Source organism: Sceloporus occidentalis, unplaced genomic scaffold, assembly GCF_023333645.1.
Source record: "Sceloporus occidentalis isolate IW3139 unplaced genomic scaffold, rSceOcc1.0.p SCAF_121, whole genome shotgun sequence".
Lineage (NCBI taxonomy): Eukaryota > Metazoa > Chordata > Lepidosauria > Squamata > Phrynosomatidae > Sceloporus > Sceloporus occidentalis.
In genome coordinates, this window is record NW_028317101.1 from 316,160 (window position 1) to 446,287 (window position 130,128).

General features: G+C 39.4%; 5 protein-coding genes across 5 annotated transcripts; 2 read left to right on the forward strand and 3 right to left on the reverse strand.

Moving 5' to 3' along the window:
* The first annotated feature begins 47,038 nt into the window (after positions 1 to 47,038).
* On the forward strand, positions 47,039 to 66,164 carry LOC149282180 (sentrin-specific protease 5-like). Its single transcript, XM_089498511.1, has 10 exons — positions 47,039 to 47,058; positions 56,095 to 57,569; positions 59,374 to 59,479; positions 61,649 to 61,796; positions 62,716 to 62,763; positions 63,641 to 63,718; positions 64,252 to 64,389; positions 64,702 to 64,785; positions 65,277 to 65,327; positions 66,054 to 66,164. The coding sequence occupies exons 1-10, from the start codon at positions 47,039 to 47,041 to the stop codon at positions 66,162 to 66,164; spliced, it is 2,259 nt and encodes a 752-aa protein (XP_089354637.1).
* A 3,055-nt stretch (positions 66,165 to 69,219) lies between these two features.
* On the reverse strand, positions 69,220 to 71,821 carry LOC149282181 (nuclear cap-binding protein subunit 2-like). Its single transcript, XM_089498512.1, has 4 exons — positions 71,636 to 71,821; positions 70,538 to 70,577; positions 69,571 to 69,692; positions 69,220 to 69,291 (listed from the first exon to the last, which is right to left on the reverse strand). The coding sequence occupies exons 1-4, from the start codon at positions 71,819 to 71,821 to the stop codon at positions 69,220 to 69,222; spliced, it is 420 nt and encodes a 139-aa protein (XP_089354638.1).
* Positions 71,822 to 78,506: 6,685 nt separating this feature from the next.
* On the reverse strand, positions 78,507 to 80,444 carry PIGZ (phosphatidylinositol glycan anchor biosynthesis class Z (Gwada blood group)). Its single transcript, XM_089498513.1, has 3 exons — positions 80,306 to 80,444; positions 79,428 to 80,062; positions 78,507 to 79,388 (listed from the first exon to the last, which is right to left on the reverse strand). Exons 1-3 carry the CDS (start codon positions 80,442 to 80,444, stop codon positions 78,507 to 78,509), a joined length of 1,656 nt encoding a protein of 551 aa, XP_089354639.1.
* A 3,467-nt stretch (positions 80,445 to 83,911) lies between these two features.
* On the forward strand, positions 83,912 to 88,948 carry LOC149282183 (speckle-type POZ protein-like). Its single transcript, XM_089498514.1, has 10 exons — positions 83,912 to 83,973; positions 85,259 to 85,368; positions 86,725 to 86,796; positions 86,919 to 86,990; positions 87,106 to 87,177; positions 87,275 to 87,649; positions 87,792 to 87,847; positions 87,971 to 88,093; positions 88,482 to 88,624; positions 88,804 to 88,948. The coding sequence occupies exons 1-10, from the start codon at positions 83,912 to 83,914 to the stop codon at positions 88,946 to 88,948; spliced, it is 1,230 nt and encodes a 409-aa protein (XP_089354640.1).
* A 2,578-nt stretch (positions 88,949 to 91,526) lies between these two features.
* On the reverse strand, positions 91,527 to 117,066 carry LOC149282184 (melanotransferrin-like). Its single transcript, XM_089498515.1, has 16 exons — positions 117,021 to 117,066; positions 115,343 to 115,497; positions 114,091 to 114,190; positions 110,940 to 111,122; positions 110,124 to 110,277; positions 108,757 to 108,824; positions 108,011 to 108,198; positions 106,699 to 106,879; positions 105,969 to 106,120; positions 105,597 to 105,693; positions 103,399 to 103,590; positions 102,629 to 102,785; positions 101,819 to 101,886; positions 101,093 to 101,280; positions 99,651 to 99,840; positions 91,527 to 92,023 (listed from the first exon to the last, which is right to left on the reverse strand). The coding sequence occupies exons 1-16, from the start codon at positions 117,064 to 117,066 to the stop codon at positions 91,527 to 91,529; spliced, it is 2,616 nt and encodes an 871-aa protein (XP_089354641.1).
* Positions 117,067 to 130,128: the final 13,062 nt, after the last annotated feature.

The following is a 130,128-nucleotide window of genomic DNA, read 5'->3' on the forward strand; positions in this document are numbered from 1 at the left end:
TTATATCAGGAAAAATGGGCAGACTATATTGGCCAAGCGGTTCTCATCTATCATTTATGTTTCTATTTACTATATTTAGAGAGGAGTTCGGTTTGGCTTGTGCATCACTCACCTTTCAAAAAAGCTTCTACCCCACAAAAAAACATAATTATACTTACTGCAGTTTCAGAGTCCAGGGGCTGGCAGGGTTCTTCTTCAATTGGTATAGATTTGTTACAGGAGGATTCATGGATTGTAAATTCTACTTTGAATAAACGTCCCGCAATCACCTTTTAACCATGAAATCCAACAAGAATAGTAAATGAATGAAGCTCTTCATTAAATGTAAACATGACGATGTTATTTATAGGACCTCTTTGTACAACAAATCATATCTACTGTAATTTTACCAAATTTAGAAATTCTCTGTACTGTGCTCTCATATGAAATTAGTGATCACTTGCTCTTTACTCAAACACTTAAAATAAATAAAAGTGGAAGTACGATTTGCATAATCATTTTAATTTATGAATCATATTAAAAATAATGTTTACCGGCTGTTTCAGTATATAAACACACGCACATTCTTACCTGTTCTGTGCCTTTTGTTATGTTTCCAAGTATGAACAGCTGTTCGTAGTTGCTGTCATTGTTAAATATAGCGAGGGCACGCTTAACTATATCCTGAAACCGAGTGTTGTTCAGTGGTCGTGACATATGACAGCCACGACAGCCTAAGGGTCGGCTAACTGTGAAATATAAATAAACAGGTTACTTGCATAAAGATTAATTTGATTTTCAATATTCAAATTATATAACCCCAAAGTCATTCGCGTGAGCCACATTTCCTGTGTAAAAATGCATGTTGCAGGGCTATGTTGACATTTGATGAATCTGTGAACAACGTGACAAAGCTGCTTGGCCCCATCATTAGTTTTGACGGCACTTTACCATGTCATTGGCATGACCAGAGCCTGGCAAACAGATCATTGTGGTGGCCAGCCAACACTGCTAATAAAGTGGTGTTCCTAAGTGAAACAATGATCATTATGCAGAAAGTTAAGAGTGAAATAAATTCTCCATTTTCACTGATGCCTGATGGGAAAAAAATGGGCATGACTGCATTTTTATGTTTAAGCACGTTTTATTTAAAAGGGGAGACAGTACCTTTATCATCACACACAGCCAAACTCCCAACATTTCAGGCATCCAAATTAGGATACCTGTGTTTACGGTGTGGCTAGAGGTGGGGTTAGAGGTGGATTTGTCCATGACCAGGTGGCCACGTAGGAGCAACAGCATAGACCTCTATTGATTTTACAGCTCATTGGGGCTTTCATCGGACATCAGAGGATCTCTAAAACTGGCCTATGAATCCCACCAGAAAAGTGGGGCATCCACACAGGACATGCACTTCATTTTGTTTGCTCTTACTGGCATTGAGCATTCCATCTCCTTAATATTCTGTATGAATGTAAACCTAATTTATATCAACATTAAATACTGGACAGGTCCCGAGCTGTTGAAGATGCAGGGTGAAGGTGAGTTCATTTTTACACCTAAGGTGGGTTTGTACCCTGATGCAGCCCAAGTGGAGGAGGGTCCGCGAGGACCTCTTTCTTTCCCCAGATGTGATACTACTACCCAATACTGAGAAAGCCCTTTCAACATATAAGTGTTCCCTAGGAAACCAGAAGCCCTTTCTTTTAATGACTGGGCTCAGAGAGTAGAAGAGTTAAGGGCTATTGCAGACACAGAAACTTGGTTTGTATGGCTGGAGGATACCTCCTTTAATGAGTTTAGAAAATTGTTGTCCTAGGTTTGTTCTCATGGGAGGGAACGAGGTTTGGGCTGGTTGGGCTAGTTGGCCTCTCTTTACCTTTTGCTGTCTGCCTACCACCCCTCCCCATTTTTTTCAGCCTGATGGAAAGTGATATGGAAGACTACAGATTCCTAAAAGGATGAATTCGATCATATTTTGGCCCATTATAAAAATGATGATTTATTGTAATTTTCTTTGTTATTATGTATATTTATTTTCTATATTCTGTATTTTGTTTGATTCCTAATAAAATTTAATTTAAAAAATAAATAAAAATAGATTGGCTGAAAACAATTGGAGAGTGTTCTGCACATGTGCATGGTGGGTCTTGTTAGACCCTCTAGACCCCTCACACAAGCTGCTACTGTAATAAGCTGGAGGTGAGTATACTGCATGTTTGCAGCCAAACACATCTTTTGCAAGTCATGGAGCTGGGAGAAACAAAAATTTGAAGAGGACACTCAGCTATCATGCATTATAATTCTATAATATATAGAAAGTGCTGCCAAAGCTCTATGCCAAGCCAGGGCATATACAGCAAGACATGGTGGAACATAGTTGCTACTCCATTTGGTCTATTGGATTATTTACCTGGTCTCAAAGTGCAGTCATAGCTGTATAGATGAGCGATTCTCTGTGGTTTGTTAATGTGAAATATTACTTTGCACTCTCCAAACACCTTTCAAAGGGCAAAGGAAAAAAATATTACATATTGTCTTGTGAAAGTCAAAGTTTACATTCATATGCCAGCATGTGGCATTTATCAGTTTAAAAGTATATTTGATTTGTAGAAATTCTTCTTTTACTGAAATAATTATTCCTCTGTAAGAAGCAAAGCTGCCAGTCTGCCACAGCTACAGTCGTCTGTAAAAAGTTGGGCATCGGTACCTACTTGCATGTTTTTCTTTCTTAATTTTTCCTTGATTTTGTTGTGTGCTTACATTTCCTTTATGTATTTCTCTTTATAAACATAAATTACTCCACTGCATCTGTTTCTTAAATGACTGTGTTTTCAGGAAATATGTGTACATTTCTTAAATCATCAAAATATGGTCATTATAAAAGGTCTCTCTGCTCTGCTGAAGCAAAAACGTCTTAAAGCAATAAGCAGAATATCTTTTAAGTTACTCTATAACACACAGGGGACATTATAGGATCAATCTTGGAGCATAGCTGACATGACTTACAGCTTCATGGAGTGGTTTGGGTTCGCAGTCTTTCCATTCCTGTCTGCTCAGGACATGGCATTCTGTTTCCAACACATCCAATGTCAGGTAATACACAAAGCCGCTCTCTTCCTGCAAGATATGTTACAATAACTTTATGATTTATATGCTATAATACAGTATATCTGCCAAGTGTCCCTGTTCAGGGCCCACATCCCTCTCCTGATGTCCCTCATCTCTAGATACTCAGAACGCATGCTTCACAGCTTTGCACTGGACAGTCTGAATTTTGCTACTCTATCCTACTGTTCTACTGAGACAAATTCGAGGCCACAATCCTGCTGTCCAAATTTCATTTGGCGGTGTCTGGGACACTGGAGAATGCATACTGCACATGGGCTGAATTGCGCACTGTAACGCTGCCGGTTTGAGTGACACTCTACCTCCCCAGCTCTGCCCCTGCCATCCTGATTCACTAAGGGTAAAAGTTGAGAGGTATGAGATTGTGTAAAGTGCAGCACAGTGTTCTACAGTCCTAAATGCAGCAAAATATTTGTTTCCCCATCAATCCTCTGTGGGGTCGGCTAGGCACAGTCTTCTGTAGTGTAAAAAGTCCATTGGGGAGATTAGAAATCTTTCTTGTAACCCGCCCATCGAGTCTTTATATTATTCTTGTAAGTCCTCTAAATATCTCACTTCCAAGCAAATAATAAGCAACAGGTCACATAGTTATATAACCACATCCGTAAACCAAAATGTCCTCTTCAGCCATTTAATATGTTGAGAGTTATGATACTAAAATACATCAAATATTTAACAAGTTCTCAGTTATATCCTTAAATGAACAGTAAGCAAGAACATGTTTTCCATTCTATTGAGTCTAAAGTTTATACACCATTATTGTCCCAGTGAATAAACCCACTTGGCCAGAAAGAGGAACTTGCGCATAGGACCAGTGTAGTATTTGCTACTAATCATGTTCCTTAGTATCTGTTATTCTGGGATGTGATGCATCCGTGTACTACAGAAATGTCTGTGAAAACATACTAGAGCGCCTACTTTGCAATAGAGAACACTAATATAGAAACTGAGCTTTGCAAATTGCTGATGATTGATTTCTATGCTATATAAATCAATCAGATTCAGTGAGATTAACTTCTCAAAAATGATTTAAAAAAGGCACTTTTGCCCCAAAATATTGTTTACCTCATATTGTTCCAGGGCGCTGGAAATGCGCTTCAGCCCAAACACGAAACCATTTCTGCGGTTTGCATTTAGCTGGCGCAAAGACAAATCGGCAGCAGCTTCTGCTCCAGGATCAGTGCAAGGAATGGAGGTCAGCGGAGGCTCCTGGGACTGAGGAGGCGCTGCTCTACAGCAGAACACCTGAATGCACACTAACAATAAGATAATACCTTTCATCCTTCTAAGTAGAAGGAAAACGGGATATCACTCAATCGGCGTACCTATGGTTGACAATTTGGTTTGACGCTGCAGAATAAAGCTATGTGACTCACTTTTATAGTTTAGTACTTTCTTAATCAGTGAATCACTTTTGTGTTTGCGAATTTCAGCAAACAAAAAGGTAAATGATTAGAACATTTCAATACCGGGATCAGGAGGTCATCTTAAAGCTGACCTGTTACCCAAAAGACATTTACATTAATCGATAGGGAATCCACGCTATGTTTTGTTAACATGTTTGTAACTGCTAAGCAAGATGCCTTTTATCTTTCCAACCACCAACGTGCACGTGGGGCTTCCTGGACTACATTTTGTTTAATGACACCACTACCTTCTGGGCACATGCCTGCCACAGTTGTGTAAAAAATTGATTTCTAAGTGTTATATATCTATATTGGGCTACTGCAGACACTAGAGCTGACCTGCTTAAAATGTTTCCTCTTCTAAGTTGTAAAGGAAGCGAAAATAATAAAACCAGTTAATTAACAACAACAAAAAAAGTTGTGGAAATGTCTAAACTAACTCATATAACTGATACAGTACAGTTGTGATTAAACCAAGTTTGTATGAATGCATGATATGAAGAAAAGAGTAAACTAGTGTTTGAATATCGAAGAAAGTATTTTACGCACTTTTATGTTTTATGTTTATTTGCTCATGTGTGAGCTTTACTGCTTAGATGAACATATTGTTCTGGAAACCCTTCTTTTCTTTTTTCTCATTACCTGCTTTCAGAACAACTTACATTTGTTTTTCACATATTTTGTGGTAATTGTGGTAAAGTTTTGAAATTATCTGCTTTTTTGCTATCTTTAGCACCCCAGATGTTTTTCAATCAGGTTTGTTTAAAAAAACAAATTTCAGTGTGAAATGATATTATAAATTGTGAATCACAAAGTCTTTGTGGAGCTATATTATGTTCAACTTCTAGATATAACTTGACCTAAACACTTTTATGTTTTAGCTGTTTATAAAAAAGGATTAAAAATGTCTGTACTCCTACACTTTTCAAACATCTTTTAGCGTTATCTAATCTGGTTAATATATAATATAATAGCCTAGAGGTTATACTGTGGTTAAGCAATGGTCCACATTTGCAGAGTGTTCAGTAAATATTGAATTACGTGCTACATACATCACTGTGATTTGTGACCTAGGAAAAAAAGACATGTAAACACTGAGTTCTGTTCTCTTTAGGTTTTTACTTATTTAGCTTTTTTTGTAGTAAAAGACAGATATTATTTTTTAGTTCATCAAAATACAAAAATAGGATTGAAAAATGACAATATATAACAGAAGTTTTTCAAATGTTCATTACTCTAGTATTAAGTATTGCTGATTTGTTGGTCTACACTGGTCTTCTTGATTTGCTTTTCTGTCTTAACATGTGACCCTTTTATTGCATTTGTTGTTTGTACGTGTTTGAGATATCTGTTCAGTTAATTGTGCCAAATGCATACTTTCCTGTATTTACTAGTGGTCAGGACTCTGCAAGAAACAATTTGGAAATCTTACCACTATTGAAATTGTAATGGACACTTGTATGTGGGATTATTCACTAAAGTTTGAATTGACATAGGAAAGAGTTAAGTCAACTGACACAAGTTGAGTTACAGAACAAACTAATAACTTTTGTTAAATTGGCCAATCTTGCCATTAACCCGTTATGCTATCATACTGCAACTCACCTAGGAAGGTTAGTTTTGAGGAATTTGGTGATATTGAGGGCTTATAGAAACTGGAAGCATAGACACAGATTCCTTAGTACCTCGGCACTCAGTCACTGAGGCATGTTGCAGAGTTCCGCAATTATCTGTATACCCATTTCCTGATGTCAGCCCCACCAGGTGAGCTCTCTAATGTTCTCACTGAAAACTCTTCACCCACACTCAACTATGGTTATAGGCCTGCATCCTCCCCCCGGTGCCTCCTGCCCAGTGCCTTCTACCCTTGCTCGATTACTTTTCCCTATATTAGATACTTTAGATGGCACTTGTGGCTTTGGGGGGGTCCTTAGCCAAAATCACTCATGGCACTATTCAGTTTAAAACTGTTGGCTGCTTTGACTGGGGTGGGGGTTGGTTTCCCCCTCTTAACTGCTACATGTCGGATCGTTACACCTACAGATTTCCGCTCCCTGCGATGCTGCGTAGATAACGGGAGCGGAAATCCGTAGGTTCGCCATCAGGAGTTAAAGACCTTTAACTCTCGTAGAGAGGCCAAGTTCCCCGTCAGGAGTTAGAGACGTGCAAGCAACTCTATTGGTCGCCTGCAGGGTCGCCTCAGTTGACTCACTTGGACGGCCCTTTAACTCCTGAAGGCACAACTTGGCCTGGAGGTCTCCCCGTTCCGAGAGTTCCGTACAAGCGACGCTATTGGAGCGGGGAGACCAGTGGCCAAGTTGCAGCACCAGGATTTTAAAAGTCTGTAAGAGCGACTCTATTGGTCACCAGCAGGGGGCTCGTCTACCATCAACCAATTAAGTTGGAGGCCCCTGCAGGCGACCGATAGAGTTGCTTGTATGGTGTCAGGAACCCAGGCAAGCAGGTCAGGTAGGAGCCCAATAGCAGGGGATATTTGGGGGTCTGTCTGTACCCCACGATGCCTCATAGCTGAGGGATGATACAGACAGGTGCAAAGGAAGACACCAGAAGCAGAATACTAGGAAATAGTCCATATTAAGGAAACTGGTAGGACAAGTAAATACAGGTAATAAGTCTCTTTGGCTGGAAGCCCACTGGCAGGGTGTGTGGCAGGAAGCCCACTGGCAGGGCGCACGGCAGGAACAGTACGGGGTCAGGTACAGGGCCATAGCAAAGCGGTCCTCAAACGTTAATGCCAAGGCTCTGACTGAAGGGCAGGGAAGGTTTATATAGGCAAGCTAATCCAGGAAACCAGGCACAGCTGCTAGCAATAATGAGGTCTGGGTGCTCCAGAGAGTGAAGGGCGGCCACTAGTGGTTGCTGATAATCCTTGAGGGTATAGAATCACAGCAATAGCCAGAGGATACACAGTAGCACAGTAGCTCAAACACATTTCAGATAAGTATGTTGTGTCATGATTGTTAATGTAATCTATTTTAAAAGGACATTTATCATATGCACGTTAATGCAAATGATAACACAGTGGTCATCTTTTAATTTTCATGGTGTTATTCTTTCAGTATTTCAGAGGGTAGGTGGTGCTGTTTCTCACAGCATTTCTGAACACTTCCTGTAAAAATTCCAGTAATAACCAGTCCTGAGATGAGATGGAGTTTTTTTTCCAATATTTACGTTTGGTAACTTGGGATTAAAACTCTAGTGTTTGTGTCTAATGATTCCTTGAATGTAAACCCACTCTTTACCCTAAGCAGAACCAGAATAACCAAGAGGCATATAGAGCAATTGCTCGTGGGGGGCACTGAGCCCCCCCCCATTATGTAGTAGACTTACTTTATATGTAGTAGCCTGAGCTACTCCACTGCTGTAATAAACTTTGCTGCCTGTTAATATAAGTTTAATGTGAGTGTCTGTGGTGTTTCATGTGTTGTTTATTTGATCTATACCTGAACTACAGGGAATAAGTAAAAGAGAGGTGTGGCTTAGTGAATGAGGGGACAAAGGGACTCTGGGCTGATTATGGGGGGAGAGGACCTCTCAATGTTACGGTAGGGTCAAAAGGAGGGAAGACTGCATGGACTTTCACAGTCTTCCCCTAATCTATGGTCAGTGTGGCAAATTTTTTTTTTGGTGTGGTAGCGGAAGGAGTGATTGCATGCTAGGGAGCATGGAGCGGGGCCCAAGGAAATGCTTGCCTAGGGTCCAATTTTTTCAATATTTCAAAAAATGTTTCGTTACAAAAATTTGCTGTTTTTTCCTCTATTTAATGTATTAAATGTACATTATTTTTACCAGTGTTTCAAGTTATATAATTTTGTATGTGTTTGCAAAACAAAAGATGGGGAGAAAGTAGGGTAGGGGATATTGGGGGAAAAAAATGGGTATCTGATGGGGGAAAATGCTATCCCCCAGATTTATAGGGGTTCCTATGCCCATGTTTACACCAGATATGTATATTACCTAATATACATACTTGGTAACCTTCTGGCCTTTGCTACCCGGGGCTCTCGCTCACAGGATGCAGGTAGGAGGTCTCACTGGCATGAATGAAGTAGCGTCCAGTTTCGGTACCTCTTTTACAAATAAAACGAGAGACACTTCTTTATTTCAAAAATTTTATTAAACGTCAGATATGGAATTATTTGTCCGCGATGCGGACTAAAATAATTTCAGCACCGCGACACTCAACCTTTATTAATGTTACAAAGTGTCAAATATTATAAACACAACAAATTTTGACACAATACATATATGAATAATTTATTGTCAAAATGAAAGCAAACATAACCAATTGTAACCATTTAATAACCACTTAATAACCAAATTAATAACCAAATAAGTAACCTGCTGGTATGGGCGTGACCACCTGTATCCCTGCTGGAACTGCCGGTGTCCCCTAGCGCGGCAGTCACATGACCATACGATTCACAGGGGCGCATGCCCCTGGAGTGTCCTGCACTTACACCTCAGTGCACCACAAGTAACCATACCTAGATGGTTAACTCCTGCACCGTACCAGCTTAAAAAACAGAGTACCCGGCAAATGCCAAAATTAGGGGAGGGATGGGTGAGAAAATTCTCTTTAAAATAATTGCCCCTATAGGACAAGACCCTTCCTTATATACCCCCCAGGGAGGGTAATTACCCCCTTCCCTCTGGTCCTGCACGTGCCACCAATACTTAATGCTTTCAGTGCCAAAATTTCTGCTTAGTCATGCCTTAACCCCTTAAACAGGCTTGACCATGGGTACCTCGTCCGCACTACATTCATGTGGCCCCTCTGTCCAATTCTTTCCCTCCGGGGCTGTTCTTTGGTGGTGCTCGCTATTGTTAATGGGGAAGGGGGCAGGGGTGACATGCACAGCAGCACCTGTTTGAATGGCACAGTCTTGGACAGGAGTTTTATGCCATTTGCCAACAGTCCTGTCCATTGGCTGCACATGTACAGTGTCTATTTAAAAGTAAAACATGATTAGAACATGTGCAGTGGCCATGCCATTTCCTGATATGAACATGGTGTGACATCATGAATGTAGAGGAATCGGCAATAGACAGTTTTTTTTTTGTTTTGTTTTATTTTACATTTATTACTATTATGGTTTTTTTGTGTTGTAGTGAAAAAAGAGTTGGGCAAAAGAAAAAAGGGGCCCAAACCTCCTTAATCTGGCCTTGTCCCTGAAAATACAGTGGGGCAAAAAAGTATTTAGTCAGCCACCGATTGTGCAAGTTCTCCCACTTACAAAGATGAGAGAGGCCTGTAATTTTCACCATAGGTACACTTCAACTATGAGAGACAGAATGGGGGGAAAGAATACAGGAAATCACATTGCAGGATTTCTAATGAATTCATTGGTAAATTCCTTGGTAAAATAAGTATTTGGTCACCTACAAACAAGCAAGATATCTGGCTCTCACAGACCTGTAACATCTTCTTTAGGCTAGGTTTCCACTTGGGTTTTTGTCCTGTGTTATTTTCTTGATGAAAAACGCCAGGAAAAACGCCAAGAAAACTGCCACTGCATTTTCCTGCGTTTTGGCGTTTTTTCTGGAGTTTTTTCTGGCGTTTTAGCCTTTCTGTGGAAATTGCTTTTTTGACCTTAGGCAGTTTTTCCAGCCTTTACACATTAGAATTGTCACCCAGCTAAAAGGGATTAGGATAAATGGCAAGTATCTGCCCCCTCCTGATGTCATTTCCTTGGTAGAGTTCTACTTAAACACGCCCCGGCGGACCCTTTTGCCTCTTTTCTGTGGTTTGTAAGGCATGCTTTATTCCGAATGTCTGCTCCTCTAGGAAGATTGGCCCTAAATGATGGTGCAAATTGTTTGCTGTTGCTTTTGGCATGCAGGATCCAGTTGGGTATGTTTGTTTGTAATGGCATGTTTGTTCCAAATGGTGTAAAATTCAATATGAACTTTGTTTTGTGGGAAACTGTTTGTTTCCAGCCTATTTCTTGTAGGACACACAGATACTGGGTCCATCCTCTGCATTGTAACTGTGGGAAAAATCGCCATAAAAAACGCCAAGGCAAAACCCGCATGGCTTTTTCATGGCGTTTTTCTCTCCCATAGACTTCTATTGGAGAAAAACGCCAAAATTTCCTTGCAAAAAACGCCAGAGTGTCAACATGCTGCGATTTTGAAAAACTGCCACAGAGCCCAAAAAAAGCAGAAAAACGCCAAAGAGGACTGAAAAAACGCCAAACAGAAAAACGCCAAGTGGATATGGCATTGTGCGATTTCCTATTGAAGAACAGCTAACATCTGGCCGCAACGTTTTTTTCACTAAAAAAACGCTGTGTGGCTGAATTGGCGTTATGGGCGTTTTTAGCAAAGAAAACCCAAGTGGAAACCTAGCCTTAAGAGTCTCCTCTGTCCTCCACTCGTTACCTGTATTAATGGCACCTGTTTAAACTTGTTATTAGTATAAAAGACACCTGTCCACAACCTCATACAGTCACACTCCAAACCCCACTATGGCCAAGACCAAAGAGCTGTCGAAGGACACCAGAAACAAAATTGTAGACCTGCACCAGGCTGGGAAGACTGAATCTGCAATAGGCAAGCAGCTTGGTGTGAAGAAATCAACTGTGGGAACAATTATTCGAAAATGGAAGACATACAGGACCACTGATAATCTCCCTCGATCTGGGGCTCCACGCAAGATCTCACCCCGTGGTGTCAAAATGATTACAAGAACGGTGAGCAAAAATCCCAGAACCATACGTGGGGACCTAGTGAATGACCTGCAGAGAGCTGGGACCAAAGTACCATCAGTAACACACTACACCGCCAGGGACTCAAATCATGCAGTGCCAGACGTGTCCCCCTGCTTAAGCCAATACATGTCCGGGCCCGTCTGAAGTTTGCTAGAGAGCATTTGGATGATCCAGAAGAGGATTGGGCGAATGTCATATGGTCAGATGAAACCAAGGTAGAATTTTTTGGTAGAAACTCAACTCGTCGTGTTTGGAGGAGAAAGAATGCTGAGTTGCATCCAAAGAACACCATACCTACGGTGAAGCATGGGGGTGGAAACATCATGCTTTGGGGCTGTTTTTCTGCAAAGGGACCAGGACGACTGATCCGTGTAAAGGAAAGAATGAATGGGGCCATGTATCGTGAGATTTTGAGTGAAAACCTCTTTCCATCAGCAAGGGCATTGAAGATGAAACGTGGCTGGGTCTTTCAGCATGACAATGATCCCAAACACACCGCCCGGGCAACGAAGGAGTGGCTTCGTAAGAAGAATTTCAAGGTCCTGGAGTGGCCTAGCCAGTCTCCAGATCTCAACCCCATAGAAAACCTTTGGAGGGAGTTGAAAGTCTGTGTTGCCCAGCGACAGCCCCAAAACATCACTGCTCTAGAGGAGATCTGCATGGAGGAATGGTCCAAAATACCAGCAACAGTGTGTGAAAACCTTGTGAAGACTTACAGAAAACGTTTGACCTCTGTCATTGCCAATAAAGGGTATATAACAAAGTATTGATATGAAATTTTGCACCATAATTTGCAAATAAATTCTTTAAAAATCATACAATGTGATTTATGGACTTTGTTGTCTCATTCTGTCTCTCATAGTTGAAATGTACCTATGGTGAAAATTACAGGCCTCTCTCATCTTTGTAAGTAGGAGAACTTGCACAATTGGTGGCTGACTAAATACTTTTTTGCCCCACTGTACTTTCCCTAGTTTAAGGGATGCTAGGTTCCGCAGAATCCCCATATGCATTGGTCCCTTTCCACATACCTTAGCTAAATGCTGTGCTCCACCGTTCTACCTGAACATAATATACGTTGCGTGCAGGGGTCTCTTCAGACCACCAGTGCATGTGTCGAAAATGCTGATTTCAGCTGGAACACTTTCCTGTTACTGATTGACTGCTCCAAACAGCCAGTCAGTGCCAGGAAATGTCGGACGACAGAGGAAGAGGGCAGCTGCTGCAGCAGGGCGGCAATGTCTAGGTCAGGTAAGCTGTGTATTTTCATTTCGTTTTCTTTGTCAAAAAAATGCTTAATAATGTACTCACAGAGCATTGCACCTTTTTTTTTTTTTTTTTTAAGAAATGTTACCCTAATTATTGAATTGCTGTGTATATTAATGAAATCAAGAAATTCTACAAATGTAAATATACTATTTTATTCATGAACATTTTAATGCTTGTTCCACCTGTTTATGACCCCCAACCATTGTGCCATGCCAAATATACCATAGTATCCTACAAATCATTGGCTGGTTAACACTAGGTAAACTACTAGGTAAAAGACTACTTTGATTTTTGTGGTCAAAGGCTAATGCATTGTACATTTTAATGCAAGCATGTGCAATCATGGTTTGCAAGAAACATATGTAAAGTAACAGGATTGTTATGAACGTAATTGAGTATTTACTTTGGAATTGCTGTGGGTTGTTCTGTGGCAACAGGTTGTGGACCAATGTTCTTGACAGGCCCTGGACACCGGTCTGATGTTGAGGCTTCTGCAGGGAATGGTCGTATATATGGTTTTGGTAATTTAAGTCCAGGTGGTGATTTTTCTCCTTTAGGGCCTTTTGGTTTCTCTTGTTTAGTTTTATCACCATCAGATTTTTTGGCTTTCTTCTCTCTATTTGCGGCTGTTGGTGTGGGCTCTTCTTCATTACCTAGATATACAATTTTGCCAACGGTCGCTGGAGATTCTGGTGCAGGGCTATTTCCCTGTTGGCCGTGATGATGTTCGTGGGGGTGCAGGTGATCATGGTTATGCTCATCTTCATGACTTTCGCCGTTGTCATGGTCATGCTTATGGTCCTTCTTGTTGTTTTGTTTGCGAGAAGAGCGTTCTGGTTTCTTCCCATGTTTTTCTCCACTTTTTCCAGGTTTTTCTTCATTATGACCTTTCTTATGGTTCTGCTCTTCAATAGCAGCGGCCTATAAATGCATATATATATATATGTTAATATACAATTTAAAGGGTTCAGTGAATAAGAAGAGGTTAGTTGGATTTTGCAGGCTTCCGTGATATTACCATAATAAAAACAATTACTAAACATACAGTAAGCTATGTTTCAAACTTTCAAAAAAGAATAACTGCCCTTTCATACTTAACCATTCAATTGCCTTCAGATGTCAGACTAAAATATTGTATAAAAAGGAAATCCAAAAGTTAGACCCTCAACTCCATTCAGATTAGAAGTGTCTCTCTTAAGCCTCATTCTCAGAACTTTTTGGAAACTAAATTTTTACCCACAAGCCACAGGATGGAGGGTTGCTTTTGCTATCATGTTAAGTTTAGTTTATGGTTAGAGGAGGGATAAATAAGTGATAAATAAGTAAACAAGGCTATTTCAATTTTTAAACAATAAAGTTCATTCAGTACCTCTGGTTCAAATATATCACAGGTGACTGTCACATATGGATCATCTGGTCGGCTCCAGTGTGCTAAGCCACGGCTCTTGCAATAGCCAGTGTGCTGAGAAAAGAAAATTTCAACAGAGACTGCTTGAATTTCTACTAGTAGTGCCTTAACTAAGGTCTAATATAAAATAACTAAAATATAGGCATCTATTAGTTTGCTTGTGGTTTACATGGAATATTGTACAAAGATTTTTTTATGGTCAGTCAATGAAAATGGTATTTGTTTGAGGTATGAGTCGGACCCTGGTTCCGCTTGTTGAGCCATGCAAGATCCGAGCCAGATTCACATGCTTTATAAGGAATTCCTTGTGTGTTGTAGTTGATGTGTTTATATGATTAATCAGCAAGTTCACTTTTTAATTTAGTTATTTAGTAAGTTAGTGGAAGCTGACCAAAGTGAGTTTATATAGGCATGGCACAGTGCAATGTCTCAATTAAGCACTTCATAAATCTGCCAAATATTTACCTTTGGCTCTGTCCTCCTTACTCCAACACATTGGCCCATTACAATTCTGGCATTTTTTTTTGTGCTAGCCGATTGTCTAATAAAATAAGTACTTACTGCAAATTCACAGTCCAGGGGCTTGCAAAGTGCCAGCTCTTCAGCTGACAAAGACTTGTTACAAGATGTTTCATGAATTGTAAATTCCACCTTGTAGGCAGTTCCAGCAATTACCTTTGATCACCACAGAAAACAACATGAGCTAATTGAATAATACTGTATGAATTGATAAATACAGTTTTAAAATTAAAACAACTACCCATGCCATTTCACCTACCACCACACTACTGTTTTTATTAATTATATTAATTATATTGTACAGCTTGTAGTCCAGTCGGAATCTCAAATAGGCCTGGAAATGTTTATTTTTCTTTTCAAATTTATTTTCACCATTGACAGACTAATTTCAGAAGCTAAAAACTCAGTACATGTTGGGCGTATCTCAAGTTTACTCAGATTTACTATTCTGTGAGCTGTTCATAGCATTGTTGAAATGTTCTCAATGTCTTAATGGTACACGGCTTAAGAACGTTCAAGCTGATTGTACTACATTAGATGTATTGTAAGGAAGTTTTAAATCCCTGGAATTCTAGTAGATTATCAGAAAAGCCTAGCAGCAGAGGTGGTAGATGGTTGAAACATGCATGGGATATGTATGGAAATATTGAATATAATACAAAGCAAAGGGCTGTCACGGTGGGTCGAATGGTTCATATGTGCCATCAGATTCTATGTTCCTATGCTGGGAAGGACATAAGTGCTTATTAATGAACGCCTGAAAAAAGAACTCTTCACCTGAAAGGGTTCATAACTTTTTGGTACAATTGCATCATTTGAAATGTGGTCCATGAGATATTTTTCATAGTGAAGGGAAGAAGTAGCAAAGATGGCAAGTTGGACAATTGGACCTCATTTGCTATGGTTTGCAGTATCTTTTCTGCAATTAATCTTTATTAATCCAAACAAAAGTTGAGATTAAAGACACAGAGCATGGTTGGGAAGGTGCTTTCTGTTACTATTAACATGAAGTTTGTCTGGCACCTACATAAATAAATGCTCATTCTCTACCATTTTGGGACTACAGAAGACAAAGATTTAAACAATTTATGTGTAATGCCATGTCATCCTTTTAGTTCAACACCTTACTTTTTCTTTAACTAACCGTATCCATCAACATTTTCTTTACTTTTCCTACATTTGGTTATTTATTTCCCTTATTTTATTTCCCTTATTTTCATTTCTGTGTATCATTTTCCTAATACATTTCAAGATGTTTTAATTTAGTAGAAACAGAAAACAGCAGATGACAACTTTCTTCAAGAAATGTAGCCATTCTTACCTGTGATGTGCTTTTTGTGATGTTTCCAACAGTAAAATACTTATCGTATGCACTTTTGTTGTTGTATTTTTCAATTGCTTTGCTGACAATATCCTGGACACTGCTATGATTCTTGGGTTGGGAAAAGACACAGCCAGGACACCCGCCAACACCTCGGGCAACTAGAGTTTGCAACAAACAGAATGACTGGAACTGACTCACCAATAAAACCAATATGTTTGGAAGGTTTTTTTAATATTATACATAAACCATGAAGAGTGTAACCCACAATAAATGGATGGAAAAAAATCTCTGTATGGTTCAAACCAGAGGAGTCAACTGAAAATGTACAGTTGGATAATTATTATAGAATGAAGAAGGAATAACCAAGGAGAATGTGGTGATCAGTTGTGTAAATCATGATGGTACCAAGTCACAGCAAAAATGAGTATTAGCAAGCAAATAAACAAAATACATTTCTACATTGTAAGCTCGTTTGAGCAGGGCCCTCCTCACCTGTTGTTCTATAAGTCATATTGTTATATTATATACTACTTATTACTGTATGTCCTGTCTACCCATATGAGAACGCTATATAAACCAGGGTTGCCTCATAAAATATTACCAGATAAGTGCTGTATCACGTATACAAGAAACAGAATAAAGCTATCTGCCATTTTATTTTGTCCTCAATGCAAACCTCAATGCTTTATTAAGATGCAAGAGTTGCTTAGAAACAGAGTCCTGTCGTTCTTCCAAAGCCCTCTTGAATAACTATGAATAACATCAAAGTAGTCTGACAGGCTAAAACCTCTCCCAGAGACCTTCAATCAATATAGAGAAACATTAAAATAGGAATACATTTATTGTACATGACCATGTATACAAGAGTAGTACGTTATAATTTTAGTACTTAGGAAAGAAAAAATGTCTAGGTGGAACAGCACCTTTAATGTTCTTCTGCGTCTCGCTTGAGGAACTTATTACAGTAACCCATTTCTATACTGCCCAGTGTATTGTCTGAGCATGATAAAGAACAAACAGAAATGTAGGATTGTTATTGTACTGTATATTACGCTTTCTACATACCTGGTCTCAAGGCACACTCATAGCTGTACAGGTGAGCTATCCTCATTGGTTTGTTAAGGTGAAATATCACTTTGCACTGTCCAAAAACCTAAAAAATACAAAATAAAAAGTAGTTACGTAGTTAATAAGCACATGTATTAATATATTATAGTTTTTTCTGCAGCCAAGGTTACAGTAGCTTTTTCAGGCTTCGTATTCATATGATGACATTTAGAATTACGGTATATTTATTTGTCTAAAAGATTATAAAATTGCAAGAGAGCCCTTGGCCTTCTTATCCTAGCCAGAAAGCCCACATGCAGTAAGCTATGAATAAGAGTCTGTGGACATGAAACATGTTGTTCTCTGAATTCCCACCTTTTGTAATGTATTGAGATTCAACAGTGCAAATTATTTAAGACTGCAGCACCTAGTTTTTACCGCCGGTGGCCTCTTTGGCTTGGGCGAGAAGGCTCAGCTCTGTGATCTGAATTTCTTTTTTCTGTGCGTATGCAAGCAAGAGCTGTTGGAGCCCCGCCATCTACCCCAGAGTCAGCTTTAAGTGTTCTGGCGCCCTGTGTGGACTACTCCTCTGGCGCCCCCCCATCCCCTTCTCAGTGCCCCCTCCTCTGACCCTTCTCACTGCCCCCCCACTCTGCCCCTTCTCACTGCCCCCCACTCTGCCACTTCTAACTGCCCCCTCCACTCTGGCCCTTCTCACTGCCTCCCCCCACTCTGCCCCTTCTCACTGCCTTCCCCCCTGCCCCTTCTCACTGCCCCCCCTGCCCCTTCTCACTGCCTCCCCCCTGCCCCTTCTCACTGCCTCCCCCCCTGCCCCTTCTCACTCCCCCCCCCTGCCCCTTCTCACTGCCTCCCCCTATTCTTACTTACCTTGCTTCCGGAGTCCTGCGGTGGGAGCGGGAGGCGTCTGTCTTCCCGCTATGCTGCGGTGCGAGCTTCTCAGCATGAAACACCGGCACCGCGAAGGAGTCACGGAGAGTGAGGGGCGTCGAACGGTCGCTGAAAACTTCACGAGCGACCGCTCGGCGCCCCTGCCCGGGACTTAAATTAAAAAAATCGGGGTTTTTTTGTTTGTTTTAACTTTATTTAACATCCTCCATGTTAAATAAAGTTAAATTTTTTTATTTAACATAGAGGATGTTAAATAAAGTTAAAAAAAACCCCCGATGTTTTAATTTAAGTCCCGGGCAGGCGCCCCTGTTGCCATGGCGCCCTGTGCAGCCGCACAGGTCGCACACCCCTAAGGCCTGCCCTGATCTACCCCAGTGGGAGTGGAATAGTGACTTTTCTTACAAAAGACGACTTCTTCTTCTGTAAATTTTATTGCTAATAATTTTCACTAGCACAAAAATTACGTAGGTTTATTTGCAGCGATAAAGTCATTAAGCGGTCCCTTGAAACAGTAAAGCTCACTTGTAATAATTTAATTTAAAGAGAAACTGTTGCATCTTATGAAAACCCATAATTAAAGCAAGTACAGACAACCATTTTTTGCTTCTGCTATTATTACGTAAATGTAATCTTCTGATATCCACCAGGATATTTTTTTTGTCCTTACCTTCATAGTAAAAATTTAGATGGGTCTGACTTATTTTTTAATGATATGGAGACAATGTAAAAATAGAAAAAAAACATGGCTCCTACTAGCTATATGAAACATTATATAATATTTAATTTTAAGCAATTCTTACTGCTTCATGGTTTGGTTTGGGTTCGCAGTCTTTCCATGCCCGTCTGCTCAGAACATGGCATTCTGTTTCCAAAACATCCAGTGTCAGGTAATACACAAAGCCGCTTCCCTCCTGCAATACAAATTATATTGGCATTAGAGTACAGTTTATTCCAACATTTCCTTGTAGTATGGCATAATTTTATATATTCCTCATAGTTACTTGAACTCTCTAAAAACATAATGTACATTAGTAAATATGTTCATGGGTCCTCTGTTGTCAGTTAAAAGATTGTGCCTTTTCACTAAAACTTTTCAACCATTTTTTGTCACCCTATTCATAGTTAGTTAATTACCGTATATATCCGTGTAATTTAACATTTTCAAGAATTAAATATTTTGTTTAGAATTCTGTTTGCAAATGTTTCCAATTAACAATAAGTAAGCTATTGTGTCAATAAAGTAGTCATCCATTAGTTGGCCATTAAAATACTCTATTGCATAAATATGCATAAAAAGAATTTATTTTAATAGTACACTTTTCAACCAGAACCAATGACCAAAGTAGATTGGTACGCCTGTTGATCTTGTTCTTTGTTGTTTTGCTGTTATAATTACCTCATATTGTTCCAGGGCGCTGGAAATGCGCTTCAGCCCAAACACGAAGCCCTCTCTGCGGTTTGCATTTAGCTGGCGCAAAGACAAATCGGCAGCAGCTTCTGCTCCAGGATCAGTGCAAGGAATGGAGGTCAGCGGAGGCTCCTGGGACTGAGGAGGCGCTGCTCTACAGCAGAACACCTGAATGCACACTAACAATAAGATAATACCTTTCATCCTTCTAAGTAGAAGGGTACAGGCAATATGGCCTCACAAGTCCAGTTATCCTAAGAAAATTTCCACAGAACACTGGAGAAGAAAGGCTTGGAGCTCAGTTATATACAATAGCACCCTCTCAAACTTGGTATCACCTTTAACCCTTTGTAAATGTAAGCAAACAAGAAAGAGTCAATGATTAGGAGAATGTCTAATATTGCAAACTCAGGAAGAATGCTTAGAAGTACGATCAATGTTTTTACCCAGCGTACCTTGAACCACAATCAAAACAGATTTGCTTTCCCAAAATCTGGAATATGTGCCCTACATTACAAATACTGTGCATTAAGTGTATTGACAAGTAGGGTAATGTAACATTACGCTACCATGGTTTCTCTGATTTGTAGCATTCGGGGCACTAACATTTTTTTTAGTTCTTATAACCACAGGTGGCTTGTAAAACACAACCTCATGTTTAGATAATTTCCACAAACCATGATCCTTTTTTGGTTCCACAATGAGAACTTTTGTACAGGATGTAGTGTACTGTTGTACAGTGAGTTAGAGTACACTGCGTTGAACTTGTTGACAAGGCCTATGTATGATAAACGTGATTATGGGTCCCTATGATATGGTCGTTAGTTACCAGTATGTCCACACACCCCATGTTGTCTGTATTTAGGTTGTCAAAGTGTAGATTGTTTAACACTTAATTTCTCATAGGGAATATATATTAACAATGAAACAATTCACTGGAACACATCAAATACAAGGTAAATGGAAATAATGACGGTGCTCTACTCCACTGGGTAAGCAACAAAAAAATTTAAGTGACATGCACATGAATTCAATTTGTAGGTAAAAACAATCTGACCTGGAGAACCTGAGGAGCAGCGCTCACTCGGCAATCTCCGGGAAAAACCCGGAGAGTTCCCAGGTATGATAATAATGTACGGCCATGGCATTTTGCTAATCCTTATCTGTGGCCAAAATGTTAAGAACATTTCAGATAGCAGACTTATGTTCTGCTAGCCTTTCTTTTAGAGGTTTCTGGGTACATCCCACATAAATCTTGGCGCACGGGCAAAAAAGCGTATATACAACAAAAACATTGGGTTTTGATAAATTGGTTTGTGTAAACTTGAATGCCCGTGTACGGATGATTTATATATTTAGAAGATAACATATTATTGCACTGTAAACAATTACCGTATTTATATTTGCCTGTCTGGGCTTAGGCAGCCAGGATTCTGGAACTGGAGGAGGCTGTAAATTACTGTGTACCAAATGGTTTCTTAAATTTATTTGTCTCTTAAATGCCAAACTAGGGTGATAAGAAATATGTTCATTTAACTTAGGTTCCTGTTTTAAGAAATGCCAATGGCAGGACAAAATATTTCTTAACTGACCCGACAATGGTGAATAGGCTGTAGTATATCTACACATCGTTTAGAGGCTTGAAAATCCATAACCCTGTAATTGTTTCAAGGCTTTCTCTAAAATATTAAATGGATAACCTCTTGGGCTCTGGACGAAACTGTGTGTCTCTCCCTCATCAATTAAAGGGTCGGTACATAAACTCTTTACTCTAAGGATCTGGCTCTTAGGAATGTTTTGTTTCATGATGGGAGGGAATGACTCATAGTGCAAAAGATAATTAACTGTCATTGGTTTACGAAACAATATGTGGGTAGACGTTCCTCTTTATCATAAACCACCATGTCTAGAAATTCCACGTAGATGGTAAGAGTGGATTTTAAACCATCAAAATTGTGTGGGACCACTCCAAAAGAATATAACACCCTGGTTTATCTACAAGTCCTGTGTTTATGACCATTCTTTGGAGAGCACTTTCCAGCGAATTGTTTATTCAGATGGGACCGACTCTTCAGTCAATAAATTGCATTCTATCCAGCAGACACTTGAAGCTCCTCTACACTTTGCTCCCATGTTGGTGGGGGCTGTTTTGTGAATATATATTTTTAAGCATTTGGATCGAATAATTAACTTTTGTCCAGGTGTGCTTGCTGATGGACAAGAAGTGTCAGACTCCATTTCCCTTAAAAAGGTTCTCTGCAAGAAAAGGTGCATATGATGAATTAATCTTCTTATTTATTGTTTCCCACTGCTTTATTCAGCTCTCCTCTGTTCATGAGATGTGTATTGCTGTGGTTCTTGGTAAAACAGCTGTTCATATCTTGTACACATTTTCCTGTTTTATTTTAGATTTGATTTTTAAACATTGTTCTTAGTATTGCTGATACGTTGACATGATTTGTTTGCTCTCCACATTAGTTTTGTGTCAAACAGGTAGAACAATGCAAGTTATCCATCCAGGCCAAGGCTGGCCATCAGACACACCAGGCATTCTTTGTGTCCCCTACTTATTACTCATACATCTGATCCAATGCATTAGCGTGCAGCTGTCTAGTGGGCACACATGGTCACACAGTATATTAGCTTATGAGTGTAGCGTGTGGCCCCATGCATTTAGTGCCAGGGCCGATTTTATCTCTAGTCCTTTCCTGCACTCACCTATTTATATGACTGTGATGGAGAATTTGGCAGAAGTTGTGCACATTAAATTAAATGAGATTAAAAAGACTACTATGATACATTGGTGTAGTTGAGCAATTGTGTTAAGTGATTTATTCAGTCGATTACAAACTTTAATCAATTTGGAATTATTGCGAGGCTGCTTAAGATAGCAAATTTTTAACATATTGATACCATTTTGGTTAAGCAATAGACAATAGTTGCAATGAGTTTAGTGATCCTTGTGTTGTGTCCACAATGCATTCATTGTTCAAAATGGGGTGAGCATCCTGGGAGAGTTCCATTCAATTCACTTGTGAAGTTGATTTTTTGGTTCACAGTTCTGCAATCAAGAAGTTTTGGTTTCCTTCATGTTTATGACAGAAGTGCTGCAGGGTGTTCCTTCCAAAGCTCACTCATTAACAACATCTTTTTATTGTTGGTGATTTTGCTTCCATTAGCTACATTCTTACTGTTTTTTGTGACAATTTTTTTTTTAGCTTGTGTAAAGTATATAGCGGAGCCAAATAAAGTGGGACCATTCCTATGTTCCATCGGTGCTTTATATTTGACAACTTTTTTCTTCTTGCATTGTATTGCTCGCTTTCTAAACTTTCCTTGCATTCTGATTTGATATTAAGGTTCTGCTAAAATGCTGGTACTAATATGAAAAAGTAGCCTTATGAATATAATGTAATTGTGCATTGGAATGAAAAAGTGATCAAAGGATGATGTTTTTGTATTCTTATATGTAATCATTTTAAAGAACAAGATAAACAGAGTGAGAACAAAAGTAACATAATTGATTTCAGAGTACTTTAGATAATGTAGGCATACTATGGGTGTGTGGAAATGTCTCAAATTGTTCTGATATATTATGGAAACATCTCATGTAATACAGAATAAACATTACAGTCGCGTGAAAAAGAAAGTATACCCTCTTTGAATTCTATGTTTTTACATATCAGGACAATAACAACCATCTGTTTCTTAGCAGGTCTAGCAATTAGGTTATGCAACCTCACATGAACAGCACTTTGCATATTACACCATCTCATGATCTGTTCAACAAAAATAAAGCCTAAATAGAGAAGCATTGTGTAAAAAACTGAGTACATCTTATGATTAATTAGCTTGTAGAACCATCTTTAGCAGCAATAACCTGAAGTAATTGTTTTCTGTATGACTTTATCAGGCTCTTACAGCGTTGTGGAAGAATTTAGCACACTCTTCTTTACAGCGTTAATTCAATTCATTGAGGTTTGCGGGCATTTGTTTTTACACAGCTGTCTTAAGGTCCTGTCACAGCATTACAGTTGGTTTGAAGTCTGGACTTTGACTGGGTCATTGATTCTTTTCTTTTTCAACCATTCTGTTGTAGATTTGCTGAGGTGCTTGAGATTATTGTCCTCTTGCATGACACAATTTTGGCCAAACTTTTGCTGTGAGACCGATGGCTTCACTCGAATGCTTAGGTATACAGAGGAGTTGGCGTTCATTGTTGACTCAATGACTGCAAGCTTCCTAGGTCATGGGGCTGAAAAACAAGCCCAAATCATCACCCCTCCACCACCTTGCTTGGTAGTTGGTATGAGGTGTTTGTGTTCATACACTGTATTTGGTTTTAACCAAACTGCGCCTTATGGACAAACATATCCACTTTGGTCTTGTCTGTCCAAAGGACATTGTTCAAAAGTCTTGTGGTTTGGGCAACCCTTCCAAACAAACCATACTTGTTCAGTCTTTTTGTAGTTGTACTATCATAAACCTTAACATTTAACATGCTAACTGAGGCCTGTAGAGTCTGAGGTGTAGGTATTGGGTTTTATTGAAATTTCTCTGAGTTTTGCGTGATTTGACCTTGAGGTCAATTTGCTGGTATTTCCACTATTGGGAAGATTGGCAACTGTTTTGAATGTTTTCTTTTGAATAATCTTTCTCACTGTAGAATGATGGATTTAAATTGTTTGGAAATGGCCTTATAACCCTTTCCAGATGGATCAACTTAAGATCATTGCTATTGTCTTTTCTCCTTGGCATTGTGTTAACACATACCTAAATGTTCCAGACCAGCAAACTGCTAAAACTTTGGCTTTTATAGAGGTGGTCACACTTGCTGATGATCAATAAATCAATGGCATTTGATTAGCAGCAGCTGTCTGCTACTTAGCATCTTAATTCCTATGGGTTTTGGTTTTTCACACATGGATTGTCCATTTTGGCTTTATTTTCATTGAATAAATCATGACATGGTGTTATATGGAATGTATTCTTGTTCTTCTGAGGTTGTATTTAACTATTTTTTGGACCTGCTAATGAACACATGATTGTTATTTCCTTATATGTAAAACCATAAAATTCAAAGAGGCTGTACTTTCCTTTTCACATGACTGTATCAATACATAACCATTTTACAGAAAGCATGTAATTACATAATCACAATTATGTAATGCCCATATTCATCATGGGATTGGTGCTGCCCCACATTCATTCAAGAAACCAGCTGGATTTCTGCTAATTACTTGAATTACATTTACCCAGAAATGTTCTATTTTTACTCGATAGACCAAATAGATTGGTTGTTATAGCATTACCGTGGCATTGTCAACACTACAGGGATTCTCTGTTAAGGTAGAGAGTCCATTGGTGGAACAGGGCTCATAGTGCCTTGTGTAATACACAGTACCAACGTGTGAGCCCATGAACATGATATAGTTGCTATAGGCATTATACAATGGGAAAGAATGTAACCAGTGATATGGGACTACAACTTACATCTGTATTTGATCCAATTGAGTTGGTATCAACCAAATAAACCCGATTACTAAGAAGACTAGGAACATCTAAAATCAGGTCCACCTGGTTGCCACATCGCACAAATGGATTCTATCAAGGTATCCACTGTTTCGCCTGTAAGCACTTGTAGCCAACAGAAATCTTTAAAAGTAATATCACTAATAAAGAATTCTAGATCCAAACTTGTATTAACTGCTCAACCTTGGGTATTGTGTATTTCATCTGAAAAATGAAAAACTAAAAACACCCAAAAAACACGTGTAAGGTGATGGTAAAAGAATAGGAACCAAAAATTACTTCTCTAATGTATCACTGCCGCAGCCTAACCAGAACGCTCCTCTCGGCGTTCAAACACGTAACCAGCAAAATTCGGGGCGCATGTGTACATAGAAAAAAGAAATAATCTTATAGTGTAATATTGTCAAGAACAAGAAGCTATGTAAAAGGTGTGAAATGCACTCACAAACAGTGCCAGCACAACAGGCTCGTCTGAGGTATGAAGACTGTTCTTTATTCTTTAAAATCTCTAAGAGCATAAAATAAAGAAAACAACCATATGGTGCAGTATCTTCCTTAATAGTATATGCGCAAGTTAAAAAAAGCACTTACAGGATGGTTGAATTCAAGTCGCTATTCAAACTAAATGTCCATTGTAGTGGATCAGGAACATGCAGATTAAAAAACTTCTCAACGCGTTTCGCCGCTCACTGGGCTTCCTCAGGAGAAATAAATATCAATTGATGTCATCCGCTATGATAATCCGCAAATTAATAAAAAAAAATTACATTTGTAAAAAAAAAAAAGCTGCATCCATCATATTTTTCACATGCTATTGATGATGTTTCTCTTCATTGTGGAATTTGAGGGTAGTATTTTAACTACTTTAAGGAAATATACCCTTCCCACTATCTCTGTTTAGTTTGTATACACATTTTTTTCATGGATTTTTGTAACCAAATTCAGCTTTGGGGTTACACTCATAAGTCTCACATATATGGATATTTTATGCCTATTTTATAGTTCCATTACATTTTCATTAATGTTTTTTAGAATTTTTAGTATATATAATAAACCTCAAAGAACATGCAGGGAAAGCACATACTACTCCTACAGCCTCTGTCCTCCATGCCTTTATTTTGCCCTGAATGCTGCAGGGTAGCCCCATAGTATTATTAAGACCTGCTTTATCTTGACCTTTTTCCTTTTGACTTTACATGTTTCTCTTCTGTTACAGAAATGTTTTCCATAAAAAATAGAGATGTGTCTGTTTTATGTGGCATTATGTTTCTATGTATGTGAAGAGTAAATACATCTTGCTTGAAACAAAGACAGCTGATTTGATGCTTCCAGATATTTTTTTGTAAATCAAAGTTTATTTATGTTTCTAGAAATAAAGAAAGGGAACAAAATAAAAAAGGAATACAAAGGTAACAGTTAAGAAGGGAATGCAAACAGCATACAGTGAACGTCAGCAGGTATATTATGCATACAATCAGAGGGCTGCACCCAGGAGCTATCCAGGGTGCTCCATCCAACTGCGAACAGGCCAATGTGACATACCAAAATGTAACAGAAAAAAAAAACCGCCAGTATCAATAATGCGTGTCCAGTCCTAAGATTTCAAACCTAAGGTTCCCAGGTACCACAGTGTACCTACCCAGAGCAGGTCTGTATGACATATATTTTCTCAAAACCTGGTGGTGATTTGGGCAATAAAAAAGGGGGTGGTTGAGAAAAGAGTAAAATAATAAAAGAGCAGAGAATGGACACTAATATCCCCACCTTAGGAAGGGCGCAACCCCAAGAGGGCCTCGAAATCTCAGAAAGAGACAAATTGAGTCCAGGCAAACCAGGTTGCTTCATAACTCTCATATTTTTCCACTGCTTGTTTTACTAGTTCCTCCTGCAATCTAATATCTAGCCCACTAGCTTTTCAGTGTATTGTAAAGAGGACCTGTAGGTCGATACAGCAGGAGGTGGAGGAGCATTTCACCCAGAGTCAAGGGAGCTGGATCATTGACCACCTGAGTAATCCCAGAATGGACACACAAATTTGCAATCCCACCACAGATGGAGGAAAGCGCCATCCGATTTTCAGCAGAGTCAGCATCATCTAGGCTTCAGGGAACATTTTGTGAACCTTGAGAGATGTGCTCCACCAGGCGGTTAATATTTTATAAGCATTCTCCTTGATCATGATCGCCAATGAGCAGGAATGCCCTGGTGTGCAAATTTTAGACCACGCCACCTGTGTGATAGATTCCTGTAAGATTTCTTCCCACTTTCCTATAAATCACAGAGGAGTAAGGGTTCCTTCTATAAAAAAGGACCTTGTCGAGAACAGAAATGCCACCCTGTGAACAAAGCCTCTAAAAGGGAGTCAGCTCCCTGGTTAGTCTGTGTCTATAGAGTATAGTCCTAATCTGGGGCACTTGAGTGAAGCAGAACCACTCTAAGCCTGTGGGGTGGATGCCAGGGACCAGCTTATGTAAAGGAAATACTCCATCTGGAAAGTGATTTGAGAGATCCTGACTGAGGAGGCACCTACAGGAAATCTAGGAAACCCCTCTCCATACTATGAGGATTGCAAGAGAGGGTAAGCATAAGTGAGGGATATGAGATCCCTCAACCTTCACTGCCAAACACAAAGTGTTGCTCGAAGTAATTGGTACAGTGGGACCACCCTCCTGACCATCTGAGGTCTAAGCCATAGACAGCTTCACAAGGAGATGGACACTAAATCCCAGTTTACCCAGCAGACTGACCAGAAATTTGTTGATATTCTAAAGATCCACTATGAGTTTCATGTTTTAAAATGTATGCTAGGGACTGACCAGGCTGTTGATCCAATATTACACCTATAATACTGTTGTTATTACACATTGTTACTCTTCTAATTAAAATACTTTTCTTCTCTTTCTTGACTAGCATATATTTGCTTGAATGTTGTTAAGAAACACATTAAACTCTGGATTTTGGAACAACATTCTTCTAGAAACATTCTGGAATTAAGGCTGAGTTTTGTAAAAAAAAAAAATATGTGTTTTTGGTTCAAATTTTGAAATGTAATTGAATGAAATGACCAATATTACAAATTGATCTGCATCAACAATTGTCCAAAAAGGCTTACAGATATACAAGCTGCACTCTTTCTACCTGTTGTTGCGTAAGAGTTACCCATTAACAAAAATCAGATAGAAAGATTTCATAATCTATAAATGGTTTACATCCTAAACTAGAAATGCAAATAGTTGTTAGTTAAGGCTTGAACTATTATTATACTTTGCACAAAATATGTGGGGATTGGTCAAAGTAAAATGGATTGAAACGAGAGGGTGACCTTTTCTTTGCTGTAGACCACACAATCTTGAGACATGAGGCTCTCGGTGCAGTGGTTTTAAGTGAAGAAAGAAATGTGGGAGACAAAGACATTAGATTTAAGGAAAACCAAGATTTTTGTGCATATACACAATATGTGGCTATACACATTATAGGGGGGCAGGCAGTTTCTGGAGGATGAATTACAGCCAACCAAGCCAAAAAGCATCCTGTGTAGTTTAAATAGCCAACAGCATGTAGCAATAACAGAGTTTATCACAGAGACATGAATAAACTACAGATAACCAACACTGTCTACCTTTTCTAACTGTAAGAGAATGGATTGCTTTTAACTGTGGAAATTATAAAACCAAACATGGCACTTAACTGTTAAACTTCATTATGAAAGAAGAAACACTACTTTGTTAAGTTTCTTTTGATTTTAATAACAGCATCACTTCCATGTCAGGAAGAGATATGTTAACACGAGTTCAATGGTTAGCACCATATGATGTATCCAATGTCTTCTAAAGTGTATCCTTAGTAATTATTATTTATTAAGGGAGACATTAATCATTGGTATAATATGGTGTGCTGTTGTGTGGTTAGGTCAGCAATTTCGCTCATCATTTTTCAGACTTTATAACTTTACAATATGCAAAGGCACATATTAAAATATCTTGTAACATGTGACCTGTAGGGATCTTTTTTGTTGTTAATGTTAGTTGTCTGCAGTGGCACACAAAATGTAGATAAAAAAATCATCATTTCTTAGGACATGCTTTTTATTTTTGTTATTAGACACAAGGCTATAGTCCGTTTCCTGTAAACTGACTAATGACTGACATGACCCCCCCCCCCCGGCGATTCTCCACTAAACTGCATGGCTGACATGAACCCCCTGAGGATGTTCTGCTGAGTTGGATTCAGATGAATAATGGCCCACGTTTGCATGGTGAAGGTTATGATGGAAATGTGGTTGCACCACTACAGGTTGCTGGGGTGCTGGAGGAACCTTTTGATCAACTGCTTCCTGAGGCTAAAAATACAATGTACATGTAAATGCATATTTATATACCAGTATCAGAAGTCAAACACAAAATGTGGGGCCCCTATTGCTCCTTTGACAATTATACCTGACCCAACAAGTCCAACCTACACTTTATGTCTTGTCTACAGCACTGACAGACATCCACTCACACCAGAACATAACTCATAAGGGCTAACAGACGTTTACAGTACTCATAAGAACAATAAAACACTCAGAGACAAGCCCCAACATAAGAACACAACTTACAGACACACATGAACACAACTTAAAGCGCTCACAGAGACACACAACTTAGAACACACTTGTTTTGCACTTGAGTATTAAAGTATTAAAGTGGATGAATACACATACACTCCAGCCTTAAAAAGGTTAGGCACAAACACATACATGGAAGTTCTGTAATGCAGCATAAGTGAAGGAGTTACACACACACAGATCTCACTGATGTCTGCCATTAAAGAAATTGTACCTGTGGATCATAGATCGTGCACTGCACCAAGTCCTCATTCTCTACCCCCTGGGTTTGGCTATATGAACCAACACAGGCACCATAATGCTGTAAAACAGAAGTCACATAAATATGAAATTTGGTTACATATACTTAACCTATTAAACTGAGGGGTAATAGGATATTTTGGTGTAGTTGTATGAAGATATATCTAGTACATAATAGAAAGAGAATCTAAAAATGTGATTATATGTGAATATGCAGTTCCATTTTGAGCACTAGCTCGTTATTCAATTTAGGGGAATTCAGAACTTTAGCTTTGGGAGACATTTAGGTAAATTTGTCTTATTTACTCTAGGGAAGAGGCCTCATCACAAAAAAACTTGAGGCCTTAGCAAGTTATTATTATTATTTATTGTTTTATCTAGTGCCATCAAATTTCGTAGCGCTGTACAATGGGTGGATAGGACAAGATCTCACATATAGAGCAGCTAAAGAGTCCTTGACCCCAGACAAATTATGCCGTAAGAGGACATGTCATAAAATGAGTAGCTTATATGAATTGGCAGTTGAATCTGAAGTCAAGCTGGTCATAAAGTATGTCAGCTCATTTGAATTGAGTCTTAGCCAAAGTGCTTCCTCTCAAAAAGCTAGACCCCTTTGACAGTTTCTCTGTTAACTTGATTGGACTTTTTCATGAAAACTTGCTGCGATTAAGGTTCAGCCAAATCAGTTTGGTTTCAAAATATATACTCATGCACCGATCAGCCATAACATTATGACCACCTGCCTGATATTGTGCTTGAACTTGTGTTTCTCAAACCATTCCTGAACCATTTTTTGCTTTGTGGAAGGGCACATTACCCTACTGAAATAGGCAAATACCATCAGGGAATACAGTGTCCGTGAAAGGGTGTCTATGATCTACAACAATGCTTAGGTAGGTGGTACTTGTTAATGTAGCATCCACGTGAATGGCAGGACACAAGGTTTCCCAGCAGAACATTGCCCAAAGCATCACACTGCCTCCGCCGGCTTGCCTTCTTCCCATAGGGGATCTTGGTGCCATGTGTTTTTCAGGCAAGTGACGCACACACACGTGATTTATTAGAAAACGTGATTTATTAGACCAGGCCACCTTGTTCCATTGCTCCGTGGTGCAGGTCTTATGCTTACGTGCCCATTCTAGGTCCTTTCGGCAGTGGACAGGAGTCAGCATGAGCATCCGACTAGTCTGTGACTACACAGCCCTATACGCAACAAACTGTCATGCACTGTGTGTTCTCGCACAGTTCTATCAGAATCAACTTTTTCAGCAATTTGAGCTACATTACATTTATTTATAAAGCGCTTGCTGATTCTGCAGCGCTGTTATTCATTAGAACAATTTATAAACACATACAATAACACATGCAATAACAAACTGGTGCAAAGGAGAAGAGGGCCCTGCTCTTGGGAGCTTACAATCTTACGAGCTACATCAGCTTTTGTTTTTGACCACACGGTAAGCCTTCGCTCCCCACCTACATCAATGAGCCTTGGCTGCCCATGACTCTGTCACTAGTTTTTACTTACTTGGACTGCTTTTGAAAGGTACTGACCATTGCAGACCGGGAACACCCCACAAGAGCTGCAGTTTTGGAGATGCTCTGACCCATCACAACGTCTAGCCATCACAATTTGGCCCTTGATTAAAAATGTATTAGATCCTTACGCTTGCCAATTCTTCCTGCTTCTAACATCTATCAACTTTGAGGATGAAATGCTCACTTGCTTCCTAATATATCCCACCCACTGATACCATTATTCACTTCGCATGTCAGTGGTCATAATGTTATGGCTGATCGGTGTATGTTATTTAGTGTGTGTATGTGTGGGCAATAGGATGCTATCCTCCAATGTATGTGGAATGAACCATTATGTACCAGTTTACTTACAGAACCAGCTCCAGTCAGGACCACACATACACTCTCACTAGAACTGGCATCTTCCTTGGAGCAGTTACTAACTGCAACAATAAATTCAACGCTGATCTTGTTGACTGGGGCAGCCTGCATTGAAAAAAAAGATTATCAGGATTTACAATGTTTTCAGATAATGGAGGTTGGACAGAAGAATAACACTGTGGAAGTATCGTCTTGTGAATGCAACATCTCGAATAGTTCTGGAGCAGGAGATGAAAGTGATTTACTTGCTTTTCTCTCATTCTTCTTTATTTATGTAACATAGATACAGACTAAAGTCATTTTAATTAATTTCCTTATTCCCAGAATTTTTGTGGAGGTCAGTGATAATTTACCTGAACCTGTGCGCGACCAATCTCATGAAGGTGATAGAATCCAGTGATATTCCCAGAATTGTATTTTCCTAGTAACACTTCTACAGCATGAATAACCTGTGTGTCATTCATGGGAGCCAGCAAAGAGCAGATGGGGCAGATTTCAAATATATTTTCAGCTGAATCTAAAATAATAAGAGAAAAAACTCAAGATGTCAGCAGAACAAACAACTCGAGGACCTTGTATAGAAAAATCTGCAGTAGTGGCTGCTGGTTGTGTAGCTTCGACTTGGCCCTAAATTACTAAACTCCCTGTTCTCTTTACTTCTACTTTTTCTTCATCTGCTCTAATCTGGAATGTAGAAGAAGCTTTGGAACTGCATTTAAAGCAATAACATACTGTATATTTTCATAAGGCTGGTATGTACCTACAGTGCCAGTTTGGGAAGAGGGGTCATAGGAGGAAAGTTGAGTGAATATGTTTATGATTTTAAACATATACCTTGCCTTTTGACAGCCTATAAACTGCCCCTCCCCTTGTCATCTGGACTAAACTTCCCTGACCTAAAAAACACTGGGAATTAGACAGAAGCTCAAGGCTACGATATATATATATTATATATATATATATATATATACACACACAAAGCTGTGAAGAGTATTACCAGATTTCTTTTTTTTGCTTATGTGTCACATTTTAATATAAGACAACATGAGTAAACAAAATGCAGCTTTTTAATGATCATGCCATGTATTAAAGGTAAAGAGTTAATCAAAACCTACACTACTCATGTGAAAAAGTAATTGCCCACCTAAAGCTAATAGCTGGTTGTGCCACCCTTGGCAGCAATGCAATCAAACGTTTTCGATAACTGGCAATAAGCCTTTTACATCTCACTGGAGGAACTTTGTCTAGCTCTTTTTGGTGGAATTGTTTTTAATGTTACCAAGCATGAACTACTTTTTTAAGGTAATTCCACAGAATATCGAATGGAGTCAAGTCAGGACTTTGACTAATTCTTTTTGGTCAGCAGTGGTTTTCACCTTGCAACTCTCCCTTTTTTTTATATTTAAGAGAAGGGGGAAGATAAAAGAAAGAAGATGAAAAAGACGACATAGAAGCGGAAGTGGTCGGCAGAAGCAGAAGTGGTTGGTTGGCAAAAAAGGTAGGGAAACATTTAGAGAGTGTGAGAGAGAAAGTGAATGAGAATGAGAGTCGGTGAGTGAATTTTGGTTACTCTGGTTATCTTTGTCTCATATCAAAATTAGGTTGATGATTTGAAACATTTAAGTGTGTCAAACATCCAAAAATAGAAGTAATACTTTTTCTCAGCACTGTGCATTGGATATTTATAGATATGTCTACTGTAGGGTAATTTTTGTCACCTCAAAAGTAAAAAAGGATCAGTTCTACCAGCTGTTTACATAGCATATACTAAATTAATTTTTTTTCACCAAAGAAACATATCATGCCAGAATACTCAACTTTCTATTTTTTAGTGTGATATTTCCATGAATATTGTATGTATGTATATATGTGAAACATACCTGGTTCAGATTTGCACCTTACTCCAATCACAGTAAAGTTGCCATTTTCCTTCTTTAGTTTAACATCACAATCACCTTTTACTCTCTGAAATGGCAAAGATTGGTCTTAATCATTTTATGATAAAATTTAACTATGCTGCAATATTAATTGTAAACTATGTTCTTTATTTCTTGGAAATGTATATGCTAGCAGTTCTAGGACTGAATAAAAGTGCCTTCATACACCATACTATACATTCCTAATGAAATCCCAAATTTCCAAACATGCATGGAGAAAATATCTGGGTCATACACTCTAAGAGTGAAGAATTCACTATGATATGAACACATGGCTGGTTCCGGCTAGCACATATTTTACTAGGTTATACTGGAGATCCCTTTTTGCTGAGAATAGCCCTTATATTCACAGACTTGCTCGAGATCATTATTTTAGAGAAAATCCCAACACACTGTGCACAATATCTTGTAGACATTGTAGACAATATCTTTGTTATGCTTTTCTTAGTCAGCAGTCTAAAGGTATGACCTTCTCGGTTATGTGTTTAGATTCAATGTTTCGTTTGTTTATTAGTAATTCGGTAGGCAGGGTTTAGTGTTAGGATCCACCGATATATTGGAGTACTTTGGCATAGTGGTGACTGAAGCATGCTATGGCCATAAGATGTGACGGAATCTCCAATATATCGGTGGGTCCTAACACTAAACCCTCCCTACCAAATTACTAATAAACAAACTAAACATTGAATCTAAACACATAACCAAGGACATACCTTTAGACTGCTGACTAAGAAAAACATAACAAAGGGGTGGGGCACAACTTATAAAGGATACAGAAGCTGAAGCAAAGAGCAGAACTGAAACAAAGTATCAGAAGGAAATGTCAGAGTTCAGGGAAATCCAGGACTGGATTACAGCAAGACAGGGGAAACCAGAGAGACGCAGCTCCGCAGCCTGGATGGGGCATGACAGAACCGAGCAGAATTTACTGCAAACATACATGATGTACAACTGGCCTCACAGCACAGCTCTCTGCAGGTGTAGGGCTAACAGAAGGGCATGTTGTTTCCAGCAGATCAATCTCTAAAAAGAAGATTTCTTGACCCGGGCCCTATAAAAGAAAAAAAAGAAAGAGAGACATTGAATAAGACATTATAGACTCATCACCCGCATCAGTACCCTCCCACACAGACATAAATACATTGTGTTTCTCTCACACACGCACACACACACATGTATATCATGGCAAAAAGTATAGCAATCCACTAGTAAAGTACCTAGAAAGCTTACAAGAAAAAATGGTGTTACTATTACAGGATGATGTTCACATTTTGTAAACAGGTGTGTTCTAATCTTGCAGTATATTCAGGATTTTATAATTTGATACGTGGCACCAAATGAATCCTACCTGGGGATACACGTTTATTTTTTCTATCCGGTCTAAAGCATACTTGTATCCATGGACATGATTCCGATTAATGTTTTCCAGAGCTACCGATGCCGCCTCATGAGCTTCTGGATCATCAAGGTTGACAATTCTACCAACAGGTTGCGGAGACACCACAAAGGCAGAGCAAATGAGTAACTGGGCCAAAAAAGAAGATACCCACAGAAGCATTGTGTGTGGCGTAGTTTGAGACTCCCTGATGAATGTCTAGGAATGGAGATTGTCACAGTATGGCACAGTCCTTATATATACACATTTATAAACTCCTAAAAATAAATTGTGAATCATGCCATGCAAAATATTTATTCTGGCTAATTCATTCTGTAAACAATGGGGAGATAAATAAACACTTAGGAAATCAGTCTGCCTAGTTAATATTTTGCTAATACATTGTATTTGTAACACTGAATTTCTCTAAGGATGGTACAGAAATCTAAAGACTCAAGATCTCATGCGAATTAGTAAATACTAATTCAATTTAACTTTGTATGAGTTATTCATTTTTGCAACATGCTTTGTAAAGAGGTTTGTAGGGAAATGACTGTTTGAAAAGTGGTAAAATAACATTTGGTGATGTAGCCTAGGTTGTCTGCTTCTTAGAAATATACATTTTCATGGGGTAGTTATGGACAGTGAGTGCGATAATAAGCATAAATTCCAATATAATGAATTTGAAAAAAATACTCTTTACATAACATGAAGCAGACCTTCTAATATTTGGCAGCAAAGGCTAGGATTGATAAAAAGAGGAGAAACTGACAAAAAGCCTCCTGGAACTTGGAACACTGCAGTAATGAGATTAGTGTACAACCTCATAGTAGATGTACAGAAAATAGCTTCAATATTTTAGGCAAAACTTTGTTTTAACCAAGGGCTGTATAGCGTCACTGGATTTGGTCCATTGTCCAGCCGGACAATATTTAATTGGACGGATCTTCTGGTGGCCTTCCATGATAAAAGATTAAACGATATGTCAATGACAGTCAAGTGTGTGTCCACAACAAGGTACCTCAGCAACAACCCTTAGGCTAGTTACACCCACTGCCTGTACCCAAGCGACCTTGGTCACAACTCGTTATGGACTTTATTGTTGACTTTACCAGAATATAATAAAAAGACAAGTAGTGCAAAACAAATATGAGAAGCTCGACCAAGAATGGACAGCTGCATCATAGCCTGTTGTATTGGGATCATCTCAGGTTTTAGTTCTTGTGCTATTGCAGAGGAAAAATATCCATCATCATATCATCATCCTGCCCAAAGAGCAGTCCAGAACCGAAATGTGAGGCAAATATTCCCTGCACAAGGAAACCAGATGTACATTTGTGGCAAGAATAGTGGGCTTATGAGGACTCCCAATTTATGAACAATATTAACAATATAAACATTGCCACCAATACATACCAACTGCCACCAATGTAACCAAATAGCCAATGTAAGGGTTTACCAAGACATCCCTACACCACCCAGGTTCTGAGCCACAGGCCAGCTTGAAATCTAACAGACTGACTTGAACCAAGTCAAATTAGTTATACCAAACCAAAACCCACTGTACCAACGGACTTTTACCAAACTATCCCTGCCGCTGTGACAAAACGGGGAAAAACACCACCGAAAAAACTACCAAAAATAAAGGGAGGGTGGGACAACCCAGGTCTGGAAAAACACCTTCCACAAAATTTAGGAGTGACAATGTAGGTGTTTTAAAATCTGAAGATGGTAAGTGTGAGACTGTGAACCCCAGGGAGATGATTAGCATGGCATCTAAGTACAGCTGCTATGCAGATTATACATATGGGTCCCTAGGGTGGAGAAATTGGATAGCAGGGTGGGCCAGTGCTCCATTTCCCCATTTTGTGGAAATTCCATGCCGGGTTTTCCAGGAGGCAAGAAGTCTGCAGGATCCGGTCCGGGATTCCTATGGGGCCGGCAACAGGCACAGGTGCTGGGCATTAAAAATCCCTGGAGCCTGATAATCTGAGAGACTGTTGGGGGAAGAGGAAGTTCCCTGTGCTCCCAGGGCAAGGAGAGGCCCTGAAGGAGACAATCCCTGAGCCAAGTGAGGCAATACCTGCCTGGACATTTTGTGTGCTGTCTGGGGGAGGTTTTCCAGAGCCTGGCGTAGCTGGGTCTGGCTGGGAGGTTGAGGTAGTGGGTGATTAGGCTGGTCAGTCTGGACCAGCATAGTTTAGTTAGAGAGGGCTCCAATTGGGAGCTAGGTTTTGTTTTTATGATTTGGTTTTGGGGTTTGAGCGATTAAAAATAAAGCACTGTTTTGCTACAAACTGGTAGTCCCGACTCTGATTGCCCTAGAGGACTGTGCTTAAGACCCCTAACTGTGATGTTTATGGCCCTCGTGCTATAGGGTTTGTCACATAAGTTAATTAGTGACGATCAGGAAAAGGCCTTTTTTTCATCTGTATATAACAAAGAAGAGCTACTACCTGTTCATTGGCAATTCAACACTACAAAAACCTTAAATCAGTTGTGGGAATGGCTGACTCAAGATAAAGTTTTTAACCCGTTCAATCCCAGGGGTTTTTGGTACCTCAAGTCCCGCAGCAATTTTGCCATATTTGCGCTATGTCGGTTCAGCAATTATTCTCCTTTCCTGTGAATAGTGTACCCATGTAAACTATATATTGTATTTTCAAGGAGAGATAGAGCTTTCGTTTGATACCATAGTTGGATGATTAGCTGAAAATTTAGAATGGGAAATTTAGTAAAAACTAGCGAAAATTTGAAAAAAAACCCTAATTTTTTTTTTTAATTTTCCCTCTGAATCCTCACAAAATTAGGTAAAGTGATGGAAAATCCCCTCCAAGTTTATCAATTCAGGTGTCCTGATTTCAGAAATACATAATTTATATTGATTTTCCATACGTTCCCAGCACCAGGGAGCATACTATAAGGTGTACATTTTTTGTAGAATTTTTATGCTTATGGCTTAACGGGTTTGGGGTTGTGAACGGGGCAGGAGGGTTATACTGGGTAGATGTTATGCTAGGGCAATGGAATGTAATGTTTTTAAATTTTTTTATTATCTGTTTTATAGACTTGTGCATTCGTCTTCGGGCGAACATGAAAACGAACACAAAGAGTGCGTTTTCGTGTTCGTTCCGAAGACACGCCGAAGAGAAGACGGCGGCGGTAAAACGTAGGCGAAGACGAAGACACATACCACGAAGATCTTCGTGATCGTCTTCGTCTACCATTCTCCACCCCCCTTCTAACTTACCTTGTCTTCGCGGCATCGTGGCAGTTCCCGGAAGTGGAAATCCGCAGGTTCGCCGTCACGGGTTACAGGGCAGTGCGAATGAGCCTATTGGTCGCCTACAGGGACCTCCTCTGGCATCAACCAATTGGTTGATGCCAGAGGAAGACCCTGCAGGTGACCAATAGGCTCACTCGCACGGTCTTTGTAAGTTAACCCCTGACAGCGAACCTATGGATTTCCAGTGGCATCTGCAGGGTAAGTTGCAACATTGGGGTTTTAAAACCCCAATGCTGCAACTTACCCGGCACATCCCACTGGTCTCCCTCCCTGTTCAATTAGTTAAATGTCCATACGAGCGACTTTATTGGTCGCTCGTACGGACATTTAACCCGGCTCAGACTAGTATTGCGTAGATGTCCCCCGCCGGCCCCGCAAGACACCCGGGAGTCTGCTCTGGTAAGTCTTGGGGGCAGAGGTAAAACGCATCGTGCGGACAGTCTCCGCAGCCGGTGACCGTCCGCACGATGCGCTTAGACAACCTCCCGTGCCGGCACCCCCCCCGTGGAAAGTGCTGGCAGGGGAGGCTGTCTTAACGTATCGGAGAGTAGGATGCAGGTCCCCTGCACCGCTGCGGGGGATCTGTATCCTAAACCCGCTGCCAGTCCCTGGCGTCGGGCGCTAGACCCCGAATATAGGGAAAAAGTGCGGCCTATATTCGAGCCAATACGGTATATATTTAAAAAAATAATAATTATTTTTTTGGGGGGGGATTTTTATATATTTTTTAAAAAAATGGTTAGAGGTCCTCTTAGGGACATCTTGAACATGTTACTAATACCAGTGATGTCACAATGACATCACTTAGCTCACTTTATTATTTTTTTATTATTATTTTAATGATTTTTTTATTATTATTTTTTAAATGAATAACCATTTTTTTTTCTTCTCTTTTTCGTTTTGCAGCATGGGAGGAGGGTGAGAGACATGGTTCTCACTCTCATCCCCGCGATCCCCATGCACCGATCACACTGTGAGGACCTGCATAGAGATCGCAACGTCTGTGCCTAATCGGAGGACAGGATATCCCCTGCGCGATCGGGGGGTTTGAAATGTAACAGCTTTCCGGCTTACATGCCTAAACCAATCAATTCAAACTACTCCTTTAAGCCCACCCACTAGCTCTGTCAAGGCCCACTCCACTAAGCTGCGCTGCACCATGGGCTTCAGGAAAGCTACAAGAGGGAAAAGAGAAAGTTGAATAATAAAAAAATTAAAAAGGGGGAGGCCAGGGGGGGGTGATCAGAGGGGAAGGAATGTAGATTTAAAAAAGTAAAAATCAACATTTGGCCAAAAAGAAACAATGTCCACAAAATACATGGTTGGTGCATATACAGAAAAAAATGCATAACAAAACTTTACTTCATCAATGAGCAAAAAGGCCAAAGTAGCTTGTAATGGCTCCAAAGTGGCTTGTATCGGCAGAGGCTACATGTGGTAACACATGGGCGAATCCTAATGAAATTTCAGCACTTTTGCAATTCGTTTGACAGTTTCGTCAGGGATCACCCTCAATATTGGAGATTCGTATGAACGCACAAAACAGGCAATTTTTGTTAACAAAAAAAAAACAGTTTTCTTGCAATATCAAGACAAGTACCATGTCCCTATATATGTGTTGAGTGGATTTTCAATTGTTTTATCCATTGTGATAAATTGCTACATCACAGGCAGTGGCGGAACTACCGGGGTCGCAAATGCGACCGGGCACTGGAGTTTTGCCAGTCAGGGGGCCCAAGGGGTGCCGTGCGGTCGTTTTCAGCAACCGCTCGGCGCCCTTCTGTCTCCTCTGCCGCCTGCCTCAGTGCTGCCCCGACTGCAGTGGTGGGAGCGTGAGGCATCTGTCTCGGGTGCGGCGCACCGCGGCAGAGCAGCGAGACAGAGGCCTCGCACCCCCACCACAGGACTGCTTGGTAAGTGACCTACAAAGGGGGGTAGGGAGAGGGTAGATAGTGAGAGGGGAGGAGAGCGTAGATAGTGCGAAGGGGGGGTAGGAAGAGGATAGATAGTGAGAATGGGGGGTAGGGAGAGGGTAGATAGTGAGAATGGGGGGTAGGGAGAGGGTAGATAGTGAGAAAGGAGGGAGAGGGGGTAGATAGTGTGAGAAGGGGGTAGATGATGTGAGAAGGGGGTAGATTGGGTTGGGCTGGGGGGGTAGATTGGGTTGGGCTGGGGGGGCCTTAACAGATTCTCGCACCAGGGCCCTGAGGCTTCTACTTACACCCCTGATCACTGGTTTTGATCTCCTGTTTTTCCACCATGGTGAAAGAGTTTATAACTTATGTTAAAAATAATAATGTATTGCACGAGACCTTTAATACAACCAATAAAACTGTTAGTTGCAACTTGTAATTGCAAACATTACAATGAAACATATGACCTTCAACAAAAAGGCATTGCCACTGCAATAACTGGTACATTCTGAGAATTTTATAAATTATTAAACACATTTCTGCTCAGCCCATCATCAGGGTTATCTCAGTGTATGTAAACTGTTGGATATTTTGATGTATATATTGAATGTTACCATTAAATGTGGGATATTATATAATTTTGGCAAATATTTTAATACAAAACAAAATATGAAACAATTGTATAATTGACTACCCAAAGAGTATCAAAGCACACTGTAATTCTTCATAAGGTGAGTTAATAAAGAAGGAAAGAAGGGACACTACAGCCATCATATTTACGCGATGCATACAAGTGGTGTGTGTTCACTTTAATTTTTTTGCACATGGATGGGGGGATTCTGCAGATTCTCAGACTCCTTCCTTACTCTGGGGAATTGATTCTTCTTTTTTCTGATATTGGGAGGTTCAGTCATGTAGCTGGATGTGTCTGTCTGCCAGTGCCTGCTCTGCATCTCATTGTTCTTCCTTACTCTGGGATTCTCTTGTTTTTTTTTTCTCTAATATGGGGATAGGAATTCTGATATTGGGGGGGATTTTGTCCTGTGCAACCTGAATGGCAGTGCCTGCCCTGTGCCCTGCCTCTGCGGCTCTATGTCCTTCCTTACTCTTTTTTCTAATATTGAAGGGGTTCAGTCTTTCCTTACTCTGGGGGAACAATTATTTAAATAGTTTTCTCATTTTCGTGGAAAAATTCAGTGGCCTGTACCCTCGAGCTGGATGTGTCTTCCCAGTGCCCTGGAAGCTGGAAAGTAGTAGTATCTTCCAAGTGGCCTACTACTACCGCTGTTGCTTCTTTATCACCTTTCTTACACTGAGGAATAAATTCATCAAAATGGTCTACCTTTCGGGGGAATTATGTCCCATAGCATGTGCTTGATATGTCTATCTATTGGTGCATTGCTACTGTTGCTGGTTGTGGTTGTCCTGCAATGCAATATCGAGTCTGGATCTCTTCCTAAACCTTGAGATGCTGCTGTAAATCCAGAAGGTGCCAATGACCCCCTTTTTGAAATGCACTCCCGGATTTTAATTCCAAATTATAAAAGGCCTACCAAATGTTTCCGTACTGAATGGTCAGAAACACAAACTTATTTGTCCGAAAATGAACAGGACAGAAACGAAATGAAAATTTCTTCCTAATCAATTTTGCTTGCCATCTATAAGTCTAGCATGCAGAAGTAATTGGTGATATAGAAGCTGGTTTGAATAGGTAAATTCTAGACCAACATCACATAGCAGGTACATTTAATCTGGGGTGGTGGGATAAATAAGACTGAAATATTGCTTGTATCACCCACACTGATTCTACTTCCAAAACGCTACCTGTCTAAAAGAGATTAAAATGGCTAAACTAGAAAATGAGAAAATGTTGGTACGTTATTATCTGAAACTGGAAATTTGGTTAGTGAGGACAGAGAGAAAGCCGACATCTTAAATGCTTTTTTTTTCCTTCTGTTTATACCAAGGAAGAGCCAATGACGGAGCCCCTGATGGCTAATTTTAAGGAACCGTTGCAGCAAACATGGGATTGGCTGACACAAGAAAAAGTGCTCAAGCAATTAAATACTGTCTATTCAACAACTCAACAATGATCTTTACACTTAAAAATTAATGATACGTAACTGAAAATGTCTTTGATTTCAATTGGAGATTCTGGGGTTTGCATTGGACTAATTACATAGGTCTTTTTTCCACCTTATGGACTATGTAACTAAGTCCATCAAGTTCAACCCTTCTACCTAACCTTCCTATTCTTGATCCAAAAGAAGGCAAAAAACCCATAATTAAGCTACTTCGAATTCTGCCATCAGGGGAAAGAAAATCCTTCTTGACTCCAAGAGGCAATCAGATTTCTCCTTGGATCAAGAAGCTCTAAAATATTAATATTATTCTATTTATATCCCTGTTTGTCATGCCTTTCTTATCCCCCTGTCCTTGCAAATGCCTGGAAAGATTCGGCATTGTCCTTCTTATGTATTTGTCTCATATCCTGCTCCCAGCTCTTAGGCTTGCAGGAGCATGCATATGCATATTCACTGCCAGCAAGCTTCAGCTCATACAAGCTCATTCCAGGGGGTCAAACGGGTACCGGCGCATGCACAGAAAGCTCTCCCAGTGATTTTAGAGGGAGTCCTTTTATAGTTACATGCATTGCTTTATTGCATTATAGAGTTTATCTTAGGACACAGCTTCTCTGAATAATATGTGCAGACAGTGGTGTTACAAAATCCTAAAGGAGATTTAAGGGCTAATCACTTGATAAGGGCCGACTGTCTATTCACGTATGGCCTTGTTCAAAATTCCCTTACACTCAATGTAAATAGATAGGAAAGTATGTTATCACTAAATGAACCCGAGCCAACTGTAACAGCAACAAAGGAAACATAGGTTAGCACGGTCAGTGCCAGGAGTAGGTAAAACGTTACAATCCCAAATGCATGAAGTAGTTTAAAAGGATTAATGATTTAACTATACATTATAGAGAGCCAGACAAAATCTTCTTGCAGCAGATGATCACCGGGTGGGACATTCAAAATGTATAGTTACCATCTCTGGTTTTAGTCTCCTTTCAATTCCCATTTTAGTGAACCTCATTAGTTGACCTTGAGTGAATTAAGGCAAATTAGGCATATTCTGCCAAATGTGGTTCTGCCCATTGACTGGACTTGCTCTTGAGCTAAATGTTGCCAACCATCCTTTGCCAATGGCTGTGCATGGATGTACGGTATTGCACGTTCGTTATAATAGCGGCCTGCTTGTAGAGAGAATGAGTGGTATTTCTGAGGGACATGTCCCTTTACTTGCATACTGATGGCATTTCTGCATCATTACGTGATAACACTTTCAGTTTAGCTATTGGTGCATTGACAGTCTTACGTTTAACATCAGCTTTATGGTATTATTGACTGTCAGGGGCCGCAACTCCGGGTCCGCCGAAGCGACTCACCTGAGTACCCGATGCCCGCGGGTACTGCATCCCGCGGCGCGTCTCCAGCTTCTTCCTCCTCTGCTGCCAACATGTCCGCCGCTAGGCGCGCGCGCGCGCACCCTCAACAAGCTTTATGCGTCCCGGAATGGAGACGCCGGGGTACGTGCTCCAATGACGTCACGGCTGGGGGCGAGGCGTTCCCCAGGCGGCAAGTTTAAAAACTGAGCACTGAGACTAGTTCAGTGCTCAGTGATTGTTCCTTCCAGTTTGAGCTCTGTGCGTTTATGCTTCCTGCTGATTTATTGTGTACCGAACCTGGCTTACCCTCGACTCTGCTGCCCTCTATATTCCGACCCTTGGCTACTAAACGGCGTTCCTGATATTTCGGTTTCCTGACTCTGGCTTTGGATTTTGACATTGCGGCTTGCTATTTCCCTGACCATGGCTTCGTACTTGACTTCGGCTTATCCTCACCTACCCTACTGCGTATTCCTGGTGCTACGTATCTGCATACCGGACTCCACCATTATACCAGCCTTTCAGCCTGATATTGACATAGCCAAGGTTGGTCCTTCATATGCCAGACAAATTTTTACTCTATCTAGATATTAAACTTCAAGGGAAGGCTGAGAACATGCAGCAGGCCTACAGTTCTCCCAGCCAATACTAGAATTTTCACAGGGGGCTAGTTTTAATTGTATTCAAACAATAGTAGCAAGTCATATGGATCTATAACTCCAAGCATGTTTGGATTTTTTTTTTTGTGGATTTAAAATTCTATTTTAACCCATTCAACACCAAGACAACTATGGACCCCAAAGACTAATCCTACTGTACCAGTGTTTCTGGCTGCATCAAAAGCAAAATCCATGCGATGCCTGATATAAAAACATCAATGTTGAGATATATTGAGACAGGTGTTATAACGCCACCTTAATAGCCATTGCCTTCTGGGTATGGTGCCTCAAGGCGTCATAGAGATAAATTGAAAATAAACAAGCAAAATCCCAAACAGGCATATGGGTGTATTACCTGTAATCAATATAAAGCAGTGAGAGGGACCAGCTGTGCTAGTAAAACTTCACTTTTATTACTGAATTTAAAATTAAAAACTGAAAGTAGATTCCTCCACGACACAGGACTGGTAACTATTAATGTCCAACAATATGGATGAAACGCAGCAGTGCGGATTTTGTTTTTTTGTTTTGTCCTGTGTAGTGGTAACAGGTAATACACATATATGCCTATTTGGGATAAGTATGTAGCAGTGTTTTTTCTTTGTTATTTGTTATTGATTGATATGGAAGCTGAAATTAATAATAATAATAATAATAATAATAGAACACTCCGCTGCATACCGATTAATTTGTAGCTGTAGTAAGAGAAGATGGAATATATTATGTATACCAGGGTGAACAATACTTATTATATTAACATAGAACTGGTCTGGTTCACAAATATTTTCTATAATATAAGATTCTGTTTTATAAGGGTTCCTGTGGGTTCTGCATTGAGGTTGTATAGCCATCTGAAACATGAAAGTTAGGTTTGGTCATTGCAGTAAGATGTATATCACAGAATGTTAGCTGCCAGCTGTCCAACATTGTATGTCGGTGTAATATCACAGGTAATTACACATCCAATCAGGAAGTCGTTATACAAAATAAAAAACAGGAAGTGGGATGTAAGTAGATTTAAGTGCAAATATCAGGTTGACCTGAAATTCTTTACCGGACTGCTGTTTACATGTAAGTACAAGGTAGCTTTGCTGTCCTTCAACCTTTATGACCAGGAGTCACTTTTGTAAAAACACTCAATTGCAACAGTTGAATGTACAATGTTACATTTTATTAATGGGACTGTGCCTCCCATAAACGTTAAGGTGACTGTGTGTGTTTAAGTATTTTAATAATGCTATATATTTAAAAAATATATATATTCAAATGATGTTGTCTAAAAAGCCCAAACTCATACCATTCGCCATATGACACTTGCTGTAGGCTGGAGAAACAAAATTAACACAAGCCTAATGTCTCGTTTGTAAGCAAAACAAATATATAATATATAGCTGTAGTGTTTTTGAACCAGAGTAGTTTAAATATCAGAAACCATTGTTTTTTTTGTCTCTGCCCTGTCTATGTGCCTCTGCATAGTACTTTCTATAGTTCCTTCTTATACTTTCTCTGATGCAAGCTCATCCAATCTATATTACTGGCCCTTAAGCAGGTTGGTTCAGCACGGAACACGAAAAAGTCATAATTACTCAACACGGGCTCAAATACACCTGCACTCATACAATGTATATTATGCCCATCCGTAGTACCATTAATAAAGATTTTCCCTCCCTGCGTGCACTGAAATGTCATTTTTTTCTTAAAGTTAACGGGTATTGGGTATAAGTGACTAGTGTCAAAATTAGTTTTCAAATGGTTTCTCACATGTGATACTGATAAACAATGAGACATGTATGGTTTTGTATGACTAGGGTGCCCTCAGCTGTCCAAAAAAAAGAACTCAAATTCAAGAACATGAAGTACCGTGTTTTAAATAGTAAATTGAATAATTGTTTATAGATCTATATAATGCTTACATATTTCACAGTGGTGAACAGTGGGTTAAATGACATCACAAATAATACATCACATAACTACGGTGACTTTTATTGGCAACTTCTGCAGAGAGAATTATAACAATTATGCCAAGAAGGGTGAGCCAATATTCATCCACAGCGATGTAAAAGACTCACTGCCAGATATCGCAAACATTGGATTACCAAGGGTGACTAGTTTTTAGCTTAAGGGGGCAATTACTTTTTTACATGAGTGATATACTCTTTACCTTCAATAAATTAAATGATCATTTAAAAGCTGCATTTTGTAGTTACCCACTTTGGCTTTGTTTTATATTAAAACTAGCTGGATGATCTGAGACAATTAAATGTGACAAATAAGCAAAAATAGAACAAAATGGGAAGAGTCCAAAATACTTTTTCACATCAGTGTATATAATAATCTCATATACAAATAACCTTAATAAAGCTCTATAATATGTATTTTTGCATAGATACATGCAAGCAGATACAGTAAATAGCCTAGCACAGGGCAAAAGTCCCAACCCCATTTACATATGCAATGAAAGGAAGTCGTCACAAACTAATGACATGATCATGCATGTGGTGTCCATCAGCCTTTCTAACACAATACTGGCTCGGTATGATGCATCCTGTAAACACATTAATCCTTTCATGGGGTTGATATGCACATAACTGTCTCATACTGGACATTGACCTCCTATTAGAACCACAACCAACGCATACCGGATGGCCAAAGAATAGCTAATTTTAGGACATATACTAGGTAAAAGAGCTCTTACACAATGGAAGTCTTCTCACATTCAGAGGCCAGGGCAGGAGGAGGTTTGTAACATGGAGGTCACTGTCTGACATTACAAGACCAGGGCTGACAAAATACCAGTAGGCATGTAAAAGAGCCCACAATTAGCCATGCTGAATAGGTTGGTACACGCTGTTCCACTATTTTCCTTTTAGGTTATTGGATGCATTATATGCAAGTACCACTAGAGGGCAGCAAACATGAGTGAGCAGCACATAGGATTTGTTAACATGGTTGTCTGTACAGGCAAAAGCACAACACTGACCTCACCTTCCTACTGTAGACAAACATGGGTTATGACGCCCCCTCCTGTGAGGTAAGCACTTTGTCAGTGTGCAAGAGTGCAAGATGTGCTTAACAATATACCCAAAGGACAACTGATGAGAGTGAAGCGTAATTGTTCAAAACAGGAAGATTTCAACCTTAAAGCTGAAGAGATAACACAGAAGTTTCTGGAAAAAAATTATCCCTCCAAGAGGTTACACAGCAGCCTTCGGCAGGTGCAACAGAGACAGAAACCACTTATTAGAGGGAAGGAAACGAGATAAAAATGAAAAGGATAAGAAAGATTTCAGTTTCTCTTTTTTCACCAAATATAATTCACAAGCGTACAGAATAAAAAGAATAATAGGAATACCATTAGCACATACTGAAGCATGGCTGTGTCCTAGGGAAGATACTTCCAGTTAAACCCCAGATAATTTACAAAAGAGCGGACACTCTAAAAACCATTTTGGCCCCGAGTGTACTACCAAAGAGTATCAAACCACAAAGTACTGGCAATTTTTTAGGTACAAAACCCAAAGGCTTTTTTATACGCGGACATTGTAAAATGTGCACACATTTACCCCAAAAAAACAACAGCTTTATAGGGAACAATATGGGTATAACGTATAATATCAAACATTTCATTAATTGTAATTCGAAAAATGTCGTATACCTCTTAGAATGCCCTTGTGGTTTACAATATGTTGGAAGGACTATTCGACCTCTAAAAGAACGCATCCTGGAACATCTAGGTAATATCAGAAACAACAACACCAAACATAGTCTACCTAAACACTGCAACTCTTGTCCACTTTTCTCTCCAGAAACATTAAAAATCATTGGTATAGACTGGGTATCTCCCAATTGGAGAGGGGGCAACAACGTAGAACATCTCTCCAAGAGAGAAACCGAATGGATTTTTAAATTAAAAACTTTTAAAAAAGGTGGCCTAAACCTGGAAATAGACATATTGTCTTTTCTATAGTGGCCTCTGTTCCTTTTCTTGTATTCAACCATAGGTCCTTTCTTCCCTTTTTAACTTAATATGGGCGCTTTGCTCTTCTAAGATTAACCATATACAATCATATCCAACATTAATAATGAATATTGACATGATATATGACAAAAATAGATCTCAATTACCTCCTCCATGGTGTGGGCACTTCTGATTTACTAAATATACACTCACCTTTACCTTCTAGCATATTCTTCCTTATTTGATTTATTCTTCTCCGCTCTATATTAGTTGTCCTTTCATACACATATAGATGCTCCTTGTTTATCTATATATCCATAACTGCATAGATCACCCCTATATCTTTTTCCCCTTCCAAAAAAGTACTTATTCCTTGAGTCAACTCTTAATAATATGTTCCACACATTATGATTTCATCATATACTGTCCCCATATGTCCCCACAAGAGACCGAAGAGGATCGACAAACAGGCCACATCACACGCACGCGGCAGTTAGAAATACGCGATGACGTGACGGGAACAGATGCACGAAACGAAAGAGACGCGGACGACACGTCCGGGGGAACATAAAAGGATGAGCACCACTGGGTCGAAATTATACCTCCTGAGGAAGCCTTTGACCGGAGAAACGCGTAGAGGACTATTTACCTTGGACTTTACTCGATTTTTATCATTTCTTATCTCCATATTCGGACATTTTTTTAATTGCTTTTAAACTTTTATCGGACAACTTTGTAAAACACTTATATAGTGTAGTTTCCGATAAGTGTACTGTAAGTGCTGAGTCCCGGATGAAATTATTTATTTATCTATTGATCTTTTATATTGGATTATGGCACATACAACCAGCTCATGAACTGTTGAACATACACCATCGATGAAATTTTTTAACAATACACTATAATTGAAATTTGATTCACACAAACATTTGCACTTTATAAGTACCAACATTTGAACATTGAAGAAACATCCCTTTGGAACCCAGAGGAATCTTGGGGTCCAGAAAAGCCATACCAGGAACTTCATCTAAAGACCATCACCACTCCAGGACAACAAACCAGATGTGCTTGATATTTTCCATCTAAATGTGAGTGCATTACTTCACTGCATACATATTGGTTTTAAAGATATTACCCTATTGGATATTTCTTGTCTCCCATGCACATGAGGTTAAGGAACCAACACACACACCTAAGAGTGGCTTGATATATGCGCTAAAGATTTATACATATTGTAAGTGCAACCATTGAAGTCTTGTCCTAAAGTTCCAGAGCTTTTTACTGTATCACACTATTTTCCTTTTTATCCGAGTGATTTGCGATCGTGTGTTTTCAAGCACCCCTAGACAGAAGTGATTTGTTGTATCGCTTTTCAACATTCCGTGGAGAGTGTTTATTGGGTTGCGGCTATAAACCCGATCAAAAGAAAGGAAAGTATTCTTTTCATTACATTTGATTCTTACTTTTTGACACTTGGTTTCACTCCTTTCACGTTCTAACATATGTGCCTACAGATTATAAATAGATGGTAAAGGACTATTTATCTGACTGGTTTTCATGATTTGCCTTCTACTGCTGGGGACCACCTGCCCCACAACTTAACTCCCATTGTGTTTCCATCTATGCAGGGCCGGACTGGGACTGAAAAGCAGCCCTGGAAACATTTGGAGAGCAGCCCCATATAGTTTATCTCGCGGTCGAGCTCTTATACCCACAAGCACCCCTAATACATACCCGAGTCACACTATTTGCCATACAAATAACTATAAAACATCCTTTTTAGCACATTATTTGTATTAAAATGCCAGAAAGCAAAAGTGTTAAAAGGCCCTAATAAATGAAATACATTGGACAGAATAGAATCAAAACATTTGCTACTGCAAACATTTTTAGATGAAAAAGTTCAATTTTATTTAGTGGAACTTCACGATATTCTTGCAAGAAACTTTTATTTATTTATTAATTCATGTAAACTATTTTTTCATATTTAATAAAAGCTATGATTGAGACATTTTTGTTTTTTGTTTTTATTTCCTTTTATTTGCCAACCTGCCCCCCCCCCCAGTTATGCACCTCTGCCCCCAGGCTTGCCACTCTGCCCCCAGAAATGCCTTATACCCCCCTATATGCCACTCTGCCTCCCTGATATGCCTTTTAACCCCCTATATGCCACTCTGCCTGTCAGTTAATAGGTGCCTCTAACTAATAAAAACTTAACGAATAATCAGGACAAGGAATTGGTGAGAGGTTCACCATGTAATTGAGCGCGGACCCTCTGTAATAAAAGCAACATGATACAGATATATCACATAGCTAATATACGACCGCCGTTACATTTCAGCACTACAAGTGCCACTTGTGCTGGAAATATATATATATATTTATATTGCCATGGGAAAGTATTTCATTGATAAAAATCAGGCGAACATCAGCAGGCAATTTTCTAAAGTCTACGTCTAAAGAATACGTTAATGTCTGATATTTATTTAAATAGTTAACCGTTACCACATTTCATGTTTAATATGCATGCCTCTTCTAATACTCATTCTGCACGATCAATGTATCTTGGAACCATATCATGAATGGCTAGAGATCTCGGGAGAAATAGTGGATACGGCATATTCTGTAGAATTAATACAGTGAGAGGAGAATATAAATTCAACAATAAAATTAATTGAACGAAACAATATATTAACTCTCTTCTCACATCTCCTAATCGCTACTGCAATAGGACTGTGTTTATGTCCCTAGAGCAGGCCTCTCCTTACCTTCTGTCCGTTTTTTGTTTTTTTCCGTCCAAATAAATGAAGCAATTCTGTTTATACACGCCATGCGCTTAACACACTACAGGAGAGAAGTTTATAATAAAGGATGGGGAATGTTACAACAAGAGGTCATAATCTAACACAAGAGGGTCAGAGGTTTAGATGTAATGTAAGAAAGCTTTACTTATACTGAGAGGGTGGTAGATAAATGGAACAGCCTCCCATCAGACATGAATTTAAACCACAACAAATTATATTAGAAACTACCTTCAACTGGCAGCCCTCAGTATAAAATAAAATAAAAATCACTCTTGCTTTCATGCTGCTGCACATTATTGCATTTAATATTGTACTTAAAAAAAATCATGGCACTTGCCCTTTCATTTTAATTGTAAATATGTTGTATCCCTGGTTGCCATAGTTTCGATTTACTTGTGTTCTAGGTTTGTTGAAGATCACATAAGATCAGTTTTAATAAATATTGATTTTAGGCAGAGTGTGACTGGGGATAATAAGGGGGCCAATCTGACATTAGGTGGCCCCTGGAGCATTTGACCGGGCTGCAAATGGCCAGTCTGGGCCTGATATTAGGGTTTATGATCATACGTGAGAACTTCATGAGCAGACTCTGGGAGTCTCTGCATATTAACTGCAAGTCCATCAGGTCAGAGATTGTATTTATCTGCTAATGGTGGTGACCACAGTGGTTTCAGTAATGGTTCCCATGAAAGCCATTATTGGTCTAGATTACAAAAAATATTCTGAATGAAGTCATCTGTATTCAAGCAGGGGTCTGAACTCTGGTACACCAAGTGTGAAAAATGATTAGCAGTGACAGATGTTTAACTATGCATTATAAAGGGCCGACCTCTGGGAACTTCCTCTGTGTTGGGAGCTTGGCTAGACCTTTGTAAAGTGTGGCCCCAGTGCCCAACGGAGCTGCCACCGCAAAGGAGATTTGTGATCTCCTTTCACTGCGCGTCTGCCAGTCAGTGCTGCGCTGGATAAGATGTCATATAAAGTGCGGCGCTAACCGGCAGGTGTTCAGCGCAAGACCGCAGACTGCCAGACTCACAGGCCGAGGACAGGGAGGGGAGAAATATGTTTGTATGATTATGAAGAGGGGTGTGCTAAGGGAAGGGTATGAAGATGATGGGGAAATAATGCTGGGTGGGTATGGAGATGATGATAAGTTCTGTTAGGGGCATGAAGATGGAGGGGGGTGATTGTAGGGAATTGAAATTGTGGTGGTTGGGGATAATGATTGCAGTAAGGGCGTGAATGAATTATGATGTGGGGGGGTATGATGATGGTCATTTACACATACATACACACCCACTCTAACGCCAAACACTTACCCACACACACACACACACACTTACATGTATATACACACACTCTACCACCATACATTAACATTCATATACATACACCACTCTAATGCCCTACACATAAGTACATATGTTGATGGACATCGGGGGGACCTTCCTTGATATTTTATTTAATGGATCAACAAACTGAACCAAGAAGTTCAAACCTAGAATAGAATAAAATAGCAAGATAAAAATCACATAGCACATATACAATAAGACAAGATAACTAGACATACAGATAAAAAAAAAACACTTCCAGCCAGCACCATAATTAATAGCGTAAGTCATTAATCGCCTCTAATTTACCTATCCTCTTTTCCCATATTTTAGCGCTAGAAGGATCTATAGAGTTATGTTTGGCATTACCACATTCCATTTTTTTAATAGAATAAAACTTCGTAGATTGCAATTACATTTGTATTATATTTTGTATTATAATTTGTATATTTGTATTATATGTAGCCTGACAATATCAGGTTTGGGTTTGCACAAGCGGTCAGTGCGCACAAACATTTGTAGCAGGAAAAAAAGTTAGAAACATTGTGCAGAGCGTTCCCCCCAACATTTCAAATGGCCAAAGAGGACACAGTTGTTTTAGGAGGTGCGTTAGAGTTGTGGCTTTGAAAGACTGTGACTTTCTAACCATTAGAAACTGAAGAAACCGAGTAAAGTGTTTAGAGGAATACATTTAATTTACATACCGGCGAAATCCTCTAATCCATGTTTTATATGAACAAATGGAGTGGGATATTTTAAGAAAGCGATCTAAACATAATGCAGGAAGGCAGGGGTTATACGGAATTATAAAGTACGGGTCACGTTAGAATCTCTAACCTCATCTCTTCATTCGGGGCGCACATCATTCTCGCACAGTGGTTAAAATGGTAATACCATGTGCAGAGCAGACTCCGCCTTCTGTCATTTCAGCCAATCGGGTGTCCTAAACCGTAAAGATCACGTGGTGCATTCCGGCTGGGCATTTGCACGGTGTTGCTCGTTTGTCCCTTGTGGCGTCCCGTACTGTGGGTGTCGGACTATTTTCTTAGTGAGGAAGACAGCGGAATTGGGGCGATGTGCTGTTATGTGCACCGGGTCAGCCTCCCAGGTAATGCCACAATCAGCATATAGCGTATCCGGGGTTTGTAGAGCATACGCAGCGATATGTGCTGCGCGGAAGCTTGACCTGTAATGGAGAATACCCTGCTGTGCTTCGGCCTCCTGGTAGCTGTTGCTTTTGGCATTACAGCTGAGGACGGTGCTATGCTGTAGGCCTGATAAATGTTCCTATCGTCGCAGTATCCTTCAGTGTCTGCGTTAATCCTCGCATCGCACCCAGAACGTTCCTGCAAACGGTACTTTCTCTTTTAACCATCGTCTGCAAACACTGGCTGTAACCACAGGCTGCTGCCCAGACTCTCAACAGCCAGCTGTGCTATTTAACTGAGCAGCCTAGTGGGAAATGTTCTTTTTCAGGGCTGTGTCACGGTGTACTGTGTATTTAATCCCCAAATCGATGTCTCATTGACTTCTATGTGCAGAAACATAAGTAATCCAGAAGCATAAACCCAACTTTACCGTCCGGTGTCATCACTGCCCAGCATATTGTTCTCTGTTTAAGGCTTCTAATGGCAAAGGGTCTTTGCAAAGCCTTCTGCTTCATTGGTCTCTGCTATCTCCGATACAGTTTCTAATTTAACCCCTACACTTCAATATTCACTGACCCATTGATATCAATATATACCGGTGTATATAGATGTATGTATATATAGTGTGGTTTTTTTTTTGTTTTTTTTTTTTATCGAACCAATGCATGTAAAAGATGCCATGTTCTGTAGTATAAGGTAGCACAATATAAGTTAAACCCCATGATATCATACAGCAGTGTTACAATAGTCATACTTCTATTTAGTGAAGTAATACGCCTTCCACGATTATACATCCAGCATTCCGTCTAACTATTAGCACTGTGTATGTTACAACTGCCGTCTCCTATTGTTGCTGGTATTGTGCTTCCAGCTCTATACACTGTGACAAACCCTGCAGCATCAGGGCCATAAATGTCACAGTAAGGGATCCTCTTGGGCGCTAAGACTCAGGAACACCGACTTGCAGCAAGCAGGGATTTATTTTCAACTGCTCAAATGAAACACCCCAAAACAAGATGAAAAAAAGAAACCAACCTAGCTCCCAGTTAGAGCCTCTCTAGCTATACTATGCTGGCCCAGACTGACCAGCCTGAGCACCCACTAACTACACCTCTCAGCCAGACCCTGCTAAGCCAGGCTCTGGAAACCGTCCCCCAGACAGCACACGCAGTTCCAGGCAGGTATTGCCTCACTTGGCTCAGGAATGGTCTTCTTCAGGGCCTCTGCTTGCCCTGGGTGCCCCAGGGAACTTCTTCCCACAACAGTCTCCCTGGTGGTCTGGCTCCTCGGGTTTTAATGTCCAGTGCCTGATGCAGGCCCCATGAGAATCCCAGACTGGATCATGCAGACCTCTTGGAAAAGCCAGCATGGATTTTCCACTAGAATGGGGCATTGGCTCACCCTGCTCTTTGATTGCTCCACCCCAGGGCCCCATAAGCAGGACTTGTATAGCACCTGCGCCCAAATGCCAAACAAATCATCTCCCTGGGGATTACAGCATCTCAACGCATTCCAGTTTTAAATAGCGTGTGTTGTAATTTTTTTTTTAATATGGAGACCAGCAGCGCATCAAGGAATCTTAAAGATATTGTGATGTCCAGCATGTGGAATACCACTTGGCCAAAAGTGAGGTAGATGTGAAAGAAGTGGTATGTAGTTATTTATATCGTTAATACAAACAATTACGTATTAAAAGTAAGAGATGAAATGAAAACTTACTATACAGCGCTTGCTTTGTGCAATGTGTCTTTTGTCTGACACTGCCGAAAATGCTTTCTTTGATCTTTACTCTTTCACTTTTTCACTCTTTTCCAAGTGCAGTTCTTATTTTTGTGTCATTTATTCTATTTGAACCAAATTTCTATTCATGGCTGAGGAAGAATATGCTGGGTGTTCTCCAGCGGTATTGTTCCGCCGCACTAGATGGGCCGAATGGTCCTTAATCTGCCATCAAATTCTGTTTTTCTACATAGTTTCAGAGCTAATAACTTACTTTTTTTCCACCTTAAACATCCAGGAAGCCATTCACATAAAATAGGGAATGTATGTGTATTGAAAAACACCTTATGTCTATCATATCCTTTCCTCTGGATCTCCATGGTTATTCCTCTTCGTTATGCCATCCTGCATGGTTAATTGGTGATTGATTGGAAGCCTAAGGGTGAGAAGAAAGGAAATAACCTCTGGACAGGAAAGTAATCATATAATGCTTGTTCTCTTACAAGTGCCAGCTAGCTCCTCCTCAACAATGTTAAGTCCCCATATAGACTGTAAGCTTGCAAATCGGGGCCCTCTTACCGTTGTGTACCAGTTTGACTTAACGTGCGTTGATCTTACTATTAGATTGTATATTGTTGATTTTAGAGACCCCGCAGTCCCAGGCAGCTCACAGAACAAAGAATTCATATTAAAATACTTTGTAACTACAAATATTCAATCCTTTAAATAATAACTAAAAAGACTTTAGGTGAAGCTGCAGCAGAACATCTCCATGGTCTGATATTTAGCACCACTGTGGCTAGAAAGCAATTTTCTTCATTTTAGTATAATTTTTTTTATTGATGTTTCAATATATTTTACCTACTCTTGCCTCAGCGTAGCTGAAATATGACAGGTGAATTTTGTGAAGCCCTCAATGTTTTTTGTCTGATTACCCTCACTTGGAAAACTAATAGACTTGATACTATGTATATTTCTTTTACCTAATAGATGTGTGCTGATATTATTGTCGCGTTTAATGATTGTTAATGTCTAACAATGTAACAATACAGAATCCCTTGGCGCACGCTAAATAAAATGTAATGTATTTTTGCCTCTGTCTTGCAGGGTCAGCCCAAGTTCAGAATGTGGCGAAAAAATGAAAGAACGGAGAAAAGCATCCCGTCGTAACCGAGGTCAGTTGCTGTTGTTGAAAAAGCTATGGACAACGCGATTTGGATCGTTTAGAAATTTTTGGCAAAAGGGAATTGTGTCGTCGTCCGAGAGAAGGGCTGCTGACGACAGGAGAAAATCGGTCCTTTCTAAAGGGCTACAGTTGAGGAACAGCGTGCATAACCTGCTAAGAGAAGAGGGGGTTGCTCCAGAAAGCAAGAAAAACTTTTTACAGGCGTTTTACAAGAGGCATCCGAGACAGAGCGCACTTCGTTACTCTTTATATAGAAGTGTGCTATGCAGGAGAAAGATTAACCGCCAGTTCTGCTCCTTAGCACAGGTCAGCAATGAAGCAAAGTATCTGGTGACCTTAGAAGGAGCGTTAAGCAATCGTGCTAGCAATACGAAAGATTTTCTGCTGACTACGAAGCATGATGATGACGACGATGAAAACACCAATATATTTGTCACCTTTAATAGTCATGCAAAACTTCCTTCCTATGTATTAAAACCTCGATGCTTTGATGGTCTATGGCTGTCAAGAAACTGCAGTTTGTTTTCTGAAGGAAAGGTACCTTTATTTATGATGTATAAGAAACTTTCTGTGTTTACAACTCGTGGTAGAATACAGACCCAGAAATTTAGCGCAAGAAACTGCAGCTTCAAATTAGTAGGCATCGGTCGACCGTGGATCCAGAAAGTTTTCTGGAAAAGCTGCAGGAAATCTTTGAGAAGAAAGTTTCTCAAAGCCATTTCCTATTTGAAGTCTCAGATTCAGAGACCTGTTCAGTTTATAAGCAGGGCATTCGATATGAACAATAACACATCCGGAATTTTATGTGAAAACAAACAGCGTACAATCAACACCTGCCTGAAAGAGGAGACTGTTAAACTGGATAGCACTGAGGATCAGCTTGCAAGTGTTGCACCGGGCAAACATATATTGAAAACCAGTCAGCGTCTACATTGCACAGCTAGTCAGTGGGAAGGTGGGGAATCCATACCTAGAAAAGTGGGTGAGCTGCCTACAGCAAACAGTTTTTCTGATGATTCGTATGTTTTTGTAATGGGAAAGGAAGTGTCCATATCATGTCAGGAGGATGCAGAATCCCAGATGGAGGAGGATGATGAGCGGATGTTGCTGGCACCTGACAAATTAAAGTTATGTTCAAATGAAAATGCTGAATACCAGGACAACATTCCCATGGACGTGGTGGAAAATGGTGCAGATCCCTGCCACATGGATGTTGAAGGATCCAGAAACTTGGGTTTCTGTAACACAAAGCTATTAGACCATCCTTACTGTAAAAGTCCATCACAAGGATCCACTTCTGATGAGGCATTAGATGCCGTGGGGAACACAGAGGTGAAGAATGGCAAGAAAATTGATAGCTGTGTCCCTGATGAGCAGCTGTCATCCTGTCTCTTTGGTATATACAACATTTACATGGCATTTATTAGGACATGTTAAAAAGGCATATATTTATGTGTGGGTCATCTGTAAGCTAGGCTTTGTCCTATTTAACTAACTTTGGTGACAACCTTTCTGTCGTGATATACTGTTATTCTACAGAATATTTTTCTTCATATTAGAGCTCTTAGTTGGCTATACAGTGCATTGTTATCTTGGCAAGAAGATGAAGGATGTATATAAAACTTAGTTGCCTTGTAGACATTTGTAGGGTTCTACCCGAGTGTCTTAAGATTCACAGAATAAATGGGCATCACCAGTAATATTTTTAGGAAACATGGCTTCATTGCATACATTTATATAATCATAGTGTATATCAGCTTGGTTCGCTGTAAGTCCTTGCAGGCAATGGCTATGCGTGTGTAGAGCTGTGCTGTGGATATGCGTGGACAGCCTGGTACCTTACACTGCTTACAAAGTATTTGGTATGCTCTGTGTTGTAGTTATGTATTTGAACATTGCCACTGAAGTGTTGGCCATAATTTGGGGAGAACTGATTTTCAGGGAAAAGCAGATGTTTCGCTTACCAATGATTCTTTCTGTCTCTCGCATGTGCTAACTGGGGGGAAAAAGAACATAGCCGTAAGGTTTATGTTTGTTTAAAGTGTTTGTAGAGTTATAACTATTTTCAGTTATAGGGTCCTGCCTGCTTCCATCAAAAAATGGAAGATATAGAAGATCGTTATAGTTTTTTTTTTAACCTTTTTCCAAAATTTTGCAGTTACACAGTTGTGCTAAAAGTGTCTGAAGCCACCTTCATGGGCTAAAGGATAAATAATCATACACGTCCCGTAGTTATTTTGAACATTCTGTCCTTGGGGTTGCTGTATTTTGCAGCAGGATGCACCTGTGCCAGGCATGTAGCTGAGGGTACTGAGTTATGGTACTTTGTGATGAATTGAAGGGACAGTAAGTGTCCTTGGCAGCCTCACCAAAAAAAGAATGCATTTTAAAGTACCCTTTTGAGCACTTTAATATGCAATCTTTAAAAAATAAAAATGATTTATGTACTCCTAAAGGAGAAGCTGCAGCTCCCTGCTTACTCCATGGTCTGACAATTCTCACCAATGCTACTGCAGCTTGAAGTAGACCACCAGTGACAAGAAAGCCCTCCCATTAAGATCTGTGGGATTGCTTTCTGATCTGGGGTGGTATCTCATTAGACCGCCTCACCGGTGTAAGTATGTAACATGCGAGGAAATGTGTTTGGCCGAACATATCACCTGCTTGGAGAATAGCCGGTGCTGGCAGTGCAGCAAATGTGAGGTTCTGCAGAATTTCCCCATGTCTTTTCAGGGGAGTGGGCAGCACCACATAAGTATAAATGGATCTCTCAGCTAGGGTATGCAGTAAAGTGAGTATGGTAGCTGGCGTGTCCCTTTAAGCCAGTTTTGTTAGCACACTACAGTCTATGCCCTTTGCACCCCCTGCTCTCTTCCATAAGAGCGAAGTAGATGATGCCCAACAGACCCTACCGCCCGACCCTCGGACTGGCCAGTCAGTCACGTGATAAGATCTTTTGGATCTCTGTTCTCTTATTTGCTGTGGTGTAAGTGAATGGATTCCGGGGTCTTACATTTTTCTAGTTTGGCACGCTAACATGCCGGATAGGGTACAGCGCCAGATCCTGGAAGCGGAAGGTTTGTAGACGGCATGTCAAAGAAAAAAATTCTTCTAAGTTGTGTTTTGTCTGTGCTGTATTTCTCTTATTCTATGTCATCTTATGTCTGTTTCTCATTTTCTCGTTGTGCGCAAATTCCAAGGCCTTCTAAATGAAATTATTAAGAAATATGGAAGCCTGATTCCGCTGTCTGAAAAAGATGTGCTGACTCGATTAAAGGAGTTGTTTAATGAGGACTTTTCCAACAGGTATGTACTGGTGTCCTTGTCTAGCTGTATGTAATGTCCCATAGATCCTATTTCATTGCCTGTGTTTAAAGGTAGGGTCCCACATTATAGATAATATATTAAGCTGGCCAGCGTATTGCGCAACATCCTGTTATTGTCTGTTTTTTAAGTAGGGAACTTTTACAGAATGAAAGCAGCACTAGGAATAATGTTTCTAATGCTGTCAAATTGAGCCGAGTTGGTGGAGGAGTATTAAAGCTAAACTATTGTCGCTTAAAAATAAATAAACTGCTTACCATACTGCCTTGTGGTGAACACATCAATTTTTTTTTTTTTTTTTTTTAAGTCAGTATACTGGTTTGTAACTCTAATCACGAGCCAAAACAACAATAGCTCACAAAGTATATATTTCTAGACTGCAAATCCTACCACCCTCAGCCAGGCTGAATATGAAAGTGATGGGAGTTGTAGTCCACAAAAGCTTGTGCACTAGAAAAGTAAATGGCAGGCATACTTGTGGATTTAAAAAAACAAAAAGCAACTTGTATTATTGGGTGCAGTTTGCCAGGTGGTGACAGGGGTGGCATGGCAGCAAGATTTATGGTCCTTTTTTAAAAGTACATATGGCTACAGTGTCCCTTCAGGAAACCCTGACTAGGGTGACCACATTCGACATATTTTCCAGGACCTGTATATTTTTCCCCATGTTGCTCAACAGCCCGTGTGAACGGCTGCCCTGCAGTGTGTACCCCTCCATCTTTTCTATTCTTGTTTAAGATTTCTATAGATGTTCCGATCTACACTGTATTATTCTGGCATGCACAATATCTTCCTTTCTCTTTCATCTTCATCTTGTCTACATATTGGTGAAATACAGAGCTGTAAATGCTGTTCTGTTAAATAGTGTAAAATGTTCGATTTCATTCCCTTATGGCCTTCTTGTCCTCAGTATGAAGACTCCTGTCTGCTTTGTTTTCTTTTACCATTGCTCTTACTCTCTTCTATACCGAACGTTCATCCAGGCCCTTCCCTCTCTATGTCCTGTGTACTCAATCCTTCTAATCTCTTAACAAAAACTATTGTGGAACTACTTTCTGTTGAATAGGATGTCAGTCAGCATAATGCAGATAATAGAGACTGAGTCAGGAACCTGCGTATCTAATATTGGGAAAGTAAGCCCAGTGAATTATATATTTCACATACATTCTATGTTCTCGCGTGTAAATTCTGCTGATGTGTACATGCATACACTGTCCAGTAACTAATGGGAAATGACAGCGAGCGCCCTTCCTACCTGTCTAAGCTCCTGTAAAACAGCTTCACCTTCCATTGTCTGTGCTTTCTTCATTGCGTTCTCTCAATGAGTTAACTGATCCACTCGATTGTCTTCCCTGTGTGTATCCCGAATTGTCATAGTTAAGCAAAATATCTTATGTTGCCCATCTTTGGTTGCAACTGTGCAGACATGGTTGTGTAGTTCATACTAATCTACTTTTACCAATTCTGCCATATCCACAAGCATTTCTCTACTACTTAATGTGTGTTGCTCTGTTAAATGGGTGCCTACTTCTTTGTTATACAAGGCAGTATAGTTGTGCACCAGCATGTCTGTCTAGTGTATGTCCCCCAAGAAATGACACAGAACGAGGACAAGTGTACTTTTTTGCTGACCAAACTCCTGTAGCGTCAGCGTTAAAATGTCTTATCCTCCAATAGTACAGTGCCATGTGCAATAATGTAGTTTAGCATTGAAGGAAAGTTGGTTTTATTTCATTTTCTTCCAATAAACTTATTTGTATTTGTAGACCAGGAGGCTGCCATTAGTGTCAGTCATGATATTTTGGCTGGCTTTACCTGCAAAAACCATCTGGGTGATTTAACCCAATGATACCGCCGTCGATAGGACAAAGATAAGAGTTAATCACAGACGTGTGACAAACGTGTAGCTGTCTGAAAGCTAGCGTTGTTTTAAAACAAGCGATTTTTTTTTAATTTTATATGAGCATTAAAAATATATATATTGATGGGAGATCTCCTTTAAGTTTGAAAAGGTAGACTTACCCATCTGTGTTTGGAATTTTTATGTGCAATAAAGTATTTCGGAAGGGAGTTAAAGTTCTGTGTCAGCCACTATGTTGTCTTCTGACAATAAGACTTTATCTACTTTTTTGTATTGTGTTATTGTTGCAGGATATCCTTCATTAGCAGGGAGATTATGAAATATCGGGCAAAGCATTCCAAAGCTGCTGTGTGCAATTTCCGTATCTTGTACAACAGGCACGTGCTTGATATGGATGATCTTGCTACTTTAGATGGGCAGAATTGGCTCAATGATCAGGTAAATTTGAATATTTCTGATGAATGAATGAATACCTTTCTGTGCTCAAGTGGCAATATACTATATTAACCGTAATAAAAACAGTGTTATATATATTATAAAGATCAACAATCCATTTTCACCACTTAGGGTCAAATACCATCTTGCGCATTTGCCACACATACAATAAGTTGTACCGGAAATGTATTGAGATTGACACTAAAGGTTTCAAAACGTCACTCCCAATACCGTTAATACAATGTAAGGGAAGCATTGCAGATATAAAATTAACTTGTTACGTAAAAATTTTTCTAGTCGGTATTGGAGAACAAAAAGTGCAAATCCAAAAAATGGGTCTCAATCCATACTGCACTATAAACTGTACAAGAAAAAAAGTTCCCTTACCTTAGAACCTACCACTACAAGTAAAAAAAAAATTTCTATTGCAATCGGGGTTAAGTCAACATATGGCAAAAGTCCTGAAAGGGTTCAATGTTTTTCACATGATAGATTGGGTTGCTGAAAAGATGGATGTCTCTTGACAGATATGTTGCCAAGTGCATTGAGTATGCTGTTGTGATGCAGCAAAACATTTGAAAGTGCTTGCGCACGCTCCCAATGCTCTTTTCCTATTGTGCTTGGTGTTACAGAAGCTCATGGGTCATCAAATTAAGTCGTGTGACTTGGTTTGTATATGAATAACTTTGTTCCTTTTAGACTCTGAAGTGGTATAATAAATAATCTTGGTTTCATTACATAGGTATTTTGAATATCTTTACATAATGAATTTGTTTTAGTTTGTCAATTGTAGATTTGTCATACCCTTTAATGCATGTCTTGTAAGCTCTTTCTAACATGTATGTAAGTATGTGTATGTATATATATAGTACTTATATGAGTGATATGTTAAGTATGCAGACTAATTCATTGTCTTTTCCAGGTTATTAACATGTATGGTGAGCTAATAATGGATGCGGTACCTGACAAGGTAGGTAGTTTAAGTTACTATTGGACTTGTGTTTGTGTTACCCTTCAATGTTACCGAATGTATGCTGTAGTTACTTTTTTTTTTTTAAGTATTATATTACTGTAGCATTAGAGTAGCATACAAACCTTGGCTTGCCATGTAACATCAGGGCTCTTGTTAATTGCACTTACCCCCACCTCCTCAATGTTATCCCAAAAACATTTACTATTGTACTTCCATCATAATGCCTATATGACTGCCAAACTACTTTAAAACTTTGTACCTTCTCCTTATTCATATGTAATGTAATACACGTACGGTCTGGGCTCTGTGCGGGTCACTCGAGTTCCTCAACACCAAGTTTGTCATACCATGTCTTTATGCCCCAGTGCACAAAGCAAGGTCATTAGCCATTATGAAATAGAAAAAGGCCTTCCCCAGACTGTTCTCGCAAAGTTGAAAGCATATGATTGTGTAAAATGTCTGTTTGCTGTAGCATTAACGTTACCCTTCATTGGAACTAAGGGGCTTAGGCAGACCATTATCCCTCCTCCACCACACTTTACAGAAGACACTATTGCATTCTGGTATGTAACGCTCTCCTGGCATCCACCAAACCCAGATTCATCCATCAGACTTCCGGATTCAAGTGAAGTGTGATTGATCACTCCAGAGAACTCGTTCCCACTGCTCCAGGGTCCAGTGGCCTTGTGCTTTACACCATTCCAGCCTACACTTGGCATTGAGCACAGTGATCTTTGGCTTGTGTGCAGCTGCTCATCGAATTATGAAATAGTGTAGAAATATTTGATAAAGATATTTATAAAATATATACACACCTACATACATTTATGCTTGGGTAATTCCTGTTTTTTGTTTTTTTTTTTTCTTTCTGCAGGTCCATTTCCTAAACAGTTTTTTTCATAGACAACTCGTGACCAAAGGTTATAATGGAGTAAAAAGATGGACTAAAAAGGTATGCATATTTATTAGTAACTTGGAAAACCCAAAGCTTAAATGACAACTTACTTTAGTGGGGTTCGGCTTTAGTCCTCAAGGACTGACTTGACTGTGTATAATGTAACCTTAATGCAGGGAAGTCATTGAATGAGGAGGGATAAATCTAGACCGTCAGACTGCAAGGGTCAGTAAAATGTCATATATAAAAAGGGGTATTGGCTTGTGGGAGGAAACTATAGTGTTGCCTCTGTATAAGTCAATGGTAAGAGCTTGAATATGCAAGCTCTTACCTGAGCTGGGTGCCTGTTCTTAAAAAAGGGCAATGGGGGAGAGGTGGCATACAAACTAAAAAAAATTCCCTTATTAAATATATTGCACTGTATAATATGGTTAAGGACATTTTATTTATATATATATATATATATATATATATATATATATATATATATATATAAGGACAAATACCCATTGTGTATTTTCCTGTTTCTAATAGTAGTGTTACATTCTGTTTTGTGTTACATTACCAATTTAATATCTTGTGTTCAATAGGTGGATGTTTTCAAAAAGACCCTGCTATTAATTCCGATACACCTAGAAGTCCACTGGTCGCTTATTACTGTGAACATCCCCAATAAATTAATTTCCTTTTATGACTCCCAAGGCATACACTTTAAATTTTGTGTGGAGGTAAGTAAATATATCTAAGGTGTGCTAGAGTTGCATTGTGTTGCTCCTTCTCCGGGCTCTGGCAAGTTCCTATTGCTACCTTTTGTAATCCACAGTAGTTCTCATAATTCACAATTTAAAGAAGCGATGACTGAGATTTGCAGAATTGTGAGAGATTGCCTGGGACAGGAATTGTATTTATACTACAGCAATTTTAGTTTGTAGTTATGCTGCTAAATTAATTGCATTTTATTTGGTTGCCTATAGTTATTTTAGACTAACCCTGATTTCCGTTTGTAAGCTTAAAGAGTAACACAATGTGTTTCACTTTAGAATATACGAAAGTATCTCCTTACAGAAGCAAAAGAGAAAAATCACCCAGAGTTCCTCAGTGGGTGGCAGACTGCTGTTACAAAGGTATATTGATTTAAAAATAAATTAATTTTAAAGACCTGATTCTCCTACTCCTTTTGCACACAACGAATGTAGAAATACGGTGCCCATAACACCTGCCCATGCAGCACTGCAACTGCGTTTGGATGTGGAACTATTCAGCCAAATGCACAGCGCAGCGGGAGCTAGATCTTCCCAACACATTATCCACCGAAGCAGAATCTTCCAGGGAGCTAAAACTTTGCAGTAGAAAAGATTAACCAATGTTTATCCCTGGTCACTACTTACACGCACCTTTTTAACCATTTCAAGAAGTACTGTAGTACTGTATTGTAGTAGGTTGGCGTTTCTGATGTGCATTCTTTCCATATTAAATCCATATTTTTCCATATTTAACAGCAAGTATGTGTTGCCACTATGTATGCTTTTGTTAATGATGGAGCTGATATAGTGTAGATTCTTTTTCTGTGAACAATTATATATACTAAATTATGGAAGTATTGTTTTATTCATAGTGCATTCCACAACAGAAGAATGACAGTGACTGTGGCGTGTTTGTGCTTCAGGTGAGTGCATGCAAGTGGCTAAGCAATAATATGTAAGCTTAAGGCAAACCTCCTGCCTTTAGTATTTGCGTCTCTACCTATGATGCGACTGGATATTTTTGCACTCTAGTAAATCTTGAAATCTATAAGCCAGCATTGATCCCAGCTTGTATAAATAATTTCAGTATTGATTACTGGGAGTATTCATTATGCTTGTAGCTATTCTAAAGTTTTTTTTTTTTGTTTTTTTTATGGTTTGCTAATGAGCAATATTTCAGAGAGATTATGGGTCAATAAATCCAATGTCTGTCTCCATACAAATCCTATATAGCAATACATCTTATCTTGAAAGGTACACACTACTTATTATAATGACATCTATCCCACTTTGTTCCCTAGTGCATGCTTTTTTTGATTTTCATATACTTTGTGTATATTAAATGTTCCAAATTTGCAATATATATCAGGCTTTTAAACAAACACGTAAACAGCAGTGTATGGCTCATACTACCCGCATTTGTTGTGGCAAATCATGGCAATCTGGTCTGCCAAATTGTTGCGAATGTAAATATTAATGTAGTAAGACACCACAGGTAAATCATTTATCTGAACCTGCGCACTTTATTTTCTCGTCAAGTTCATAGTTATAGGATACGACACTAAAAAGTGTAATATGCTTATTTCTTAACCAACAGCAGGTGTATTTGAAGTCTTATATATGTATACATACACTTTGTCATTTTGTAGTACTGCAAGTGCCTCGCTTTAGAACAGCCTTTCCAGTTTTCCCAAGAAGACATGCCTCGCGTGCGGAAAAGGATTTATAAAGAACTGTGTGAATGCCGACTCATGGATTAACCATCGTTGCTGTACTTGAATCCCTGAATACTTCCACAACTTTTCAAACATAAGTTTAGAAGGGTGTCTCGCCCTACATTGTTACCTCAGATGTTTCTTTTTTTCTTATTCTTTTGAGACATGAAGTTGATCAGCTGTGGGACATTAAAGAAGCCTCCATGAGCATTCACAATTTTGATCTTTGTATTTAATATTTATTATGTAAGCATGCAAATTCTCAAAAAGCATGCAGCAGTAAGAACTGTAGATTTGATGCACCTTTTGACTTGTATATAAAAATTACAAAAAAACCCTTTACATTTTGTTTATATAAATATAGCAGGTACATTTTTGTTTTGTCCAATCAAATTGTACTTCCATTTAAAAAAAAAAAAAAATCCTGTGGAAGATCAGATTAACTAAACTCTCTGTCTCGACTGTATTTTTAATTTGACACTTTTATCAAGTGTTTTCTCAATTTATGTATTTTTCTAAAAAAAATATTGACAAATAAAACGTATTAGGGAAGAGGCAAATACAAGAAAAAAAAAAAGTAAACCTCAAAAAAGGTGGTGTTTTCATTCCAGATTTCTGGATGACCGAACACTACTTTTTATTTACTGAGTTTCGGGCAGAGAGCATAAGAGTCTGCCTAAAATTTAGCATTGGGCTATGTAAATAATACATTATCTTTGTGTTCTTTAAAATTTTTTAGTAGTGTGGTAGTAGGATAAAAATGCTTCAACTTTTGCCTCGTCTCTTTAATGTTTTGTTCACAATCGGAGAGTGCTATGCTCCTTTGTTTGCTCTTGAGAACACATTGGAAAAGAGTGTCTGATCGGTACAGGAACGTGTTGTTACCTTAGCCATATTGCAACCAGTGCTGTGTATTAGAACATGACACAATTTATCAAATTTAGATTTATTTATTTTTTTTAACAGCTGTCGGCTAAGTTGTTTTCAGAAGCTCATATTTGGGCAGTCCTTTTCTTTTAGTCATTAAAAATTAGAACGACTTTCAGTTCTATAAAGTGTTTTGTCACTTCACTTAGTACTTCAAACCATGCATGTAATATACATGTACCTTCATAGTAGGGAGGTGGGTATAGTTATGCCACCTTTCACGCACCGCTACTAGCCGAGCAGAAAAAAGGAGACCGGGTCATTTGACAAAATGAATGCCTATTTAACATATTTTGAGATTGGCCAAGTAATGGACAGAGATTCAGGAACTTGGAAGTGCTGATTCCATTTAGGCACACACAAATATATATATATACAGCTGTGCAGATGTTTTAGGCAGGTGTAAAAAATGCTGTAGAGTAAGAATGGTTTCAAAAGAAATCAATATTTACCGTGACCACCATTTACCTTCTAAAAAGCATCAATTCACGTAGTTAGTTAAACTCAGCAGGTAGGTTGTTTTAAACATCAAGTGAAAAATGCGCATTAGTATTCATGGTTGCACGCCCAAGGCCAGCCGTGGCACCCAGATTGCACTCGTATAACTTGCCCCAGCGCCCAAGTTACATCTGAACTTGGTTAGCGCCCAGATTCCACACATGGGAACTACCACCTTTCTTCCCCCTCATTATCTCTCCCCTGTATGTTTCTCTTAATTTACTTTAATATTCTTACTAACCCCCCCCCCTTTTCGCTATCCTCCCCCTTCTCAGAAGATCATTATTTCTGACCAAATCCCCAACATTATTTGTGCAGCTCTTAACAATGCAAACTTTTAGTACAGCCAAGTATTTCAAATTTTGTCCAGGGCACCTGTCATTCATCTGCACCCCAGATCCTGTATTTTTGTGAATAGTGGAGTCGCTTGGCCATCAAAGGTATAGCTTCCCTCAAGCCTGCTTGTGACCAGACGTCTGATGGTAGATGGGTGTACCACGGCCCGATGCTGAGCTGATGCCAGGGAAGGGCAGTAAGCATGTATCTTGCATCTGCTACATTGTTTCCTGGGCCGACCGCTGCATCTACGGCCCTTAACATTGCTGGTTTTTTTGTGCTTCTCCAAAGGAGCAAAAAATTCTGCCTGGGGAGTAAAGCCAAGTCTAATTAGTCAAGTTAACCCTTAACTCAGCTGACCACACAACATCTTAGTGAATAGACCCAATAGTATCTTGAATTTTGTTAATTCCTTTTATTCTCATTCGAATTGAAAATATAACATGGGTCTAGTCTCCAATCAACTATATAAAATATGATCAAACTGTGCTTTGTTAGCAAATAAATATTACTTATCTCATTCTGCATGTGAGAGATACAATCACCATATGTGTTTCAAAAATAGATATATATATATAATCTATCTTTGTTAGAAGGTTCTGAAGCCACATGCAAAATCAGAGTTCTTCAGTCACCCCCCCCAAATTATACCTTGTTGCTTGCTGGAAAAACTTGCCCGTGTTATCCCCTCGTAATGAATAGGAACACAAGGGAACGGAAATTAAAACCCTCCTGGTAAATGTCACTTTAGCGAATAAACACTTAAGTATGTAATTTTGATTGTGTGGCCACGTCAGGGATATAAGAAGAAAAAACAAAAAACCCAATCAGAGTAGGAATTACAAAACATCAGATTACTAAACAAAATCAGATTTTAACATGCAGTGTTCGACCTGGTGAAGCTTCTTCTTATAGGAACATGCTTTTTAAAAAGAAACTCACAGAACACATGAGATTTGGTTTTATTCGAAAAAGGTGGGTCCCATAACATCTAAGTGACAATTCCATACACATCAGAAAATTGATCGCTTTTAATTAAAAACATGTTTTCTATCACAAAACACAATGGCCCCCATAATCCTTCCATAAAAAGTCTATGTCCCACCTGAGAGTCCCTCCTACTTTACAACTGCCATCAGTTGGGCTTTATCAAACGCAATTAAATTAAAACAAAGTACAATGGCTTCACCACACACTTTTGCTTGAATGAGATATTTAACGAATCATTTAAAGTCCATATTTATGCAACAATGTCAAGGATAAGAACGTATGTTTTCCCTCAAACAGGGCCGTTTCCATGGCTTTGATTCTTCATATTACTTGCAAACATCTGAATTTGTTATATAGCTGTTACAGTTTTGCCATAACCCCCTCTTCCTGCATCGTAATCCCGACGATACTCATCCCTAACCTAGAAAAGAAAAATAAAAAAAAATTACACATAGTATACAATTATACAGATAATTGTCAGGTGTAGCATGGTTTACAAAAATCTCCTCTCTGATCCACAGGATCTGATAACACCAGGCAACAACCACAGTCAATTATCCTACTGATTTTAACCATGCGAGTACAAGCTAGCAAATGCCTTCTTTCCTCACAGACTCATGAGGCATTGGCATAAAACAGCTTTTCATGGGTACAGCTATATTCAGCAAGATGCATAATACAAATATTTGAGGCAACTTACTTGACCGCCCGATTTTCCTCTTCCATACTGTCTGCCTTCCTTAAATCCCGCGTCCCAGTCAGTCCTAACCACTCTGTCATCCAGTCGTGTGCCACTAATAAATCTCATTGCCTGCTCTGTGTCTGCCCTTGTGTAGAATCTAACAGCTAGTTAAAGAACAATTGCTCCATAGTAACAAGATAATACATTAATTTAACACAAGATTTATGTGGCCAGTTTTCGGTTTATCCTTTTAGGTACGTTATGCAACTTTTATTTATTATTTTTTTTTAACACATACCAAAAAAAATGTATCAGTTTTTGCAAAACATTTTACAAAAAGGCTGAATTCACATCATATAATCAAACACTGCCCAAGACTACTAAATGTGGCATTTTGGGATAAACACTGCTGACGTGAGCCACTTATCAAAATTAAAGGGATGGTTAAAACACTTTTTCCAGCCCATCTCTCTCCCCTCAATTCTGCAAGCTAGTGCATGACTAAAGCCAATGTTGATATTACATCCAGGGTAGCCTTCCCGATCTGCATAATGCAATATTAACATTCATACAGCACATGCAGCCTTTTTGTAGTTGGAAAACCTAGTTGACATTTATACAACCTTAATTTTACATGTTGCGCTTGTAAAGGTAAGAAAATAACTTGTTGACTGATAAGTTGGGCCAACTAAATAACTATAGGATCTCTGCTTTGTTAGTACTTCCCATCTAATGAAAGTGATCTGTTTATTGGCTCTTCAGTTTCTCCAAATCAAGTTAATGATTAATAAAAAGGCTACACATAATCTAAAATCTCTAGTCGGGATTCAGCAAAAAAGATACTCCACAAAACAGAATCCGCAAGCCGTCTTCTTAACTTTATCAATCCCCATGATGATTTTCTTCACATCACCGCATTTACCGAACAGTTCATGGATTTGTTCTTCTGTTGTGTAAAACGACAGGTTCCCCACGTATAAGGTACAACTTTCTTTAAGAAGCTTCTCTTGGTCCTTTTTATTTCCCTGTTGAACAAAATGCAAGTTAATATGTAAAGAAAAGGAAAAAAAGAAAAACCAGCAGAGTGGGTGGCACTACAGCTTTAATTAATTTTGTCGTTAGACACGCCTTGAGAACCCTGTTCCTAGTGCTTCAGAATGCCTAAACCCACCCGAGAAGTAGAACATCTCTAAAGCAGTTTGTCTGGTTTCTTTGAGGTACATATTGAATTAAAAAGATACTCTTGCCATTACATGCATTTAAATGCGTACGAAAGCCAATGCATACGAAAGCAAACGCCCCTGCGGAACCCCCACATGCATTTGCCTCTTTCACAGGGAGCTAAGGGGGTCTTCTAGGCTTGCAGGAGATGTAAACAGCTGCACTCACCCCCTGCATGCCACAGCGCATGCACTGCAGTCACAGCCATCAAGATATCCCCTCCACACTTACAGGTTTTAAGCATGCACAATACCGCATTATAACATGCAGGATCCATTAGCAGGGCTGTAGGGGACACAACCGGCTGTCTCACAGAACTAAGTCATTTATACCATCCCTAGTATCTACACAGGAGCCGCCACTTCCACTGCATATGCCAAAAAAGGCTTTATGGACCCTGTTGCGCTCTAGGGTACAGTCATGCAGGAATAGAGAAGGTTCGTCCCAAAAGACGCGCTTCTATTCCAGCATGACTGTGCCCAAGATGCCATCAAAATCCCTAAAGGTGTAACAGTCAGGCGTCTCAATACTTTTGCCCATGTAGCGTGTGATGTATTATATTTATTTACACACACACACGTATATATACACAGTAAGCTAAGCACTTATACGTGTACGTAAACAGTTAAAGCTATAAAAAGTCTCCCGCCAGAAGATTAAATGGATGGTGGGTATCTGCACGCGTTGTTATGAGCGCACACATGCCATTAATAACAAAACCCAGTAGCAGAAGAGGTCACCGGTGACCCACTTTGCGGGTGTCGCCATGGCCAAACAAACGCCTCTATAGCCAGCCAACAATGTAACAGCACAGCATAGAAATGAGCATTTTGACCAGAAGGACCGGCCTTAGCGCTGTTACCCTGAAGTGCTGGTCTCGGTATCCTCCCAGCTCCACGTAAGAATCGCTTAACAGGTCGCTCAGCGACATAGCGCTCTTGTGCCGGTTATACGCTCCCAACAACCGTGAGGAAGTTTCTCGACTGCCGTAAGACGAATCCTCTTGACGAAAAACTAAGCCAATCGCAAAGAACGAAAATAAACACATCCGGGTCACAGCGGAAAGCACCGACGGCCATCTTTGACCAGGGCAACCTATTTATCCTCTTAGGGGAGTCTTATCTGAAAACTCTTGAAAGAACTGACTGCTGGGACAGGCTCATGCGTACATAGGTAGGTGAATAATTTAATATTTATATCGGTTATCGTTAATAATAGTATATTTTAACATGTATTATTCTCCATCTCTATAGAATGCGGTTCAGTGACCGGACCTAGTCATATGAAGACGTTGTGGAAATAAGTCCTTTGCTAAGTTGCGTCCCGCTCGGTGACCCGTCATAATGGTGCTCAGGCGTCTCCTCTTTAACTTGTTGAACAACCCGCAGGTCATCGAAAAGTTGTCCGAGTCTCGGCCTATCCGTCGGGCCGCGCAACTTACTGCCTACGCGGTCATGAAGGCCCAGCTTTCCGGTAAGGACGTGACCCAGCGGCTGCTGCGTTCAGATACCGTGCGGCAGATCCAGCAGGAAGTGGTTACGGGACCCGGGGACCTGCGGGAGGTGGGCCGCAGAGTGCAGCGAGTTAAGGACTCTTTGCTCAAAGAAGTGAGGAGCGGCATGCAAAATGCCAAGCGCCAGATCAAGAGAGGGGGCAGCCGGTAAGCCAGCGGGAGGCGCCGGGCATGTCCCCGCTCACAGCATGAAGACTGAGATGACCAGAAAAACCGATCCGCCGGTAAATGTAATAATTATATTTAATAAACAACAAAGCTGCTAAAATCCCTTTGCAAAGCGCCTGCTATCACATGACTATATATATATATATATAATTATATCATTCGTGGGAAAAAGATCTTTGGTTGAATGAACGTATCTGCCTGTCCTCCTAAGGTATTTTTGTGTTCTCTTTCTTTCTGGTTTTCGATCTCTAATCTCTCATTCAACTCATCAAGGGTTATTCACAAAAAAATAGGCAGTTTCCAGGAGAGTTGCGCAAATCACGCTGATTTCGGGCTGCCTTACCAAGCGCAAACACCAGCCAGCTTCTGCTATAGGGAGATCTGGGCTGGCCCTACACAATGCATAGCTAAATCGGTCAAGTCCAATGTTACCCATGCATAATGCAGGACAAACGCAGACCTTGAATGAGAGGTTTGGTCCTGCTAATGCATAGTGATACCAAGGAAATATACGACTTCTGCAAGAAGTGGCGACTCTAGAAACAATATATGGGGGGGGCACAAAAGATACCACAGTCAAAACTGGGGGGGCATTAATTCCACCATTAAATCATACCACTGAAAAAATCATATATATATATATATATATATATATATATATATATATATATATATATATATATATATATATATATATATATATATATATATATATATATATATAATATTCCCAAAAGTAATGATACTTTTGTTATTGGACTAATACTTCAACATGGAAAGCCTGAAGCCACAAATAAATAACACAATACCTTAACTTTTCCACTAAATGATTTCTGGGCCTTGAAAGTTTTGTCCCCTGAAGTCACTACAAATTCAGGAGGGCGTTTTATCTCTGGATATAGCTCTGCCATACCGCCACCTAGACGAACACACCAGGACAGTCTCTGCCACACCAACATCCAGACACACACAGCAGGACAGGTTCTGTCACACCGACACCCAAACCAGGACAGGCTCTGCCACACCGACACCCAAACACACACCCCAGGACAGGCTCTGCCACACCGACACCCAAACACACACACACCAGGACAATCTCTGCCACAATGACACCCAAACACACACACACCAGGACAATCTCTGCCACAATGACACCCAAACATACACTAGGACAGACTCTGACACCCAAACACACACACCAGGACAGGCTCTGCCACAATGACACCCAAACACACACCAGGACAGGCTCTACCACACCAACACCCAGACACACACACCAGGACAGGCTCTGCCACACTGACACCCAGACACACCAGGACAGGCTCTGACACCCAGACATACACCAGGACAGGCTCTGCCACACCAACACCCATACACACACACCAGGACAGGCTCTGCTACACTGATAACCAAAATACACAAACAGCAGGACACAATCTATGACACAGACATCTACACCAGGATGGAAATTCCACACTGCAATGTTGTTGATACCCCTCTTAGTGTTTTTGCCCCTTGTGTATTGATGCCTCAGCCAGAACCCTTTTTAGTATAGATTAATGTGGTGCCCCCACACCCTTGTATGATCTCCTCCAGCCAGCACTATTTGTATTAATGCCCCCAGCGAGCCCCTCCCTTTATTATTGATTTATGTGATGGCCCCATCACATATATGCGTTAGACATGCGTTTTTAACTATCATAATAAGTACTTATCACTTGAAATTGAAATATGATTTCAAAATAACAGCTGAACTGGCAGTTTCTTTAATATATTATTTATTATATATATTAATATTAGGCCCTGCCGCCGATATATATATATAGATAGATATAGATATAGATAGATATATATATTAGACCCTGCTGCCTATAGCAGGTATAGATCCACACATTAACATACAAGCCCAGCTTTGCATGTATAGCTCAATTGAAATTCACTTGTGAACTCAGCATTGAGGTTATAGATCAAATAAACAGAATCAGACATACAAATCCTGCAGGTATACAATAAGAATGTATGGAAACATAGCATTGCAGGTATAGATCAACTGCAAATCACATGTAAACTCAGCACTGAGGGTATAGATCAAATAAATACATGGAAACAGCACTGCAGGTAATGATCAACTAAATATGACATACAAACCCTGTATTTGCAGGTATACATAAATAATGTATAGAAACATAACATAGCAGATATGGATCTATAGAATAACACAAAAGCACAGCTTTTGGATTCAACATGGTTTTGTGTAAATAGCTTAATTCTACAATATCATATTATTCACAATGGTTGCATAATTGAGTTATTGCATTTTTCCAGCATACCTGGAATGCATAAGGGTAACTGGGGGCAAAGGCAAACTCTGTCCCCAGTTTCCCATAGGCATCTTTGTCACTAAACATGGGATCAAAGATGCCTATGGGAAACTGGGGACAGTGTTTTCCTTTGCCCCCAGTTTCCCATAGGCATCTTTGTCACTAAACATGGGACCATGGGGAGCTATTTAGTGACAACGATGCCTATGGGAAACTGGGGACAGAGTTTGCCTTTGCCCCCAGTTTCCCATAGGCATCTTTGTCACTAAACATGGGACCATGGTAAGCTATTTACTGACAAAGATGCCTATGGGAAACTGGGGACAGAGTTTGCCTTTGCCCCAGTTTCCCATAGGCATCTCTGTCACTAAACATGGGACCATGGGGAGCTATTTACTGACAAAGATGCCTATGGGAAACTGGGGGCAAAGGCAAACTCTGTCCCCAGTTTCCCATAGGCATCTTTGTCACTGAACATGGGACCATGGGGAGCTATTTAGTGACAAAGATGCCTATGGGAAACCGGGGACAAAGTTTCTCACCAGTTTCCCATAGCCATCTTTGTCCCAGCCTCCCACTTCCAACCATGCCCCCAGTTTGTCAACTTACCTGACTGAAGACACGCGGCCTGACAGTGGACTCTGCTGAATTCCCGCTGCCAACTTTCTCCACCCACTTCACTGAACGGGGCTGGCACCGCCCCACAAAGGTAATTGAGCCGTGCTGACGCCGCCCACGAATGTTATGGAGCGGCGCCGGCTGACTCAATTCAATTTCAAATCGACAGGGGCGGCATTTTAAGAATACACCCCAGTCGATCCGAAATAGATTTGAGTCAGCTGGCCAGTGCGGCTCAATAACCTTTGTGGGTGATGACAGCCCCGTTCAGTGAGGTGCACTGTCCCGGATTGAATCCTGGTCATCTGGATCCAAATTACTCGGGGGGGCAACAGGGGGGGCAAGGAATAACCTAGGGGGGACAATTGCCCCCCTGTAGCGGCGCCACTGCCTGCAAGCCTCACCATTACACCAATAAGGACTGTGATGACATTGCGTTCTAAATCCATAGGCGTAATATGTAGTTGGTTTGCCCTTTCCAGCTGTGACAGCTTCTTAAGGCTTTGGAACAGATGATTGTTATGTCCTGATATGTAAAGCCATAACATTCAAAAAGGCTGTACTTTCTTTTTTACGCAACTGTATACATTTGTATATATGATCTTCATTTAAGTTACAATAATGAACACAATCTGGTTACATTAATAACCCACAAATTATTCTATTCTTGTCCATATTAACCCCTTCAGGACCGTTTTTTTTTTGCTGGGGGGGGTTTACCATGCTTGTGCTAAAAGACCGGAGCCGTTTTTGTGTTTTTGCCATGTCTTTCTTCAACTGTAAATTCTCTCTTCTCATTTAGTGCACCCACACAAATCATATATTGGGTTTTTCTATATAGGGCTATATAGGGCTTTCTTTTGAAATAATAATTATATAGTATGAAAAATATCTAAAAACATGGTGGGGGAGGAAATGTTTCGCCTATAAAGACTCTATATAACCAGTGCAAATGGGGGGGGGGGACTCCAAAAGTGTATTTAGGTATTTGTCCTGTTTTTGGAAACATCTCATATGCCTGGTATTTTCATTTATTTTTGCACTTACGGGGTTAAATATGAATGACGCGCATTGCTGTTTCTAAACAAGATTTTTTTTTAAATGTGCTATCCTGGGAGTGGTGCCCCAATAGCGACAGAACAAGAAAAACTGCTAAACAAAAATATTTTTTGAAAGATGATATCCCAATGTATTTAACTAGGGCCATTTTAACACTTTTTGATTTAACCATTTTAGTGCCAGTCTGTCTTTTAACAAACCCATTCTATCCGAACACAGTATTTCAGTATTTATTTTCCTGGGTACATAAAATGACTGAAACAACTTGTGATTTGTATTTAGAAACCCCCCCTGAGTACAGAAATACCCCATATACAACATGCGCATTTCAGTTTTCAAACATGGAATTTTGATGGATCAGTTTGCTGGGTCCAGGTCTCATCTGAGACACGGTAGATGTCCCATATTTCATTTTAACCCCCTAAAGCTATATATTTCCCAAAACTAGACAGCTCAGGCAATCTAGTTAGGGGCATATTGGTCTGTCCCATGCAACTGATCACCATATTATTTTTTTTTTGAGTAGATATGTGAAAGAAAATAGGTCTTGATTTCTGTTCAGTAACCCCCCCCCCCCCCCCGAGTACAGCGATACCCCCCATGCATAGATAAGTCATGTTTATCCGACATTCTCAGATTACTTGTAAGTGACAAGTTTAGGCTGCTGACATTGATCAGGGAGACCTATCAATTATTCTTTTTTTGGGATGACGTACCTGGTACGTCCCGGTCCGCAGGTACCATGGCGTACCAGGTACGCCCCGGTCACGAAGGGGTTAAATATATAATTCAAAAATTTACAGTGTGGGTTGGAAAAAGTATGTAAACCTAGGCTAATGTCCAGTCAATGAAACCAGATTGGAGGTGTGTTTTTTAGAGCAAATGTGACATAAAAACACTCAAACACTTGTTATTCCCAAGAAACATCTGCTGATTTGAACAATGCCTCACAAAAAAAAAAAGAAATCTCGTAATCTCAAAGTTCACATATTCATCAGTCCACGGTTAGACAATAGTTTATAATGGAAAATGTTTAGTATTGCCGCTACTCTCCCTAAAAATAGGATCCAAGCCAAGATGACCCCAAGGGCACAATGCAGAATGCTCAATGAGGTAACATTGGAGTAACCCTGGAGTAACAGCTAAAATAAGGAACTATTGGAACTGGTTAGCCTCTCTGTCAAGTCTACCTTGACACTCCTTGTTTTGTGGACTGATGAAACTAAGCTTGAATTGTTCTGGAAGAACAGGCAGCACTACGCATGGCATAAAAAGGGCACCACATACCAACATGAAAACATCCCAATGCATGAAGTATGGTGAAGGGAGCGTCACGATTTGGGGCTGCTTTGCTCCCTCTGGGCCTGGGCAGCATGCCATCATCGAGGGGACAATAAATTCCCAAGTCTATCAAGCTATCATACATGATAATGTATTAATTATAAGAATGGTACACCAAAAAGTATACAAGGTGTATATTTTTAGAAGCAATTATAGTCTAAATGGTGCAACACTTCAACCTGTGCCCATGCAGAAAGAGAAGAATATTTCCCAAAACAATAAATTTATTTAGCACAATAATGCTTTCCTAAACATACAATAAACTTAAGCATGAATTCTGAAGGGGTCATTTACTTTTTTTCTTGTCACTGTAGAATAATGATTTATCTGCACAGTACAGCCAGAGAAAATATTAAATCCAGAAAATATTACATTTTGAAAACAAGCCATTTTTTTTATATAAGGACATATGTGAAAAATGCATTATAAAATACCATGCACCTTTAGTTTGACAGCAAACCTGCAGAAAAATTGATCAACAAACCAAATGGAGAGACTACTATAACAAAGAAAAGGTCAATATAAACTTTTATGTTTATAATAAAAGAATTTAAGTATTAAAAATAGTTTACTGGATGTGTAAAATCAGGTGATGCCACCTTCAATGTGATACCAATTTTCTACAGTTTAAGTCCTCACTTATACTTTATATTTAACGGTTGTTTTAGTTGGTTTCCTTTTAGAAAATAGGAACTCTTTCTTCCGGATAATTATTAATCAGGTGTGTATACATCTATCTCTGCAACGTGTAACCGTAACAGACTCATTATGTTACATGAGAAAATGTGTGATATCTCAGGTGGATCTTCCATGGATAAATGTGGAGCAAATGCAATGTTATCTTTGAAAAAGAAACCACAGTTTTCCACAACTCCATGTATTGTCCCAGGAAACACAATTATAAAATGACTCCGTAGTTTCGGATTTTTGGCTGACAGGTCTCTTCTAATCTCTCCAATTTTTTGGCACAGGTGATCTTCAGGAAATCCAGCCAGATCAATAATGTTCACATATTTTTGTTCCTTTTTTAAGCACAAAATATATTTAGGAGGCATATATGTGTGTGTGAAGAGAACAGTGTAGTGGGTCAGGGATTCGCTAGTGTTGGGTGTCGAGTGCACCATTTGCTGTATATGAAGTAGACTAGGAATAAGTCCAGCTTGGTGTACACACCCAAAGAAAAGAGCTCCAATTATGTTAAATATTACAATTATGCGTTTTCTGTTTACTGTTTTATTCAATCTGGGGACCAACAAGACCAATGGTAACAGCAATGGGATCAGGAATCTGGGTTCTTGATGTCTGAATAATGAAAGAAGAGCAAGTGGGACAAAATATAAAAGTAACAGTAAACCAGTTTGCTGTGAAATATACTGTTTGTTTTGGTTTTTATCTTCTTGGTTCTTATGGAATGATTTGAGGATACGCTCTTTTAACATCTTTATGCCAGAAAACAAAACTGACACATGAAGAATGCCAAAAAGGATTATGCCATTAACAGCCAAGTGAGTAACCAGAGGATGAGATCCATGTTGAGCAAGATTTTGAGGATTAAGGTTATAACGCAGAAAGTTAAGGGGAGTTAAAACAATGTTCTGGGTTATTTGGTCAAGTAGAGTTTCCGTACTTTGTACGGTAAATAGAAAATGTCCTTTATAATACAATGTGTCAGCTGTAATAAAAATGATTGATGTGAAAATTGAACTGGAAAACAGCTTTACTACATTGGTTACACAGACTCTACAGGAGAACTGGGATGTATTACTCTTCCCCGCCCAGTAAAGTATTGGTATAAAAGCAAAGCCAACAAAAGTGGGTCTGTTGAAAAATCCAGCCATCAAGATGCTGCCAATATAATGATGAGATCCTGCTTTTTTAGACCCAGTATTGGACTGTTTAGGTGAGGTCAGTAGTAATAATACAGCAAACAAAATACCCTCTATAGCATTGCTGATTGTCCTTGTGTAAAAAATCAAAGTGACATAAGACTCAGCTAGTATAATCATTGACATCCATCGGTTTGATCCCCAAATAGGTGCTATACGATACACAGTATAGTCCAATATGAAGGAAAGAAGTGTCATGAACAGTCTGGGAGCAACTAAGAGAATATAGCCAGATTTCAAAGTTGTTTGAAAGACCATCTGATGTAGCAGTCCTACAATCCCAAAGGCAGTACCAGAAGTTAATAGAGGGAAAACTACTGTCCTGCAGGGGTTGCTTGGAAGGAATTCCCATGGGCGATCAATATCCAGATCTAAAATGTCACCTTTTAACAAGAAATAATAAGTAAATTGAAATAATACAGTTTTATTTATAAAGCCATAAGAATATTTTCAGTTGATCATTTCAAAACATTCTATGAACCAAATTACATTCTATGGAAACAAATTGTTGTAATTGGGGCTATACTTGTTTAAACAGAGGAATCAATCACAATTCCAGAGTATAGGAATAAGTAACTACCATGCTGAGGGTTTAATTAACAAAGCTAATAGATGGTACTTCATACCTGCCATGACTTCTGGTGACTGGAAGAATTCATCTGGGTGCAGGTACCCTGACTGTGGAACAAGGCACCAAACGATCCTTAGAATACTCAGTGCTGCCCACAATTTCTTCGCGCCCATGCTGGAATCAAGTACCGTCATGTCTCATCTGTATCTTAAAGTCATCCTTTTAAAGTCTGCAAAACAAATATATGAGTAAGAAACAAAAAGTCATACCATCGATTTGATGATAAAATCACTTTACTCTTAAATTGCTCTCTTTTTGATAAGTATGGCTTTTCTTGGCCTACCATGTTAAGTATCAAGATACCACGAAAGTAAAAATGCCAGCCCCTGCCACCGAGCAACACAGTGCATGCAGGAGCTGTATGTCTGAATACATTAGATTATATTAGAAGATGCATTTGATAATTTATAGAAATAACTGTGCTGTTTGGTGCAGCATCCCCTTAATGCAATAATTTGTGATTAATTTCTGAATGTCTGTCTGCCAGGTTAATATTACCAGCTATGCTCCTTGATGCCAGGCTGAACCTATTATCCATAATCCAATTTTTAAATCTAAGCAAAGATTTGTACCGTATCCCTTTAATAACCAAGCCCAGTTGCAGTTTGTTTATTAAGTTCCACGCTCCTTCCCTGTTGTGCTGGGTGTTGTGTGGAGTGTGTTTTTTTGTCATGGTCTTGGGGGAAGCTTCCCAGGTTTCTAGGGGGTTGTTGCTGTGGGGAGGGCATTTGGTGGTATTCGTGTTGGGAGGTTCCTGGCAGGTGGAGTTGGGGAAGCTCAGGTCTGAGTTAGGGCATCTGGGTATGTCATTCCCTGATATCTTAGTAAGCTCTGGAGGGTTTTTGTTATTATTTACATTAATGTTATTTATTGGTTTTTGGTTTAGGTTTGTGTGGCCTTGTCAAACCCAACTCTGGTTGTTGTGTCTTTATTGAGTTATGTGCGTTCTTGGGAGGCTTAGAATGGGAATCGAGGCTACATCAGTCATACTCCACCATTTCCGGCTCCTCTTAAAACTTGTACATCTAGCATGGATAACAAATTAATGTAGACAATCCCATCCACACTAGGCATATAGCCACGGTCCCTTAAAGAAACAGTGGTATAAACCAAACCTCAAATAATCCTGACACATATGTCATTTAACTTAAATACTCAATCTACCATTTTTTTTAAATCTATTCGATTTGTTTTCATCTAAATAGCCACGTGAAATGTTGCTTTCTATGAAATTATAAATTCTGTTAAACTACAGTGAAATATTAGAATAGTTTGCAATGCTGGTACCTGCCTCAGACCAGCGCTCTTAGGGGGCACTTCATAGTAAAATGTGGTACAAACACAATAGGAAAGGGCCCAAGGTGGTGGGGCAGGTCACCTCTTGGCCTGGGAGGGTTCAAGTATTGCTGGGAACCTAGAGCCCGCATTACACCAGAATACAGTTAGATTTGTAAAGGTTGTAGTTGAATGAGTTGTTCAGCATTAGCCAGGTCCACAGTAACATGTATTGATTGCAAGTTGTCCTCAAGTTGTTACTTCATGTTACTTGGCATTAACACAAGACCATTCTTGATGAGTGAGCTGTCTAGAAGGTGTCAGCACTGCATACTCCCAAAAAACGCCAAGGAGGGGCACTTTTGTTTTACTGTGGACAGGGACAGCGAAAGAAAGAGGTAGGGATGTATACAGTAATAACGATGCAATGGGACTGTCACAGAGAGATAGGGAATGTTTGGAAATCAGCATGGGTTGACAGAATCTTGTCATGAATATGGGAATGGGAAGCAGAGGAAGCTGTTAATGGACTGCTATATATTACATGGGAAAAAAAAAACATTTTAAAATGCTCTAACATCCCTGCATCAATGAAACTAGTAGAAAATAGTAGACATTCTATTGACACGATTAACAAATTCAACATGCAAGCAGGGGAGGGCTTGTTAAGGGGGTAATTGCCCCTTGGGGTACTCTCGTTTAAGGATGTTGGGCCACTACCAGAAGACTTTTTTGTTTGTTTTTAAATTTGACAAAATATATTTTTGATAAATATTAACTATGAAATCTTGTGTAGAAATTTACCCATTTTCAAGAGTCCTAAAACAAAGGGTGCGTATTATACCTCGATACAAATTTGTTTACGCTGCATAATCACTACATGAATCTTGTGTCTTCAGTCCCCGCAGGCTTTTTGGAACCTATGGAACACCAGCATTAATAGAGTGAAAGAAATTACATCAAAAATAATAATAAAAAAATCTTCAGCAACCCTGACGTTGGAGGATAAAAACACACACAGTACTGACAAAACATAATTCTTTCCTTTCAATTATTATTATATTCTCAACAGGGCAAGAATTTCTGTTTATTTTAATTGTTTCTATAACTTTCGGTAACTTGTGGCTTCATTTTAAATATATTTGTTGTGGAGCACTGCTCTGAAAAGTTGTGATGCATAAACATTCCTAAAGGATTTCTACAAAGCGGATGTCTACACAGCAAAGATAGCACTAAAGAGCAAATGATTTGTCCCAGAAGCTCACACTTTAATGCATAATGCTGTAGGGTTCTAGGGTTGATTATGTTATTGATATGTATCTTACTTACCCTCAAGGTAGTTTGTAATGTTATTAAGGAATGGGGGGGGGTGCAAATGTAAAGAAAGAAAAAAAAATAAGAATGAAAAATGTCTAAAGGGAATTAACTCTTTCAAGCCCCACTGAGTAGCATCTAATGGAAATACGCTGCAGTGCATTTATTTGTTGGTTTGAATGCATATTAATCAGTGGGGCTTTATGAGACATTACACTGTCCCTTTAATTCTTCAACCACCCTCCTGCCTCACAATGCTCCCACTAGTGAGGGTCACCTAACGCCCCCCCCCCCCCCAACTCCCCCATACAAATCTCTGCAGCTTCCATTCATCCATTTCACCACCATCCCCCAATGTCTTCAGACACTGGTGCCCACTGTCGTGTGGATGCAATGTAAAGCTTATATAGAATTAGTGTTCACCCAAGGATTATAAAACATATAAACCGTTTTTATATTCACCTGCCAGCTGAATGTAGGCGATGTCCCCATTCTGCTCCCTGCATGAAGAATGTCCTCTTATGCAGCTGAACACGAATCTTGCTCATTGACACACATTGATTCCATTCTACATGAGCTCAAAGCTGCAGTGCACAGCGTGCTGGGTGGTATATATCTGTACGATCGATATACGTGCCATAGCGAGAAATCTCTTCCAGCACCCGGCACTTAAGACCCTACTTACTGCAGATCCCCATAGCTCCCCATAGGCTCGAATAGTCTTAGCATCAGTCCTGACAGCATGAGCAGCAGGCAAATCCTAAAAGCTCAGCCCACAAGCATGTCCTTAACCCTTTCTATTCCTTAGCCCAGAAGGACGCTCAGTCGTATAGTTATTCACTTAATACTGTAATACATGTAATCCTGCTTGGATATAAGTGCCAATTAAATGTGCAGTTAAACTTGTAATTGAGTTTTAAATACTGCGGTGTTTGCATAACTGGAATTTAAATATGCTTTCCAGTGGCCAATCGGGGCCTGCAAGAAACCCTGCATTAAAATGCATGGAACAATGTTCATCGATAGAAGCAGTAACAATGACAGGAGTCGGGGTCCCCATAACATAAACACAGGGTACCCATACTTATAGCTCAGGTGGGATTCTTTTTCAATAGCATTTTATTATTGCATTTTCTGTTAAGTGTCACAATCATAATATCATATATGGCACCAGAAATACCCCAAGCATAGGTGAGATACTTTTAAGCAAAAGTCAGATGCCTATTGTTCTTCCCACAAACACAAAGGCTTCTCTTATTTAATTATTTAAGCCATTATTACAAAGGTGTTTGTTTTTCCCCCCATATGTTTTATTAGGCAATATTTATGGTATGAGTGGGTCCTCCAAACTGTTGCACCTATTTCTAAAATAAATCTCCTTTGGACAGTATACAGGGAAGGGCTATCAGGCAAACAGATCAGTAAGACATAAACATGTTTGCCAGCCAGCACGATCAATTCACTATATCCATAAATATATATCCAAAATCTTTAAAGCTTAAATCTGAGTCTTGTTAAGGCATGGAAACGTGGAGCATGTATGTGTAGGGTAAGTGCATGCAGGGGTGTTGTGTGTGGTACAATATGGAGTTAGTGAAGTGTGTATCAGCATATGGTGTTAATGTGTCTGTGAGCCAATGTTAATAGCCCATGTGGGTCTGTTACTGTATGGTGTTGGAGTGTGTGTGTGTCAGAATTTGGTGTTTGTATGCAGAGCCGGCCTTAGGTGTTCTGGCGCCCTGTGCGAACTACTCCTCTGGCGCCCCCCCCTCACTACCCCCCCTCTGCCCCTTCAAACTACCCCCCCTCTGTCCCTTCAAACTACTCCCCCCTCTGCCCCTTCAAACTACTCCCCCCTCTATTTAACATGGAGGATGTTAAATAAAGTTAAAAAAACAACAAAAAAACAATGTTTTAATTTAGGTGCAGAGGGGGCGGCGGCGGACCCGGCGGCGGCGGACCCGGCGGCGGCGGACGACCCCGCGGCGCCCCCTGGAGTGTGGCGCCCTGTGCGGTCGCACAGGTCACACACCCCAAAGGCCGGCCCTGATAGTTACCCAAACCCTACAGGATCATTGTGCATAGTATCCATCCCTTGAGACTCGTTTTAGACCAACTTTGAGTAGGCTACAATCAGAGAGCGTTGACCATAGTCAACAACAAATGTCAATTAAAAACCCAGCCCTTGGGCTTAATATTCAATTTTGTCCATTGTTAGTATTGTCATTTTAAAATGTTGTATTATTGTTAATATCAAGGTTATTAATGCATCTCAAACATATATTATGGTACTCAAGGGTGTTTGTGTTTCTTAGAAACAGTTTTCTGTCCGGTTTATTAACGTGTGTTTCCCTCTTAGCCCACGACCTCCTCCATCGGCTGAATACCATCATGGCCAGAATGCCGAGCCCTCCTCCCCCTGCGGAGATGACCACCGGCCCCGTTGCAGAGACGTGGTGCTACACCCAGGTGGGACACAATAATGATTCATCTTAATACAATTTAGTATTAGTAAAGAAATGACTATAAACATGGTGAGATACCATAATGAATCATTTTTTAATAGGAAACGGGGAATGGCTGCAGGGTACAACTCAACTATTCAACTAGCATGCACCGTTTACCTAAATAATTACAATAACAGTTATTTCTCTTTTCCATGTAGCTTCCCCTTTAAGGGATGAACCCCTACATCAGCATGAGGCTAGCATGAGGCTAGCATGAGGCTCCCCGTTATGACATAATGGCATCGGCTTTGTGAGTCCTGCATTCTAAATGCTCTCAGTGTGGTACAGAAAGACGCAGGTAAAGGCTGGTTTCTTATTAGCTCCTAAGATATATTAATAAAAAAAAATCCAAATATGATATAAAAAAACTGCAACCTGTATGATAACATGTCACCTAACTATGTACGAGTTCCCACCCAAACAATTCTTGATGTATATTATATTATATTGGCATTAGGTAAACTGCTAAATGTTAAAACATATTTTTTTCTCTCTCTCTATTCCAGTTCTGAGTACCACACAATTTAAGAAAAAATGGGTAAGTTCAAATATTTTGCTCCTTGTTCATATAGCATTTATCAGATCGGTCCAAAGTATCTTTAAAGAACTTCTCACCTAGCCATGGAGGTTGTCATCATTTATCCTGGACGGTTTCACCGGCAGGTATCGTATCCCACTAACCGATTGTCTCAACCGGCCACCGTTTTTGTCAACAAGAAATGTCAATTAAAAACCGAGCCCTTTTTAGGGTTAATAGTCAATTTTGTCCGTTGTTGGTATTGTCATTTTGAAAATGTTGCATTATTGTTAATATCCAGGCTATTTTCAAATTGCAGAAATTGCTAGGGTTAATATTCAGTTTTGTATATCGCTAGTATTGTTATTTTTAAATGTTGTATATTGTTAATATTAAGGTTATTAATTAAATTGTATAACTTGTTAGTCAATTTAAAATTTTGTATAATGCTAATAGTATTTCTTTTTCATTTTGTATATTGTTAATCTTGTTTTTAAATTGTATACATTGCTAATATTAGGGTTCAAATGTTGTACATTACTATTGCTAAACGTTGCACATTGTTAATACGAAGTATTTTTGTGTGTTTATGTGTATAGAGCGTGTCATAACCTAACTTCTTAAGCTGTTCCTTCCTGTTATCTTCATTCATAAACCCATCAGACCTAAGCCAGCATGTTGCCTCTGATTTAAATGTACACGTGCAGATACATAGGCAGCGGCTGGCTTGTGCATGCGTTGTGTTGGACATGTTTACATGTATTTACCAATGTATAATAACCATTCATCTGTCTGTAACAGCTCGCAGACACCGACGTGGCCGCCGCCGCCGCCATCAACATCAGGGCGTGCTGGCCATCGGCATTCAAGAAGGTGAGATGCATCTAAAGGCTATATTATGATATGTCAGCAGCGGTATACTTCTGTATGCTGTGCGTTGTACATGTTTACACGTATGTACCCGCGTATAATAATCATTTCTCTGTCTGTAACAGGAAACAGCCTCCAGGAGGTGATTGACCGCCTCCTAACTGGAGAAGGGGCGGTCCTTCTAGAGGCAGAGGAAGGTAAGATGCTTCTAAAAGATATTTTATGATACATCTGCAGCTTTATACTTTTGTATGTTGAACATGTCTACACGTATGTACGTGTTTTTAATAATCATTTATCTGTCTTTAACAGAGCAAAGCCTGCGACATCTGCAACAGGGCCTCCGCAGGGATGTAGGAGGGTGGATTATTGGAGTAGAGGAAGGTGAGATGCATCTAAGATATATTATGGTACTCAAGGGTGTTTGTATTTCTTGGAAACAGTTTTCTGTCCGGTTTATTAACGTGTGTTTCCCTCTTAGCCCACCACCTCCTCCAGCGGCTGAATGCCATCATGGCCAGAATGCCGAGCCCTCCTCCCCCTGCGGAGATGACCACCGGCCCCGTTGCAGAGTCCTGGGGTTATACACAGGTGAGATACCATAATGAATCATTTTTTAATAGGAAATGGGGAAGGGCTGCAGAGTACCAGTCTTACAATATGGCTATCCTGGGACATTTGTTTGAAGTCATAACTTTTGTTATCATCTCTGGCCAGAACACCATGAATATGATCAAAGTTCCTGAATGCCGCCTGGTCGATGAACTCGGAGGATTATGGGAAAACTCGCGTTTCACCGACTGCTGCCTCTGCGTGGCTGGTCAGGAGTTTAAAGCGCACAAAGCTATTCTGGCAGGTTGGTGGCGATTAAAAAAAAAAAAAAAATATACAATTATTTCTAGCGTTTCCACTGCTTTGCAGGTTGTTGAATCAATGCCTAAAGTTTGCTGTTAGGTACTTCAATGTGAAGTTAACTAAATGTATTGTGTCCCACTCAGCCCGATCACCTGTGTTTGGCGCTATGTTTGAACATGAGATGCAAGAAAGGATAAAAGTAAGTTTCACATTTTCGGGGCTGATAAGTTACCGGGCTATTACTGAAATTTAAGTTCTGTTCCTTTGCTGTCAAAACTAAGCAAACCTGCTTTTTTTTTTTTTTTTTTTTTTTGATTTGTAGAACCGCGTCGAGATAAAAGACATGGAGCCTAATGTGTTCAAAGAAATGATGTGCTTCATCTACACCGGCAAAGCACCTAATCTGGACAAGATGGCGGATGACTTATTGGCGGCTGCCGATAAGGTGAGTGCGGGAGGAAAGCCAGTGTTTGGTTCCCAACAACTTTTTTCTTTCGGGTAACAGCCAGGCAAGCCGGTCCGTGTGGGGTTTGCTTCACCGACGGAATCTTGTAGAAAGCAGACCGTTTTTAGATGGTATGCAGTTCAGGATCTTTTTATTGAAGGTGAGAGGGGGTTATGTGTAGGGGGAGGTATTTAAAAAGTTTCCTTTTATTCTGGTTAAAGCTGCTCTCTGGTTCACTATAATAACTCTGTTATCGGTGTTTTTAATGTTTGTTTTTTTGTTAGTCCAAAAGGCACCTTTTACTTGGATAACACTATTCCTCTTGTATTTTATCATGGTGGTTTTAGTATAGATCTCTGTACTCGCTAACATTCCTGTCTACCCGCAGTATGCCCTGGAACGCCTGAAAGTGATGTGTGAGGAAGCTCTCTGCAGCTACCTATCTGTGGAGAATGCAGCACAGATCCTGTTCCTGGCTGATTTACACAGCGCTGACCAGCTGAAGACCCAAGCTGTGGACTTTATCAACTAGTGAGTGTGTTGGGATTGAGTGTATATTCTCATTGTCTGCATGTATGCTATATACTACTCCTTTCACCTTGTGAAGAATGTTCCCTTTTTATAGCTGACCAAGTCGGTCCTTCCCCATATTTTTTACTTGTTTGTTTGACTTATTTATAGTGGTAACCTTTTTGTTTTGCTCCTTTCAGCCATGCATCTGACGTTATGGAGACAGCTGGGTGGAAGTCTATGGTTGTTTCCCATCCACATCTGGTAGCAGAAGCATACCGCTCCCTGGCTTCAGCCCAGTGTCCTTTTCTGGGCCCTCCATGCAAACGTCTGAAGCAATCCTAAGAAGTTCCTGCAGGACCTTCCATCTTTCTCCTGAAGTCGATCATTATTCTTCATCCCACCATAAGAGACATCTGGTGGTCATTGTAGAAGGAATCGGAGAGTAAACGTACAGTTGGCGCTACCACTACATCGTGTGCTGCCACCTATATTTCACCTTTTGTACGGATGGACTTCTTCCTTCTATACCGGAGAAAAGTTGGAATACAAGACCTCCTGCAGAACTATGAATTTTATGGACATATTTCCTGACTTAGACATACCTAATCACAACTGGTAGCAGAAGGTTACCAGTTCCTGTTCTCGGCCTTTAACGTTTTCTGGGTCCTCCATGCAAACGTCTGAACCAATCCTAAGTAGATGCTGCAGCACTTCCATCTTTCTCCTGGAGTCACTCATGATTCTTCATCCCATCATAAGAGACATCTAGTGGTCATTGTAGAAGGAATCGGAGAGTAAACGTACAGTTGGCGCTACCATTACATCGTGTGCTGCCACCTATATTTCACCTTTCGTACGGATGGACGTCTTCCTTCTATACCGGAGAAAAGTTGGAATACAAGACCTGCTGCAGAACTATGAATTTTATGGACATATTTCCTGACTTAGACATACCTAATCACAACTGGTAGCAGAAGCCTATCAGTTCCAGTTTTCAGTTTATTATACTTTTCTGGGTCCTCCACGCAAGCATCTGAACCAATCCTAAGTAGATCCTGCAGGACCTTCCACCTTTATCCTGAAGTCACTCATGATTCTTCATCCCATCATAAGAGACATCTGGTGGTCATTGTAGAAGAAGGAATTGAAGAGTAAACGTACAGTTGGCGCTACCACTACATCGTGTGCTGCCATCTATATTTCACCTATCGTACGGATGGACTTCTTCCTTCTATCCCAGAGAAAAGTTGGAATACAAGACCTCCTGCAGAACTATGGATTTTATGGACATGTTTCCTGGCTCAGATGTTCCCATCCACGGCTGGTAGCAGAAGCTTACCGCTCCCAGGCTTCAGCCCGTTGTCTTTTTCTGGCTCCTTCAAACAACTCTATGTAGATCCTGCAGCACTTCCAACTCATTATTCATCATCCCATCATAAGAGACATCTGGTGGTCACTGTAGAAGGAATTGGAGAGTACACGTACAGTTGGCGCTACCATTACATCGTGTGCTGCCACCTATATTTCACCTTTCGTACGGATGGACTCCACTTCTTCCTTCTCTACCGGTGAAAAGTTGGAATATTACATCTCCTGCAGGATTACAGAATTCAAGGACGTATTTGCTGGCTCAGACGTTCCTCATTAATTTATAGGACCAGAGAGACGTTTACATATGGAAGACCCTCCTTGTTCATATTTAGATATTAAATAGTTGAGCTTATTGTAACCATCTTTTGTATTTTGTGCTACAAAAAAAGGACATTGTGATGAATGTGTGTGTGTGTGTGTGTGTACGGGAGGTGTCAGCCTGGCCTAATCTACTCTGGGATCCATTTTTATTTTCTGCTTTTTTGTCTGATTTTTATGCACTTCTGAAATTGTTTTAAATGTGTTTTATTCTAACTACCTGCTTCCCTTTTTTTTCCTCCCATCATCATGTACCCGCTTTGTTATGGATCCTCACCGCCATGACATTTCTTTTTATTTATTACATTTTTGGTTTTTTTAACTCTCCCCTATTTTGAGGGGCTGCCACTCATATTTCAGAGGTTGTAGACTAATTTAGAATTTTTGGAAATATAAAAAAATATATATATATATTTTGTACTCTGCACCACTATGTTTTTACCCATTTCGTTTAACTCTTTCACTGCTATGGAGAAGCAGCGGTCTGATATGTAATCTCCGTTACATGACTGTTACATAGAGACTTTCCGCTCTTGTGGCTAGCAAAATATGAAGGAAATCGCGTTAATATATTAATAGTTTTTAATATATTAATATGTATTAATTTTGAGTGTGTATAACTTCCACAGGGTTTCTGTCCTAAGAAATGGGTGAAAATACATTATTTTCACCCATTTCATATTGTTAACAATTAACTTTTATTTTATTTTAGCTCTCTTACAAATAGCAAAGCGATGGAGGAGGCTTCTGTTTCACGACAGCAAAGGTGCTTGCTTGTTGACTTCTAAAAGCTCATGTAATAAAAACGTGTGTCTTGAAAGATATGACATATATTTTATTTACATACATATAAATAAAAACACAAATGTATACATTAAAAAAATACTATTTACATATATAAAAAAAGCACACTATATATATATATATATATATATATATAAAGTGTTTTTTTTATTTTATATAAGTGTTTGTTTTTATTTATATACAATCCTAAAAAACACATATATCTTAAACGCACTTTATATAATCATACTTACATGCTTCTGAAAGGATAAACAGGTTTGTATCATGGATCAAAGCCACCGCTTTGTTTCCTCAAAGTGTTAACAGTATCTTTAGAACGTGGCCTTGATCTGCACGCTGTAAAGCGAGTTTGCTCCATCCTGGATTATCCGCTGCGGCTGGGTCACATTGCCTTTACATTACATATAACCATTTCATTCCGCTGTATTCATGTTTGCGAGACGGTGGGAGCGATCTGTGGCCGGGGATAATCCTTAGCCGCTCTCTCATCTATTATTGTTACGTTACAAACCTTGGCCTGTGGACCCTCGCCAGGGATGTCGTGTTTCCCATTCAGGCAGCACAGAGCAGCGCCCAACAAGAAGCCTTCAGGACTACTCGTCGCACGCGGCGCCGTTACCGTATGCGCCGGTGACATCAGTCTCAAACCCTTCCTTCTGCCAGCACCCGTGCCGGGGATGTCACAGCGCTGTATTAATGATTTCATCTCAATCCGAACAACTATGTTGCATTTTTTGAGAATGTTACTGACGGCTGAGACTAAATATCTTCCCTCGTTCTGCTCGAACTCCAGAGCCCCGGACGGCACTGGCGGTACTGGTATGTATTGGGGTGCTTTGCTACACGGTTCTGGGGTCCGTGTGGAGTAACAGTAACTCTCTGTGTCGATTGTGTGGGATGAGACAATAGAACTCACAAAGGTGTCTTGATCAAAAACACAACAATGTATCAACTGACATCAGAACTTTCCATAGTGTCCACGTTGAAGCACGCATTCATATTTACTGGGTGTTGGTATCAACGCTGATGCCACATCCTAGGTCAGGGGTGTCCAGCCTGCGGCCCTCCCGCTTCTGCAGGACTACATCTCCCATAATGCTCTTTCAACCAAGGACCTAGCAAAGGAGTATGGGAGATGTAGTCCGGCAGCAGCTGGAGGGCTGCAGGTTGGACACCCCTGTCCTAGGTGATGGGATTCCATGTCCAACAGAAGCTCCTATGAAGACTGGTAACTCCATCTCTACATGTGCCATGTTCAGGCGGCACGTATCATATACCTTATCGTGCGTTTGGGTAGCGGTGGGTCAAATTTGGGAAAGGTCTCTTAACGGGAACGTTATTTTGCTTTCCATCCTGATTGCTCCATACGTAGATCTCCCCCTTTAAAAAGCTGGGTGAGGATCATCTCCAATGCGTTGAGTTATCCGTAAAGGAAAGTAATGTTTTGGGTTTTTTTGTTCTATAAATCAAGAAATTCCATAATTTAGATTACCGGAGCTACTCATCTCTTGAGCAGTCTGAATCCTCCGTGGCTGCCATAGGCCAGGAAGGATAGGACAGGCATTGACACTTATCAATGGAAGGCTGCAAGAATAACTTAACCTTCATCAGCACGTCAGTATTGCCTACACCACACCAGACTGATATTCCTCGATATATATATATATATATATATACTGTATATATATATTAAATGTATCCTAACAATCCAGCCGTGCAATAAATGTATCCTTGGGTCCATGGTTTACCTACAGACCCCCTTTGTATGATTATTGGGAAAATCTGGATATTATACTGTATTTGCCTGAATATAGGCCGTACCCCCCCTTAAGGCTTTAAAGTGGGGGTGCAGCCTATAATCTGGGGTTTAGCGCAGGGAAGCACAATTTGTATGGACAACGATGGAGGCGCGCAATCTGCCGGGATCTCCCATGCACTGGAGAAATGGTATGGAGTCCATAAATACAAATATATTTGGTGAATAAATAAAGAGAATGAACAGTTTGAGCCAGGAATGAGGATGGGATCCCCACGGGAGGTATGTGTAAATTCCATTATTTTATTAACCTCTGCCACTTCTGCTGGGCGGCTGTTCCACTTGTCTACACACCCTCTCAGTAAAGTAAAGCGTCATCAGTAACTTACTGAGTAACTGAACTGAAACAAAGTATTACATATATATCGAAACCAGTTGGCTGAACGTACTGTCCTATACGGTAAGATATTCCAGTCTTGTCTCCACATATATAAAAGGCTAAGGGGTTGCTGTGTAGATGCAGTTTCACACTTCAGCCACTAGATGTAGCTACAAGAGACAGCGCAATAGCATCACAGCCGTCGTAGCATCCTAGAGGAGCAGCTGTAGCGGGAGAGGACGCCTGCTAGAACTTCGCCTATAGCCAAATATAGGTCCGAGAAACCAGCCAATCAACAGCTTCTATTTCGTTATACAACGCTACAAAATCTGCTGGCGCTATTGTATGTGTCTAAGGGTGGGTGTCAAACTACAGTGTTAGCATGAGTGTGTGTGTATGTGTGAGTTTATGGGTCTAGAATAATAATGTGACACAGATAAAACATACCAGTACAGAAGGGAGCAAAAGGGGCCCACTCTTGCAAAATGAAAACGTATTAGGAGGTTGGGGGGGATTGTGACAGAAAATTAAAGTCACATGGACATGTTAGGGGCATAAGGGCAGTTGCAACTTCTGATTTAAACATTTAGGACCACTACCTGAAAGTGTTTCGTTCTATAATTCCGCATGCATTCAAGGGCCTAGACTAATACTAACTCAAGGAATCATTTACATTTTTACTGGATCCTTTCTGCAGTTTCTCTGTGTGTGTGTATATATATATATATATATATATATATAGATACACAGGAATGAATAGTAAACTCTGATACATTTCTTATCACATGGGCTACTTTATTACCAGACTGAATGTTGCCAGCCCTCCCCTGTAGTATGCAAGGGTTTGGAAACAGATGTTGGGGGCATTAGTAGGACAGATCATATGCTTCTGAACAGGTACCTTCTTAGTAAGAATTAGAGTAAGTAGGAAAGAGTCTGGCGGAACAAGCTAGTGTCTCCAACGGAATAGATACAGTCTGGGTGAAGTCATGGAGATGCAACTGGTAAGGTGGGATTCATTGCTTTTACATCTCAAAACCTCTGATTTCATTTACTAAGTAACATAAACTTTATTTATTTATGCAAGCAATGTATTGAAGACTATTACACTCACTACCAGCAGAGGGCGCAATTCGTTTTCAAATGCTCTCAGATGCTTTTTATTAGAGAGCAAAGTTTTTGCATTTCTAACAGGAAGTCTATCAGAAATACATTTGTTAGATTCACGCCTCACAGCATCATTACGGATAGTTTATGTTAATAGTCACACATTACAGATATTGTTTTGCTGCAGATAGACACAGTGGTTTTGTGGTATGAAATACCGGGAAATGGTTGGCATTTTATCCCTTAGCATTCCTGCATTATTATTTTAGAGTTTTGCTTTTTGTAACATTTCTTTATCTTGTATCCCCGCAGTTTCTGCTATTGATCCGTTCATTAAATATTTTCACAATATTCTCCAGGGAAGTCCATCATTGGATTAAGGTATCACTAGGCCTCAGGCTAGGACAACGTCAGTGTTTACAATTGTTTACAATTATTTTTCTGTCAATGACTGACGAAGTAAGATACAATATAATATAAGAAAATACAATATAATATGAACAGAATGTGTTGTGAAGAATATGGCTAAAATCAGCTTTCTGTTTCACTGTTAATGTTAATTTAGACATTAGCCAATTGGACATAAGGAATTTAATTGGTTAAATCATTGACATCATTGTGTATGTATGTAGTGATGTCAGAGACATGTGTTTTCCAGTGCAGTAAAGTATTTCACCCCTAAAATCATTACTAATTTTAATTAGATCACTTTATCTTTTTCGATAACTTCCTTTTTGTTTCTCTCCCACATTTACTTTTCGTGCGGCTTTCACCAGCGGACTAAAGACTGTCTCTTGTTTCCTCCTTTAGTCTCACAATCATGCCATCTTATTTTAAAATGTTCTGTCATCTTCTCCTCTGTTCTTTTTACCAATTCTGACATCTGTCATACAATGCCGCAGCTGACCTAAGGCACAATCCTGTAAAGCCCATCATATTAAAAAAAAAAAACATTAACAGGAGATTATTTTTCAACCATTTTTATTAATGTTTTAACATAAATACTAGCACAACAGAAAAACAAACATGCATACGCACTGAATGATAAGGTCTGAGCAAAGTGCAAACAGTCAACAGGAATTGTGAAAGGGAAAGAAAAGTAAAATGTATAGTGCATTAAAAATGAAGAATTTATGACACTTTCAGACATTTTAAAAAGTAATTGAGCTTCCCTTTCACAATTTCATATTCCTCTATAGGAATATATTGAAGTGTTGTGCACGGCTTAATGTAAATCTTTCCCATTTTTAAGGGAATTGCGTGTCTCACTTTAACCATAAAAAAAACAAAGAAAATCCCATGTATAAAAATATCTATTCTGTAGCTTTGATAGAAACTAAATCTCTTCATCAATTATATTAGATTTGTTATATGTATATCTATGTGTGTATGCATTGTGAAAAACACATTTTGAAACACATGGTAATTTAAGTGTCATTAAGAAGAAACCTTTGATCTGAAACATATTCACTTATCAGAAAAAAGTAATTACATCCCAAAATAAAAATGCCATTCCTTTGCACAACTAGGTCAGGCTTGTTCCTTCACCCTCCTGGAAGAAATGTGCCAGTGAGCAGAATTAAACAATGATTAGCCAGGGATGTGTCAATGATGTATGGTGGAGCTGTGAGCCTGCATAAGCATGCAGGCAGAGCTATGCGCTGCTGATATGTTTTAAATAGAGTCTGCTTAAACGGAAAACAGCCTCGTAACAGTTTTTAACATAATTTACGTACCTTAATTACATTTTTTACTTACTTTGAATATTGTTTTGTAGTATTGTTTTACCTTGTGGAGCCCTTTCCAGAACCATTAATCAACAACTTAATAATGGGCATAACTTAATGGGAAGCAATAATTCTACAGATTTTTATGAACACCAATCACGCCACTAAAAGGTTTGATTTAGGAAAAAAGACAGACCTACTTTAAAACAAGTGTGATGCTAAATATTCTAAGAACGATTGCACATTTTGTCCTTTTTTGAGATCCAGCATGTCATGATGAAGCATCTGACACATTTAGGGCCTAACTGAAAAAACTCAATGGTGGCACAATGGATGGATGGAGGTGGTAGATACATAGCTCAACACAAGCCAAATCCATCAAGGAGCACGTTTTTGTTGATCTTCCAGGAGTCGCCGCTACAAAATCTCATTTGCAGTCTTGGCATGACTTCATATAACAAAGCAGCTGGATATGAGGTCACATCTAGACCCTACACTATGAAGTCAAGGGAGCACTCAAAGAGAGACAATGTCAGTAACTAGAACACAGGTAAACATTCACTTTAAACTCACTTTTACATGGAACTTTAGGCCTAAATGTTTTAGAAAGTCCACATCTATGTTTACTTTAACATTGCTCCCATTCTGCCACCCATGTAGGGTTTCAGAAGAAATTATAACCGAAGGCCAGTTTTTCATAGCAGTGACTAATTTGTCCTCAAATGTCAGCCTGTCAATGACAAAAAAAAATCCTTCTGTTCTGATTAGATCCTGAATATATATATATATATATATATATATATATATATACACACACACACTGTACTGCATGTTCGCAATGGATTTAACAGACATTGAAGAAAAAATGGTGTATGTAATGGCTTTTATTTGACATCATACTTTTTACACAGAGCTTTGCATGAAGGCTAAATGAAATACTGGAAAGAAGTCATTGTTGTAAATAGCTCACATGGGTAACTTTATTGGATTCAAACTGTAATACCACTCAAGTTCTTGCACTGGAGAAGATAAACCCTAAGAGGCATTAAATGTTCTATAATCCCGAGACTCAATTTCACGATAACCACCTGCTGATTGAAATAATTCCACTTAAAAAAAAAAAATCCTTAAAAGGCTAATGGCATCTACCCAGCATCACTAAAAATAGGCAAATATTGACTTTAACCTACAGTCGTAGAATCTACATGACTAAATATGTAACTCTACGTCAGTAAAATGGATGGGAAGTTTGAGGAAGTGAAACTTTGCTGGTTTATGGCGGTCTTCCATAAGAGCAGTGTTAATTGTTCTTTGATACATATCGCAATAATTTATGATCATGTTGGAATTATATTACTTGTTTGATGGTCTCAGAAATGTTAATGATTAAAAGAGCAATCTAATAGTTGTGTTCTAGTCATAACCACCAATCCTAATCCCAAATACTTTGCATATCTGGTTGTCAGTTTTGGACTTGCTTGTAGTGAATGCCCTGCAATGATCATACCTGGGAACTTCCCAGGTTAGGCAATCTGGAACTCTCCCTCTTGAGGGGGCCAAGATAGCCATTCATGGAGGTAGGGCTAGCCATGCAAGTAGTGGTACTAGCCTCAGTTAGTGCCCAGGGAGTAGGTGGAGATTAGGTGTAGTCAAATACTGCTCCCTGTCAGGAGAAAGTGGAAAGTGACTCAGAGACCCAGGAAGGAGAGCATCTCTGAGATACTCTGGAAAAAACCCAGATAGTTCTCTGGTAAACCCATGGCGTTGTGGTTAGCAGGGTCCAACATATGAGGAGAGATTTGGTAATTGTTTTTTTGTTTAAAAACACACTTTATTTGTTCTTTACACATCCGACACATGCTAACGTAGTAAAACACAATATTTACAATACTATTAAACAGAGATGTGAAATAGTGATGTAGCTCATACTTTGTGTAATATGGGTAACGCATTAGTGATTGAGCTGAGTTTTTTTGCTCCTCAGACAAACTTAAACCAAAACCTACAATTTGCAAAAATTATTCTATATGTCAGTGATCAGAGAATGGCTGCACTGTATGGTCTATTTGAATGTCATTAATGTGAAATTATTAATATATTAAAGTAAACTATGTAAGCCTGATAAGTTGAACTCCAGTTTACTAATGCATTATGTATTCTAAAGCCTATACATACAAATATGTAAAAATATTATGTTTTAATTTCTATATTTAAATATTTTTTTGAAACATATGTGGGTACATTCACCAGTCTGGGCTTCTGCAGCATTTTTAAGTAGAATTTCATTATGCATTGCAAAGGGGCAACCCCACTGATTTTTTTTTCCTCTTTGGAAACTGAGCTGGCCCAGCAAAATGTATTTTTAAGTCAGTGAGTTATGCATTGCGGATGCCCAGCTCAGCCATTTGTGTAGGTAAAATGAATGAAGTTACTACTTTGGGATGCATAGTGAAGTCAGTAAATTGAAATGTTCACCTCTACTGCCAACTTACTGAATTATTTCTTTACACCACTATTAGATCAGTCTAATGCAAAACTAGAAATATGGAGAAAAGGTTATCCCTGGCATCTGAAACATGGAAAACATGTGTAAATTATGTTGTTGTCTAAACTAAAATATTCATTGATGACTTGGACTTTATGCGTTACTTGGATAGAGGACAAAGTTGAAGACAGTAAGACAGGTATAGACTAAGAGTACATTCATCCTTCAGCTATTAAAGTGTCATTCATAGCAATTCCGTTTGCAGCCACATCCCATTGCCTCCGCAGTTTATACAGACAACTTAATGAGTAAGAGATTGGTAATCACTGTTAAAATGGCACTCCATGGAGTAAGCACTGTGGGAAAAAAAGAGAAAGGAAAATGACTGCTTATAATTGTACAGAGATAGGACAAAAGTGTATGTCATGGAGCGAATTGTAGATAATCCAAGTGAAAAGTAATTTTTTATAGATTTAAAATGCAGAATGGAATTGGAAACTACAGTTCGATACGTTTTCTCATAAATATTGAATAACTGGCCATATAAACTAATATTGATTTACATCCCGATAAACCAGTTGCAGTCCAGTGGCTAATTATATTGGCAATATCATACAGATTTAGAGCGAGAGCAAGAATATGATGTCATAACATAGCTTCCTTCATTGGTGGGTGCAGAAAACAAAAAAATGATTTATTTTGCTATACTTATATAAACATTATTTACATATAATGATTCTGATACAATAATATACTAATAAAAGACTATCATTTCCATTTAAATAATTCAACAGTGTATTATAGTTTAATGTAATACCCCTCCATTGCCCACTGCCATCACATCGTGCATCAACCAAAAGTCAGGTATATGTTGATAAAATGTCTCAGTAATAATAAGGGCTGATATTGGGTTCTATAATGTAATCTTTCATTTCATCTATAAGGGGCAAACTGATCAGCATTTAAATAAAAAAACAAACAGTGGGGTAATTTTTAGTCGATTATTTGCATTCTGTGACCTTTTAAGGTGCAAAGGAAAGCTTTTATGTGGTGGAACGCAAACTCAACAGACCTGCAACAAGACAGACAGTTCTTACCTGTGCTGGAAGAACACTGTGCACCTTCTAGCGATTCAATATAATTCTTTCCTAGCCACTTTTCATATGTGGTCTTTTCCTGTACAGGAACAATTTTGTTGGTGGAGTCCTTGAAAATCAGGTCATTTGCATAGTAAAAAGAGGAGTTGAACATTTTAAAATCAGGATTAGTGTCGCTCCCATAATATATCTGTAGAGATGGGGGAAAAAAGGCAATTAACAAAGCTTCCAGTTTAGGACTGAGTAAAACAATAGACCAGGGAGGAGCAGTAGATATCGCCTATCTAGATTTCAGGTGTTTGACACTGTGACTTAAAGAAGATTTTTAAATGATTACAGTGTTGGAGTTTGGATGTAAAAATAGTTGAATGGATAAGGCACTGGTAGAGTGACAGGAGGCGGAAGGTTAATGGCGTATATTTAGAGGTAGGACTTGTTACTAGTTGGGTACATCTGGGATCAGTATTGGGACTCGTACTTTTAATGGTGATATTACAGAAGATCATAATGGTAAAGTATGTCTTCATTGCAGAGGATAGAAAGGTCTGCAAAAGTGGAGGCCTTTCTGGTGGAACAAGTCAAATGATTTAAGTAAATTAGAGAATGGTCTGGCAGCTGCAGTTAAATGTTGATAAATGTAAAATAATGCACTTGGAATGTAAAAATTCCAAGGCACAATATAGCATTGGAGACACTGTTCTGTCAGTGACAATAGAAGAGAGGGATTTAGGAGTAATTATTGTATTTCTGAGGATTTAAAGGTAAGCAGGCAAAGCTATACAGTAGAGTAGAAGTGATAGAAACATTAAAAACCTAAATAGATTTAATAAAGTACAGGAGAGAAGTTTATTTCAAAGGAGGACAAATGTCGGAACAAGAGATAATAATCTAAAATCTAGAAAGGGTCAGTAAGTAATGTTAGGAAGTTTTACTTTACTAAGAGGGTGATAGATATATGGAACAGATGGTAGAGGCTAATCCGCTAAGGGAATATAAACATGTATGAGATAGGCAAAAGACAAGTCAAGGACTAATTAAGGTCTTTACATGAGTAAAATTGGGCAGACAAGATGGGCCGAATGGTTCTTATCTGCCATCAGATTCTATGTTTCTTTGTTTCTGTATTGCTTACCAATTTGTGTTATTTTTCTTAACATCATTTTTATATTGCTCAACCATCAAGTACTTTTAACACCTTCATGACAAAGCCTGTATATGTATGGGCTCAAAATGCCTTGTCATAAATGGGTTTAAGGACAACCCATTGGTAAAATGAGAATGAGCGATGCTGAATATTCTAGTCTGTGGAATTAGCATTTCTGTATTGTAACTTTTTTCTTTAATTGTATCAAATTGAAAGGTTTTACAGTTACAATTATAGATACCATAGCTAGAAAACTTTTCTGCAGTACTTCTAAACTCTTTGAGTGATGATTTTTTACCTGAGCATTATCTAGGAGGCCGAACACTGCATGTACGTTGGTATCTGGATGAACCATTACTGCATGCGGTGGCACTTGTGCCCAGTTACAGTCTGCAAACTGAGTTACTTCTGCTCGGGCTCCATTGGGACATAGTAACTGGAATTCACTAGATTTTAAATCCTTTGCCCAATCCTGTGTGTTTTTTCCTTGGGAAGAATAATAAAAAAATGTTATTTTGGTCTACCACTGCTCCTCAGAAATTTGTGATGTAAAGATCTGTACTGTAGATAGACGAAGACAAATGATAGCAATTTTTTTTCTATTTTGGTCAAATAAACTAATGTAACTTCATTGGGAATAAGAATTGTATTTTTTTACAAACATCATTAGCACGGATCTTGTCACTATGCTTAATAAATGTATGGATTATGAGTGCCTGACACCAATGACGTATTGTGTACAATCAACGGTTTACAAAATTGTGGTGAGAACCACATTACTTACTCTATACCAAAATATATACATTAACCTTTGGCTGTAATTAAGCAAGACACATGTTTTACTTTTATGCTTTAATATTAGGAAAAACAGTGTATATAGCATTCTGTATACCTTTTACTGCGATGCTAAAAGAGTCATAGCTAGAAACTCTATCCTGAAAATGTATCCAAAGAAAAATCCTTCGTAACTGAGCAAAGCAAAGTTAGCACGACAAAGGAATATATGACAAAAAAGATCAAATACCATTTGTGTTTTCAAAAACAGTCGAGTGTTTAACAAAGGCCACATCTCCAGTCTTTTCTGCCAGGCACCTGCGATAATTCACACAGAAACATGATATTGGGCATTGCAATATTAGGTAAAATACAGAATCACATATTAGGTATGCCCTATTTTCTTTGATAAAAACCTAAAGATTTTACCAACACAAGACACCAGAACTGTTTGCTACCAAAGGCCACATCGCTCCTTGATGCATGTATAGAGAATTCTATACTTAACATAAAAAATGGTTAGGTAAATCAGTGAGGTGCATGTCTTACTAAACATAATTCAAATAAAAACTTTGCAAATCAATTAAGAATTTTGGAATGGAAAGCAAATACAGAATGGTGAAACAATATATATAAAATATTCAGGGATTTTCTTTTGTTAATGTTTAAGGTTTAGCGGGCCACCTTATGATTGGGTTCACCTTCTACATCTGCAAATACAGCATTTGATATGTCTGTCACATAAAGATAATTTTAAATATGAAGATTACACATATTTCTGGAAAGCTGCTCAACTCTTCCTTATGTTCTTTTTCACTTTTTGGACTATTTTGGACACATTGCCTCCTTTTAGTGAAATCAAAATTTTTGGTGACTGATGTACATGGAGTGTCCTCTTTTCTTGTAGTTTCTGTTACTCACCATAAATTCAGTTAAGTTGTCTAGAAAGGCCAAACCTAACCAGTAAACCAACAGAATCTATTTTTGTTCATTAACTATGTGTATTATTACCAACATTACTATTCTTTAGAAAATGCTTATTTAATTCTCCAATATTTACCTAAATGCCCCAGAATATCCAAAGTATTGTTCTTGGTTATTCTTCTCACACTTAGATCTTCCAGTTCCATCGCCCTTGCAGAGCTCACACAGTTGTGATGGAAAGTTTTTCTGGTTGGCGCCAGGCACACAGCTTGCGGAGAAAAAACTGCTAACAGCTATAGAGTTAAAGGAAAGCCAAAATCACGATATGGTACATTCAAATCTAGAAATAACTATGCAACTTAGCCATTTATTTCTTACTAATGCACTAGGTGAAATATTCACTACCCTTCAGTTGGCATTGAACCTAGACCCAAGAGTAGCTATAGTTGGTCAAGTCATTGTTGGCTTGGGCCGAATGCTTGGCTGAGCCTAGCTCATGGGCGAGTGAAAGATGGAGCCCAGCTGGATCATACTTCCCTCATTTGGGATTTTCTTTCTTGCTGATTATTGATGGAATACACAATTTTTCTTTTAGATAAGCAATCGTGAAACTTGTGATTTAAATTTTCATGGGATCCAGTCTTTAGTACTTACTGTTCCAATTTGTCTTGCTCTGGGAACAAACTCTGTAACTCAAGAACATTTGGTGTGTGCACACGCATGTGTACTCTGGGTTTAGCAATAGATTCCTACATGCCAAATTCAGCAACCTGTTCGTACCATTATAGAAACTTGTGGGATAGGCCATTATCAAGCAAAGAGGGGCTTAGCACCTATACACAGTACTTCCACCTTCTAATAACAATTCCTTTAATAATAAAACTATAAGTGAATACACATACTAACCTTTAGCAGTGTTGCATCCTTCGGGTCTAATAAAACCTTTTTTAATTAGAGTTCCTACAGGTATGTTCCACCCAGCAGTCCGTTCATATCCTGTGTGGCATGATTTCTTGCCCTTCAATTCGTTGATGGTAAAGGCATCATATAGGTTTTTTCGGACCACAGCTACTGCATAGTAACTGTCAGACACACTCTCTAGTAAAATAAAAAAATAAGCTTGTTTTGTTTTATTATTGAAATAGTATTTGTGTCCCCATCACAATGAGCTGATTAATCATGTGTGTATAGTGGGGTGTATTCAGTAAACCAGAAGTTGAACAAACCCCCCTGTAATCATTACGCATTATGAAGGGCCCACTCAGGGGAGGGCTGGCAGCCTAAGGCCTGGGGGGCAAGTCTAGTCAACTGGCCCGTTGCGCCATCAAAGCGGCTGCGAGCGACATTGAAAGCGGCCGTCGTGCGGCAGTCACTCCACTGGCGCCTAATGAAATTAAAGTGGCCGGCGCGCACGCACCGCATGCCTCAGCTCTTCATCCCACCACTTTTAAGACGTGGGAAGAAGAGATGAGGCATGGCCGTTGGGTCTGACTGCCGCATGATGCAGGGGCGTACCTAGAGTATTTGGCACCTGTGGCAGATCCTGTATGTGGCACCCCCCCCACACACACTTTAAAACTGCATAGTTTCAATGGTTAGGCAAACATTGACGGTGGACAGCATAATTGATATCATTATATACTTAGGGATTATGCGGTACCACCGTCAATGTGTGCCTATACTTTGAGCCAGACACTGACAATACTGCAGTACAACCCCTATCACTATATACTAAGCCAAACTTGAATGTGGTGTAGGCTTACCACTTTAGTGACTGGCATAGTATATAGTAGGGATGCACCGAAATGAAAATTCTGGACTGAAACTGAAAATTCAGAATTCACTTGGCCAAAACCAAAAAAAAAGTAACACACAAATTGGACCAAAAAATCAATAACAATATTAACATATATATATATATATATATATATATATATATATATATAACAACAATCACAATCCTATCATGCCCAGGTTCTAGCATGTGCTGGCTGACTTAGCATGATAGGAGTGTGATTGCTGTTTGCAATTATAAATATATTAATACTGTTATAGAATTATTCTGTCCAATAAAAGTGTTAACGCACCAAAGTTGGACCAAAAAAAATAATTGATAACAGCAATCACACTCCTATCATGCTTAGGCAGCCACTACATGCTGGAATCTGGGCATGAAAGGAATGTGATTACAGCCTCCCTATGCCAAGCTATCCCCCAACACTTACACATCCATGCTATCACACACACACTCATTCACAAACATTCAGCATAACACCCATCACTCTCACACACTTACATTCAGCATAACACCCATCACTCTCACACACTCACTAATCCACTCTCCCTGAATCTTGTCCTACCTGTCTTCTGTCACTGTCACTTTTCCTCCTCCTCCTCCTCTTCTTCTTCTTCTTCTTCTTCTTCTTCTTCTTCTTCTTCTTCTGTGTCCTGTCCTTCCGGTGTACTGAGCGCGGAAGACGGTGGGCGTGGCTTCAGTGTTGTGCGCCGGGATTTGACATCAAGTCCCGACACACAGCCACAGTTGCCGCGCGCATCGTTTCTGGAGGCGTGCCGGTGTGGTGGCACCCCTCAGATGAGCGGCAGCTGCCCTCATTTCGGTGCATCCCTACTATATACTATGCCAGTCACTAAAGTGGGGACCACCCCCCCCCCGCCAGGTACGCTACTGGCATGACGGCCGCATTCAATCCTGCTCACAGCCGTTTAGTTTTTAACTTTGCGGCTGCGTTGAATGCTTGTCTGCCGGCCGTCCGTCTGGCCCACCGGCCCAGATTTAGGGCGGCCTGGGGGGCAATTGCCCCCCTGCCCAGCCCGCCCCTGGGCCTACTCCAGTGAGGTTTGCCTGCTAGAGGTGGGTGAGCTGACCCTACATAATGCATAGTATCTTTTTTTAATATATATATATATAGTGTTGCTTAGATATCACCCAGACTGATTCAGAATACCAGATCACATTGAAAAAGCAAACATGGTTTGTGTATAGCCTTTGATGAGTAAATATATTGTTACAATCATCAGCCAGTCTTCAAGTTATGAAGAATAGAGTATCTTTTTTTAAATAAAAAGCTTATCTGAGAGCTTACCCAAATAATTCTCTCCAGCAGCAGGCACCAGTCCATAATTCTTTCCAGCTTTGTAAATATCCCCTCCATCCAATGTTACTGCATCAGCTTCTTTTTGCTATAATAACAATAACAATAATAATGATAATAATATACATTTACTTTACTGAGATGGTGGTAAATAAGTGGAAAAGCCTCTCAGAAGAAGTGGTAGAGGTTTACACAGTAAGGAAATTTAAACATTTATCTAAGGACTGATTATGATTTGAATCTTTAAAGCAGACTAGATGGACTGAAGCGTTCTTATTTCCTATGTTTCTATGTAAATTATAGCTAATTGAAACCCAGTGAACTATTAAGGGGATCATGGTTGTTAGCACATAGGACTCTGACCTGTATCATTTTCATGCAGGCTTCAGGGCTGTCAGCAGAAACACACTGGATTGACGGGTACAAAGTCTTGTTCATAAAAGCGCTGGCCATATCTGCGCACTTCCAGATCTCCATGGTAGATAAGGTGCACCAACGCAACATTTTGGGCAACTCTAAATTATGTTATTTATTAAAAGAGAGATAAAACATTGTAATATTTGAATATAGAACTGCACAATATCTGATTTAAACGCCAAAACCTCTTGAGACAAGAACATACAGGACAAAATTATGTTTGCAGTTTCTAAGGTACTTTCTGTATGACATATTGGGCTTATGGGCTACTTATTTCCAGGATATGTAGGGCTCAGGATATTTTATATAGTGAAGAACAAGAAATAGATTTCTGGAATACGTGGAAGAAATAATTTAAAGGAAGAGAAGAAAGATTGCTTTAGTGAATTCAAAATTATAATAGTGAAAAATATATCATTGTATTTATATTCTGTGATATGACAATTAGGCAGACCAATGTACAAAAGAAAAAACATATCACACACAACTGCATTGAGAGCCTCGACCACTAACAAGGTTTGATGGGCCAGTTGGAGTCAATATTTCACTGTTGGACTAAAAGTATTTGCAAGCATGTTTTTTTTCCTAAAACAGTTGTAAAGGAAAGACAACGGTTAACACAAAATATAGCCAGTTTTGTTCAAATTAATAAGAATGTTATAGAATACAGCCTTACTGTCTGGATCGCAGTCAATTCCGTTCATTGTCCGAAGAAACGTGTCTCCGAGCCAGGCTTGGTAAGTCTGATTTGAGATTGACCTCAGTTCTATAGTGGAATCCCTAAAAAGCAAGTTGGTGCCTCCATAGGCTGAAGAGTCAAACATCTTGAAATTGGAACTAGCAACACTAAATTTTTGCTGTAAAAAGAAGAGGTATTTTCAAAGGATGTAAGGGATGTTTTTATCTTGCATCTCATTAGTACAAAGCATGTTTTTTCTTTCAGACTAGCTACATACATTGTTATTCTCACTTATTGACAGAATAGAAAATATGTTACAAAGTAACAAAATAGTAAAAGTGGTACAATCACCATAGTGATCGAAAGAATGTTTCCTAGGGGAGGGCATGCGGCCCACAAATAAAGGGAGAATCGCAAATTCAGTAGTCTCTTCTGAAAGGTTTTCATCACCAAAAACATCCCCATTACCAAGCTATGAAAGCCTTTTCTTCTGTATCAGTTATTATGTTCTCAGTTCATTTTATTTGTTGGAAGTACTTCCAAGCTTTAGTACATTCAATCTGTTGGTTTGAAAATCTTCCTTTTTAATGGCCATTGGAGTGAAACTAAAAACCTCCATTTGTCTAAATAAGCACAGGTGTTTGGGATAGTGCGCAGGTAACTATTTTCCGGTGTTTGTTCTATGTATTTTGGGCTGATGAATACTATAGCCGTTGCTGCCACCCAAGAGTGATGGGAGTTTGAGCGCAGGGCTTTCTTCTGTGTGTTTGTTTTGAAACTTTGTTTGCATGCTTAATTTTGCTGTTACTTTATTAACATATTATTAAAATAGCTGTTAATAAGCTCTTCCATTTGAAAACTATTTGATGACATACTACATTACTCCCTTAGTCACCCAAGTCTGTCTTATTGTATGTATGTATGCATTTATATATATATATATATATATATATATATATAATGTTTGAGTACACTGGGCATTAAAAAGCAGACAACTGGGCAGATTACATGAGCCGAGCAGTTCTGGTCTGCCATCAAATTCTGTTTATACAGAATGAACATATGGTATATATGGCAAAAAAATTCAAGCACTATAACTTGATCATGATGGGGTTGAACGGGCATTAAACAGAAACATTTAATTTGCTTATTTAAAAGAATCTATATTTAATTTTAAAACGTATGCAGTATTTTGCAACTCGCAGTAACTCGCTATTGTGTGAACAAAAAATACATGACAAAGTTTCCAGAATCCCCCAAAATATCAAGAACATCATACAAACATATCCTACAATACATCCGTGCTTACCTGCCCTTCATGTAAGAAGTTATAAATTATGGAACCATCCACATCATTCCGGACCACAACAGCACGAGCAGGGACCCTTGCTAGGTTACACCACCTCCACTCACTCACTTCTGCCCGTGTCCCATCACGACACAGGAGTTGATAATCTGCAGATGACACTTCTTTTGCCCAGGCATCAGAATTTTTGCCTATAAAAAGTATGCACAAAATTTTAAAAACATATGTTTTCATTTTTATTATAGGCTATGTATTATAAGAAGTAAATTGTGCCAGTGCTCTATAAATAAAGTATAATAATAATAATAATAATAATACGACGTATGTGGAGAATTGTGTTTCTATTATCCGCAAGAACTAGGGAAATATTTGGACTTATTTTATACCACATTTTTGGTTTGGTCATGTTTATAGTGCACCCTATTTAAACTATGTAATTAGTTATATTTATATATTATTAATGCATTGCATCATGCATTGTTCCAGTAAAATTTGTGACATATTCATAGTTAATTTATAAATAAGATATTATTATCACTATACATCACAGCAAGCTAATATGTAACATGCAAAATGTTTGCTTGTATGAAATAATATGGGGGGGGGCATTTTGAGAATCCATTCTTAGAGAACTTACTCCTTATATTTATCCCTATGTCAGCTTGACTGGTTTATCGTTTCTAGACTTTATGTCCTATGCTAGATTCTACCCTGCCTTACATACAATGAAGTATGTTAATCAAACGTACCATCTGAATTTTCAGACACTGTGCTGTGTTTAATGAATGCCACATCACCTGCTCCTTCCACCAGGCACCTAGAGAGATATATAATTATTATCATCATCAATTATCAGTATTTTACTCCACCAAACAACATGGGGTAGTTTAAAGAACAGAGTACAAAATATATGTAGACATATCAGTATAATGTAGGCACATCAAACTCAGCCTGTGAGTCATACAACTTTTGAGTTTATAAAACGGCTATTAATGGGCTGGCATTAAAAGAAATCATTTAGTTGGAGAAAAAGCAAGAAAAGGGAGAAAACTATGGGTTGTTCTAATTATTTGGGTGGGTTAGTTTGCAGGGATTTAGGGAAGACTGGGGTTATGGACTTATGTTGATATTACATTAAAAAGAAGCATATCTAAGAATCTTAGAACTGGCTGTTCCTATTTCTAACATACCACTGCATAGAAACATGATGAATTTCAAATGATAGAGATATAGCTCATATAAACCCAACCACCACTCACATGCTGCAATGTACCCTGCTCTAGGGGAGGGCTGGCAACTTCTGGCCTGGGAGGCAAGTAATGCCAAGTGGCCTCATCGCCCCCCCCCCACCACCACACTGGCACATACACGTACATACACATAAAGGCTACCACACATACACATGCTTATACATACAAAGTAACATACTGTACACTTACACATACTTAGATTAACACACTTACACACACTAACACACATTTATAAACTCATGCTAACACACACCCATGCACACATTCATGCTAACACACACAAAACATACACATTCATTGAAAGTCTTCCCACAGCAGAAGCTCACTGGTGTTGGTCACATGAAGTGAAGGAGCTGAAATCACAACTCTCTCCTTTTGGCCCACAGTGTCAGGACTCCCGCTGGCATAGATCTTTTTTTTATTTTTTTTTTATTTTCAGCACTCCGGCCTTCCCTCCTGAACCACTGGGAGATGTTGGATTTGCAGGAATTACTTGGTGGCTACATTCTAATTACTGTTTCAATGCTTAGTTTTACTATGAAGATCGAACTATTCTGTGTGTGATTTGTTTGACCAGGTGTCTTATTGTCTCTAAGCACTCTGAACTAGTACAAACAAATTAGCCAGTATCTCATATCTAATATATATCTATCTATATATATAATTCTAAAATTAACATATAATATTAAAATTATAAATTATATTCTACGTAACCATAATGAATATAGCATCTCTGTTTACACATAGAGCTCCAGGCAGTTGTATACAAGAAGGTAGATTATGTTACTGGTGGGTCACATACTCCATATACTGAATGACCTTCCTGCAAAATGATTTAAAAAATTCACCTAGGTCCCAAGGCATACCTGAAAGCCCCGTTATAATCATAATATCGCTCCTGACTGCTCAGGTCACACACATTTTGCCCACTGTCATTTCCTTTGCATAGCTCACAGAGAGATGGGTAGGTTGCCTTGTTGGCCCCAGGTATACAGCTTTTGGAGAAGAAGTTGCTTACCCCTAGAAACAAAAAGAAACCAAACATGTTCCAAAAACAATTGAAAGAAGTCTAATAATGTTAAAACTATGTCACAAATACCATGGTACCAGAGGAGACAAAGATGATAATAATGAAATAATCATTCTAACTCTAGAAGAATAACATTTGGAACTTAGAGCTGCTGGATCTGGTTCTAATCTAATCCTCCCTATATAAGTTTAACCATGCCACCTCCTCTAGCAGTTTACATAACACTTTCAATGCCCTGAAACTGGAAATATTGCAAAGTTACAATTCATATTAAGTCTACGTCTAGGGGGCTTTAAATTATTTTCTTCAGTATCAATTACCGTATACGTTGAGTTTCAGGCATTATGGAGACCTAGCCATTCTTCGCTCATATTAGTTAAGACATTTTATTATAGCATGTAACCCCCAAACATGGTATGTTGTGAAAATTACATAATTACGGTAATATGGGCTCAAAGGAGTGAATGAAGCATTTATTAATATATGCACTTTTGTTTTTTTATTTTTTTAACTTCAATGTCAATAAAGTCAACTTTAAAGAATAGAAAGTGTGTCCTGGGCTGTCCCTGTAAGAAGCGGATTGGACTATCAAGTACCTTTTTTCCCTTCAGTTACAAACCTTATTGCATACATTTTACTTTTATCATCTTACCTTTAGGGATATCACAGGCCATAACTGACATTCGTCCGCTATCAATAAGATAGCCAATAGGGACATTCCAGCCGGCTGTCCTCTGGATTCCAGTGTGACAAGACCTGGCTCCTCTTAGACTATTTAGGGTGATATTTGAGTTCCTCCTGGCAACAGCCACAGCATAATAAAAGGTCCCTACACCTGTGGATCAACACAAAATGTCACTGTATAATAATGGAAGCAGCTGTGTGGGAAACATATTTAGAGTTCCTGGGCCAGGTCCTGATGTGACTCAATCCAGTGCTTTCCAGCTATACCATTATTTGAGCTCATAAAGCCAACATGTCTTTTCCCAACCAATTTAATACAAAAAATAATAAATACAATAAAATAAAATTATTGTTTAACCTGGTTCCCCTGATACTGGAGTTTATGTACGTCTCTAGCAGTCTTTGGACATACCGCATTTGCTCGATTATAAGACGACCCTGATTATAAGACGACCCCCCAAATCTGAATATTAATTTAGGAAAAAAAGAAAAAGCCTGAATATAAGACGACCCTATAGGAAAAAAGTGTTACCAGTAAATGTTAATTCATCTAAACTATTTGTTTTTTAATAAAAGCTATGATTGAGAAAAGTATTTTGGTTTTATTTCCTTCTATTTTCCAACCTGCCCCCCAGTTATGCACATCTGCCCCAGAAATGCCTTATACCCCCTATATGCCACTGTGCCCCATGATATGCCTTTAACCCTCTAAATGCCACTGTGCCCCATGATATGCCTTTTAATGCTATATGCCACTGTGCCCCATGATCAGAGGCGTATCTACTGAAAATAGCGCCTACGGCAAGCACTGAAATTGCGCCCCTGTCCAAATATCTAAAACCCATTTACTAGCCCCTGCTGCCAATATATATTTATATATATATATATATATATATATATATATATATATTAGTCCCTGCTGCCGATAGCGGGTATAGATCAACACACAAACCCAGATCAATTGAAATTCACTTGTGATCTCAGCACTGAAGGTATATATCAAATAAACAGAATCAGACATACAAGTCCTGTATTTGCAGGTATTCAATAATAATATATGAAACGTAGCATCGCAGGTATAGATCAACTGAATAAGACATATTAACCCTGTATTTGCAAGTACACATAAATAATGTATGGAAACATAGCATAGCAGATATGGATCTACAGAATAACACAAAAACCCAGCTTTGCAGGTAAAGATCAATTGAAATTCACATAAAAACACGGCATTAAAGGTATATTTAAAACCCCCTAAATTACAGGCATAGATCACAGGTTGCACACCCCAAAGCCAGCCCTGGCGTCCACACTGCCCACATAGAACCTGACCAGCGCCCAGATTACACACATAAAATTTGCAATCTTTGTCGCCAAATAGCCCAGCACAAGTCAACTTTGTCCCCAAACAGTCCGGCCAGTGCCATCTTTGTCCCATATACACCCTGCCTGTGCCATTCACACTTTAATTCAGACAACTCATCCACACATTAACTCATGCTCTCCCTCATTCACTCAATGCATCCACACATTAACTCATGCTCTCCCTCATTCACTCAATGCATCCACACATTAACTCATGCTCTCCCTCATTCACTCAATGCATCCACACATTAATGCACACTCTTTACTTATATCTACCCCCTCTCCCTTATCACTTTTTAACCCCCTCCCTCCCTCATCACTTTTTAACCCCCTCCCTCCCTCATCACCTTTTATCCCCCTCCCTCATCACTTTTTAACCCCCTCCCTCCCTCATCACTTTTTAACTCCCTCCCTTCCTCATCACTTTTTAACTCCCTCCCTCATCACTTTTTAACTCCCTCATCACTTTTTAACCCCTCTCTCCCCCCCTTCTCTCTCACCTTGAAGTCCAGCGACGAGAGGACGATGCTTCTGTCTTCCTGCACCGCTCGCTGGTGCCCGCTGCTTCACTGCTGAGCGCCGTAATATGACGTCATATTTCGGCGCCCAGCAGTGAAGCAGCGGGCACCAGCGAGCGGCTTTTAAACGCTGTCTTCTTTTTTTTTGATGCGGGGGAGAACGAGGGGCACCGAGCGGTTGCTAGGCGCCCCTCTCTCTCCTCCGCATCAGTGTTTAAAAGCCGCTCGCTGGTGCCGGTATTTCATGCAGAGCGCCGCAATATGCCGGCATATTGCGGCGCTCTGCATGAAATGCTGGCACCGGGACGGGGGTAGAGGGCTCGTGGAGGAGAATGAGGGGCGCCGAGCGGTTGCTAGGCGCCCCTCTCTCTCCTCCGCATCAAAAAAAAATTAAAAAAAATGCCGGTGAGCGGCATTTAAAAGCCGCTCACCGGCGCCCCCCTTGAGATGGCGCCCATGGCACGTGCCATGGCTGCCATACCCTATATACGCCTCTGCCCATGATATGCCTTTTGACCCCCTATGTGCCACTCTGCCTCCAGAAATGCCTTATACCCCTATATGCCACTCTGGCATTTAGAGGGTTAAAAGGCATATTATGGGGTAGGGAGGTTTAAGGCATTCAGGAGGCAGAGTGGCCTATAGAGGGTTAAAAAGGTATTTCTGGAGGCAGAGTGGCATAAAGGGGGTTAAAAGGCATTTCACAGAGCACTCTGCCTCCAGAAATGCCTTATGCCCCCCCATTTAACACTCCCCCGCCCCCCCCAAACTTAGCGGTGCTTCTGACTTCCCTGTCATGTAGCCGGGGCAGTGTGTAGGTCCCACGCACTTACGCTGCAGTCGGAAGGAGGCGTGGCTAGCAGCGGGGGTTGTCTGCGTCCATCGCGCAGACCTTCCCCGACTGTCAGAGATCAGAGTTCCCCGCACCGGTACACGCTGCCCCAGCTACACACCGGGGACTCAGAAGTACCGGTAAGTGGGGCGGGGGGGGACAGGAGGATCCAGGTCCCCTGCAGCTGCGGGGGATCTGGATCTTAGTCGTCTCATAGTCAGACCTATTTGAGGTCTGATTATAAGACGACCCCGATTATAAGACGAGGGGTATTTTTCAGAGCATTTGCTCTGAAAAAAACCTCGTCTTATAATCGAGCAAATACGGTAATAGACCATGCCATTAATCACCATAACATTAAATTAACCTTTGTAAAAAAAAATGCATATCATTGCCATTCTTACCTTGATCATACACTTCACCAACAACAGGTTTCAAATTGAATTGTCTGCCAGCTCGGTATATAGAATCTCCCCCCAATGTCACTGCATCCGCCTGGCTGTTCTGTTGGGGAAGAAGACCACTGGATAAACAAGAACGCACTAGATTGGGGTTTTCATGCAGTAAATAAAAGCAAAGTTATGTTTGTAATTAAATAACCAAGTATTATATTACATTATGTATCCTTAGTAGAGTTAAATAAAAGTTCAGGCGCTAAACAAAAAATATATATGTGTATAAAGTAAGGTGAAAATTAAAATATATTATAACAGGTGCTGCAAACACTTAAGTATAACCCCTTTCTACCAAAATACAAATACAAATTCAATAGTGTTGCGCAGAAATATTTGTGCCAATTTAAAAGGCAAAATATAAAGTGATTATATATAATATAGTATAATGCAGACAATATATATGAAAAAAAGTGTTATGAATAATAAAGAAACAATACTTATATTTTTCGTTTCTGTCTTTTTTCAATTTTTCAATTGTGGTTTTTCTCCCAGATGAAAACTCATCATTACTTTGCTATACCTGGAAGTTGCTTGGAGAGAGAGATCCGAGAAAGAAATCCTAAATGTGAGCATACCGCACTTTTGTTTGTAAACGAATTAAATATTTGTATACCTTACCATCTGCCTCTTTGCTTCGTTCTGTGGTGTTATCGTGTGGACCGATAATTGGCTTTCGTTCTGTGGCGTTATCGTGTGGACCAATAATTGTTTTCTTCATGAAGGAGTTTTGGAAGCCCATACAATCCCTTTGGCGGGTGGAACCGTTCAATTTATGTCCAGAAAGTTAGAGCAAACTATAATGCTCTCATCAATGTGAGTGGGATACCGCATTTAAAATATCTGATACAGATTTACTGCTTTTACGGAAAACACTATGTTACTCTTTTTTCTTACATATGTTAAAACACTGGGAGAAAAACCACAACTGAAAAACTGAAAACACAGAGACGAAAAATATAAGTATTGTTTCTTTATTATTCATAGCACTTTTTTTCATATATATTGTCTGCATTATACTATATTATATATAATCACTTTATATTTTGCCTTTTAAATTGGTACAAATATTTCTGCACAACACTATTGAATTTTCATTATGTATCCTTCAATACATATGTGACATATTATGAAACAGTATGTATGAATGAATGACATATTATAAAACAGTATGTATGAATGAATGAAGAGTTATACGTCTTACCATAACCTTTCGAGAGCAGTCTGTGGAGGAGCTGCCTCGAACACATGACATCCGCGGGAGGATCTGAGCTTGAGTGAAAGCTAATTTCATATCGTTGCATTTTTTGTCCTCAAGGTCAGAAATGGTGCACCATCTAATTTCATTCAGGCATAAAACTAGGAAATAGGGGGGGAAAAGAAGGCAGGTTTATATCTACATTATTAGAATTATTTATTATCTTTTATTTTTATAGTGCTCATTACAATAAATAATTTAAAGAGTATGATAAAATTAGAACTGACAATCACATTAGGTGAAGAGGGCTCTGCTATTAAGTTTACAATCTAGATGATAAATATAGTTGAGAAAGAAACATACCATACCATGCCATTCCTAAAGAATAATATCAAAAGTAGGAGAATTTTCCATCACTAGGGTAAAAAAATTTCTCAATTTTCTCAAACCTTAGTGATATGTTTGTGTTTTATAAAACTTTAGGTATCCAACTTTATGATGATCCTAAACACAATATCAAAATCGTTGTGGAACCCTGGCTTGCTTAAAGGGGTACTCACACAAAATGTTTTTATTACTAGATTACAAATACGTTTTAAAAAAAAAAAGTGCTTTCTTTAAACAAAAAAGCCCAATTTTACCTCAATCCACTACACGAACACCCTGATTGCTTACTATACTGGATTGTGGTAAACATTTACATTAGCTCTGTCCCGATATTCCATTAGGCACCCAAAATATTACATGATTTCCAGTACAAGGATGGCAACCTATAGGTATTCAGATAAGGAACAAAACTATGGTTTATCTATGGAAGCTCCACTTTAAAAATTGTGTATACAATATACATGTTGGTATATTTTCAGTACATTGAAGAAGTTGAAAGAGAAGAAAGAGGGGAACGTTTATATTGTTCACTTCGACTTTTGTCTAAATTGCTTTGTAACACCAGGGGTACCATGTTGGGAATTGTCACTCTTGTCACATATATGCACTCCTGGAGCAGGAGGAAGTTGGGTCTGACATTCATACATATTAACAAAATTGGCAAATTTCATTAAAATTTGCATGCATTCAAACACACATGTCTATTTGCCAATTTGTAGGGAGGATGCTGGAGATCTGTCATTACTAGGGCAGGTGGATTCACCAAGTAGCCTCTCTAGTATAGATGGGGATGAAATGGAAGGCTAGACAGGCTATGGCGATAGTGGATTCAATTATTAGGAAAGTAAGGTAATCTGCCGCCAAGGCCCTCAATGCCAAACGTTTTGCTGTCTCCCAGGTTGCTCGGGTTTGGCATGTGTTGGACTGAGAGGACAGATTGTTGGGCGGTATGGTGATGATCCAGCGGTCGTAATTGGTACTAATAACAAAGTCAATGGCAGGCTCTATAACAGTGATGGGCTCCTCCTCAATTATGAGGGGCTATTGTACTGGGGAAGAAGATGGACAAGATTTTAGAGTGTTTGGAGAAGGGTGAAGATAGCATTAATGGGGTAGCTAGTGCATGTTCAAGGCAGGGCTTAGCTTTAGGGGTTTTTGAAATTGATGATGAGAGAAGCGTAGATACAGAAAAAGGCTAAACTACAACATGTAGTGACACATAGGTTGAAAAGTATAAGCTTGAGAGTGCCCACAATTCTAATACCCCAACTTCTAATGTGGATCCAATGACAGTTACTGAAATGTGGTACAATAAGCAAAATTATTGATTGAGATGATGCCATACCAGGACACATGTTATACAGAAACTATATAGAAGGAAGGAAAGATAGAGGGTTTGCCCTTAATGTGAGAAATAGCTTAAAAGTTAATCTTATACAAAGTAAGGATGAGAGCCTACAGACAGTTTGGGTTGCTTTAGAACTTAGTAAAAAAAAAATAAAAGTGGTTGTTCACATAGATGTGACGTATAGACCTCCTGGACATACAGAGGAGCTTGACCATCCATTAGTTGGAGAAATGACTATGTCAAAGATGTCAATGAAAGTTGAGGTTATACATTATGGGGGCTTTAATCTCTCTGAGGTACAGTAGATTGGAAAAACTGCTGGACCAGCCAGGCACAGAGACATCCTAAATTCCTTACAGGAGCCAAAAAGAAAGAAGGTTGTGTAGGGATTTAGTATTTACAAATATAGAGGATTTCGAATGTCACTGTGGGAATGCATTTGGGCTCCAGTGATCATCAATCAGTGTATAAGGAGAGAGGTTGCTAAGGCTTTAGAGTTTAGAAAGGCAGATTGTTCTAAAATAAAGAGAAACAGAACTATTTAAGAGATGGTCTGCCAAAGGCAACACAACATTGCATTAAACTTGTTAGTAAGACTAAAAGAAAAAGGAAACCACTGTGGTAAATATTTCAAAGGAGAAGCTAGAGTTTAGGAGTCAAAATGAAGAAGATATAAAGCTAAGTTTAGGCTGTCAAACAAACATGGCAATTGCCAGGTTAACACCTTTTTCAGATATATAAGTGATGGAGGAAACCACGGGACCCATTTCTTATGCACCTGCTTTTGTGAGCCACTACTCCTATCATCCTTATCAGTCTAGCTGATGTGCCAGCCAGCTAATCTAACTATAGAGCAGCTGGCAACCTGTGTGTAAGGACAGTGTATGTGTATATGGGTGTTAATGGGCAGATGTGTGTATGGGCAGTTGTGTGTAAGGACAGTGTATGTGTATATGCGTATTAATGGGCAGGTGTGTAAAAGACAGCGTGTATGGGCAGGTGTCTGTGTGAAGGCAGTGTAAATAAAATAACATCTGTAAAAAAGTAGCTGGGGGGCACAATTTTCCATTCCTGCCCAGGGTGCAAAAGGAGCTAGCTACGGCTCTGCTGCTAATTAGTCTCTGATCAATCAGAATCACTCAATTCACACTAATAGAGCATCGTGATCATCGTAAACGCGAGGCTTCCATTCATAAAGTCTTGCATGATCTGAGAACCTACTCTGGGGTTATTTTTATTCATGGGGTTTTATACATTTAATATAGGGTTTTGAGCATGTTCATGATGGCATGAAGGTTTTAACAAGTAAATTTTTTGACTGGGTGGCTAAAATAATAGACCAGGGAGGAGCAGTAGATTTTGCTTATCTAGATTTCAGTAAAGTGTTTGACACTGTCCCCCATAGAAAACTTAGTAGCATTAATAAATAAACTGCAGTGTTGGAGTTTGAATGTCAAAATATTTGAATGGATAAGGCAATGGTTGAGTGACAGGAGGTAGAAGGTTAGAGTTAATGGTGTATATTTAAAGGAAGGACTTGCTACTAGTACCTTGGGGATCAGTATTGAGACATGTCATTTTTAATATTTTTATTAGTGATATTACAGAAGGTCTTAATGGTTAATGCTTGCATCAGGAGGAATGGGAAGACTAGATGGACAGAATGACGGCAGATTAGAACCAAATTAAAAGTCTAAATTGTCAAAATGAATGAAAAATACACCAGAGAATGCATTGGGGGAAAAACCCATTTATTTTCTACTTGCAGTTTCTAGGAAGGGTTGTCTTTAAGGAGAAAAGTTGGCATAGGGGCTCATAGGAGCTGACCCTTGTACCCAGCAAAAGCTGCTGCAAGAGATAAAGGAAAAGTGACGTGAGACAGAGGTATGAAAAAATGAAGTTAAGCTGTGATGGAGAAGGGAAGCTGAGTAGGTGAGGGATTGAGGCCTGGGAATCACAAGCTGTGCCACAAGGAGGGAAACTAACTTTAGTCGGATATTGTTGTGCATGGAAAACATTGTAAAACCTGGTCAGCCAACTTGGCAGCCAGCAGTGAATTTGATGAACAGCAGTAATGCAGAAAAGGACTCCCAGTTTAAAAAGATGAGCAGCACATGATGATTTACTTTTAGAAAGGTTGAATGTAAACAGACCATTGAAATTTCTGTAAAAGCCGCCTGCGCTGTACACATAGACTGTTCTGGTTTTATTTTGACGCGTATATGACTGAAAGGCTCAATTAAAGGCACAAGAAATTTCCAGTTTGGAAACTATTACTCCAGTCATTGCCCTTCACATGGGGTGTCTTGTAAGAGGAATGTAGCTGGATACATTTGAAGCTATTTTTTCCCTGTATATTTTCATTTTATTTCTTGGATCGGTGACACACGAAACCTCTGTAAACACAAACATGAAAAAAAACATGAAATATTCAGACTGATTTTTTATAGTGAAAAGGAATTGAAATTAGGAACTATTTTGAAACTGTAAAAAGTGCGAAATGACATAAGCTTAAAGCTGCAGCATTCACTCAAATAAAAAGTCCCAAAAATGTTTGCAATATTCATGATCTAGTCATCTCTCCTCCATATTCACATTACTTCAGCTCACGTTTCGTAGTTATTGGCATGGGCGTAGGAACCCCTAAAAATCTGGGGGGGGACAGCATTTTCCCCCATCAGATCCCCACTTTCTCACACTATCTACCCCCTCTCCCCCTCTCACACTTTCTTACTATCTACCCCCCTCCCTACTCACTAGCTACCCTCTCCCTACCCTCCCTTCTCACTAGCTACCCTCTCCCTATCGCCGATTCTCACTAGCTACCCTCTCCCTACCACCCCCTTCACACTAGCTACCCTCTCCCTACCCCCCCTTCTCACTAGCTACCCTCTCCCTACCCCCCCTTCTCACTAGCTACCCTCTCCCTACCCCCCCTTCTCACTGTCAACCCCAGGGGTGTCCAAGTTTTTTCTGCAGTGGGCCACTTCATCCGAATTGTATACGTGCGTGGGCCGCACTCATTTTTCACTGTGAGAAAATATGGCCTTTAATAAAATATGCAGATTAAAATAAAGTAAATGACACAAAACATTTCCTTTTCCTCTCACTGATTTCTGGGCCTAGAAAGTTTTGTGACTACAAATTCAGGACTCAGGATGATTAAAAATGAAATAGTTCTATTTATTCTAGGGATGCACCAAAATGAAAATTCTGGACCAAAACATTCACGGTTCACTTAGCCAAAACCGAAAATGACCCCCCACCTTTAAAAATAATAATAAAAACTCACATTTTTAATAAAAGTAGGTAACACACCACAATTGGACAAAAAAAAATAGCAATATGACTTGGCATGATAGGAGTGTGATTGCTAACAGCAATCACACTCCTATCATACCCAGGCAGCCAATACATGCTGGTACAGGGTGGCTGTAAGTGATGTGCAGACCCCATACTGCTGGCAGCATCAATACACAAGGGGGGCAGCTAGCTAGGTTTCAGCATGTACTGGCTGACTTGGCATGATAGGAGTGTAATTGCTAACAGCAATCACAGTCCCATCATGCCTAGGTTCCAGCACTTACACATCCAACCAATAAATGCTGTAACCTAGGCATGATGGGACTGTGATTGCTGTTAGCAATCACACTCCTATCATGCCAAGTCAGCCAGTACATGCTGGTACAGGGTGGCTGTAAGTGATGTGCAGACCCCATACTGCTGGCAGCATCAATACACAAGGGGGGCAGCTAGCTAGGTTTCAGCATGTACTGGCTGACTTGGCATGATAGGAGTATGATTGCTAACAGCAATCACAGTCCCATCATGCCTAGGTTCCAGCACTTACACATCCAACCAGTAAATGCTGTAACCTAGGCATGATGGGACTGTGATTGCTGTTAGCAATCACACTCCTATCATGCCAAGTCAGCCAGTACATGCTGGTACAGGGTGGCTATAAGTGATGTGCAGACCCCATACTGCTGGCAGCATCAATACACAAGGGGGGCAGCTAGCTAGGTTTCAGCATGTACTGGCTGACTTGGCATGATAGGAGTGTGATTGCTAACATCAATCACAGTCCAATCATGCCTAGGTTCCAGCACTTACACATCCATTCTATCACACACACACTCATTCATTCATATACTCATTCATTCACAGATTCATTCCCTCAATCACGCATACTCATTCAAACACCCTCCCCACCCCCTTACCTGCACTGCAGCTCCTCGATGCCGCTCACAGTCTTCAGCAGAGGGCGCGGCCTCCCTCTGCGTTCTCTGGTACTGCACAGAGGATGTGATGTAATGTCACGTGAACTCTGCTGGGTTCCGGTTCCTCTGTGCAGTACAGAAGTCCCTCCCACAGGTAAGAAGCAGGGCTCGAGGTGCGGACCGCGTAAGATCGGTTGCCCTGGCTGCCGATCTTACCCGGGCCGCACCTCGAGGTCTCGCGGGCCGCATTTGCGGCGTTTCTATTGGGGGGGTTCCTACGGCCCTGGGGGGGATTTCTTAATTATCGGTCCCCCCCGCATGAGTTACTGGGGGGGATCTGTCCCCCCCGGTTCCTACGCCCATGGTTATTGGTGCTTTATTATATTATTTTCTGGGTTTTGAAACAGTTGTGTACATTCTGCTATTATCAGGACTCCTAAAGGATATTGGACATACCAATGGAATATGTCCTTCTTTGAGCCCTAGCATTTGGTACCCATGGGCTCATTCGTATTAAAATGCTTCTGCATTGCCAGTATATGAAGTTGATGTTGCATGCTTAAACGTATGCAGCGTTTATTTTGTTTTATAAATTTGTATTATTTTTCAGTTGGCTTTTGTGTAATGTGATCCCTGCACATGGTCACTGTATGATCTCGACACTGTCACTTTATTGAGTGCACATTTACGTTGATAAAGCCAGTTCAATTGTGGCTTTCAATAGGCAATGCTATTATATGTAGTTAACACTGTGACCTGATGTTTTTGGTTAATCTCTTCATTATGTACCGACTTTTTGAAAAATGAATAAACATATTTTAAACAAAAAACACTTGCAATATCCAAAGGCCTGTAGAACATTAGAGGGATCCTTCTCCACATGCCGGCCCTAGGAGTTTCCCAGGTATGATTTGTTCATATGGTGATAAGACTACTTCTTAAACTGAGCAAGAGAGCTTTTTAGACATTATCCTCATAATGTTTCTAAATAGGGATTACAAATCATTTCTAAAGATTCTGCCTGCACCCTAAAATTACCTTTGAATTCTTGCAATTACACCAGGTATTTTGATGCTGCTTTCATTTTGCCTAGAAAAGTCTGCATACTGCTCCTCTCCTTTCAATATATTGTAAAACTGATGAAAATAACTAATTTAATGACATATCTGAGGTTCTGAAAATCACTGTAAAATACTGTAATCTACCTGAAAGTTGTAAATGAATAAAAACCTGACATAAAAAAACATTGGAAGACAAGATCTTAGCTCTGCGTCTGACATGTAATATTGATTAAGCTCACCCGCCACGTCAAGGCACACTCTCAATAGTGTGAGAACCTACTCTCACCTCCTACATAGTGGGCACACAAAGCAGTTTATACTGCTACCAAAACCTTATTTTATTAGGGTGAGAAGCGCAGTTTTTGTTTTTTGTATACATTATACAGCCAACACACTGTTTGGTAGGCCTCATATTATACATTTGTATTATTTGAGCCTGAGACTAGCTTAGCGCACCGACATTTTTGCTTTTCCCTGTTTGCAGCTTGCTGTCCAGGGGTTAATAGGGAGGAGGTTTAATTGCACCTCCCCTAACACATTAATCTGGTTTTGGTAGCAGTATAAACTGCTTTGTGTGCCCACTATGTAGGAGGTGAGCGTAGGTTCTCACCCTATTGAGAGTGTGCCTTGACGTGGCGGGTGAGCTTAATTATGCTTTGGCCAATTCATATAACCAAAACCTCTCATTTATATTATGTTTATATATTTGTTGCCAACTTTATTAGGGTAAGAAGCGCAGACAGTTTTTGTTTTTTGTATACATTGTACAGCCAATACACTGTTTTTGCAGCATGCTTACACCTGTTTGGTATGCCTTGTATTATACATTTGTATTATTTGAGCCTGAGACTAGCTTAGCGCACCAACATTTTTTCTTTTCCATGTAATATTGATTAGTTTATAGAGACAGTTGAAACTAGAGACTCAAGGAGGTCCAACATTGTTTTGGATGAATACCAGAGAGTCTATGGTATTATCTATCGTTGCGACTATCTTTCATTACAATCAACACAATTTAGAGCCAGCAGGATATATTACGCTGACACAGTTTAACCCTTTTATAGACGGTGATTTAGTCTTAACCCATGCATTGCTTGCCTCAATTTCACTGAAAGGGTTCAGGTGCATAAGCTCAGAGAGAAAACTGCTGGAAGTATGCATGGTATGACCAAGTCTGTGTACAGTGCTAATGATGCCGGAGCTGAGTGATGGGATTGCACCTGAAGATTGTGTATTCATAGAAAGACAAAACCTCATTGTTTCATCATGAATGGCCGCCTTCTCTCTGTGAACATAAAGGGTGGTTATCTCAGGGTAGTCTTATCCAGAAAGCGACTGGTACGCTAAAAGAAAGTATGTTCATCCATCCCATGACAGTTTTAAACTCAATACGTAGACAAGTAATGAAGCACATCTTAGAAATTGCATATGGCAGACAAGGGTAGTCAGCGATAAGTAAATACCCCACATGCATCCATGACTTCCAAAAGCCATCATGTACTCAGGAGTCGAGGTACAGATGCTTTGTCTATCCCTGATTGCAGAATCTGCTTACATGAAGTGGCCCTAGAACTGCAGGGTATAGAATCTCTCAAACAAGCCGTCTAATACCTAATTGACCTTTCTGTTCTGATGTATCTCTTTGCCAGCTATTTACAATCCCATCACGGATAATGCAGAGTAAGCTGGATGTTCCATATCCACTGCATGTATGCACTATATGACATTAGAAATCCTAGTGGATCTTTCCAACCACCAACACTCCATATGACCAAAGAGCTTTGGCACCCTACGCTGATGCCTAGTTTGCCTATTAGGTGGGGTCAACCCTGACATCAGGAGACAAAACAATTCAAACACAGATATTTAAGCACAGTTAGCTTGGTTCACTGAGCTTTTAATTCATTATGAGCGCACTGTGGGTGAGGAAATGATGACTGGAACAGGCCCTTTTATCATGAGCACGGACTGATGAATAATAAACATTCTGTGGACTAAAATATTTTGTAGATGTTAAACTGTTCTCCTGAAACAGAATTAGCATGCTAGATGTTGTGTAGCAAGAAAGCTACTAATATTTTCCACTCTCAGTAAAAAAAAATAAAAATGTTCCTAACCTACTATTTAGGTAAGTCTTAAATACACAGACATCTTTCTGTATGTGTTTCCAAAACTATACAATCAACTATCAACAGAGAAAAGGCACCATTGAAGAAGTCATCTCAATAAACCTAGCCTGCTGATCTTGCATTTCAAGAAAAACTTTTTTTTGTTTTAAGATTAAAACTTTTTATAAATAAGCATACACTGATGTACCATATCATCATCACTGAATCATCGATCAATATGACCTTTTCGCAGTTATTTATCTTGGAATTTGGTCTACCGAAAACTGGGATTCCAAATGTTGCTGTAATGCCTTAGTACCTTTTTCTTGAGCTAACATCTTGATCATCTTCTGATCTTCATGTCTTCACCGATGTTCATATACACATATATTATTGACTTTTAGCTCACCTTGTCGTTTTCATTGAAAATAAAATTGTAAAAACAAAAAAATGAAATGGTGCATGTCAATAGCATTCATGTGTAAACAGAAGATAGGATAGGTAGAATACCATAGTCATAGAAGAGGATGAAAGTTATCAACTACATTTGTGTGTGAATTCTTAAACTTTCCTTGCAAATCATTTATCTGCTCGAGAAAAGAAAATATAGAATTTGCATTTAATTTAATATGTCTATATGACAATACCAAATGCTAAACTAGGGCAAAGTCTGTAAATTCTTGTCATTGTCAAACTAGAATTGGGTACAATTTCTACATTATTGTAGGATATTTAAGGAAAATGTTGATATAGCAAATCTGTTGGTACAACAGGACAAGTAACATTTAGTGGCAATGCTTAATCAGCTCTTATTTTCTTTGGAAACTTTCTGCTAATGATTGCTGAATTGGTTAACCTTTCCTACTGGTAGTGTGGTTGTCAGAAGACCGAGGCATTGTTAAGTTAAAAGGAAAGGTACACAAAGCAGATCTGTCACTTTTACCAAATCCCCAATTTTACAATGCAGCTATGTGAAAGTGTTTACTAATTAAGATCAGCAATGTGTGTGCATTAAGCACATCCTACAGAGATCAAGTGTAGCCCACAGGGAAAGGCATCTTGCTTTTCTGTCCCTTGTTCTTAATACATTACACAAAGCTTTTTCACACCAATTGGAGGAATTTCCTGCTGCTGAATGGTTGCTTCAAGCTGTCAATCAATGGCAAAATAGACCACAAAGGATGGCAACTGCAGGAGTAGGGCTGCAGCTTTGTTGTCAGGAAAGTGTTTTTTTTTGGTTTAGGAAGAATGCATGGTAAGGTACTCACATAGTACTGCAACATGCATTCTGAAGTGAAGGTGTCAAGGACATTACACTGTCGCTTTAGCTTGGCGGAAAAGAGAGGAGTAGTGATAGAAACACTTAAGTACTCAAATGGATGTAACAAAGTAAACCAGGATGTTTATTTTCTAAAGGAGAAGAACTAGATGATAAGAGGTACGGGTATTTGACTTTACTAAGGAGGTGGTAGATAAGTGGAACAGCCTCCAGCAAGAGTGGGGTGTGTATATTATATATATATATATATATATGTTATAGTGAGGGAATTTAAACATGCATTGGATAGACATACAGCTTTCCTGAATATAAGATGACACCAAAATAGATGGGCAGAAATGGTTCTTATTTGTGAAAAAGCAGGGCCACTTCATATTTGAAAAAGCTGCCCTGTAATCCAGAGGTTGAGCATGCCCTTCATTCCTGAGAACCCTTATGGAAAGTATGAACTATGTGCATTGGTCTAGTACAATCTTTCTTGACCATGAACTTTGGTTTATGGAAACGTAAGTAAGAAAAGGTAAGATTAGCAGGTTGAAATCTTAAGATTTGAGTCAGCAACTTTGCTCCCCATGGGGTTTACTTTAGAAATGTTATGTGCCAAAATAGCTTTGGAATCATGTCTGGTATAGACAACAGAAGCTACTTTCTGGCTACGTACTAAACAGGCAATACTCTCCAACGACGTCTACACTGAAGTCGGTTAGAAACAGACATTCAGTGTTTTGTTTGAAATTAACAAAATGTAAATGTGTAATGACTTAAGCATGGCTTATTCCTCATTTACCTTAGAAAAGGTAACTTTTCTAATTAAAGGTAATTAAGATAATAGTTATGAAGTTAAATGGAGTGCATGTGTCAGAAAAGGTATTTTAATAGGTTTTTAATATTATTGCTCCGTTTTAACACATAGTTACGACCAAGAAACACATTGCTTGGTGATGTGGACATCGAGCGGTTTAAAGCAACATTGCAAAGACAATTTTTTCCAAGCAATCATTTGGTTTGATGTAATGAAGGATGTTGACTTCTAGCATTGCTATAAAGATAGTATTTCTACCACCACTGGCAAGGAGCCTTACAGCAACAGAGGGTGCATTATAGGCACAGGGGGAGTTATCTGCGTATTTTGTGTGCGAGTATAAAGACATCCTGTGGCAAGCAGTACCTCCATAAACAGAAAGCTCTTATTTGTATGGAACGGTGGAGGAAAATTACAACATAAGCCATCACGTCACTGCAACAAACATGTAGAATGCAAAAAATACCCAGTCCTGGCATTAATACGGCCTCAATTTTCAGTGGAAGTCATAGGTAATGTATCATCCAAGAACAGATTCAGTGTTTGAATGACAATGACTAAAATTAATCTAACGAATATAAAAATTGCATGATAAAAAGTAAAATGCCTTTTACTTCACAAATACTCAGCTTTGTTTTAGACTAAAAAGCCATAAAGAATGACTACATTATTCAAAGAGCTACTTAAATTGATAAGTTATATTTATATACACGCACATCGTGCAAATGTTTTAAGTAGATGTGAAAAAATGCTGTAAAGTAAAAAAAAAAAATAAAAAAATAATAATTTAACAAAATGCAAAGTGCGCAAACAGAAGGAAAATCTAAAGAAAAACAATATTTGCTGTGACCACACTTTGCCTTCAAGCATCAATTCTTCTAGGTACGCTTGCACAAAGTCAGGGATTTTCCAGGAATATAGTTAGGTGAATGATTAAACAGTTATACCAAACGGGTGCTAATGATCATGCACCTAATATGTAGGTTAAAACACAATCATTAACACAAAGTATTTTTTAAACAAGAGTTGCCACCTATCAAGATTTCATCAGTACTATCAAAATAAAAAGGCAAGTCCACACAGCATTGAGGAATACATGTGCTGGTAGACGGTGGAGAGGAGCAGTCCAGATGTCCTTAATCTCAGCTGGTTAAAGTGTTTTGCTCTCTCTGCTCGTCCTTTATTTTCTCGTCTTAGGTTTTTTTCTTCTTCAGCGAGGACATGGAATTGAAACCACAATTCTCCTGCCAACTCTTCTTTCTGTCCTCTCTCCTTTCACTTATTTCTTTCTTGTTTCTCCTCTCCATTGTCTAAACTAAACCGATCATTTTAGCCATCACCAATTACACCACACACATACACAGCCAAAAGCCAGGAACAACCTCTCAAAAAGGTGTCAAAGAAAAGGCTCTGCAAAAGATGGCAGCCCTACTTGGCATAGATTGTTACAGCAAAAAGATCCAGTGTAGCACTAACCGTTTGTTCTCATGGCTGCTTTGTGCTAATCCAGTAAATGTTTGTATAGAACACCGCAAGTATAATAAACATAATTAAGTTGACTGCCCTAGGACAGCATCCCCTCATATGCATTTCTGGGAATAGATCGCCCTTTCAGGCAATTGTCTTCTCAATGTGTTTGCTCTATAAGCCATTGGATATGTTTTTCTAAGTGGAAGAGCAACAACGTTTTTTTTTTTTTAATATTACGGTTTGTGTAATTATGTGGCTGCAGACATCAGGTGACATGGTTTAAAAATTAACCTTATACTGCATGTAGTAGGTTAAGTTACAGATCAATACAGATAGTGGACATCAGAGCTGAACCATATGGAGCCATGCGGTTTTAGGGCTACAAAGTTACCCCATATCATTAAAAAAAATGCTTCAAATATAAATAAGTCTCATGCACGATTTTTAGAATACACAAGAAATGCAACTTAACACAATCCAAGTGAAATGACAATTTCTATCCACAATACTTTCTGTTTAACAAAGTCAATAAGAATACTTTACTGGTAATTAACGGAATCATGATTCCATGTTACATATAACATTTATTGCCAGTTATTCAACCAAATATAGGGTGACTTTGCTGCCAACTACTCTCTGAGTGCCCTGAGACGCATTTAGCAAAGTATTTTTCGTTATAGAGTTACATGGTTCTTTCCATGAAACACAAGTAAATTGTAAAATGGACCCCAAAAAAACCCCCCAAACTTTAAATCACTTAAAGATGTAAAGAACCCAGCAAGCATTAATGAACAAATACATTTAGGTATAATCAGAACCCAAACAAGTAAATACGCAAATGATTACTTACTGGTTTGAACGTTGCACAGAATAAAAAATAACCTTTTCCAAATCATCTCGGGTCCCTGACTGCCACCTCTCTCGTTTCCTTCAAGTAAGAGACTGTTCAAACTTTGAGCGGCAGTACTTATAATGGTGTTCCCTGTTCACTTCTGCTCTCTGCTGGCCAGCTTTCCAAGGAAGATATACTTGGCTTAAAGACCAACCAACAGATGGCATTTGGAAAATGACAGATAAATCCCGACACACCATATATGTGCGAATGGGATACTCCGTTTGATGACAACACACATTTCTTACACGATAAACAAACAAAAGGGCAGTTTACCTGTACAGCTAACGGAGCAAAAATAATATATAGGATATGGAAGCACGTGATGGAAATAAACATTCCCATTGATGTTAGAGCATTTCAGAGAAGTTCTAGCAAACCCGGTCCTGCCAGCCTTTTGTTTCTGTATTGTCATTATAATGTTTATAAAGTGTCCAGTGGTGAAACTTTGTGGCATCTGTTACATAAAGGGAAGAGCATTGTAAATTATGACACGTTCACACAGGAGCTTTTTTTCATTAAAAGTTTATTAGCTGTTCTCCTCTTTCTGATATATGGAATGAATAATGCTGCTTTGTTCCTTGCAAACTAATGCTTATCTAGTAGAAAGAATTAATGGAAAGCATACATATTTCTTTAGAAACAAAAAAATAAAATAAAACAAAAGCAATGATTCAGTACCAAACAATACATATTACAAAAAAAATAAAGTTTACTTGTGAAACGTCCACTCAACCCTTTGTATGCGCAACCCACTGAAAGCAGACGGTACGCGCCACACAAAAGGTTAGCGGATGGCAGCGTGACCCCAAATTAGACATGGACATGATACATGCAGCATTAAGTGAAAATGCAATTTATAACTCAAGACCGTATTAGTTGAAATCTCACACAGGGTAGACATGCAGATTACATAAAACACCAGAGACTCTTCAGAAGAGAGGAGAACATGCCTATACTTAATTAAGCAGCTAATCTTCCTCAACCCCAGCATCAATTAACATAGCCACAAATGCCTTGTGCATTTTTCACATGGAAGGAAAATGCAGGGTATATTAACCAAAAATATTGTGGAGGTGGTAAAAGAAAAATATATATATATATTTTTTTTTTTATTCTCATGTGCAAGTATTTAAAGAAAAGTACTCCAATTGTTGCGATTAAGTTTTAATATATATTTATTATAACAAAATAGGCAGATACCGTGGGTAAAATATTAAAATCT

What these genes read in the sequence shown, in the direction of transcription:
- LOC149282180 (XM_089498511.1), top strand. Translation starts at nt 47,039, where the DNA reads ATGACGCCCCCTCCTGTGAG. An exon ending in AGAATTGGCTCAATGATCAG is followed by an intron (nt 61,797 to 62,715) that starts GTAAATTTGAAT and finishes TGTCTTTTCCAG; the next exon opens with GTTATTAACATGTATGGTGA. An exon ending in GTGGCGTGTTTGTGCTTCAG is followed by an intron (nt 65,328 to 66,053) that starts GTGAGTGCATGC and finishes GTCATTTTGTAG; the next exon opens with TACTGCAAGTGCCTCGCTTT.
- LOC149282181 (XM_089498512.1), bottom strand. Translation starts at nt 71,821, where the DNA reads ATGTGTTTATTTTCGTTCTTTGCGATTGGCTTAGTTTTTCGTCAAGAG. An exon ending in ACCGAGACCAGCACTTCAGG is followed by an intron (nt 70,578 to 71,635) that starts GTAACAGCGCTA and finishes TTTGTTCAACAG; the next exon opens with GGAAATAAAAAGGACCAAGA. An exon ending in GAAGCTTCTTAAAGAAAGTT is followed by an intron (nt 69,693 to 70,537) that starts GTACCTTATACG and finishes ACACAAGGGCAG; the next exon opens with ACACAGAGCAGGCAATGAGA.
- PIGZ (XM_089498513.1), bottom strand. Translation starts at nt 80,444, where the DNA reads ATGACGGTACTTGATTCCAGCATGGGCGCGAAGAAATTGTGGGCAGCA. An exon ending in GTCACCAGAAGTCATGGCAG is followed by an intron (nt 80,063 to 80,305) that starts GTATGAAGTACC and finishes TCTTGTTAAAAG; the next exon opens with GTGACATTTTAGATCTGGAT. An exon ending in AAGGACATTTTCTATTTACC is followed by an intron (nt 79,389 to 79,427) that starts GTACAAAGTACG and finishes CAAATAACCCAG; the next exon opens with AACATTGTTTTAACTCCCCT.
- LOC149282184 (XM_089498515.1), bottom strand. Translation starts at nt 117,066, where the DNA reads ATGGCATCATCTCAATCAATAATTTTGCTTATTGTACCACATTTCA. An exon ending in GATTATAACGGGGCTTTCAG is followed by an intron (nt 108,825 to 110,123) that starts GTATGCCTTGGG and finishes ATATCTCTCTAG; the next exon opens with GTGCCTGGTGGAAGGAGCAG. An exon ending in GCCTCCTAGATAATGCTCAG is followed by an intron (nt 99,841 to 101,092) that starts GTAAAAAATCAT and finishes CCATCTCTACAG; the next exon opens with ATATATTATGGGAGCGACAC.
- LOC149282183 (XM_089498514.1), top strand. Translation starts at nt 83,912, where the DNA reads ATGTTCATCGATAGAAGCAGTAACAATGACAGGAGTCGGGGTCCCCAT. An exon ending in GGCCATCGGCATTCAAGAAG is followed by an intron (nt 86,797 to 86,918) that starts GTGAGATGCATC and finishes TGTCTGTAACAG; the next exon opens with GAAACAGCCTCCAGGAGGTG. An exon ending in GCTGTGGACTTTATCAACTA is followed by an intron (nt 88,625 to 88,803) that starts GTGAGTGTGTTG and finishes TGCTCCTTTCAG; the next exon opens with CCATGCATCTGACGTTATGG.